Source organism: Planococcus citri, chromosome 3 (genome assembly GCF_950023065.1).
Source record: "Planococcus citri chromosome 3, ihPlaCitr1.1, whole genome shotgun sequence".
Classification (NCBI taxonomy): Eukaryota; Metazoa; Arthropoda; class Insecta; order Hemiptera; family Pseudococcidae; genus Planococcus; species Planococcus citri.
In genome coordinates this window covers 80,233,228-80,374,728 of record NC_088679.1, presented here as the reverse complement: position 1 = coordinate 80,374,728, position 141,501 = coordinate 80,233,228, and the positions used below count along the sequence as shown (strand labels likewise).

The following is a 141,501-nucleotide window of genomic DNA, read 5'->3' as shown; positions in this document are numbered from 1 at the left end:
GAAATCGCAGATTTCGCGTTTCAACATAGGACTTGCACGAAATTTTTCAAACTGTATAAAGGTTGATTGAAAGATCATGCAAAAACTCATCACCTGTCAAAATTTCAAGTGCTAAAGTGCGTTTTTCGATTTTTGGTGAATTTTTGAAAATCCATTTTAGGCCAAAAATGAGGGAAAAACAAAATTTTACCTAATTGACCAAGAAAGCTGAAATTTGGGATATACTCTATTTTCGACATGCCAAATCGATTGGAACCGGTTTCAACCCGTTTTGAGCAGTTCTGGAGCCTCCAGCAGAATTTTGAAACTCGAAATTCCCACAAAATTCCATCAAATTGGAGTTGTAAAGCTGAAATTCATTCTAAAAACTAATTTCAATACGCTACGAAGTACTGCAGGTGAATTTCAAGTCGTTTTGGAGCCTCCAGCAGATTCTTGAAACTTTAAATTTGTCCAAAATTTCGTCAAACTGAGATGGAGAGTCGAAATTCATTCTGCAAACTAATTTCAATACGCTACAAAGTTGACTGCTGGTGGATTTCAAGTCGTTTTGCAGCATCCAGCGACTTGTTGAAAGGTTACATGGCGTTTTTTTGGAAAATTGAAATTTCCTAAAAGTAGCTGGAAGCTTCAAAACCATTTGAAACCACCATGTAGTCTGCGAAGTAAATTTCAGCTTGCATAATTCCATTTTATAACTTGATGTTGGGGAAATTTCAAGTTTCGAAAATCTACTGGAGGTTCCAGTGATTTTCAAAAAAGTCGCTGGAGGCTGTAAAATGGCTTGAACCCACCTGAAGTCGTCTTCAGAGGGTATTAAAATTGGAGAGTAGAGTAAATTTCAGCTTTCCATCTCAGTTTTGATGAAATTTTGTGAAAATTTAAAATTTTAAAAACCGGCTGGAGGATCCAGTAATTTCCAAAAAAGTCGCTGGGGGCTCTAAAATGACTTGAACACACCTGAAGTCGTCTTCAGAGTGTGTTAATATTAGTTTGCAGAATAAATTTCGACTCTCTATCTTAGTTTGCTGAAATTTTGGGGAAATTTCTAGTTTCAAAAATCTACTGGAGGCTCCAGGAATTTTCAAAAAAGTCGCTGGAGGCTCCAAAACGACTTGAAATTTACCTGCAATACTTCGTAGCGCATTAAAATTAGTTTTCAGAATAAATTTCAGCTTTACAAGTCCAATTTGATGGAATTTTGTGGGAATTTCGAGTTTTAAAAATCTGCTGGAGGCTCCAGAACTGCTCAAAACGGGTTGAAACCGTTTCCAATCGATTTGGCATGTCGAAAATACGGTATATCTCAAATTTCAGCTCTCTTGGTCAATTTGGTAAAATTTTGAGAATTTTGGCCAAAAATGAGGGAAAAATCAAAATTTTACCAAATTGACCAAGAAAGCTGAAATTTGGGATATACCCTATTTTCGACATGCCGAATCGATTTAAAACGGTTTCAAACCGTTTTGAGCAGTTCTGGAGCCTCCAGCAGATTTTTGAAACTCGAAATTCCCACAAAATTCTATCAAATTGGAGTTGTAAAGCAGAAATTTACTCTACACTCCAATTTTAACACCCTTTGAAGACGACTTCAGACGGGTTCTAGTCATTTAAGAGCCTCCAGCGACTCTTTTGAAAATTACTGGAGCCTCCAATAGATTTTTGAAATTTGAAATTTCCCCAACATTAAATTATCAAATGGAGTTGGCAAGCTGAAATTTACTTCGCAGACTACATGGTGGTTTCAAAATATGGTTTTGAAGCTTCCAGCTACTTATAGGAAATTTCAATTTTCCAAAAAAAAACGCCACACAACCTTTCAAAAAGTCGCTGGAGGCTCCAAAATGACTTGAAATCCACCAGCAGTCCACTTTGTAGCGTATTGAAATTAGTTTGAAGAATGAATTTCGACTCTCCACCTCAGTTTGATGAAATTTTGAGGAAATTTCAAGTTTCAAAAATCTACTGGAGGCTCCAGTAATTTTCAAAAAAGTCGCTGGAGGATCTAAAATGACTTGAACCAACCTGAAGTCGTCTTCAGAGGGTGTTAAAATTGGAGTGTAGAGTAAATTTCAGCTTTCTATCCCCACTTGATGAAATTTTGTAAAAATTTAAAGTTTCAAAAATCTGCTGGAGGCTTCAGGAATTTTCAAAAAGTCGCTGGAAGCTCCAAAACGACTTGAAATTCATCTGCAGTACTTCGTGGCGTATTGAAATTAGTTTTTAGAGTAAATTTCAGCTTTACAACTCCATTTTGATGGAATTTCGAGTTTCAAAAATCTGCTGGAGGCTCCAGAACTGCTCAAAACGGTTTGAAACAGTTTTCAATCGATTCGGCATGTCGAAAATAGGGTATATCCCAAATTTGAGCTTTCTTGGTCAATTTGGTAAAATTCCCTCATTTTTGGCCCAAATTCGATTTTTAAAAATTCACCAAAAATCGAAAAGCGCACTTTAGCACTTGAAATTTTGACAGGTGATGAGTTTTTGCATGATCTTTCGATCTACCTTTGTAAAGTTAGAAAAATTTCGTGCAAGTCCTATGTTGAAACGCAAAATCTGCGATTTTGGCTGACCTGTCAATCAAAATGGCCGCCATTTTGTAAGTAAGGCCAACTTTTTTTAGGCAAGTTTGTTTTAAAATGTTCCTTAGGATGTCCCCTTTGAGAAAAAAGTTGTCCCAGAGGATCGGCGGGGGGGGGGGTGCAATTACTCCTATGCCGGACTATAACGTAGGTAATGGTAAAAGTATGCGATGCGAAGAGCATAGCGAAGAGGTTACTACTTACGTCGATTGAAGCTCGTTGGAATTCGCTTTCGAATAACGACCGAAAATATAATTCAAATCTGACACGACCACGTGTTTGGATAAATTTTTTACGTACAATCTACAGCAAGGTATTCCAGGTTGATAGTTTTTGAAAAACGGCAACATCTGCCAATCTGATACAACGAAAACAACATAATTATCAATCATTCATCATGGTCATGGAGTGTCGAAAAAACGTAATCGTATTTGTAAAAAGGAAACGTAGAATTTAAAAGTTCACCTCTTTCGGATATTTTGTTAGACGCTAATTCTTCGGCAGTGATGGTGCCTCCATCTTGGGCGGTAGCATCTGTCTCTCGAACAGATTGCTTTTCGGTATTCTGTTCGAGATTCGTAGCGCCGTTATCGCTATCTTTGGTTTCTTCGTCTTTTTCATCGACGACTGGATTTGTATCTTGGGCACGACAAATATCCGAGTTTTTGGTATTTATGTTTACCTGTAGAAGCCGAGAAGAAAACAGTAGCGTTAGGTTGGTTATAGCGGCGATATTCGTATCATTTATGTTACGTAGTAGGGCGAAAAAGCTAGTAAACTGTACTCGAATTTTTTTAACGCCCGTATCCCCTTCAAATTTCTCGAAAACTTGCTCAATCGGAACGTTTTTATTTTTCGAAGGGACCGTAATCGTCGACTTATGCAGTCTGGCTGTTTTCGCCGATTTGCTAATAAGCCGAAGCGAAGACGCTCTTTTACGAGGAAACGCTGTACTCGAATAACAGGCGGTATTTTCGTCGCCGTCGTCGTCGCTTTCTAATTCGCTTTCTTTTTCCGAATCTTCGTCCGCACTTAGTGGCGCTCTCGTTTCGTCTTTTTCTTCCTTTTCAACGTTTTCGAGAATGTAGCTTAAGAAAGAATTGAAAACGTCGTTCTCGTTCAATACGAACGTAGATTCGAACGGCGAAGGCAAGTTCATCTTATTCATCAAGTGTACCACCTGAAATTGCAAACGTACGAGTAAACGTATTAATTTTTGGCAGGATGCGGAAGAAGGTGGCGCGAAATAGAGTGACACTAACTTGCGTGTAAAATTTCACGTTATAAGACAACATATTAGCGATATTGAGAATAGTCGGTGCAGTCGGCGCCGGGTAGCGATACTTGAAGTGATACGGAGGTGGTAACGTTAGATTCAATCCCGCCGTCCAATTATTCAAATTACGTACAAAAGTGTCGCGCATTTTACTTTTCTCATTCTCTTCGTCAGTTTTTTTCTTTTTCCTGCAGGCAAGAAAAGAAAATGGTATCGTGTTAACCGTCAAATCGCTCGAAACTCTGCGCGTTTACTCGTAACTGTAATCGTACTCATTTTCACAGTGGTCGAGATGATCGTTTTCCGCGAATTCTACTATCAGTCTGCTATCGAGCACTTCTCGCTGATGTATCCGTAAAAGTACTTCTCGAGCCACTTGTTCATTTTTGAATCTGAAATAATGAAACGTAGCTGTTAGCCGAGTTGGCACACGTTCGTGTACAGTACATAAACGAATAATTATGACCGTATATGAATACGTTTAGGTACAGTAGACCTACACGATTGTATGTGTATTCGATTGATAATGAAATTAGTTCACAATTCACATACTTGGCGAAAGCGCATTTGTATTTACGGAGTTGCGATTCGCGAATTTGCACTCGAATAGCTCCGACATGCTTCAAAAATCCGTTCACTTCTTCCGACGTTAAAGATGCGGGTAAATGCCGAATTAGTAACGTATCTGAGACCATCGTAACTTGACCGAAAACAGGGTAGAAATCTAAACTATCAATCCAATACTATGATCCTAAAGTACGTATAACTTGAGTTAAGATATCCGCTTGGAAATATTTTGGTCGAATACTTGAATTTGCGTACCCATACCTATCTACAAAATAATATGAAAAATATTTGAAAAATATGCACGAAAATAGCGTTATCACACCGAGGACCATGTGATAAGCTTTTGTGTTTGTTTTTATTTACATAGTGAAGTTCGCATATCAATCGCTAGCAGCGCTAAGTTTCACCGTTTTTTTCAATTTTTTTGTTCGAAAATTATTTTTGATTTTGAACATTAATTTGAACAAAAAACAAAAAACAAAACAAAACAAAACTTATTATTATTATTATTTTTTTTTGCATTTTCTGAACATCTTTGAAGATTTTGTCCGAAGTATTATCACTGTTATCATCGAATAGCAAACAGTAATGAGTAATGACTAATGAATAATAGGAGATTTATCGAAGTCGATTTCATAATTATCAAATGAATTTTATTCAACTCAATCGATTGAAAATCAAATCTTCATCAAAAAGTTTGCGATCTTCCTTCATCTGCTATAAGTTATGCTATATCAAAAGCGAGCTTTCAAAAATATCGACGGAGAATCTGTGTCAAAAAACAACTCTATAAATTTAACATCATTCTTTCTCATGAAACTTCAAAATTCAAATTCCTTACCTATCCTTACAAATTACAAAATAACTCCTTGAATTACCATTTAATCAAAAAATTATCAAGGTTAGTAAGTTACAGGGATGGAAGAACCGGGAGCGAGTCGGAGCTAGAGTCTGAAAGAGCCGGATTTTTTGAGGAGCTAGAGCCAGAGCCAAGAGCCAAATAAATGAAAGTGCAGAAAAACATCAAGAGCTCTCTTGCAAAAGAGCTCCTTATTTTACTCAAGAGAGCCATCATCATAAGGAGTCTTCAACCTGGAGAGAGCCAGAGCCGAGTGGGAGCCCACAAAATTTTTCAGGCTCTTTGGCTCCCTAAAAGTAGAAAAAACAGTAAAAAAATGCGCACAATTTTATTTAAAAATTCAACTTTTAACTCACATTTGTGAAGAAACTGAAGAATTTCTACTTTTTTTTCTCATTGAGATATAAAATGAAAATAAATGCAGTATAATTATTTTCATTTTTTTCATCGTTTTTCACGAATTTTAAGTTCTAATTTAAAGAACTAAGAGCCAGAGCTGGAGCTGGAGTGGGAGCCAAGAAATTGGATTGGAAGAGAAAGCTGAGAGTCAAAGAGCGGAGTCGGAAAGAATTGAGGAGCGAGCAAGGAGCCAAAGAGCACATGTAAAGAAAAAGAGCCAAGAGCGAGCCAGAGCTAAAATTTGTGGGGAGCTGAGCCAGAGCCAAAACCCCCAAATCCAAATTTTCAGCTGCCCAAGTTCATTTATCGATTTTTGGCAAATTTTTGAAAATTCAAAATTGACTATTTTGGTGATTTATGCTTTTTAAAAAAAAAGTACGTACTTGATCAGTAAAAATGTTCAAAATAAGTCCTAAAACTGATATTAACCCCCCCCCCCCCAATTTCGCCATTTCCAGCTATTAGCTGGAGGCTCCACCGCGATTTTTCAATTTCTCCAGAATGTTGAATTTGCTCCAGAAGGCGTGAATACGAAGTTGGGCAGCTAAAAATCGAGTTGTGTGTTATACTCGACCAGTTTAACGAATTTATCCACATTTGAGCCGATTCTGGAGCGGACACCTTAAGAGTGGTTTTTTGACCAGCTTTTTTTCAAAATAAAAATATTCAAAAATCAAAAATTTCCCGTTTGCGAGAGAATTTTCGAAATTTGCGCGAATTGCAGTATTTTAAACACAACAAACCCCCTGAGGCCAAGTTCCGCCATTTCCAGCTATTCTGGAGCCTCCAGTGCGATTTTTCAATTTTTCCAGAATTTTCAATTTGCTCCAGAAGGCGTTAATATGAAGTTGGGCACCTAAAAATCGAGTTGTGTGTTATACTCGAACTGTTTAACGAATTTATTCACATTTGAGCCGATTCTGGAGCGGACACCTCAAGAGTGGGTTTTTGACCAGCTTTTTTTCAAAATAAAAATATTCAAAAATCAAAAATCTCCCGTTTGCGAAAGAATTTTCGAAATTTGCGCGAATTGCTGTATTTCGTCAAGAAGAAACCCCCTGAGGCCAAATTTCGCCATTTCCAGCCATTCTGGAGGCTCCAGCGCGATTTTTCAATTTCTCCAGAATCTTCAATTTGCTCCAGAAGGCGTAAATATAAAGTTGGGTAGCTAAAAATCGAGTTGTGTGCTATACTGGAACTGTTTAACGAATTTATCCACATTTGAGCCGATTCTGGAGCGGACACCTCAAGAGTGGGTTTTTGACCACCTTTTTTGCAAAATAAAAAAATCAAAAATTTCTCGTTTGTGAGAAAATTTTCGAAATTTGTGCGAATTGCTGTATTTTGCCATTAATTAACCACACGAGAACGAATTTTGCCATTTTCAGCCTTTCTTGGGCCTCCTTTTAATTTTTGGATATTTTTATTATGAAAGAAGCTGGTCAAAAACCCACTCTTGAGGTGTCCCCTTCAGAATCGGCTCAAATGTGAATAAATTCGTTAAACAGTTCGAGTATAACACACAACTCGATTTTTAGCTGCCCAACTTCATATTCACGCCTTCTGGAGCAAATTGAAAATTCTGGAGAAATTGAAAAATCGCGCTGGAGTCCCCAGAATAGCTGGAAATGGCGAAATTCGCCCTCGTGGGCTTAATTCATGACAAAATACTGCGATTCGCGGCGAGAAAATTTTTGATTTTTGAATATTTTTATTTTGAAAAAAAGCTGGTCAAAAAACCAATCTTGAGGAGTCCGCTCCAGAATCGGCTCAAATGTGAATAAATTCGTTAAACAGGTCGAGTATAACACACAACTCGATTTTTAGCTGCCCGACTTCATATTCACGCCTGCTGGAGCAAATTGAAAATTATGGAGAAATTGAAAAATCGCACTGGAGGCTCCAGAACGGCTGGAAATGGCGACATTTGGATTTGGGAGGTTAATATCAGTTTTAGGACTTATTTTGAACATTTTTACTGATCAAGTACGTACTTTTTAAAAAAAAGCATAAATCACCAAAATAGTCAATTTTGGATTTTCAAAAATTCGCCAAAAATCGAAAAATGAACTTGGGCAGCTGAAAATTTGGATTTGGGGGTTTTAGTTTTCGAACATGCTCTTTCCAAAAATCGCAGTCCCGTTCAAATCGGAGGCGGACACCTCAAGAGGTTCCCTTGTGAGTCCACAGAAACCCTCCTGGTCCTAGCCCAACTTTCGACTCGATTCACTCCAAAAATTCATAAGTTCATTTTCTAGGAAAAACATCGCTTCGTATTTACGGCAAACTCGTTAGGCAATTTTATTAACACCTACGTTGAACAACTTACGAGTGTTCATTCGTTGGTATGTACAAGTACTCATATGCTGCAAATTGGGTAGTATTCATAAGTAGCTATAGGTAATTTTTCCATGGGCGAATAAAATGCTGAGATATTGCGAGTCAAATTTGTAGTCTTGTACACTCCGTTTCGATCAGCGTATCGCATTCTACTCTCCACAGGTCGACTGTAGACAATGCGTTCGTCCTCGCGCCTTGATTTCTAAAAACATTCGACTTTGCTATGCTAGAAGTTTATGAAAACCTCTAGTTCACTTGTACATGTATAATAAAATTAAGTAACCCGTGATTTGTCTACTAATAGTATACCTGACAAGTCGATCAGTCCACCTTATTATTCTTTTTTCATCGCATTAGCCGTCACTTTTGAACAAAAATTTGGCCTTTAAAAAAATGCCAACGGTAATATTATTCATATATGTAAATCATCACAACAACAGCAACAACAAGAAAAAATGATATATTTGTGGTACATACATAGGTACATTACGTGTGCGAGTACTTACTTTACTTGGTTTGTTTTTAAAAAGTTGAAAATTCTTATAGGTATGCGAATAATTAATTAATTATACAAACTTGAGCACAGGTAGGTACTCGAGTAGTAGAAAAGGATGGTAGGCAGCAGATAGAAAATTAGGTAAAAAATTTTAATTTAAGAAAAAACAACTTAAATAAATGACTACGACTACGAGTAGGTACGTACGTACATAAGTATATAGCCTGTAAAAATACTTTTTAGCACAAAAATTAACAGCTCGCGCGCTGTATTTACCGAATATAAATAATGTCGAGCGTCGAATAGTGGATTGGTGGCGGCATTAATGATTCATTATCATTAATATGTTCTGACATTTGTAGATAACGGCTACAAAAATTACATTCAACGCAGACGCGGATGCTGATAGGTACTTATAAGGGTTTTGTAATAAGGACGGAGTAAAGAGTGAAATTAGCGGCAGGGGCGGATCGTTGGCAATGGCAAATCACAGTATGTGTAAATTTTCGCAATTTTTAAATTTGGAATCTTCCCGACCGAATATCCAAGTGAACATCTGGCGAGCTTTCATGCTAGCGCGAACAACGGCTCGATTCTTGTACCAACGATGATTGCTGGAGACGTTTTGCTGCTGCTCGCAGTGTTGTTTTTTCAAACGAATTTGATTCAGTATTCCGACGAGTAGCTCGTCAACGTTGTGATTGATGCCGACCGATATTTCCACGTACTTGACTCGGAATGTGCAAGCTAAACACTTTCCATCTGAAAAGGCAAATTGTGTCATCAACAATCGACTAACATTTCCGCAATTCGCAACGAAACAAAACTATCCTAACTAAAAAAGCGCGTATTCTTCAAGTATTTGCAAAAATTCAAGGTGCCTGTACTCAGAATTTAAGTTCCTGAGAATTAATTCTATTATGAATTTCTAATTTGATCTCTTTGATTTTGAGGAATAGTTCAATCGTAAACTTATTATAAAATTCATTTTGACTTTTTGAAATTCGTGTATTTTTGAATTACAACTTAGTTCTACGAAGTTGAGAAATATGATTTATGCGTAAAGTACATATAATCGTAACTCACCCTGAGAGGAGACTGTTCTGCTTCTGGCTAAATCAATTTTATTGCCGACCAGAATGGCTGGCTTGTTGAGCAAAACATTCAGATCGTGCAATTTGCTCAATTCACTCTCGGCATACTGAAACGTCGACTTATCCACAACCGAGTACAAAATCAGAAAAGCATCCGCCACCGCGTATTTTTTCTCAACAATCTGCAACAAATGCACACATAGTATTATATCGCAGGTAGGTAGGTCTAGGGTCATTCCATGTCAACTCAACCAACGTTTTTGAGTTATGTCTTTCGATTTCGCTCAATTTTTTTTTACAATATATACCCACCCAGTAAGTAAGAACCACGCAATTAGTTTAGTCCCAGCCCCCTCAGGGGGCTGGGACCAATCTAATTGCGTGGTTCTTACTTACTGGCTGGGTATATATTGTAAAAATAAATTTTGAGCGAAATCGAAAGACATGACTTTTTTGGTTGAGTTGACATGGAATGACCCTCTAGGTACATACAGGGTGCGCAAAAATATTGCGAACCATAAAGAAAGTTTTTTACCTAAAAATATAGGTTGGCAACATGAAATATATCCGTAGAATTCAAAGGGTCAAGTGCCAAAAAGTAGTTTTCGAGTTATTCGCATTTATAGTTTTGATAAGTGATTACTTGATTAGCTGAGAGTGAAATTACCAATGGGTGAAAAATTATGCTGAATATTAAATTCTTAAGTGTACCTACAACCTTCTTGTGCAAAAATTGGACTTTTTTTTATAGGAATTTTTACGCAATTTTGCGGAAGCTTGAAAATATTGTGTTTTGATGAAAATTTTGAACGCTCAATATTTGAAATGGCTGGGTATTTTACCTACCTTGGAATGTCTCCATTCGTGAAAACACAATTCCGATTCTTCTCCATTCAGCATGATAGAAATGGTTTGAAGAGATGGCTCGTCTGCAAAATGCAAAAAGAAAAAACTAAAAACGCGTCAAACAACCGACGACAGTTGTAATTACATAGGTCTGTCCAAATACCTATAGAATGTACGTTTACTCACCTCTATCTCGGTCGTACGGATTAATGCCCTCCGACGTCATGAATTGGCTAACGAGCGAAGTTTTTCCAACTCCTGCGGCGCCCATCACCGATACGTTGTAAGTAAGGACACTGCTGGAATCGGCGGCTACTGCTTCTGGGGACACTGACGATGGATCATTCGAGGTCTGCTGTTTGTGTTTGTGCTTAGCTGTCAAACTCGGCTCGTTGTTGGGAAAAATACTGTTACTACGGCCATGTCTTTTTCTGAAAGAGTCGCCACGATTGACTAGACCTGCAAATTTACATTTTACTCATATAGTTGTAAACGCATTGTCATCAGATCTACATGGTGCCGGTACAGAAGCGTAGGTACTAGGTAGCCCAACTAGGTTGTACAGGGTGCCCAGAAATATCGTGAACCCCTAAAAAAGTTTTCTGCCAAATGTTTCGGTTGATCACAGTGAATGGTGATAATAATGATAGCACATGATGATTGTTATACTGAGGTGATAACATTCCACCAATTATATGCGTCTGTTTCACGTTGCCAACCCATATTTTTAATTAAAAATCCTTTGAAGTTCACCATATATTTTTGCACACCCTGACATAGGGTAGTGTTATAGGTACTACACTACTACATGTTGCCTTGCCACTCAGGTGCTTACCTTTCGTAGTAAAGCTGAATGATCTGAGGCGATAAGAATTGTCATCAGCTATTTGACTGGCACTTGTGGATGACTGAGTTTTCGGTATATCCAAAAATGTGGCAGATTTGCGTTGTTTGTGAGAGTTTACTCGTCGAATGCAACTTTCACGCCATAAAGTACCTGGCGATGATGGCGAACATGTTTCTGAATCTGAAAATGAAAAATCACCCAAATTAGCATACTTAGTACAGTACTTACATAGGTACGTGGCCCGTTCAGATATGTAACTGAGAAAAGGAGAACTCAGCAGCAACTACACCTGGACCAGCAGGCCCCTGTGTAGGTAAGCAAAGTCCGGAGAGAGAAGGAATAAAGGCAACGCGCCTGTACAACTACACAGGTACCACTAGGCCTGCGAGTAGTTGAATGGGTGCGAGAGAGAAGAGAGAAAAGTGAGAGAGGGTGAGAGAACGCCAAGTTCACAAGAGAGATGTTAAGTTTCTAAACTGGATACAGCTTATATTTATACAAAAAGTTAAAAACCCTTATTTCTATTGACCAATAAAGAAGAAGCTAGCCTGAAACCCTTTTCGATAATGGTGTTTTGTAATGTAGATAGTTAAACCAATCACATTACAGAAAACTGTATAAGAAAAAAGGTTCAGTTTAAGTATACCAGCTAGGTTTCTTCACTAAGGTATTACATTGTGATACATATACAAAAAGAGTGACTTCATAATGTCCCACTTGACAATAATAGATTTGCCACTGAAAAAGCCGGTAAAAAAGCCAACTCAAAATTGATAGTGCCTGTAAAAAAAAAACGCCGACCAAAAGTGGCTGTTCAAGTATGTACTTACTTAAAATGCTGAAAATTCTACCAAACCACAAAAAATTTCTAACTTAAGCGGGGATCGAACCCACAGCTCCTGCATGTTAATCCATATCTCTCACCACTCAGCTATCACAGCAACCTAAAGAACACTGCTTTCAAGCGGTATACATGTAGGTACCACACTTCCTAGTATCAATTAATTTAAAAAACAAAGTTGTGAAGACACGTTGAGCATGTGCCCTATAACACTAGGCAACGGCATATTTGTGTTCGGGTTGAAAATGGGCTTAATCGATAGTTTAGACCCTAAAACAAAAAACAGAGTGGGGATTTTCAATTTGAGTTGTTTTTGTAGTCAGGAAAGATGATCAAAGTTGCAAAAATGACCGTTTTTGCCCTATTTCACGAGTTTGTGGAGACATCAGTATTATGTTTAAAAAAAAAACCAAGGTCATACTCGGATTCTACGCACTTTTTTAAGTAAACAATTTCTCCGGATTTTTGATTTTTGAAGTTTCAAGCGCATATGGAAGATTTTTGTTTGTAACGTATTTTAAAACTTGGAGCGAGAGCCTCACCCGCGCGAACACAGTTCTGAGCCACGATTACGTGGTGGAGTAATGCCAGCGTCGCGCGCTCCGAGTTTTAAAATATGTTACAAACAAAAATCTTCCGTATGCACTTGAAACTTCGAAAATCAAAAATCCGGTGAAATTGTTTACTTAAAAAAGTGCGTAGAATCCGAATATGACCTTGGTTTTTTTTGAAACATAAAACTGATGTCTCCACAAACTTGTGAAACAGGGCAAAAATGGCCATTTTTGCAACTTTGATCATCTCTCCTGACTACAAAAACAACTCAAATTGAAAAACCCCTCTCTGTTTTTTGTTTTAGGGTCTAAACTATCGATTAAGCCCATTTTCAACCCGAACACAAAAAAAAGGTCAAAAATTGTTGCCTAGTGTAATCAGTGAATCTGCATTTCAGCAAATAAAAAACTGCTGCTAGTGCTGCTTAAAACGCAGCTCAAAAGCGACATGTTTTTATAAAAGTAGCTGATTCTAGCTGGCAACTTTTAAATTGTTGCTATTTGCCAGTCAAGAGCGGCTGTTTAAATGTCATAAAAGTAGCCGCTTCTAGCTGGTGTTTTATCTGCAGCAAATTTACTGTCATTTTTGCGCTCCTTTTAAATGGCAAATTTACAAAAACCAGCTGGCGTTTTGGCTGAAAGTGGCAAATCTATTGTCAAGTGGGGTATATGTATCACTGTAGTATGTAGATGGTGGTTGTGAATGCGTCAGACTCGCAAGAACCGCTTTTAGATACCTCATACCTGCTTTTAGATACCTCATACCTGGAATACCATTAGGTCGAGTCAAATGTAACACAAAGGCATCTCGCGTTGTCAGATGCGATCAACACATACCCCTACAGATCTTTTTTTTTATATGTGACTGGGTCCGAAACTAGGAGCTTCAAATCGGATTTTTCATCTTTGATTTTTTGGGCATTTTGAAAAAGAGACATCATAAGGAGTACAATGAGATGAGTTGGAAATTTCAAGGCAAAAAATGTTACCGTTGGCATTTTTATGCCCCCCCCCCCAAGAACCACTTCGGTACAGCCCTGACAGCAGACGCAAATTTCAAATACGTTATTCACATTTCGCTATCAATGCTAGGGTACTACAAAACCAGGTATGCTAGACAGCAATTTTATTCCGGGTTTGACTAACTTAGCATTGCAGTATAATCAATAATGTGAAGTTCAAAAGCAAGTGCTCAAATTCAATCATTGCTTTCTTTCTATGCCAGAAATTATTAGGTCATAAAAACCTTAAATGGCAAAAAAAACAATTCTTCAAAATGTTGAGTTGTTGACTTATTTTATTTTCACATTTTTGCCTCTCCTGTAAAAAAAAGTTTTTTCAACTTGCATATTATGGTCCCTTTTGTCAGACCAGGTCACATGTGCAAATATTTTATTTGAGAGAAATTATTTCTTTTCTGTGGAAATGACCAAATTTCCAAATATTACTCAAGATTTTCTTTTTCGCAGAAGAAACTAAAATTCCAAATATTAGGTACTTACTCAAGAATTTTTTTCATTAAAGAAACAGTCCAAATCTACAACAATTTATCTAAAGGTAATTGTTCATTTATTTTCTCATATATTTTCATTTTATTTTCTGAAAATACTTATTTTTTAACGCTTTTTTGTGCTTTTTTTACATTTAAAAATAAGTATGTGTGCTTGCTTTTTTCTCAAATGATTGAATGAATGCCATTTGTGAATTTTTTCATTGAATTGAGGAGCTTGGTGACAAAGTTAGACAAACGCCACTGAGGGCGCATACGGAAAGGGACCTAACGACCAAAAAAAAAAAAAAAAAGTTCTCCGAAATTGTTGTAGGAACGGTTCCTACAACAATTTCGGAGAACTTTTTTTTTTTTTTTTTTTGGTCGTTAGGTCCCTTTCCGTATGCGCCCTCAGTGGCGTTTGTCTAACTTTGTCACCAGGCTCCTCAATTTTAAAATCAAAATAAAACAAAAATAAAACCCCTTTGGTAGGTATTTAAATTAAATAAGTACTATCTACGCTACAACTGCCAGTCCCTGCAGTAGAGAAGACAAACCTTAAGAGAGATTTGGAGCGTCCACGTGGCAGAGGCCAGTAACTCATCTTCAGCAGGCTGGAAGCTGAAGAAGAGGGTAAGAGTTAAGACCAAACCTAACAACTTGGTGCGATGGCGTGTGCCCAGTGTCAAAGCTGCAACCTGAATGGGCTACAACATCAAGCCATCTCAGGAAGTAGGGGAGAGGAGAAAACAACCAGAAAATATCCCTGAAGCAGCAACAGGAAGAGCAGCGAAGCTTGTGAACCCTGATACTCAAGAGTCATAAATAATACTGCAATGAATCCTGTACAAAAGCGAGAATTTGGCGCTATAACCGAACTTTGGGAAAGTCGGCTTGATGGCGCAGAGGGCAGCCCCCTCTACAAGCTATCATTCCTTGGGGCTAGAAACCCATAGAAGCGAAAAAAAAACAATTTCTCGAGAAAACAAAAATAAGAAGAAACCGGCTGAAAAATCAGGGAACCCTGTTGGGCAGGAGGCAAAAAAGCCCACACTATGGAAGAAACAAAACAGGCTGAAGATCTCTACCTGGAATGTGCGAGGCATACAGAAAGAAATGGCGAAAACACGTTGACAAAGAATACACTTCAACTGGCAGGAGGAGCAGAGGAAGACCGAAGAAAAGACTTGATGATACATCGGCGAGCAATTCTTCTACAGTTTCCCAGACAGGCTGAACAGCTCACCAGGTCAAAGTTCAATGATGATGATGATGATGATGATGAATGAAGATAAAATATAAGAAATTTGAAATCTCGAAACAGGAACGATTTTGTTTCAGTTCCGGAATGGTTTTGGGTACAAAACGAATAGGTACCTATAGGTTCTGGGATTTTTTTTTTCGGTTTTGGGATCAAGAAAAATAACGATTTCAGTTTTGGGATTGAATTTGAATCCGGATTCAATCGGTTCCGGTTTTGGGATCATTTCGGACCACAATCACCAATCGCCAATTCACGCTTAGAGATAAATCTGTATATAAACGGAGAGGGGGAGGGGGGAGATCTGCATTCAAAATTTCGGCAAATTTTCAAAAATTAATGGTAGGTGTTTTGTTAGAAATGGGCAAATTTTATGACTCGGGGGAAAGGTACAGTGTGCTGAAAAATATTTGCGGCATGGTACCCTTTGGCAAGTTTTTTAAAATTTTTGATGTACCTAGTGTAGTACCTGTATTCTCTACCCGCAATAACGAACAATTTTAACAATTACCCAACAATAATACCTATCAGATGAGCCCAAATTGAGGCCCCTTCGCTCATATGACGGTGACGGCGACGAAGGAGTTGATTTAATCGACCAACACTCGTGTAAATAGGCAATGGGCGATAGGCATGTGTAAATCTAATTCTAAATGTAAATCTGTTACGCTGCACTTTAATTAGGTGGTATTTGGAATACGGAGTCGCGGAGGCGATGACTCATTTGAAATGATTAAAATGCGAATCGTAGGATTACAAGTGTATAGTGTACGCGAGTATTTATGAAATGAATAGAAAAAAGGAATGCGAAATGCGGCATGCGGCTAGCAACTAATACACAGCACAGACACGCGAACAGATGCGCTACATTTCTTTCTATTTTTATTTTTATTCCTCATTCGAAGCGGCATCAGCATCAGCATCATATCGTACGCAGAATCGCAGACTGAATACACATGTAGTCGTACCCCTACTCGCCAATTCGTCCATCTATTTAGCGTGACCCATTCGTACGTTCACTGTTTATAATGTATGGTTTACGAATGCATATGTTATGTTCGCTATGTAAGTATAGACCATACATCATAAACTGGTAGTGTACAGTGTACAGTGTATATCTACGAGAAGAACTAGCCTACATATTCGGCTATGGATATACGTATAAAAGTACCTACACGCTGATGGTACCTATGCTAAGATGTCCCAGCACCAGCAACTGCTTGTCGGTTCACTCGTACGTGTAGGTACCTGTACTTGTATTTGTTTACTTGTATTTTTGTTGATAAATCCGTACCTATACTAGGTACCTATACATCATAATTACAGAAACATGGAGCACCCAGCACCCTCGAAGAAGTAAATGATTGGTTGACGAGGTGATACTGGTTGGTGATTGGACTGGGCATTGGGCATCGTGCCTGGGGCGATAACTATTATCTAGGTAAGTACTTGAACATATAGGTACCTATTTGAAGTAGCAAGACCTACCTGTATGACCGTATATTTTAGGATCGCTAACTCCTGCCCGCATATGCGTATGCGTGTGCGGGTGACGACGATGACCATCTTCGGCGGTGGCGGTCTGCGACTGAGGAGGACGTCTTCGAAGCGATTTGCTGCCTCCGGTGAGACGAGCACTCTGAGATCTGGAAGCTGGTCGACGAAAATACTTGACGCTGCTGCCACCGACGGCTGGCGGCGTTGGCGGTGGCGTGATACTGGTCGTCGGAAATGCACATTCGGCGATACGATCACTCCTTGCGCTGGAACTGAAGCAAACGGACGCGGATCGACCTTTAATTTTGGTAGCAATTATTAATTCGTCTTCGGTGACAACGACGGTGTCCGCGTCGGCGTCGAAGTTGACGTCGGTCATGCCGCAGCCGCAGTTGACCGCCGCACTACGCGATTCGCAATATTATCGCACACGATTTATACACGTAGATATAGGTATACGATACACACGATATACGTACTGCTAAGTGCCAATACGAGTAGTACACAGGTTACGATGCGTATTAACACGTGTAGTAGATATATGCGAAAATGAAAACGCTAAACGTCGTATCGTGTCGCCGCGCGTTTATTGGCGATCCGGCAAAGCCAAGCAGAGCCGAGCCAAGCGATGGCGAAGCGAAGCGAAAGCACTACTCGTACTCGGTCAAACTACAACTAATACCTACATAACGTTAACGTGCTAACGCACTACAGTCTACTACATAGTGCTCGTATACTGTCTGCTATATTGCTATTCGTATTCGTCCAACTTGCTTTGCTTCGTACATCGTACATCGTACATCGTATATCGTGCATCGCACCGTGTACGAGTAGGCTACTATACGTACATATAATATTCATTTGTTGTTTATTTTTGTCTAGTTTACTAACGTAAGCTGCGTGCGCACAATCAATATAATATACACCCGTGTATGTAACTCGAAGTTGAAATTCGAAGCAACAGGAGATTTTCGCGTCGACCGTCCCCTGGCCCTGGCCCTAGCATTAGCCCTACATACCTATTACTACCTACAGCCACTCATCAATGGCATTACTACCCTCGTACATAGTACGCACACGAACCATTACGTAGGTAGGTACTTACCCACTGCCCACCTACCTACCTATATGATGTAAATCTTTCCTTAGGATTGGTAGATGCAAGCTCAAAATGTATCCCAGCAAAATGAAATACCTATACGAGTAAGCATCCTGTTGCTGTACAGTGTACTACGTTAAGCAAACGCAACTAACCCTAGCTATAATATAGGTACCCGTACTCGAACTCGGTACTACTACTATGGTACTTGACCTACTTTCGATACATCAAAGTGTTGCTTATACGTTAGCTCTAGCCAGCCACTCGTATGCAGGGTGGCCCATTTGCAAGGTACCAGATTTGCACAACAGGGAAATTTTTTGAAAAATTGTAGTCTTTAAGTTTTCCGCATATGGCGGACGAATCGTACGTCCTAGCAAAAATCTGATGACAGTGATCTGAAGTGGAATTAAATTCTCTACAATTTCGTTGACATGAAATTTTCGAAGGACGCTTACTTGTCAGTTTCGAAATTTATACCTCTTTGAAGTTGGAATAACGAAAAGTTGCACCAACTTTTTAAATTTTTTAATCTACTACCTCGCCTGATTTAGTCTTTTAGTTTTCCGCATGTACCGGACGGTACGTCCTAGCAAAAATCTGATGACAATGATCTGAAAGAGAATTAAATTCTCTACAAGTTTGTACACGAGAAATTTTCGTAGAACGCTTAGTTTCAAAATTTTACGTCTTTGAAGTTGAGTAATAAAAAATTTAAAAAGTTGAAAAATGTTGCTGCAACTTTTTGTAACTCAAACTTCATACTCGTAGTGCAGTCATTTTAGCAAAATTTTTAGTCTCAACTCGAAAAAATTCGGGGAAAGCTGAATTTCCCCGTTATTTGTTCGGATTGGTCTCTAAAACACCCCATCAAAAGTTGCACCACGCAGCTTGCCAGCTACCCCCGCAAGAGGTCATTAATGTTTGCAGATACAGGTTTTTCAGCTATATTGCCAAAATGAAGGGTCCGAGAGAAAAAATGTTCAAACAAAAATTGTTTAAATTAGAACCAGCATGACCAATTCAGCTTTTCCCAAAATAGCGATTTCACCCTTAATAAAAAGGAGGTAAAGTTGTCAATTTTATGAAAATGTAAAAATTGTTTTAAAAAATGAAAATCGACAATTTAAAACGTGAACTCGATTCACAATAGACTCGAAACTACATATTTTGACCAAAGTTGTGTAAGAAGTCGTTTTTATTTATGAGTGTATTTCTTTTTTTCTCCCTCTTCTATTCTCACACCATGACCATGTGGTTGCTATATATTTTTATGATGCACAAATACGCATATGTGACCCCGCCTGACAAAATCGACCATTTTGACAAAAAAAAGTGTCCAAAATAATGATGTTTAAAATGAATCTTAAGGGTTGAAAGATCAGATTTGTGAAAAAAAAACATTTTTTGAAATTTTGTCGAAATGGTCGATTTTGTCAGGCAGGGTCACATATTTGCAACTGCATCAATAATTTGCGTAATTAGAGGGATAATCTTAGTGACCTAGGGTGACAGGTGGAAGTTTTCACGGAATAGTGAGTAAAATGTACCAGCAAAGAGTTTGGCTGAGCATGGAGATCTCAGTCATTGAAAGTTTGTGCTATGAGTAAAGTGCCTGTGCTCGTTGCTGTTTCTTTCCCTAGTCGCCTGAGATATACCTGCTCCATTGATGCTATATTGACAACTATGATACCAAATTATATGTATTATGTGAATACTTACGTTAAGTTATCTTACTGAGTACACTGATACATGAATACTTAATAGATTAGGCCTCGTATCTAATGTTTGCATGATAGCTTAGTGCAGTATGTACTAGTGGTCTGCAAGGGTCGGGCAAGCCCGCGGGCTTACCCAACCCGGCCTGAGTACTCGGGCAAAAAGCCAGACCCGACCCGAAAGCCCGAAACAAGCCCGACAATAATTTTTTCAACACTTCCGATAAATTTTGTTGCAATGTTGGCGTGATGCGACGAGATGGTTTTCCCAACAATAGGCATTGTTGTGACGTGAACATGGTGCTACACTTCTTTATTTACGAGTACTCACAGCGCATGCGTTGAGTACGAAACCCAAGCCCGAGAAAGCCCGATAAGCCCGGCTCGACCCGACGCAACCCGGCCCGACTTTTATCGGGCTTGGCCCACGGGCTTTCGGACAGGCCCGTGCAGACCACTAGTATGTACATATGTAAGGCACCAAGATATGTTTTTAATTAGGTCAGTAATTTATTTTATTACTTGCATATTTACGTCTTGCAGGCGAGTCGTGAGGATTAATCCGTCAAGCTGACACTGATGGACGAACCACGGGTCACTTGGGTCCAAAGTGTCCCCACAAATGGGTGAAACCACAGGTAGCCAGTGGTCCGAAGTGTCACTACAGTTGTCTATAAGTAGCTTATTTTGACACTGATGGGTTAACCATGGAACCACAGGTCAATTTTTGGCACTTGAGCCCGAAGCATTTCCACAGCTAGTCCATGGCTAAAACGCCATGGGCTGAGAGGCTGAGATGGAGATCTTTAGAAGATTATAGCGGCTAAATTACGTTACGATAATTTACAAGCCTTGCATGATTCATGAGTAATACATGTGTGAACTCGAAAGCGATTATTTTTGTAAAAGATCGCTTATCATCCATCCAAGTTCCAGCTAAGCCAGAACTCCGGACCTGACAACCTCCATGATTGATTGATTGATTGATTGATTGATTGATTGATTGATTGATTGCTTTGATCATATATGTAGATCGATAATTTGCCAACATAATCTTTTGATAAGGGTAAAACACCCCTATTCCACCCAGTGCCTAATCCCAACCACCATGTATATCCTGTCTGATATTAGCGCTACCTACTGAAAAGTAATATAAACGTGTTCCTCTATCACAGACAATTAATTTGAGACATTCCTGGCCACTGTAAAGCCAAAACTCGCAAAATAAATTGAATTTGAAGAAATTCCATAATCAAAAAATTGTTTTTCACAATTTTTTATTGGCAAAAATTTTCAACTTGTTATAACTAATTTTGTGGTGTTAAATGTGATTTGTGATCGCGATTAAAGTGAGATTTTGATGGTATTGCCGACTGCCATTTTTGTAATCAATCGCATCAGGTATGTAAAGAAAATGTTTACAAAAGTGTAAAACCATATGGGTCTCCTAATCCCGACTACCCATAAGATCATGTAAATTCAGGGTGGTCGGGATGAGGGTACCAAATTCAAATAGTCATTTTTGAAGTGTCTCCGAAGAAAATTCCAAAAAGCCACAAAGAATAATTATTCTATAACCCCAAAATTTTAATATGAGTTGGGGGAAGGTACAATCTATCTTTTAAGCCATTTACTGTATTTTCATGTGAAATAGTATGTATTTTATTGGTTGCTGCACTTTCAAATGTGGTCGGAATTAGGATACCTAACTTTTTGGAGGTGGTTGGGATTAGGATACCACATTTTGAAAAATTGTTTTTGAGTTGTTTTGGGAAAAAAATTCAAAAAACATATTTAGGATTATTCATTTACGCCAAAATTTTGATAAGAGTTAGGAGAAGGTTCAACCTACATTTTAAGCCATTTGCCACATTTTGAAGTGAAATAGTCTTCGATTGGTGGCGGTTTTACAAAAAGTGGTCAGTTTTGGGCGACTTCACCCTTAGCGTTTTATTTTACCTGACAATTGCTCATGTTTATTAATTAATAAATAGTCGTTCCTTTCCTACAATGGCGATTTCCTGACTTGGATTTCAATTGCCACTATTGGACGATTTTCGAAGTATTTTTTACAGTTGCACACCGCAACCGCAACTTGTCTGCTACCCCCCTCCCCGCTCGCAAGAGACATTTATCGGATATATCGCCAAAATGAAGGGTCAGACAGAAAAAAGTGATTGAACTAAAATTATTCTACGTCAAATTTCCTATAAGCATGACCAGTTCAGTTGAAAATAGGTATATTTTTCGATGAATTTTTGAAACAAATTTAAGCCAAAAATTAGGGGAAAATCAAAATTTTACCAAATTGAGCTATAAAGCTGAAATTTGAGACATAACTTGCCAAATCGATTGGAAACGATTTCAAACCGTTTTGAGCAGTTCTGGAGCCTCCAGCACATTTTTGAAACTCGAAATTTCCACAAAATTTCATCAAAATCAGTTAGAAAGCTAAAATTCATTCTGTAGACTAAAGTTCCAATACGCTAGGGAGTCGACTGCAAGTAGATTTCAAGTCGATTTGGAGCCTTCAGCGACTTTTTGAAAATTACTGGAGCCTCCAGTAAATTTTTAAAGCTTGCAATTCCTACAAAATTACACCAAATGGAGTTGGGAAGCCGAAAGTTGATTCGCATAGATTTTGTGGCATTTTTTGAAAAACAGAAGTTTCTAAAAATCTGCTGGAGACTCCATAACGGATTGAAACTTAGTGTCAAAAATGGAGTGTCTATGTTTAGTAAAATTTTATGGAATTTCGAGCATTGAAAAATCTGCTGGAGGCTCCCGTAATTTCCAAAAGGTCGCTGGAGGCTCCAAAACGACTTGAAATCTACTTGCAGTCGACTCCTTGGCATATAGAAATTAGTTTACAGAATGAATTTAATCTGCGTAATTTTGATAGTTCTCGTATGTACGAGTATGTGCGTTACGCACAGCATTACGACTTGCGAATACCTACGAGAATTACGTACACTATACACACGCAGGAAGTGTGTGTTTGTGAGCCATGCACTACCATGGGTAACACTAGGCATTGGCTATGGAGCTAGCTACAGACTGTAAGGCTAAGATAAGTATACCTACTCGGTCCAGGGCCCAGAGTGAGGCGAGACGAGAAAGATGCGAAGCTGATTTTAACGCAGGCGCCGCAACGGAATGAGTCATATACTCGTAGCAACAGCAAGGGATGAGCATATGTCGCCAGCTTTCGTACCCTGCAATCTGCATCACTATACTCTGCGTTACTCTGCTAACGTACCTCAACCTCAACCTCCTTTCTCTACACCTATATACCTATAGTTTTTGTACCGTACCGCACCCGCACCCGTATTCGTGCCCGTACCAAATACGAGTACCTACACTTTCGTCTTCGAGTTGGGATTTTTTCTGAAAAACACTGGGTATCTCAGTAACCGCGACTGATAGCGATGAAATAAGACGCGAGTTGCGAGTTGCGAGTTAGGCCACTGTGATAACGCACTGATAGTGATAACGTCGCGACGTCGTCGTCATCGCCATGTCTTGGCAATCAATTCAAAAATCCCAACAATATCTACGGTAAGATTATCCACCTACATAAATACAGCCTAGGAACAAAAAATATCACATCTAGGTATACTCGTAAAATCGCATTTTCGCCTAGCCTGCAGGGTAGATTAGCTAAATTACGAGTACATACGAGTATACCTACACGTGCTCGTATACGTAATATCTATACAGTATTTAGGCAGTACTACTCGTACTCGTACACGCCATGCCATAGTTTTCATTACACATATGTCTGCTTGAGTGGTTAACTGGTCAACTAATTCGCTAATCCGTTGATTCAGCGTGCTGACCAGCTCACCAGCTGCCCAAATACCCAAACGCTCGATCGCTTATCAATTTTTAAAACCATTCGCAACTTAAGTAGGTAAGTGCTCGCGAATCGTTGAGAACCGCCTTTTACACGAACTTTCCATTTATACAGCACAAATATTGCAGGTTGCAGGCTGCATCCATTTGCACGTACCTATTCGTATGTATATGTACTACATCACAGAGTCGACTGATTAGTGATTAATGATTACTGATTACGACATTCGGACTTTACGAATGGGGTAGGAAAAATCTAAAAATCTTGAGCTCCAAATACGAGCACGAGCACGACATAAAATGTGTACCAACGTAGAAAAAAAAAACAAAACACGACAGGTAAACAGTTGTCATTTCGATGTCGATAATTGCTACATTTTCAAAAAAAAATTTCGCCCGAGCAAACTAGCAGCAAGAAAATGCTATAGATAACGCCAACCGCCAAACTAGACATTATTACACAAGTTGAAAAATACATAATCGGTGAAATTTTTAATATTTTCAGAAATCTACAACAACAAAAAAATATAGGTACCCAAATTTATAAATTAAAGAATAGAACGAGTAATTTTTGCAAAAAAAAAAAAAAAAATAGAATATCATCTGGCCGCGTCATAGGTCATAGTTTTGTGGCAGACTTACGCAAATCGATATTATGACCCACTAACCGTAGAATAAACCGCAGCCACCCGAGATCTGTATACAATTTTTTTTTACTCCTCGTGCACGTTTATTATACTTCGGAACCGAGAGCGTAAGTATCTGTACTAATGCCCAGTTGCACAGTGCCCACCCATCTGTGCTGGAATATACTCGTAGTTACGCGTACGTATGTACCTATATTACGCATCATCTACGTACAGGGTGCCCAGAAATATCGAGTACCCCTAAGAAAGTTTTTCATTAAAAATATACGTTGGCAACGTGAAATAGACGCATATGATTGGTGGAATGTTATCTCTCCAGTCCAACAACCAATCATGTGCTATCATTATTATCATTCACTGTGACCAACCAAAGTATTTTAGTAGAAAACTTTTTTAGTGATACTCGATATTTCTGGGCACCCTGTACGTAGAGTCTGTTACCTGATTACTCAGCCTCTGTACCTTGTACCTACTCTACTCGCACAAGTACCTATGTACTTCTATGTACCTATATTCTACTCTATCAATCTGAAATATATTTGTAAAATGTTTCTCTTTTTTTTCTTTATTTTTTTCAGAGAAACTACCAACTCGCAACAGTTTTCATCCGTGGTGCTATTGTCATCGGCCGACGATACCAACTCGAATCACGATGAACTGGATTTGTGCATGTGCGGGCAAGATTCGAACGACGAAATGACGCAAATGCGACCGCGAGCACAACATAATCGAACAGCATCCGTGTGGCAATGTTTTATCGGATGTAGACATAAATTTGACCAGCAAATAGCAAGACGTCGGGTAAGATGATATTCGCGTACTCGCGTAGCTAGCATTCCCCCCCCCACCCCCTAAAATGGTGATATTTAATTAGGATTCGACCCTCATCGATGTGTAACATGCGGGCCCTTTTTTGTGTTTCTTTTCTGAGGGGGATGCTAAATTGAAGTTGCAAGCTCCTAATTTTCATACCCCCCCCCCCCGGCCACTGTACATAATTTGAATTTTTGAGAGAGAAAAATCGAAGTTTCAAACTTTAAATTTTTACAAAATTTCATCAAAAATGGAGATGGAAAGCTGGTTTACACCTTCTGAAGACGACTTCTCAGGTGGGTTCAAGTCATTTTGGAGGCTCCAGCGACTTTTTGAAAATTACTGGAGCCTCTAGGGTCATTCCACGACAATTAGACCAAGAAGTGGTAGGGGGTTCGGCGATTTTTTTGAAGTTTTTCCTGTGGAAAGACCTTCCGAAGGGATGACCAATGGCCCAAATCGCAGCCCTCTAGCCCATTTTTAAAGGCAGCCAGAGGGTGTCAAAGTTATCAGTGAACCTAAAATGTCATCCATTTCAGCAGCGGATTACTCGATAACCGCGATACCTACCAAAATGGAACTTTTTACCATAGTTAGGGGTTTTGTAAGGCTTTTTGGTGATATTATAAAAATCAGTGTTGCCACTTTTTTTCGTACAAAAAATTAGCTCAAAAAGTTTCGAAACGTAGTTTTTATATCGTTCTTACTCTCAAAAATTCTGAAAAAAATATATTATGGACCACTTTTCATGCTGAAAAACATATTAAAAAATTGGGATGGTAACATGTTGCAAAGTCGATTTTAAAAAAATCAAAGCTTGCGAAAAAATATGCGATTTTTTGATTTAAACATAAAAAAAAGTTTTGATTGGTGAAGTTGACCCATTTGACCCCTACTTTTACGAATCCGTTGAAAAAGTTGAAAAAAGCCTTTCACTCGATGAAATGAACTTCTCACAAAAAAATCAAAATTCGAAAAAAATCAATTTTCCATTTCAAACACCAAGAAAAGTTTAAATTTATTCAGTTGTCTTATTTTGACCTCTTTCTGACGTATTTCATGAAAAAGTTGATAAAAATTACACTCACAACCAAAAAATTAAAATTCTGTCATTTTTTGAATCGTTTCGAATTTTAATTTTTTTGTGAGGAGTTCATTTCATCGAGTGAAAGGCTTTTTTCAACTTTTTCAACAGATACGTAAAAATAGGAGTCAAATGGGTCAACTTCACCAATCAAAACTTTTTTTATGTTTTAAATCAAAAAATTGCATTTTTTGGCAAACTTTGATTTTTTTTAGATCGACTTTGCAACACGTTACCATCCCAATTTTTTAATATGTTGTTTAGCATGAAAAGTTGTCCATAATAAATATTTTTTTCAGAATTTTTGAGAGTCGAAACGATATGAAAACTACGTTTCGAAACTTTTTGAGCTAATTTTTTGTACAAAAAAAGTGGCAACACTGATTTTTATGATATCACCAAAAAGCCTTACAAAACCCCTAACTATGGGGAAAAGTTCCATTTCGGTAGGTATCGCGGTTATCGAGCAATCCACTGCTGAATTGGATGATATTTTAGGTGCACTGAAAACTTTGACACCCCCTGGCTGCCGTTAAAAATGGGCTAGAAGGCTGCGATTTGCGCCATTGACCAATCCCTTCGGAAGGTCTTTCGACAGGAAAAATTTCAAAAAAATCGCCGAACCCTCCTACCACTTCTTGGTCCAATTGGCGTGGAATGACCCTCTAGTAGAATTTTGGAACTCGAAATTTCCACAAAATTTCATCAAAATGGAGTTGGAAAGCTGAAAATTATTCTGCAAACTAATTTCAATACGCTACGAAGTCAACTGCAGGGGGATTTCAAGTCATTTCGGAGCCTCCGGCGATTTTTTGAAAATTACTGGAGCCACCAGCAAATTTTTGAAACTTGAAATTTCCCCAAAATTTCATCAAACGGAGATGGAAAGTCGAAATTCATTCTGCAAGCTACGAGTAATTTCAATACGGTACGAAGTCGACTGCTGGTGAATTTCAAGTCGTTTTGGAGCCTCCAGCGACTTTTTGAAAGGTCGAATGGCGTTTTTTGGAAAATTGAAATTTCCAAAAAGTAGCTGGAAGCTTTAATACCATTTGAAACCACCATGTAGTCGACTTCATATCGCATTGAAATTAGTCTACGAAATAAATTTCAGTTTTCCATCTCCATTGATGAAATTTTGTAAAAATTTAAAGTTTAAAAAATCTGCTGGAGCCTCCAGTAATTTTCAAAAAGTCGCTGGAGGCTCCACAATGACTTGAACCCACCTGAAGTTGTCTTCAGAGAGTGTAAAAATTGGAGTGTAGAGTAAATTTCAGCTTTCCATCTCCATTTGATGAAATTTTGTAAAAATTTGAAGTTGAAAAATTCTGCTGGAGGCTCCAAAACGTCTTGAAATTTACCTGTAATACATTGCAGCGCATTGAAATTAATTTGCAGAATAAATTTCAGCTTTCCAACTTCATTTTGTTGAAATTTTGTGGAAATTTCGAGTTTCAAAAATTTTCTGGAGGCTCCAAAACTGCTCAAAACGGTTTGAAACAGTTTCCAATCGATTTGGCATGTCGAAAATAGGGTATATCCCAAATTTCTGCTTTCTTGGTCAATTTGGTAAAATTTTGATTTTTTCCCTCATTTTTGGCTTGAATTTGATTTTAAGAAATTCACCAAAAATCGAAAAATGCACTTTAGCACTTGAAATTTTGACAGGTGAAAAATTTTTGCCTGATCTTTCGATCTACCTTTTTTTTAGTTTTTATGGAAATTTTTCGATACTCTCGATCTTTTTTGGGGGGACGGCGCCCCCTGCGTCCCCCCCCCACCCACAAAAAAGCCCTGAATGTCGATTGATATGTTTTTGAGGTCGTAGAATTCGAATCTGGAGTTATAGAGGTGAGGCGTGGAGAGGGGAAAATTTTCAAATTTTGCTTAATATTATTCTGTAATATGCGGATTGATATTTTTTCGAGGTCGTAGAGTTAGAATCTGGAATTGGTTTTTTGGTAGAGGTTCATTTTTCTATTAAAAATACATCGATTTTCTTCACAACTTCACAAGTGTGGAAATATCGCATTTTAAGATCGAACCCTGATACCCTATACAGTAGACTCCCGATTATCCGCCATTCGATTATCCGCCCTTCGGCTTATCCGACCCAATTTCATCCGCCCTTCCCTCCGGGTTATCCGACCTACTGAGGGCGGATGCACACATATTTGCATATTTTGGCTGTTTTTAGCGCATATTTCAGCGTATTTTGTTCTTTTTACTCGTTTCAATGCATATTTTTCTCATTTCTGCCCATTTTCTCAAATTTTTTCTAAAAAATCATGTTTTTTTCGTTTTTTAGCTTGAAAGTTTTTTAAAAAATTTTACCCAAACGAAACGAATTTCCCTGAAAACGTTATTTTGGATTATCCGCCATTTTCGTTATCCGCCAGACCTTCAGCCCCAATTAGGGCGGATAATCGGGAGTCTACTGTACCTACCTACCTACTCGATTCAATTTCCATTGATACTTACTTATAAATTATTTCAGATGCATGTAAAATGAATTGCTCAAATCAATTAAGGATAAGTATAAAACGTAAAAAGCAACACATTACACGATAATACGAGCAAAATTTGAAATTTTAACCCTCCCCACCAGGGTTGTTAAATTACCGTAATTTATTCGCTGGTAAAATACGGCGGTAAAATACGGTAAAATACGGTATTTTACCGTATTTTACCAATTTGAATATCATGAACTTATAGTGTTCAAACTTCAAACCTTCAAAAGTTCAAACATACAAAATGATTGTACATTATGTAATGGGTGGAAATTTCAATAATTTTCTGCTTGAAATTTGAAAACAATATGAAACTATAAAAGGGTTAAAATTAAAAATTACATTAACAACACTTGAAATTGAAAAACATTGAAGTTACTGAAAATTACTAAAAAGTAAAAACTAAAAAGTGATGAAAGATGGCCAATGCCAATGGGGGAAAAAAAATTAATTGTATAACCAATAACCATGCATGGATTAAAATTAAAATTTAAAATCATTCAACATTGTCAAAAAATAAAAAATTGACCAATTTGGTTATTTTAAATAAAATGATTGAAATAACCAAAATTTAATGATTTTGAAGTACATTTTAATGACATTTCAACATGTTTTCACGATTTGATGCAATTTTTTCTGATTTTTGACCAATTGTGAATAATTTTCTGGCAATTGTTTGGTAATTTTCAAGATATTTTCCTGTTTATATGTAGCATGTATCAATTATCATTAGCATTGATGCAAATTAATTGTGAATTTTGATGCCAATCATCTTCAGCTGTTGATTCATCCTTTCAACTTTCAAATAATGTGGCAAAAAAATGCTTTTTGGTAATTTACGGTAAAATACGGTAATAAACTTTTGGTAAAATACCGTAAAATACGGTAAAATACCACCGTAATTTACCGACATAAATTACCTTACAACCCTGCTCCCCACACCTCACCTCCCACCTTTACCAAAAAAATAACTCCAAATTCGAATTCTACGACTTCGAAAACCTATCAATCGACAAATCACTCAATAATATAAGCAGAATTTGGAACTTTTCACCTCCCACTTTTACCAAAAAAGTTACTCCAGATTCGAATTCTACAATATCGAAAACATATCAATCGACATGCATATTAATACACAATATATTGTATGTATAAGCAAAATCTGAAATCCCTCCCATCCCCTCCCCCTCACACAAAAAATTAATCCAGATTCGAATTCTACATCCTTGAAAACATAAGTACCTACGTAAGTATCAATCGACATAATTTATTACACACATCTTAATTATCACCATTTTAAGGGGGGGCTGTGGCCCACTTAGAGGTTCTATAGCTGAGTACTCGTATTTATCAATTACAGGTGGAACAAGGACTAAGATTGTACAATAAAAATAAACAGAAAGCAGCCATATTGAAATGGCATAGCGCTCTTAAACAAATGAGAAAAAGAAACGACAGATTTATATTGTTAGGCTACCTATATCACGCTTACATGGGATTTGGCAAGTACAGGTAGGCTTCAAATACCTATAGCGATAGCGCTCATCACTTCATCAGTTACCTATTTCAATTCAAAGATGGAACATTTTTTTGTACACATAGTTTGTATTGTATAGAATGGTTATCGTTATCAAGGTGTGAGTCATATGTCGAAGTATGCATTCGCACTTCTCGTTCGGCGTGCGTCACCTGTCAGTTTTGTACCTGTTGAAGCAAAAGCATTCGAATTGTATCTATCATTGCTGATAAGCGTTTGTGTAAATAATCAAGTTGGACCGTATCAAACGTTTATTATACAATACATAGCAAAGCTACATACAATTCGAATGCTTTTGCTTCAACAGGTACAAAATTGACAGATGACGCACGCCGAACGAGAAGTGCGAATACATACTCCGACATATGACTCACACTTTGATAACGATAACCATACAATACAAACTATGTGGTCGAAAAAAAGGCTCGTCTCTTAGCTTTTGTAGCTTTTAAAATAAAAATAATGTTAGTTGTTACTCTGAACAACATAATATGTACTACATAAGTAAGTATTAATGTAAAGTTGAATTTTTATCCGAATAAATACCTAGCTCGTAATTTCGTTTTCAGACAGTGTTTAGAATTCGCGCACGCTCAGCTGACAATCGCCGAAGAAATGGACAGTCCGAATTTCAGAGCCGAAGCGTACTTGAATTTGGCCAAAGTTGACGAAAGAATGGGCAATTTAGAAAGGGCGCTATCTTACGCTAAGCACTCGTTGTATAACGAATGCGATCATTGCCATACTGCCGCTCTCGTTCAAATAACTCTGGGCAGTTTACATTTGGAATTGGCTACGTTTTGCAAAGCCTTGAGAGCTTTCCAACAAGCGCACACCATCGCTCGCAGAATACAGGATCGTTCTTTGGAATTACAAGTGAGTAATTACACAGCCATCTGATTACTAATTCATCAGCAAGTGTTACCAAAAAATACAACTATTTACCTAATACATTATTGTAGACCAAAAATTCTGAACAGAACCATCAGAACTCTAACATTAATGATTAAATTCCGATCACTCTGAATTTTACTAAAACATGAAACATAATATTAGTCGGGGGGCCCGCATAAGGATCACTTGCACCCCCATGCCGATCCTTCGGGACAGCTTTTTTCTTAAAGGGGGAGTCCTAAGGAACATTTCTAGCCCTTGTCCTCAAAAACAAAAGTGGCCCTACTTACAAAATGGCGGCCATTTTGATTGACAGGTCAGCCGAAATCGCAGATTTTGCGTTCCAACATAGGACTAGCATAACATTTTTTAAACCGTACAAAGGTAGATCGAAAGAGTAGACAAAAATTCATCACCTGTCAAAATTTCAAGTACCAAAGTGCCTTTTTCGATTTTTGGTGAATTTTCAAAAATCAAATTTTGGCCAAAATGTGAGAAAAAATCAAAATTTTACCAAATTGACCTAGAAAGCTGATACCTATTTGGGATATACCCTACTTTCGACCTGCCAAATCGATTGGAAACTGTTTCAAACCATTTTGAGCAGTTCTGGAACCTCCAGCGGATTTTTGAAACTCAAAATTCCCACAAAATTTCAACATAAATGGAGTTGGAAAGCCGAAATTAATTCTACAAACTAATTTCAATACTCTGTGAAATCGACGACAGGTAAATTTCAAGTCATTTTGGAGCCTCCAGCGATTTTTTGAAAATTACTGGAACCTCCAGTAGATTTTTGAAACTCAAAATTCCCACAAAATTTCATCAAATGAAGTTAGAAAGCCGAAATTAATGCTGCAAACTAATTTCAATCAAATGGGATTAGAAAGCCGAAATTTACTCTGCAAACTAATTTCAGTACAATAATATGAAGTCGACTGCAAGGTGGTTTCAAGTGGTTTTGAAGGTTCCAGCTACTTTTTGAAAATTTCAATTCTGCTATAGATGCCATGAAACCTTTCAAAAAGTCACTGGAGGCTCCAAAATTACTTGAACCTACCTGAAGTCGTCTTCAGAGGGTGTTAAAATTGGAGTGCATAGGTAATTTCAGCTTTCCATCTCCATTTTGAGGAAATTTTGGGGAAATTTCAAGTTTAAAAAATTTACTGGAGGCTCCAGTAATTTTTAAAAATTGCTGGAGGCTCCACAACGACTTGAAATTCACCTACAGTCGACTTCATAATGTATTGAAATTAGTTTAGTTTGCACAATTAATTTCGGTATTCCAACTCCATTTGATGAAATTTCGTGGGAATTTCGAGTTTCAAAAATCCGCCGTGCTGGAGGCTCCAGAACTGCTAAAAGGGTCCTATTTATCAGTCCTGTGACTCTCAGGAACTTTGCAATCTTTCCACCAACATCTACTTCTCCCTGGTATGATATCGTGTTTCCCAGGTATTTGAAATTATTGACCTGTTCAATGATTTTTCCGTTTATTACAATCTTGCTTCTTACTGGTTCCTTTCCTTTGAAGGCCATTGTTTTTGTTTTCTCTGATGATATTCTCATATCATACTTTTCTGATGTCTTTGTTAGATTGTACATTGATCTCTGTAGGTCATCTTCTGTTTCGGCTAGTACTGCTTCATCATCTGCGAATAGCACCATTGATATTTCCTGCCTTCTGTCTGTTTTGATTCCTTTTGGTTTCATTTTCTGCCATTCTTTCACCATGTGATCCATGTACATGTTGAATAAAACACAAGACAGTGGGCATCCCTGGCGAACTCCCCTGTTTATTTCTGCTTGTTCTGAGAGTTTATTTCCAATTCGTACTCTTATTCTGGTGTTCTTATAAATGCTGTTTATTACCTTTCACATTTTATATGTTATCTCTTCATCTTTTAGCACTTCAAACAGTTTTTTTCTATTGACCCTATCATATGCTTTTTCCAGGTCTATAAAGCACATGTGTGTTTCTAGGTTGTATTCGATCCTTTTTTCCATCAGTAGTTTTACTGTAAAACTTACATCAGTGCATGATCTTCCTTTTCTGAATCCGTTTTGACTTTCTGACATCTTTTCTTCTGCATGGTCTGCCAGTCGTTTTGCCAGTATTTTTGCATATATCTTGTAGCAGGTATTGAGTAGACTTATTCCTCGGTAGTTTTTCAGGTTTGACATATCACCTTTCTTGAACAGTGGTATTACAATAAGGCTTTTGACGTATTGTGGGTTGCATATCGGTTTGCCTGAACTTTATCGGTTTGGTGGGCATTCTTATCAGTGAGTATCAAAATTTCATATTTTGAGCAATTTTCACAAGGTGTTTTTGAAATGTATAGCTTTTATTTAGTTTTTCCTTCAAGTTTAAACACTGTTGAATCCTGTGATGGAAAAAGATCCTCTCATTGTCGAGGTTCAAAGACGTTTTGTCAACTTCTTTAAAACTCGACGAAGAGAGTATCTTTTTCCATTACAGGGTTTAACAGTGTTTAAAATTGAAGAAAAAACTAAATAAAAGCTATACATTTCAAAAACACCTTGTGAAAATTGCTCAAAATATGAAATTTTGATACTCACTGATAAGAATGCCCACCAAACCGATAAAGTTCAGGCAAACCGATATGCAACCCGCAATACGTCAAAAGCCTTATTGCTGTTTTGAATTCTTCAGGTACCTTTTCTTCTTGGTACATCCTATTTAGGAATTCCAGCAGTATTCTTTTGAATTCACCACTTGCATATTTGTACAATTCTGTTGGTATGCCATCTTCTCCTGGAGCTTTTGCATTTTTTGCTGTTTTCAAAGCCTCTTGTAGCTCTCTAAATGAAATTCTGTCTTCTGGTTCTCCAATTTCTTCTTCTATCTTTATGTCTTGTGCGTTTTCATCACTCCAGAGTTCTTCAAAATATTCCTTTGCATCATTGATTTTTATTTTTGGCAAACCCACTCTTTCATTAAAATTTGTGTCAATTCTCCTTATAATCTTATACACCTTTGGCCGTAGCTTGTATGTGTCATGCTCCAGGAATGTGATGAAATTTTCCCAGCTCTCTCTCTGTAATTTCCTGGACTTTCTCTTGACTTTTGCCGACTGTTTTCGATATTCTTCACCATCAACCTCACTTTTTGAGCTCATGAATTTTCAAAATGCCTGTCTTTTCTTTTGAATGAGTTCTTGGATTTCGTTGTCCCAATTCTTTTTTCACTTTGCCTCGATTATGCAAGGAACCATTCTTAAGCTTTCTTTTGCCACTTTTGTCACAATGGATTTGATATTTTTCCATTCTTCTTCTATGTCCTGGCTTTTTGGTATTTCTTCACTTATGATGTTCATCCGTCTTTGGTACAGCCATTGGTTGGTTGGGTCATCCAGGGCTCTTGTGTTGATTTTCTTTTCATTTTTCCTGGCTGGTATTCTTGTTGTTTCAATTCTCATTACTCCTTGAACAAAATGATGGTCAGTGCCTATTTCTAGACCCCTGTATGTTCTTACATCCAAGAATTTCTTAGCGGCGTTTTTGTTGGCTATAAAATGGTCGATCATTGAGCTTTGTCCTCTTGTATTGCTCCATGTCATCTTGTGATCTTTTTTGTGTTGGTAGAATGTATTCATGATTCTCAGTCCGCTGAAAGTGCAAAAATCTATCAGTCTCTTCCCATTTGTATTCATTCCTTCTGTTCCATACATACCAGTTACTGTCTTTACACGCCTATCTCCTACCTGAGCATTCAAGTGGTCAATTTGGTAAAATTTTTATTATTTCTCACATTTTTGCCAAAATTTGATTTCTGAAATTTCACCAAAAATCGAAAAAGGCACTTAGGCACTTGAAATTTTGACAGGTGATAAATTTTTGTCTGCTCTTTCGATCTACCTTTGTACGGTTTAAAAAATGTTATGCTAGTCCTATGTTGGAACGCAAAATCTGCGATTTCGGCTGACCTGTCAATCAAAATGGCCGCCATTTTGTAAGTAGGGCCACTTTTGTTTTTGAGGACAAGGGCTAGAAATGTTCCTTAGGACTCACCCTTTAAGAAAAAAGTTGTCCCGGAGGATCGGCAGGGGGGTGCAAGTGATCCTTATACGGGCCCCCCCGACTATATGTACCTATAGAGGCAGTAAATTCCAAAATCAAAACTTTAACCATTCACATTCAGGCCCAAATTTCCAACTTATACTAGACAGTAATGCGTTTGAACTGATACTTCTAGTAGGTAGGCACCCAAAATCAGTCTGCAGGATTTAAAGACCCTTCAACGTAATACTAATTTTGGCTGGTTATCGGTTATTGGTTTTTGTATTGTTGCATTCTGTTCGTATAATGCAGATATACATGCGTTTGTCGGAATTGTTCGGTCGTCTACAAGATGCAGATAAAAGTGCTACGTACGCTTCCAAAGCGTACAACTTATGTAAAACATTGCACGTGAACGAATTGAATTCTCGTTACCACAGAGCCGCATTATTGCAGATGGCTTGTGCCTTACGAAAACAAGGAGAACTCGGCGATGCGCACGACTATTGCAGTGTGAGTTGCTAAACGCTAATTGCTACCTTCTTAATTTCTACATAGTTGGGTTGCGACTAAAATGCACGTTGACGTTTGTTTTATATATGTCATAGGAGGCGACCAGGCTTGCTCTTGTTTCAGGCGATCAACCGTGTTACGCGAAAAGTATTAGAATAATGGGTGACATATATAGGAAGAAAATGGAAATCGGAGTAAGTTGCATATAGCTATACTTACATAGAAAAAATAAGCTCGCATTCGTGGTCTGAAAATTTGGTTCGGGTATGTCGATGGCCTTCCGCTTCGAAAGTATCATTTCTAAATCAAACCATGATCGTCAAATTGAACATTTAGGGTCAAAATCAAAATTAGCTTACTCATCGAGATGCCAAAATATGTATCTAGTTTCGCCTTCAAATCTCCAAATCGAACACCGCAACCACGAGTGTTAATAGAATTGCGGAACCAGTTTGCCGTAAATACGCGTTATCGCAGAGGGTAGGGGATGAAGAGGGGGCGTTGAGCGTTCGTGTATCATTTGTCATGTTCATCGAACCTGTTTATACGAAGCTAGCGAAGGCGAATTTTCAATTTTTTAGGTTGAGGGCAATCGAGCCCAGGGCCTATTCTAAGGAAAATTTGGAGCTGCGCAAACATAGCTCACGATGTGACCGATCAAAATAATAATGAAGGATTGAAGGCCCACGCAAAGCGAGGGCAAAAGCTTTTGAAAATTAATGATTATTCAGAACTTTCAGAAGTAAAACAACATTAAGTACCTATTTTTAATGCGAGAAGTCAATTATTCTACTCTACACTAACTTAGGTTAGAGAAAAGAAAAGAAAAATGATCTAGCCCGAGCGAAGCGAGGGCGAAAGCTGGGAAAAATTGATAATTCAAAACGTAAAACAACATCAATTTTGATGCAGAAACTCAATTTTCATGGCTTCAAAATTTTTTGTTTTCTGGAAATTGAAACATTTTCAAAAGTAGGAATGCGAGTGCAAAAGCTCTCAAAAATTCACAATTCTTCATTTTTTCATGACAAAATTAAGTAGAAGTAGGTTACGTACCTAGTATGTTTTCAAATTGTTTACGAATTTTTGACGAAAAATTGGACTTTTTCTAGGTATTTTAGCAAAAAATTTGGACTTCCTGGTAGATAGTTATGACAGGAATGAAAAGACTATCTATTGGTGAATTTCAAGTGAAACAGCATTTATTTCTAATGTGAGAAGAAAATTTTTCCACTCTCTAACTTAAAATAAGAGAATATAAAGGGAAAATGATTTGGCCCGAGCGAAGCGAGGGCAAAAACTTCTCATATTCATTGTTTATCTTTATGACTTTTGTGTTTGTTCAAAATTTTTTTAAAATAAATAAGTGGAAAAATGTACGTAGCTGAATTTTTGGAACTGCGCAAACTAATTCGGAACTACACACATTTTTTTTGGAACTGCGCAAAATGTGCGGAGCTGCGCCTTAGAATAGGCCCTGATCGAGCCTTGTACACGTATACGCGGTTTCCTCTGGTAACCTTATTTTCAAAGTGTAGATAATTTTCGTCATTTACTCGATATTCGTTAGTCATTAGTCCCGAATCACATTACTCATTATGATACTCGTACCTACTGGGTATAGGTCACTACACGTATGTTTTTACAGAACGCGTATCGACAATACGAAAGCGCCATGAATTCGGCTTTCTCGATGGGTGATCGTTTATGCCAGATCGAGGCGATGGACGGAGCTGCCAAATGCTTAGAAGTATTGAGAGCTCAACGTAAAATATGCAACTGTCGGCCGCTGGAATTCAACAATAAATTATTGCAAACTGCCTCTAGAATAGGAGCCAAGGTAATACCATCGTCCTGATAATCCAGCTGCCTATCTGTATATATCTGTATTACATATTCACTCATACTTTATTAGTCGTATATGTACGCTCGCGCTATACCGAAAAAGTTTTGCGAATGTTGCAGCTTATGATGCGAGCTATACGCATACGTTTATGTAACATCTATGAAAGTTTGGGAGATAGCGAGCAACTAGACCAACACGAAAAAGAAATACAAAATTTGCAAGAGGAGTTGGAAATGATTTGCGGAGCATGCGACAATGCGTTCGGATTTGAAGCCGACTCGTTGGAAGCGTTACCTTGCGCTCACATACTTCACGCCAGGTAACATTATACTACGTCTTGTGGGTGGGGATAGTTCATTTTGATAATATGTTGAAGTATACCTAATAATGTTCCATAATTCAAACATTTCAATGTGGCAACCTTGATCAGAGTGTCCTACTAAATCCAAAAAACAAAATTTCGTACCTTTTTTGTACTTTTTTACCGCATTTTTTTCGTACGATATATTATTAATACCTAGTTATAATTTTGACCTAAAAAAATTCAAAATTTCTTTAAAAAATTACTAGATAAGATTTATACAAGTACTTACTAGGGTGGACCGTCTTTGACCTTTTTTTTTTGGAAATTTGGTAAGGAGGGGGGAGGGTGCTAAAAAGTTGTGGGGCGACCTCAAAAGACTGTAGGAAAAATTTGGGGCCCCAAACTTCACCCAGCACGTTGCAACTGGGGTTCGAAATTTTGAAATTTTCAAAAACATGAAATTTTTTTTTTTAATATTTTTGATTTTGTTGATGGTTATTGGTCGCATTACGCCTATTGAGTAGTAAAAAGCCATTTCCAATCGGTTTCTTCACTTTATTGGAGATTTTATCTCACTTTTAAAGTAGGCAGAAACAGCCATTTTCAAGATATTTTGCGATTCGTTTTGATTTTTACAAATTTGTTATTCATTTGAAGTCTGGGATGCCTTTTGTCACTATATGACTTGAAATGACCCCTCCCCTACCTCCCTCCACCTCCAGAGATTCTCAATTAGCGCATAATTTTGTTCCAACATAGAATTTGCCATCCTCCGAATTGACTTTGTGCGGTGATTTTGAGCCGTTTCAACTTCTGAAGCCTCCAGTGAATTTTTGAATTTTCTAATCCTCAAAAAAACACGATTAAAATCTGAATCTGAATTGGTAGAAATGATTTACGAAAATACATATCAACCTATAACCCGCGTAGCACAAGTGATGCCAAAGTCGATGGAAAAGACGAGATCTCCGTCACTTGTCGACACGACATTTGTTAACACCAATGTCAATAAATGACGAGTGAGAAGTTAATATCAAAATGAACTGCCGTCTCCCTTTATTTTTTGTGTCGACAAGGTCTGTACATTGGTGTCATTTTTTTGAGTCTAAAAGAAGCAAATTTTGATTGAAAAATGTGCGAAACGTGCCCTAAACTCTTTTTTTGATTCAAGTAAAATTATTCTCATAAGTATTTCACCCTAAAAAATGTTTTTGAAAGAAAAAAAGTTGCCCTGGATAGGGATTGAACCTAGGTTGCCATTCACTGCTGTCACTTTCTCTAACCACTGGACCATTGCCGCTGTTGAGTGGAGAGGTCTAAAAAGAATATTCAGTCCATCTTATTCTGGACTTGGGAAAATTTTTCTTATTGTATTGTCAACTCAGACATCTACAAATGAGTCGGCAACACTTTGAAATTTCTAAAAATATTTTATAGATCTTGTAATTATTGACATCAACTTCCTCATCAATATTAACCAGATGATTGATGTCAATTACAAGATCTACAGAATGTATCTACTCAATGACGACATTTTGTAGATACTTTTGTAGACCCTATCTATAATCGATATTGAAATTCAGGTTGTCTTGCCGATGCTAGGGTACTACAAACCAGATATGTCAGACGGCCATTTTGTTCCTGGTTTGACGAACTTAGCATTGCAGTAGGTATATGGGAATTCGGCAAACTTTAACCGAGTATATTTTCAAAACCGTGCACTTTTACAACTTTTTCATAATAACATCTTTGAAAGAGAATTGAACGAGCTTTCCAATGGTATACTACATGTATCAATTGAAGTACATTTAATTTTTTTGAATTTCAGTCATTTTTTAGCACTTCATTTTCGGGTTAAAAATAGTTTGAAATTGTGTAAAATTCACAGCATGTGCTCTAATTCAATGATTACTTTCATTCTATGCCAGAAATTCTGTCATAAAAACCTTGAATTGAAAAACAACAATTTTTGAAAGTGAGGAACAAAATGGGAGTCTGGCATACCCGGGTTATAGTACCTATGCCGATGCCAAAGTTGATGACAATTATTAGATCGACAAAAGTAATTGTACATGATCAAAATTTTGTAGATGCTTTTGTCGATCTTATAGTCGACATCAACTTCGGATCCACAAGATGACCTGAATTTCGATATCAATCGTGGGTCTACAATACATCTACAAAGGTATCTACAATGTATCAAAATCTTGCACATGACTGTAAGTAGATACAAATGTAGACAGCAATGACGACCATCAGCATTTTCATCATAGATTTTTGAAAAAAGTGTCAATTTTTCATCATAGTTTTTGAAAAAAGTGTCAATTTCTAATCAATCATTCTAAAACGTAGTTAGATTAACCCCTTTGTGGATAATGTTCCGACTTTTTTCAATCACTAATCATGTAAAATCATGTTGATACTGTTGTCGAGGCCACCGACAATCTCGTCAGTGCTACTCCATTTTCAAAGTGAAAAGTACTTTTTAATAATATACTCTGTTCATAACCCTAGTAATAATATAATTTCTAGAGATACCTATTTTAGTGTTTCTTTTCGATATCTCGTCAGTTTTATTGTGCTTTTTCAGGTACCATCAGAAATTCTATTTTATGTAGATTTGTTCCCATTAGCTTATTTGAATACCCCTGTAAACATCTTTTTTGACAGTATTCTGATTAAATTTTCGAATTTCTTCTCTCACTACGGTTTAGTAGATGTTTGAAAAAATTGAACTCAAAAGCAAAAAGAGAGAATCTAGACAATTTGATGGAAATGGCCGCACAAAGTATGGTAATCGGGGCATCAAGTGAGAGAATCACAGGTACCTATGTATTTTTTAAGATTACTAATACCAATAATAATTTTCTATCGAAATTGTGTGCTAATTGAGAATCTCTGGAGGTGGAGGGAGGTAGGGGAGGGGTCATTTCAAGTCATATAGTGACAAAAGGCATCCTTGACTTCAAATGAATCACAAATTTGTGAAAATCTAAACGAATCCAGAAATATCTTGAAAATGGCTGTTTTTGCCTACCTACTTTAAAAGAGAGATAAAATCTCCAATAAAGTGAAAAACCGATTGAAAATGGCTTTTTACTACTCAATAGGCATAATGCGACCAATAACCTTCAAAAAAATCAAAAATATATTTTTTTTAAAAATGGATTTTTTTTGAAAATTTCAATATTTTGAACCCCAGTCGCAAAGTGCTGGGTGAAGTTTGGGGCCCCAAATTTTTCCTAGTCTTTTGAGGTCGCCCCACAACTTTTTAGCACCCCCCCCCCCCTCCTCACCAAATTTCCAAAAAAAGTTACCTACTTAATGGGTACATATTTTATTTTTTTCAAATTCTTTCATTTTTTTAGTTTTTAAGGCAATTTTTTAATATTTTCGAAGTTAACTCGTACCATCGGATTCGGTACATATGCCATTTTATTAACATTTGCCCTACCTTATTCTCACCTAGGTTATTGTGTTTCGTTACCTTTCAGGTGTTTGTACGATATGTTGAACAGCAGAGACAGGAAGACAAATCGAACGTGTCCGGACTGCGATAAAATCGTATCGTCTACGTTATACCTGCAGGACTACGATAAGCCGTCAACTATATCGCTGGAAGCTTCGTTCTTTCGCTAGAACAGTAAAAACAGATTAAAACGCGCTACCTACCAACAACATGTACTGAGCGACGCAGCTGAATTTTCATATATTTTTTGCAATTGGCCATTACAAACCGCAGGCTCGGCGGCGCAGACAATTTACGCCTATAGCACCGATCACCATTAAGCTACTTACGTTCGCACACTTACACGATAGGCTATCTACGAATACCTATTGAATTTCGTTTGTTACGTTCATCCGCTTATCCAGACCTACCTACCTACCAATCTATCTATCTACCCACACTTCACTCCATCTCACACTTGTAGCCCACAACATGTACCTTGACCTACGTATGCAGTAAAAAATTGTTTTGTTTTTCTTTCATTGCATTTTTCAACTGAGCTAACTGGCTTACGTCTTGTCTCACAACACACGAAAGTTAGGTGGTGCTAATGGTGAAGCTGAAGCATCAAGTCGTGCTCCGGCATCAACTGCCTCGTTCCAACAGCAACAATGAATCTCATTACAATCGAATTCAATTCCAAGTATGTATAATTTTAATTGTACAGATCAAGTGATACATATTCGACAATTAAATCGTATCGCGTACCTTGTAGGCACTACTTACGATTAGTTATATAGTTACATAGTCTACGAATAATTTGGCTCGTTTTCTCGTTTCACTCGTTAGTCCATTCTCTGTAGTTCTCTCCTATTTTTCAATATACTAATCGTGTCGTACTAGCCCCATGTAAAAAACACTCAAACACGCGCGCGCACACTCAAAAAAAAACACAAAAAAAATTTAAAAATAAAACAAAACAAAAACGGAAAAAAGAAAGGAAAAAAACAAGATAGAGTCACTCTGGCGCGGGCTTACGACATATTGGTAGGTAGAGGAACATTTACAAATACACAAACAAACTCGACTCGTACATGAAGATGAAAAATACGGATGTGCAGTGCGGTGCGGCGCGGCGCCGGTATAAAACAGTCACGTTAAGTAGTATAAAACGTAAAACGTACGGCGGCGATATACACATATTATTGTAGCTACTTAGTACACTCGATATCATAATAATGTAGCTAGGTAGAGGTAGGTATATATATTTACAAAATTACACGAAATAAAAATACAGGCGACGAGCGCTGCGCCGCGCCGGTGACCACTGGCCGGACCGTACTACCAGCCAGCACCGGTTTGGTTCTGTTGTTGATACGACTGCATCAAAGGAGGCGGTTGAGATGCGAAACCGGCGCCTCCGTTTCTGGTGGAAACACCGCCGCCACCAGCGCCACCACCGCCGGACGTGCCTTCCCATCTAGAGCGATTGCCACCTGTTGGAGCGTTTCTACGGTCCGCTGTCCACGATGCACCGGCACCGCCACCAGCGCCGCCGCCATTTCCGCTACTCGGCCAATAATTATCGCCACCGCCGCCGCCGCTACCGCCACCCCTGGAACCTCTAACGGCTGTCGATGAGGGGGTGAACTGGCGATGATTAGGCGTATAGTTATTGGCAGCCGACGATGATTTATTATCAGACCGGCCAAAAGTGGATTCGCGGCCGCCGCTGTTGAAAAATCCTCCGCCGCCACCTCTTCGGTTACCGCCACCGTAAGAGTCGCGTGCTCCACCTCTACGGTCTCGTGTTTTGTCTCGATTGCCGAAACGTGTACGACCTGTAAAATATACACGTACCGTAATATTGTGTATTCATAATGTACACTAGGTGCTAATTTTAATGCTATTCTTCGACAGTACGCTAATGCTATCCTTTCGCTGTGTTATTCGTTTGGCAAACGATGGTACTCACTTTTTCCGAATACTCCGGCATTGACCATTTCAACGAGTTCGATCAATTTAGGATTGATGGCTTGATTGGCCTCTTCCAAGACGGACATTAGATCTTTGGCTTGTCTAGCGTTGGCTGGCGTGAAAAACGTATACGCCGTTCCGGTGCGACCGCAACGACCAGTTCGTCCGATACGGTGAACGTAATCTTCCGAATTGTTGGGATAGTCCAAATTTATAACGAATCTAACGTCGTCCACGTCTGAAATACATACAAAAACGTATAGCTACATGCAATTGTAAAGCGTCGTCGCATTCGCGTGTGATACGAGTATGCTCTTCTCAAAAATACTCGTACTTATACACCCCCCCCCCCCTCCACCATTTGTACTATACCATTTTTTATAGAATTGTTCTATTAGATCCCAAATCAAAAATCCGCTATTTTATCATGTTTTTTTTAGCCTTTTGGATTTTGAAAATGAAATTTCTTCGTCAAAGGGAAACGAGAACGCAACATTTTTGGAAAATTGTTGATTTCGCCCTGCAATTTGTGCATGAGGTAAAAAAAAGAATACAAAGATATTCAGAATTTTCAACTCCAAAATTGCGTGCTTTTCCAAAAAAATTCTCAATATTAGTCCTGTTCATGTAGAATAACGAATCAAAAAATTAGACTGGCATTTTTTTTCATTTTCGAGAAAAAAATTACTAGTTTTACACTTATTGCAAAAATACCATCAGAAATTTGAAAAATGAAAATTTCTGCACTTTCGAGGTATTTTACCAATATTGCGTAGACGAACATGTGAAAAAAAATTCCCCTCCCCCCCCCCACCATTTGTCAACAAATTGACGAGAAATGACATTTTTTGAACATATAATGTGTCATTCGGCAGGTAATGGGCCCATTTGGTCAATATTGCGTTATGGGTTGGGGGGGGGGGTGAAGTAGACCTCCGGAGCAATCATATGAGCTGGATAGAAGCCCAAAAAGTGCAAAACAAAACCTCCAAAAAATGTATAACTAAAAATTTGAAAAGCTCAATTTTTGAGAAAATCGCCTTCCAATTTTTTTTTTCTGAAAAAAGCTGAAATTTCATGTAATCCCAAAACCTTCATACCTAAAATAGAAGATTATTGTTTCTGATGTCAAATATAGCAATTTTTTTACTCAATCTTTTCATGTTTATGCGTCTACCATATACAGTATGCGCCGCTTAATGTGATCGGGTTGGGACAGAAGGGTTGCTATTCTATAAGGCTTTTGACGTATTGCGGGTTGCATATCGGTTTGCCTGAACTTTATCGGTTTGGTGGGCATTCTTATCAGTGAGTATCAAAATTTCATATTTTGAGCAATTTTCACAAGGTGTTTTTGAAATGTATAGCTTTTATTTAGTTTTTTCTTCAATTTTAAACACTGTTAAACCCTGTAATAGAAAAATATCCTCTCTTCGTCGAATTTTAAAGAAGTTGATAAAACGTCTTTGAACCTCGACAAAGAGGGGATCTTTTTCCATCACAGGATTAAACAGTGTTTAAAATTGAAGGGAAAACTAAATAAAAGCTATAAATTTCAAAAACATCTTGTAAAAATTGCTCAAAATATGAAATTTTGATACTCACTGATAAGAATGCCCACCAAACCGATAAAGTTCAGGCAAACCGATATGCAACCCGCAATACGTCAAAAGCCTTATTAACCGAATTATTCCAATAAGCAAAAAGTTTTGAAAAAGACGATTTATTGAAATTGTATACTGTACGTATAAAAAGGTGGAAAATTTTTGGCGAAAAGCAAGAACGGCAATTTTAGCAAGAAGCAGAACTTTTTTGGCAAAAAATGGCCCTCTTCGGCAATTTCTGGGAAATGAGCGAGGCTTAAGCAAAAAATGTGGCAATTTTGGAAATTATTGGCAAAAAAATTACACTTTTTAGTAATTTTTTTCGAAAAAGTGAGAATTTTTTTGCATTTTTTGGCGATTTTATGTTGAAAAAAAAGCTAAAAAGATAAACTTTTTTTCTGCAAAATCAAGACCTTTGAACAATTTTTGGAATAAAGTAGGTCTTGTTGGAACTTTTTGCAAAAAGTCGAGAACTTTGACTATTTTAACAAAAAAAAGACTTTTAAGGGAGATTTTTTTCAACTTTTTAGATAAAAAACGAGACTTTTTGTTTGATTTTTTGTTTTTTTTTTTTTGACAAAAAGTATTCCTATTTCATTGATTTTTGTTGCTTTTTGAAAACTTTTCCATTCCATTAACCGACTTCAATCACCTTCAATTACCACATTAAGCGAAATTCTTTCAATGTAAAAAGATACAGCCGTTCTGTCCCAAGGACTTTCCATTCTATTAAGCGAATTATTCTAATAAGCGCAATGATAATAAGCGGCGCTTACTGTATAATGGACAAATAATTCAACGTTGAAAATGAGGCATAATGTGACGGCTAGATTTTGGATGCAGAATCCAAGAAACGTTCTGCTCATACGCCAAACATGATTTTTATAGTGTCGTGATTGGTCAGGTGCTAGTGGAGAGAGATGGTTCAGCATTGCAGTTGATACACAGTCATTGATTTTTTTAGATATGGACTGCTAGTGGTACATAAGCCAATGGTCTTGAACATAGTTCATCAGTTAGTCGAGGTTTGGCTTCTGCGCATGCTGGAATCTGAAAAATGATGTAGAACCAGGTGACGACCTTATACCTCCCGCACCTCCCTGTAACTGTACCAGCGTGGTATAACGTCATAACAGAGCTGGCACATGCGCAGATTGCAACCCTTGACTTACTATGTTCAAGACAATAGCCATATGTTAAGCTTATGGGCCGCTAGTATAGACCATCGACTTTTATTAACCTAGACCGCTAATCATACGCGAAAAAAAACAATTAGTTATGTCGCCAACTCTGTGTAATAAACAAACGCAACTGCACATGCGTCAACAACTGATGAACTGATGATGTGAGTGTGTGTGTATATTGCTGTTAGTAGTTGAGTTGAGTTTACCATGGTTTACCCCTACCGTAAACTCAACTCAACTACTAACAGCAATATACACACATATACACACACACACTCACATCATCAGTTGTTGACGCATGTGCAGTTGCGATTGTTTATTACACAGAGTTGGCGACATAACCAATTGTTTTTTTTCGCGTATGATTAGCGGTCTAGGTTAATAAAAGTCGATGGTATAGACACTGTACCTGCGGGAAGACAACGAACTAGCGGCCATCTTGGCTGAATTACGTGTGTCATGCCAATTTATCCCGCTGGGTGCTTTTGGCTGCGCTGGTGTCGAATTCTTGAACGAAGTACCATGCGAAGTACAGCGCGCTGCGCGCGCAGCCAAGAGCATCCAACTACTATCACTACCATCCCTCTTCCCCGTTGCTTGCAAACTGACGTATAGTGCAGCCAAAAGCACCCAGCCGGAGAAATTGGCATGACACAAGATTTTTCTATCGTCCCTTTTCCCCGTTGCCTGCAGTTCGGTGTCTTACCCGGAGGGCACAGGTACAGTGTCCATAGCCGCTAGCAGTCCATATCTAAAAAGTCAATGTACACAGTCGACATCACTCGTAACTTACTTCTAACACAACCAACCAATTTACCAACACTAGTAAACTGACGCATGTGCAGAACGTTTCCTGGATTCTGCATCCAAAATGTGGCCGTCAGTCATATCTTCGATTTGAACTATTTGTCCAATATATAAGGTCGCCGTTTTACTGCGAAAAAACAAAATCAACCAAATGGACCCTTCTTAGAAAAACTTTGGTTCCATTCATGGCTTCATAACACCCAAACGTTTTTGGGTATGGGTATCGGGTACGGGTACAGATTTCTCAGAGAATTGGGTATGGGTATGGGTATGGGTATTGGGTACGGGTATTGAAATTTTTCGGGTTCGGGTATTTTACCAAAATACCTGAACTGTACCCGATCTATCGGGTATTTGGGATCAAAATAGTCTTTATCGGGTACAGGTACAGGTTTGGGTTTGGGTTTGGGTTTGGGTTTGGGCTTGGGTTCAGGTTCGGGTATTCCTCATTTCATTTTTTGGGTATGGGTATGGGTATGGGTATGGGTACGGGTTCAGGTACAGAAATTGTTGGATTTTCATTTGGGTATTCGGCAGGGTTGTACATGTTTAAAACAAAAATGTTTTAAACACGTTTAAAACACGTTTAAAACACGTTTAAAACAAGTGAAAAAAAACAGAACGATGTTTTAAACAAAAAAGCCGTTTAAAGCCGTTTAAAACTGTGTTTTTTTTGTTTTAAACGTGTTTTTTTTCAACTCCAATTTCCTTTAAAAAAAACACGTTTTTTTTTAGTTTTTTATTGAAAAAAAGTGAAATTGAACAAACTGTATTTTTAGAGGCAAATTTTGTGTTTTGATTCCAATTTTTCAATATTTCTTGAGCTTTATAGCGTTTTTATGACGTCACATCTCAAAAATTCATGTTTGGTGAACCCGAAACAAATGAATTTGTGTTTAAAACACATTTTAAACGTGTTTAAACATAGTTTTAAACATGAGAAAAAAACTGTTTTAAAACAAAAAAAACGTTTTAAACAAAAAAAAAACGTTTTTTTTTGTTTTTTTAAAAAAACGTTTTTTTTTGTTTTTTTAAAAAAAACACGTTTTTGTACAACCCTGGTATTCGGGTATTTGAGTAGGGGCAGGGGTAGGGGTACGGGTTTGAAGCCCTGGTTCCATTTTTCTCCGCTTGAGGCGCACCTGCAGCCTTGATACTTTAACACGCGATAGTCGGATATGTTCTGCATCGAAATCCATCAAAACCTCAATTATCGATTCTCTCATCTTTTTCACTAAAAACACAATTATCTGGATAAATAGAAGCAACCAAATGGGCCCATTACCTACGGCATGACACATATTGAAAAAATGTCGCCGTGGTCTTAAACAAAAGCTGGAACCTAAAAAAAATGAATATTTTTGCATTTTAGAAATATTTCATTGTCAAAATAGGCTTTCTCGTCAATTCATTGGCAAATTTGGGGGGGGGGGATTTCTTCACATGTTTGTCCACACATTGGTAAAATCTCTCAAAAGTGCAAAAATTTTCATTTCTCAGGTTTCTGATGATATGAGGTCTGGCAACTAAGTTCCGTTAAGCCATTCTGAGAGGTAGAAGATGCAACACTGGTGTGCTCGATACTGTTATAAGTTATAAGTTTCAAGTCAATCCAGTGAATTTTGCGGGATTTATAGCTGTTTAAAGTGAACAACTTTTAAGGTCGTGTCGTAAAACTTTGGGGAGTGACTTAAGGAGAGGAGGATGCTTGAGTCAGGGAGATCAGACTTTCAGCAGGGAGAGAGGTAAATGTCTCGAAAGGTCAAACGCGATGTTAAAAAAAATTAAGGAAATGTTTGAGGAAGATCAGGTGATCAAAACCTCACAAAAAGTAGGCCATGAGATTCTTGTTGCAAAGTGGCTGTGAGGAAATGTCCTCTGAGGTGAGTAAAAAATATTTTTTAAAGGAGATTGACCTCATAAGTCGTTATTGTAGTCTTCCTTCAACTCAAAGCATCATATTTTAACTCAATTCTCACATTTAGAAAACTGTTTTGTGTCCCTCAGAGGTGAATTTTTCAAAATTTGAGTGGAGGTTTTTGAGTACTCCTCAAAACTGCAATGGGTGTTGATTCTCAGGTAAAAACCAACTGAGAATGAAGTAGAGCCAGTAGAGGTCCCTAGGAATCAAATCTGGGGTGTGGAAATAGTGAGGAGACACTAAGATGTCTTGAGGAGGTGACCATTCCTCCAAGAAGTAATTTTCAATCCTCCTTTTCACGATGTGGTACCAAAAGTTACATTCGAAAAATATACACACAAAAAAAACGGAACAACCTACGGCATTGAAACTTCGAACATTACTAAAGGAAGGTCCAATCTACTAGACAACGTGTTCGCGAACACTCCAGTGTTGCATCTTCTACCTCTCAGAATGGCTTCCCGGAACTTAGTTTCCAGACCTCGTATTTTCGCAATAAGAGTAAAACTTGTAATTTTTTTTCCTCGAAAATGAAAAAAAAATGCCAGTCCAATTTTTTGATAATATGTTATTCTACATAAACAGGACTATAATTGAGAATTTTATTCAGAATTTTTACTCGCCAAGAGCATGGTTATATTCAAATTATATAAGTTTTTAAATATATTTTTTTAGGTTTTTGAAAGTGGCAACACTGATTTTGACATCATTCGTCGATTACCCTCTCAAAGTACTACAATTTGAAAAAAATTCCAAATTCTGTACTACGTACAACCGAAGCAATTTGCAACTGAAATTTTCCGTTTTCGGCCATTTTGGAGAACTTTGAAGCCCCTCAGCTCCGCCAAAAAAAAATCGAAAAAATGTCCGGTTTACGTCATTCTTTATCGTTTGATGACCTACATCCTACATGGTCTGATTTTGAAAAAAATCGAAGACTCCTCGGTCCTCGTGCAAAAATGGAAAGAGTTTTGCGTTAAATATTTCATCAAGTACACTACAATTTGCCGATGGTCACCGTAAACAATGCGTGATTAATTGGTAATTGCTGCATTTTAACTCGGCGTGATGCGCGATCAGTATAATCACATTTTCATCAATCACACCCACACGTATCTATTTTACGTTAGCACGTTGCCAACCAATAGGCAAGGGTACTTACACTTACGTGTTAATGCTGTATTTGATATTTTTAGCAAATTCTATAGGTAGAGAAAAGTACTCGTAGAAATACGGTGCCTACTGCGAAACAACCTATCGGTCGATACTCTGCTCGGTGTACCTCTAGACATCGGGTATTTTTTTCCTACTCGTACTCGTACTCGTACTCGGATTAAAACGCGAACACAAGAGACCGAACAATATTTTCTAAATGAGATGAGATTTAGCTAAATATCTTACTCGACAACGAGCACCGTGCGCATCAATTTGCATGCAGATATGTATAGATATATGTAGGTATATCGGTAAGGTAAGGTTAAGGTTAAGGTACATACGAGTATGTAAAACATATTGCCTACGTACGATAGGTATTTTAAAACAAATTCAATAATTTACCTCGATGCGAACAGCACACACCGGTTGCGGTTGCGGTTACGGTAGCCAACGAACGCCCACAATGCTCCATACGTACACGTACACGTAGACGTAGACGTACATCATCCTCGTTATTGCCGGTGCGTTACGTAATTGAAAATTCTCAATTCGAAACACAATGTATACGTCCACGTACGTATTTACAAAGGAAACACAGCAGAGGCACTTTTAGTCCTTGTGCCTCTGAAAACAAATCAAAAAAAAATGAATACACCAGACTGATTTTAAATAAAATGGACACACTCGATGCCTTGTTTGTTATTTTGTTTCGCTTTGCTTTGCTTTTCTACAGGGTATCGTAGATTCGATATGGCTGGGCTAATTTCGTCATTACATTACGAACGTGGGTGTACTTGGGTGAGTATTCGAAAGTTGCGCCAACAAACGTCTACGATTATTCCATACGTAATGAATATTTTCGCAGACTCGACGGGCATTGGTAATTACCTATTATTATCAATATCATCGCGATGAACGGATTGGTCAGGTTAGGGGCTAAATACCGATCGGATCGATTTACACTTCGCAGCGTGCACCTGGTGGTACTTGCCAGTTCTTACACCCACAAACATCATCGCGATGTGATTTTCAATTTGGAGAAAGGGCGCAACATCGAAGATGATAAAAGTAGCAGCCAAATTAAACGAGTGTTCGTCAACGCAAACATAAGCAATGGGGAGATGGCGTGTGGTGCGGTCGAACCTAATTACTCGTAATGTTTCAATCGTAACGTAGTAAATAAGGCATCGTTGAGTCTGAGTCCACTCGATTTATCAACGCAATCAGTCTGGAACTGTGGAAAACTATTTCAGCGTAGTCGAAACATGAAAATATGGAGAGGGGCGTTCTTCGCTAATTTTTCTGATTTTCGGTTCGTTTGATTTTACTTTTACTCGCGAGCCACCCAACAACACAACACAACACACCTGTAACCTTATCGCTTATTCGCAGTACTAGAGCCGTTTCTAAATTGGGTACATAATCGCTAACAAGCTTTAGCCCACAATACCATTAGGCGCTTGCAGTACATACAATTTTACGAGCAAATCACTCGAGGAGATGGGGGATGACGCGCGCGTATGTTCGCTGTTTCGTGGTAGGTAAGTATGGTACCGCGTTTGCGTTACTTTATCCAACATCGTTGGGTATTATCGTGTCTCTTGTGTTGCCTTACATGTTTTCACTTTATATTAAGTAAAAAATGAAACGGAAAAATCACCAATTACCTGTACCTACTTAGGTAACCTACATGTTTGTATAAAAACTAGTATACTGCGAACAAGAACAACATTCGCGAGAACAGGTATACGTAGATACGCGATGAAAAACTCACCTAAGCCTCTGGCGGCAACGTCCGTAGCGACCAAAATGTCGGTGTTATTACTTCGAAATTGATTCAAAACGTAATCGCGATCCACTTGCGATTTATCTCCGTGTATACCCATCGCTCTCCATCTAAATAAAATTTACCTTTAGATATCGCATCGCTCGGGTCTCATTCCATGTCAATTCGACCAACATATTTGAGTCATGTCTTTCGATTTTGCTCAATTTTTTTTTACAACATCTACCCACCCAGTAAGTAAGAAACCCGCAATCAGTTTGGTCCCAGCCCCCTCTGGGGGGGCCATTGGGGATGGGCTGGGGGCCGTGGATGGATCCAATAAAAAATCTGACGTCATATTCGTATTCAGCGTTACCAAAAACATACTATTTAATGTGTCGCACGAAAAAAACACTATTTTGAACTTTTACCCCATTTGGGGAGGTACTGGGGGCCGTGGATAGGGTCCAATCAAAAATCTAACGTCATATTCGTGTTCAGCGTTACCAAAAACATACAATTCGATATATCACATGCCCCAGAATTTTTTTCGAAAGTTTGACGCCGAATTGTGGGTGGGGATGCTCCCCCTCCATCAAGAGATCCCATCTCGAAACTTGAATATTTCGAAAAAACATCAAAAGGTACATCTTTGGAAATTTTTTCAGAATTTTAAATGGTAGCTCCCACTTACAGCGCCATTTTGAAATTTGAACTTCCAATCTGAAAGTTCAACTTTCAAATTTTGAAAATTTCAAAATGGGGTCATTCCACGTCAATTGGACCAAAAAGTGGTAGGTGGGTTCGGCGATATTTTTGGAATTTTTCCTGTGGAAAGACCTTCCGAAGGGATGACCAATGGCGCAAATCGCAGCCCTCTAGCCCATTTTTAACGGCAGCCAGGGGGTGTCAAAGTTTTCAGTGCACCTAAAATATCATCCATTTCAGCAGTGGATTGCTCGATAACCGCGATACCTACCGGAATGGAACTTTTCCCAATAGCTAGGGGTTTTGAAAGGCTTTTTGGTGATATCATAAAAATCAGTGTTGCCACTTTTTTTCGTACAAAAAATTAGCTCAAAAAGTTTCGAAACGTAGTTTTCATATCGTTCCGACTCTCAAAAATTCTAAAAAAAATATATTATGGACAGCTGTTCATGCTGAACAACATATTAAAAAATTGGGATGGTAACTTGAAACAAAGTCGATTTAAAAAAATTTAAACTTTGCGAAAAAATGCGATTTTTTGATTTAAAACATGAAAAAAATTTTTGATAGGTAAAGTTGACCCATTTCACGCCTATTTTTACGTATCTGTTGAAAAAGTTGAAAAAACCCCTTCACTCGGTGAAATTAACTCATCACAAAAAAATCAAAATTCAAAAAAATTCAAAAAAAAGCAAATTTTATTTTTTTGCTGTGAGTGAGATTTTTATCAACTTTTTCGTGAAATATGTCAGAAAGTGGTCAAAATAAGACAACTGAATAAATTTAAACTTTTTTTGATGCTTGAAATTGAAAATTGAATTTTTTCGAATTTTGATTTTTTTGTGATGAGTTCATTTTATTGAGTGAAAGGAGTTTTTTCAACTTTTTCAACAGATATGTAAAAATAGGGATCAAATGGGCCAACTTTACCAATCAAAACTTTTTTTCATGTTTTAAATAAAAAAATCGCATTTTTTCGCAATGTTTAAATTTTTTTAAATCGACTTTGTTACAAGTTACCATCCCAATTTTTTAATATGTTGTTCAGCATGAACAGTTGTGCATAATATATTTTTCTCAGAATTTTTTAGAGTCGGAACGATATGAAAACTACGTTTTAAAACTTTTTGAGCTAATTTTTTGTACAAAAAAAAGTGGCAACACTGATTTTTATGATATCACCAAAAAGCCTTTCACATCCCCTAACTATTGGGAAAAGTTCCATTTCGGTAGGTATCGCGGTTATCGAGCAATCAACTGCTGAAATGGATGATATTTTAGGTGCACTGAAAACTTTGACACCCCCTGGCTGCCGTTAAAAATGGGCTAGAGGGCTGCGATTTGCGCCATTGGTCATCCCTTCGGAAGGTCTTTCCACAGGAAAAATTTCAAAAAAATCGCCGAACCCACCTACCACTTCTTGGTCCAATTGACGTGGAATGACCCATTGCTTAAATAGTTTGAAATTCAATACCCTTCGAACTGTGAAATCAGTTTTGATTAAAGTATCATAGTTATGGAGGAATGCGCTGCTGAAATTTAGTACCTCATCCAGACAATGTAAAAATAATGGAAGCCCCCCCACCCACCCCCTGAGGGGGTTGGAGCCTCCAGCGACTTTTTAGAAATTACCGGAGCCTCCAAGAGATTTTTCAATGCTCGAAATTTCCATAAAATTTTACCAAACAGAGACACCCCATCTTTGACATTATTCTGAGGTGGATCGCAGCCAGTTTCAATCCGTTTTGGAGTCTCCAGCAGATTTTTAGAAACTTGTGTTTTTCAAAATATGCCACAAAATCTATCCGGATCAACTTTCGGCTTTCCAACTCCATTTGATGAATTTTTGTAGAAATTGCAACATTCAAAAATTTACTGGAGGCTCCAGTAATTTTCAAACAACTCGCTGAAGGCTCCAAAACGACTTGAAATCTACATACTTGCAGTCGACTGCCTATATCGTATTGAAATTATTAGTTTACAGAATGAATTCTAGCTTTTCAACTGCTCTTGATGAAATTTTGTGGAAATTTTCAAGTTTCAAAAATGCGCTGGAGGCTCCAGAACTGCTCAATACGGGTTGAAATCGTTTCCAATTTAATTTGGCAGGTCGAAAATAGGCTATGTACCAAATTTCAGCTTTATAGCTCAATTTGGTAAAATTTTGATTTTTTCTCTTTTTTTGTAAATAATGGAAGCCCCCCCACCCTCAGAGGGTGCTGGGACCAAACTGATTGCGGGTTTCTTATTTGCTGGGTGGGTAGATAATGTAAAAAAAAAATGAGCAAAATCGAAAGATATGACTTTCAAAATCGCCTTTTTTTGGTCGAATTGACATGGAATAACCCTAGATTAGAATCAACTACATATACCTAACGGCTAATTCAAATTAAAAGCCAGTTGTATCGTCGTCGTCTACGAGCAATACCTATACGAAATACATACGTTACGAAATACAAGTGAAACGTACCCGGCCCTTCTAACCAGATTAGTGACATCGTCGACACCGCGTTTCGTTTCCACAAATATAATGGTTTTGTTATCGGGTTCTGAGAATATTTCGCTCAACAGCTGCAGTAACCTGGCGCGACGAACAAAAATTAATTATTAATATTATATAGGTACTTATTTTTGAGCGTTTTTTTTTTTTAAGAAACGAGCAAAACAGTCAAATTTGTATACTTTTCTTCTTTCTCGAAATCTTCGCAAACATCGACGATCTGAACGATATTATGATTGGCTGCCAGAGATAACGATCCTATATTGATTTGAATGTAATCGTTGAGGTAGTCTTCGGCCAACGTTTGAACCTCTTTGGGCCAAGTCGCAGACCACATTAGAACTTGTCGATCGGGCTACACGAACAAAAATACAAACACGAATACACATTAGACACCGACCAAGCGCCGACAGTTACGTATAGAAAACAGCTAACTCGAATTTGCTCGAAAATTTTACGCAGCTGAGGTTCGAAGCCCATGTCTAACATTCGATCCGCTTCGTCTACGACCAGATACGTGCATCGTTTCAAATTCGTAGTGTTTCTTTCCAAAAAGTCTATCAATCGACCGGGCGTTGCGATAACGATTTCGACGCCACGTTCCAAATCACCAGCCTAAAAAAGTGAATCGCGAATCAGTTTTACGAGAAACACACCACAACAACAATAATACAACATAAATGGTTGATATTAATCGTCATCGTCTGTATCTTACCTGTTGATTTTTTGGCGCACCGCCAAAGATGCAAGTGTTTCTAGTGGCCGTGCAATTACCGAACTCGTTGGCAACTTGCTGAATTTGTTGAGCTAATTCTCTGGTAGGCGCGAGAACGAGAACGATAGGTCCATCACGTCGCATCAATCTCGGTTGATAACTGATATGCAACAATGCCGGAAGTATATACTATTCGGTAACGAAACAAACCAATACAAAATTAGCACGATTAATTGTCGTCGTCGTAGTCAGCATGGATGGTAGCGGATACGACTACCGAAAACTTACGGCTAATGTTTTTCCAGAGCCTGTTTGAGCAATTCCCACCATATCTCTGCCGCTTAAAGCGATAGGCCAACCTTGCGCTTGAATCGGCGTCGGCTCCGAAAATCCCTGCTTCCTGCACAATTTCAAAATTCGATATGAAACGAGTTCCACCAGCACCAACGAGAAGAAGCAGTCTCCACTTACCTAATTTCGTGTATGATGAAGTCTGGGAAATTTATTTCATCGAAATGTACGATCGGATTCGGTACGCCACTTCCGCTAACGGTGATTTCCTTCTCACTTCGATACCGTTCGATTTCTTGCGCAGGTCTACGAGCAATAAACAGGTAAAAATAACGGATGTAGTCGCGCAAATACAACTCTGTACAGAGTAGTTGTGAGATATGTACACCAAGCATACCTGTTCTGTACTTTCGGATGCGGCTTGTAAAAGTCCTTGTCAAAAGGCTGCAACGTTGACATATCCCAAGTAGGTTTTCGCAACGCACCTCCCGGCTGTTTGCCTTTCAAACTGCTTCCACCGCGATAACTACCACCGCCGCCGCCACCGAAGCCACCTCTAGACATACTATTGAACGCCGCAGGACGGTCTCGTCCACCTCCTGGTCCTCCACCACCACGAAAGCTGGCACCTCTTCCTCTAGGTCGTCCGGCACCACCGCCATCGCCGCCATAGTATCCACGACCACTTCCTCTCATCCTGCAACATTCAATCGATCTCAATTCTCAAATTATACGAATCGACGCCATCCACATGGCAGAAACGTTCACGTATATTATCTATTCCAAAGTACGCGAATTAAAACATAAACACCACTCACATTTTGATTCTTACTGACAATGTAGGTTCGTAGGTAGGTACTCGATGTATCTGCGCGGCCGGTAACAATTTACGTCCAACGTATCGCCGCGCCGGCAAACTACCAACACCTAGGCAAAAGGAATAGATTACAAGTCAGTTTGATACAGTAAACCAGACAGCCAAAGCCAATAGGCGTCGGTGCAAAACTTATCGTAAATTTGCCAATAGCCTCCACTTACCAGGGTAGTAAGTATTGTTTGTTTACAATGCGTGTAATGAAAATTGGAACGCTTCAACAACACTTGTAAACGCAATTCTTAGGCAATACAAGCGAAGTATTCCAAATGATTCATTTCAATTGTAATAATCGTACCGACGCATACACCGTCGCGTTTGTCCTGCAAACAAACAAACATAACATCAAGGTACATCCTAAATGCTAAATGGACGACATTCGAAGCAGCAACAATACATATATTAATAGACCCACAGAAAACCGTACACACAAGCGCAAGTACAAGTATCTACAACCATTAATTCAATACTAAAGAGTAGAGCCGTAGATGAATTCAAAGTTTGGGTTGAAAATTTGTTTTGGCATAAGATACCATTACAAAATTGAACGCGATTGAACGCAATTTTAATTAGAATAGAGCGATTTTTGTTCGCTAACGAAACGTTACCTTTTGGATGATTTCTTGAAATTTCAATGCATTTACAATACATTTACAACAACATCAACACAACACCATTTTCGTTGTCTAGTCTTCCCAAATAAATAGCAAAATTGAAAATTTCGGACAGTGAACCAATAACCGAAGCGGTGAACCACTGTGAACGGTAGGCGGTAGGGTGAGGTGATCGAACGCCGGACATTCCCCACTCCCTGCTAAGTTACGTCGCAGGTCAGGTCACGACTCACGGTCACACAAAACCCGGAACGTATCCGGAACAAAAGCGGAATTCGTTTTGGAAAATAAAGAGTTTCGATTTCGGTGCTTGGCAGCAGTGATGTCATAACCATAACGACAACGAATTTTTTTTCGTTACGTTTCCCATATCGTTTCGTTTTAGATTTGTGAAATTTCTCGTTACGTTATTTTATTTTTATTTTTTAATTCCCCGTTATGTTTTCCGTTTCCGTTTACCGTTATGTTTTCATTTCAGTTTTCCGCTATTTCGTTATTTCGTTTCGTTTTTCGTTAAAGTACAAAAACAAAAATGCCCAAATTTTGGGGGTTACTCTCATACTCTGAAAAAAAAACAAAAAACTGAAAAAAAGTACAAAATGGTTTTGAATTTTGAAAGAGGCTCTCCTTTCTCCTTAATTTGGGATTTGGGAGAAGTTGCAAAATTGTGGGCAAGTTTTTTACAAATTAAATTTCATTTCAATAATTTTTATTTTTAAATTAAATTAAAAGTCATTTTTCCAGGGATGAGGCCCCAAACATTTTTTTCGGGTTCTGGGTTCCAGGGCTTGGGCTTTCAATCAAAAATTTATTAGGTCTTGGGCTTGGATTGGGGCCCAGGAAACTTTGGGTTTGGGTTTCAGATTCAGGGCTTAGTGTTCAGGGCTTTCCGGGGCTTTTTGTTTTTGGTCATTTTGGGGCTTGAAATTGCAGTTTTAATAAAGAATAGAGTAAATTGATTTTCTGTTGAAAAAAAAAAACATTTCAAGGGCAGATTCCTATTGTTGTATTGTTTTTCTTTTTTTCAAAATTATTTGTTTTGAATGTAACTTTTTTAAATAAAAAATCAGAATTAAATTTTTTTGGAATTTCTAAATAGTGTCCAAAATCCAAATTTTTTATATTTTCAAGTGAGTAATCATTTTTCAAAGAACAATGAACTACTTAAGTACAGAATATAAATACTGTACCAAAAAAAAACCTTGAAATAAACTTTTTGCTTTGCTGGAGTTTCGAATTTTTTTCTTGAAATTGAAAATCATCTTTTTTGACTATTGAGATTTGAGATGCACTGAACAATAATTCACACAAGCCCCGAAAAGCCCTGATCACAGTTTGGGTTTTGGGGCTCACGTTCTGGGCTTGGGAATATAATATAAATATGTAATAATGTACCAAAAACCCCTTAGGTAAAACTTAAAAGTTGAAATAAATTAAACTTTTTGCTGAAGTTGTAAATTTAATCTTTTTTTGAAAATCATCTTTTATGACTTTTGAGTTTTGAGATGCACAGAACAGTAATTACCTTACAATGAAAATTTAAAAAATTTCCAAGCTCCAAAAAGCCCCGAAAAGCCCTGATCATAGTTTGGGTTCTGGGGCTCACGTTCTGGGCTTGGTTTTCAGAGGAAAAGGTTTCGGGCTTTGTAGGTTACAGTTTTTAAGGTTTTGGGGCTTGGACATTCCGGCTTCAAGGAAATAATCAGGCCAATCAGGGCTTTTTTGGGTTTCGGGTCCTGGTCCTGGGCTGGGCCTCATCCCTGCAATTTTCTGGTAATTTCTAATTTGAGAAATTTCGGTGACACCATTTTTTTAATTTTGAGAAATTTAATTAGTACAACTACAATGTACATAGGTATATTTTCATTTTTTTTTTAAATGTATATTTTGTACAGATTTTGATTTTCAGTTATTAAAATTTGAAACTTGAAAGCAGCAATTTTGTTAATCAAGTTGATTTTGATTGATGCATTGATGTCAATTGACTATATGTATATTGAGCCATTTTGATTATTTTAAATTTTTTATGAAATTTTTCCGCGATTGTCAGTACTTCTATTTTTCAATAGGTACATAATTTAGGTATGTATTTTTCTGCTCAGGGGTGCTAACCGTAACCGCAAAAAACCGAAAACCCAAACCCAAACCCAAACCCAAACAAGATCCATAATTTTAGCCATTTTCAAACCCAAACTGAAAACAAAAACCGAAATTTCATAGGTTTTTTAAAAACCGTAAAAAACCAGAACAAAAATAATGAAGCAGCGTGAGTGAAACCGAAACCTAAACCGATATAATTTATTTCGGTTTTTTTCGGTTTTTTAAGGTTTTCTGTTGGGTTTTTTTCGGTTTTTAAATTTTTTTGGGGAGATTTTTTCTAATTTTTGACTTTTGAGACTCGAAAGTTGAAATCCAGGGAAATTGATAAATATAATGAACTGAACCTAACAAATTGGGTCCTTGGTTGTTGCTGTTTGGGTTGCGAAGAAATTTTTTTAAAAAATATGTGAAACCCAAAAAAACCGAAAACCGAAACCAAAACCGGGATTTTTGTGAGTAAAACCGAAACCCAAACTGAAACCGAAATTTTGAATTTCAAAACCGAAACTGAAATCAAAACCGAAAAATGTCAACAAAAAAATTGGAGTGAAACCGTAACCTTAATTAAAATAATTAAGGTTAGCACCCCTGTTTCTGCTATGTGTTTCATTAATTTAAAAAAAATATATATATTTTCATTTTTCAAACTAACTTTTTCAAATTGATTGATAATTTTTTAATCATTTTGCACTACATTTTAATAATTATTTTGTACATTTTTTCATCAATAGTAGGTAAAAAAACGAAAAAAATAACGTAATTTTTTCGTTTTTCGTGTCGTTATGGCATAAAGATTTTTCATAACGTTATAATTTCGTTATCGTTTGTTCCTTAAAAAATTTTGTTTTTGTTTATGGTTTCGTTATTATAACGGAAAAAATTCCGGTTTTTTCGTTTTTCGTTACGTTAAGAATAACGTTATGACATCACTGCTTAGCAGGGCTGTTAGTTTTCAAATTTTAGGTTTTTTATTTTCAGTGGTATCAACATCTGAAAAATTAAAAATAAGCCTACCGGCTACCCCTACCCAAAATTTTGAAAAACTGGACCTTGATGTTGAGCGAGCCTAGTGAGCCCACAGTTTGCCACTTTGCCAGTTGCCTCCGAACATATTTGAAATTATGAATGTGGATGCAGACTAATAATAATTATTGAAAGACCGTTTTTAAACAAAAACACTAAAAATAGTCAATTACAAATAAAAAGCACTGAAGAGTAAATTTAATTTCAAAACTGATATTGGACATTGGTCGTTCTCGTTTTACTTGTGAAATTGAAAACACAAAATATTGGACCATAGAGATAGAGATGGTTGTTTTTTCAACGCCCCCCCCCCCCCCCATTGCCACAAAGCTAATCTAATATTTTTGATTCTGAGCCTCAGGCACAGCAATGCAGTACAGAGGGAACTTTTGCGTTGGGAACATGCGAACAAAAAAAAAAGCCCGCTGAAATGAGAGGGAAACTGACACCTATTTGAATGACAACGCCTAGAAATTATTATTATTGTGGTAAACGAAGTATTTTCCAGAGGGTTTCACTCTTCAGTTCATACAATATTCTATTCCAGTAAGCCTATAATACATGTAATTAAAAAAAGAGAGACTCGTTCGTTTATTCAATTTTGAAAACTTTCCTGGCTTATGCCGAAGATGCGACAATCATAGTGAAACCGGTCCGAGACAAACATCGTCATCATATCAAAATGAAAATGAAAATACAAATACATTTATGTATTATGAAATGAAATCAATGCGTAAAAAATACGTTGTTGCACACAGTACAGAAACATCATCAACACTGCTCGGAATAACGACGTTTTGATTATACAAAACACACCATATAATAAAGTTAAAAATTCGAAAATTGCACCGCCGATCGACGTGAAACAAACACGCGGAATCGGTTTTGCAAAAACGACAGAATTATAATAATACATATACATACGTCGTACGATGTAACGCACCTAATCATGTTCATTTCACATTTCTGATCATTCTCGAAAATAAAAGTAATGGTCGAAATAAAACTGAGGGGAAAAAAATAGGCGTAAAGAAAAAACAAAGAAAAAAATGGGGGAAAAGCTATCAAATTGGAAGCAATGTACAAGTATAGATCGTAAACATAAACGCAAATAATTTATAAAAATTAGAGTACTAATTAATAAGTAATGATAATTATCGTAATAAAAATTAAAATAATCTTGAAAAGAAAAAAATTACACACGAGAACACGTTTTTTGCTTCAATATTACCATAAACTTCCTTCTTTTTCTTTAGTTGGTACTTCGATTACTCTGGGCTTATCTATAATTCTAGCGGTTCTATTTCCTTTTTCCACGATACCAATAATCCACGCTTGATAGCCTTCTTGTTTCTCAATATCTTTACAATAAGCTGCCGCTTGCTCTCGTGGCAGGCAGATAAGCAATCCTCCTACGAAAAAAGAGAGAAAAAATTACATCCGGGACGTAGGTCGGTACCTAGACCTACTACACTATATTCGATCATTTCAAGTGCGATGAAGGCGAATTCGCAACCGTCTCGAGTTCTAGAACGATGTTGCCAACAGACAAAAAACTCGGAAGAGATACGAATCAATCTATCGAATCCGTCGCTTCATATTCTCCCACAGAATATCGATATTCGACGAGTAATGAAATTGAAAAGCACTCACCTGAAGTTTCGGGCGAGCTTCCTTGTAATAACTGGAACATGTTTCCGCAAGCTTTAGCCACGGATGCCATTTTGGCAATGATAGGCAAGTTGTGAATCACAAACGACACTTCTTTTTTCTGGTTTTTCGCCAACGCTTGCGCGTGACCCAGTAGCCCAAAACCGGTAACATCTGTCGCGCCGTGAGCGTTGTATTTGTGCATCAATCTTGCCGCTGCAAATTTCCAACAAATGCGGCATTATATCACCCGCAGGTACAATCAAATCAAACGTATCGTAAAAGATCTACTCGGTCCTTCCGAATAGGGCCATCAACATACCGATTCGATTTAAACGCGCCATCGAATCCATTGCTCTGTGATAAGCTTTATTAACGTCATCTTCCGAAACGATCAATTTGATGCGATTCCACCTTTCAGGCTGTTCTAACCACTGATGTGCGTTGACAGCGACTTGCGTGCCCAAAGGTTTGGTTAATACGATAACGTCGCCAACGACAGCGTTATTACATCTGCGCAATGAAACATAATTATACGACCAATTCGAGACTCATCATCTTGCAAAACGTGAACAGGTGGCGATTCAACTTACTCTATGTATTCGTTTATTTGACAAATGCTCGTAGCGACGCCTCCCAATGTACACCATGGATTTACTACGGTGTGGCCACCAGTTACAAAAGTTCCGGCTTCAGCGGCGCAGTCCTGAAAATCGTAAAAAAACACGAAAGCACAGGCCAAATTAGCGTCTACCGAAAAGTGGTTCCGCATACTGCGAGTAGTAGGCACGTGTACGTGAACAGTGATCTTACTCTGAATCCTTTCATGATGAGAGGTACGACAGCGTCGCGTTCTTTTTCGGTCATTTTGATGGAAACTCCGAGAATCATCAACATATTATCACAATCGGTAACGCCCAGTGCATACAAGTCGCTCAAGACATTCGAACAAGCGATTTTTCCTGAAAATTCATTTCGGGTCTCGTATTAGAAATATTCCACCTATCGAACGCTATAATGACGAAAATGCACGTTACGGTCATACCCATCATATACGGTTCGTCCACAATCGGGTATATACAGTCTGTGGTTTGTACTAAGGATAAGCCATTGTGACGAAGCGGTGTAACTGAAGAGTCCATGCCGATCCCTGCAAAGCAAAAATGACAACTTTAGCCAACATTACGTCTAAATCGAAGGACGTCGAACGAAGAGTCCCAACTCGCCAACCCAAACAAATACTGCCGGCGAGCGGCAAACGATAAGTTTAGCTAATCGCGAACACACGTAATTACTATCGTATACTAACCCAATCGAGGCTGCGGAAGCAGCTGCATGAAATTAGAATGCTCTTCTTCTTGTTGACCATTTTCCTCCGATTGTTGCAGAGTCAACAGCAATTTTGATAATACTTCTTGCGGTACTTTACATCCGCGGCCTTTCAAGTCGGCGAACTTGGTTAAACGAAACGTAGAATCCAACTCGTACGCCACCGGATCGAAAGGCTTCCGAAAGTACAGTTCATTTTGATTGTTACCTATTTCAAGCTGTACAGCGTTCATGGTATCTTGGGCAACTGTCGTATATTCCGCCATCATATGACTTCGCACAACCAAACAATAAAATTGCGATAATAATAACGTTTGCCAGGTGGAAAAAAACCTTACAGAATCATTAATTCGATAAAATATAATAAATTACTATAGATAATTAAACGAAACTAAACAAAACTAACAAAATAATCGCCGGTTGACTCTCCGCATCAAAGTGTTGATTTCTCGTAAAACGCCAAAACGGATCAAAAAACAAAAACACCAAACTAAAAATTTTTCTTCGTTTACAACATGGCGTGTGATTCCTGAATTCAATCGCCATCACGTGATTGTGTATATTATCATTGTCGACAGTAGATGGCGCTTTAGACAAACGACGAGTCGACGACCGGGCCGGCCAATCCGTGAGCTTGAAGGGTTTCGTTCCGGTTCCAGGGTCTAGTTCGTAACGTCAGCCATTCGTTCTTCGTTTCCACGTTCTAGTCTTCGTTTCGGTTTCGGTTACGGGCGGTCGACGGTTACGGGCGTATCCACGGCTAACTTGCACATAAATCGCTGCAGGCGCTAGTGTCGTGTTTTAATGATAACTGTGTGATAAGAAAGAAGGATTCGAATTTTGAAATTGAAATTTTGAATTTTTTGTCGCCTCTCTTTTTTGGAGGATTTTGCGATTAATTAATTTTTTATATACGTACCGATTCTTATTTTTACCAACGCAAACAGCTATGCCCATCATTTATGCGCTAACAATAACCCAAATGGAACGTATTTGATCGCTGACAGATGATCGTTATTTCGAAATTAGTCGGAGGAAAGATCCGTACTACTTTAATTTTCATTCGAGTCAGGTTGAAGCTTTGAAACAATATTTTCAACGACTGTTTTCAGCAACATGTCATCGGACGATGATGATTTCGTGAGCTACGGCAATGCTTTGGATCCGATTGACGAAGGTGAAATATTTGATAAATTATCTGTCAATTCTTATACTCGATGTTGATGATGGTTTACGACGATATACCCTTTATTTTTACAGACTCGATACCGAGAAAGAAACCTATTACGGCGGAAGATCAGTACGCGAAAGATGAACGCGGTCGTAGAAGATTTCACGGTGCATTCACCGGTGGCTTCAGCGCTGGATTCTTTAATTCGGTCGGATCTATGGAAGGTTGGAAGCCCACTGGCTTCATTTCGTCGAGGACGAATCGTACTCGTTCCAAAGATCAAACGATTTTCGATTATATGGACGACGAAGTATGATCATAGTATAAAAATGTTTAGGGATGGTAATGTTTGACTGTGTACTCGGGTGTTTAGTAATTTCTCAACGAATGTTTAAATCGATAGGATACCGGAGAGTATGGCATATGTCCGATGTCTTTACAAGTGAAACCAACCTTCGATGTGAAGTCATCATCTGCCGCGGCAGGCCAGTCTAATTCCGATAAACGTCGGAGAGTTGCTGCGTCAGATCTGCATCATGTACTCGATGCTTCATTCGTACAAGAAATGCTTGCTCCTTCTCGGTACGTACATACGCGTGTATGTAGTCGCAGTTCGTTGGCGATTAGTTGACGAATTGAGCACATTTTGTTGGTACTTACATAATACGAATGTACATAATATGTGCTGTACGCATCTTGTCGTGTTATTCTCTTATAACCGATTGTGTGTTGTATTTACAGCGATACGGTCGGCGTCAAACTACTCGTGAAAATGGGCTGGCGACCGGGTCAAGGAGTAGGTCCTAGACTTAGTAAACGCGAAAAAACGCAGCGAAAACGAAAACTACGACAACGACAACCCAAAACCGTTAAAAAAGTGTACGGCTGTCGCTTACCTGCAGACATCAGCTCTTCGAGTACGGCTGCTGCGACAACTGACGACGACTTGCACGAATCCAGCAAGGGTGGCGGCGAATCGGAATCTGGATCGGAAACGGAATTGGATTGCGATTTGGATAACATCACGTTCGCGCCGAGCGATTATCAAGCTTACGTGGTTAATCCGAAACAAAATGCTTTCGGACTCGGCTACCAGGGTATCGATCGTAAGCCGGTCCTTTCGTCTAAGCGAGCCGAATTTTCGGTTCTAACGGTGGCTGGAAAATCAATTAAAGGCCAGGCGAGTATATCTTTTTCTTCATTTTTTACCCCTGGTAACATATAAATAATTACGTAAATTGCCATGTACGAACGTGTAGGCTTTCGGAGTAAGCGTGTTCGAAGACGACGACGACGATATCTACGGTACGGAAGACTTGTCGAATTATGATTTCTCATTGCCTTACGTCGGTGAACCGAAAAACGTGTCGAAAAAAGCCGCCGTCTCGAAGAATACGAACTGCATCGAAGGATTCCACTTGAGCGCGACGAACGCCACTATTACTAGAAAACCGTTCGTTTTACCCGTCATCCCGGCAAGTATGTGTCGTAGTCGTGAACCCATTAGTCCGGCATATGACAATAGGAGTAATTGCACCCCCCCCTCCGCCGATCCTCCGTGACAACTTTTTTCTTAAAGGGGACATCTTGAAGAACATTTAAAAAAAACTTGCCCAAAAAAATGTTGGCCTTACTTACAAAATGGTGACCATTTTGATTGACAGGTCAGCCGAAATTGCAGATTTTGCGTTCCAACATAGGACTTGCACGAAATTTTTCAAACTGTTCAAAGATAGATCGAAAGATCAAGCAAAAATTTATCACCTGTCAAAATTTCAAGTGCTAAATTGCGTTTTTCGATTTTTGGTGAATTTTTGAAAATCAAATTTAGGCCAAAAATGAGGGAAAAAATTAAAATTTTACCAAATTGACCAAGAAAGCTGAAATTTAGGATACACCCTATTTTCGACGATTGGAAACTGTTTCAACTCGTTTTGAGCAGTTCTGGAGCCTCCAGCAGAGTTTTGAAACTCGAAATTCCCACAAAATTCCATAAAAACTAAATTCAATACGCTAAGAAGTACTGCAGGTAAATTTTGGGTAGTTTTGGAGCCTCCAGCGACTTTTTGAAAATTTCTGAAGCCTCCAGCAGATTTTTGAAACATTAAATTTTCACAAAATTTCGTCAAATGGAGATGTAAAGCTGAAATATGCTCCACACACCAATTTAGGCCAAAAATGAGGGGAATTATCAAAATTGATCAAGAAAGCTGAAATTTGGGATATACCCTATTTTCGACATGCCAAATCTATTGGAAACGGTTTCAACACGTTTTGAACTGTTCTGGAGCCTCCAGAAGATTTTTGAAACTCGAAATTCTCACAAAATTTCATCAGTAATGGAGTTGTAAAGCTGAAATTTATTATAAAAACTAATTCCAATACGCTAAAAAGTACTGTTGGTGAATTTCAAGTCGTTTTGGAGCCTCCAGCGACTGTTTGAAAATTCCTGAAGCATCCAGCAGATTTTGAAACTTTGAATGTTCACAAAATTTCATTGAATTGGAGATGGAAAGCTGAAATTTACTCTACACTCCAATTTTAACACCCTCTGAAGACGACTTCAAATGGGTTCCAGTCATTTTAGAGCCTCCAGTGACTTTTTTGAAAATTACTGGAGCCTCCAGTAGATTTTTGAAACTTGAAATTTCCCCAAAATTTCATAAAACTGAGATGGAGAGTCGAAATTCATTCTGCAAACTAATTTCAATACGCTACGAAGTGGACTGCTGGTGGATTTCAAGTCGTTTTGGAGCCTCCAGCGACTTTTTGAAAACTACTGGAGCCTCCATCAGATTTTTGAATCTCGAAATTCCCACAAAATTCCATGAAATTGGAGTTGTAAAGCTGAAATTTATTCCAAAAACTAAATTCAATACGCTAAGAAGTACTGCAGGTGAATTTCAAGTCGTTTTGGAGCCTCCAGCGACTTTTTGAAAATTTCTGAAGCCTCCAGCAGATTTTTGAAACTTTAAATTTTCACAAAATTTCATCTAAAGCAGTTGGAAAGCTAAAATTCATTCTGCAAACTAATTTCAATACACTACGAAGTGAACTGCTGGTGGATTTCAACTCGTTTTGGAGCCTCCAGCGATTATTTGAAAATTACTGGAGCCTCCAGTAGATTTTTGAAATTTGAAATTTCCCCTAAATTTCATCAAACTGTGATGGAGAGTCGAAATTCATTTTGCAAACTAATTTCAATACGCTACGAAGTTGACATGCTGGTGGATTTCAAGTCGTTTTGGAGCCTCCAGTGACTTTTTGAAAGGTTGTATGGCGTTTTTTTGGAAAATTGAAATTTCCTAAAAGTAGCTGGAAGCTTCATAACAATTTGAAACCACCATGTAGTCTGCGAAGTAAATTTCAGCTTGCCAACTCCATTTGATAAATTAATGCTGCGGGAATTTCAAGTTTCAGAAATCTACTGGAGGCTCCAGTAATTTTTAAAAAACCCGCTGGAGGCTCTAAAATGACTTGAACCCACCTGAAGTCGTCTTTAGAGGGTGTTAAAATTGGAGTGTAGAGTATATTTCAGCTTTACATCTCCATTTGACGAAATTTTGTGAGAATTTAATGTTTCAAAAATTTGCTGGAGGCTTCAGGAATTTTCAAAAAGTCGCTGGAGGCTCCAAAACGACTTGAAATTTACTTGCAGTACTTCGTAGCGAATTGAATTTAGTTTTTAGAATAAATTTCAGCTTTACAACTCCAATTTGATGGAATTTTGTGAGAATTTCGAGTTTCAAAAATCTGCTGGAGGCTCCAGAACAGCTCAAAACGGGTTGAAACTGTTTCCAATCGATTTGGCATGTCGAAAATAGGGTATATCCTAAATTTCAGCTTTCTTGGTCAATTTGGTGAAATTTTGATTTTTTCATTCATTTTTGGCCTAAATTTGATTTTCAAAAATTCATCAAAAATCGAAAAACGCATATTTGCATTTGAAATTTTGACAGGTGATAAATTTTTGCTTGATCTTTCGATCTACCTTTGTACAATTTGAAAAATTTCGTGCAAGTCCTATGATGGAACGCAAAATCTGCGATTTCGGCTGACCTGTCAATCAAAATGGCCGCCATTTTGTAAGTAAGGCCAACTTTGTTTTGGGCAAGTTTATTTTAAAATGTTCCTTAGGATGTTCTCTTTAAGAAAAAAGTTGTCCCGGAGGATCGGCGGGGGGGGGGTGCAATTACTCCTATTGTCATATGCCGGACTATATATTACGCAGATAATACATATAATTATAGTACTGTATAACTTAGTATTACCTATTCGTGTTTTAAATTTGTTAGATTTTCAACCGGTGCGGGTGAAAAAAAACAGATGGGATTGCGCGACCACTACGAGTAATATTGTCAAAACCAAAATATCGTGCGCTCCGGAACGCTCGAAAGTGTTACAACTGCAGGATGACGACGAGAAAGTGTGTCAAAATACGCGTATCGAAATCAGCGACATTCCACTTCCCGACCAGGAGAGGCCTGCACCGAATAAAAGCGATAAAATCACGTCTACTACAGCTACCGTGGCTCCTGCTCCTGCTTCTGCTTCTGGGTTCATGAAACCGTTTTCATACGATGCTGAAAAACAGAATCGATACGAAAAATTTTTAGCTCTGAAAAATGTCGCGCATTCTTCAGCTAAACAGGAACGTAAGTGTCGCTCTTACAAGTAACGTTGCGTAAATACTCGTACGTATACTCCCGTGTATCTATCTACTTTGATATTTTCATGTTTCTGCGTAGTTTGGGAAGAAATGTCTGGCATGTATCCCGCTACCATGACCGAATGGGAAAAAGAAAGAGAGAAAAGCGAATTCGAACAAGCGGCTCGACTGTTTCGACCTTTAGCGGAAGATCTCGACTGTAGGTTTACTCGCGGATCGCAAAAAGAAAACGTCCACGATATTTCGGCACCGGTAGAGAAAAGTTACGATGCCGAATCGCAAGCATTGCGAAACGCCGCTAAAAACAGAATGTTCGGCTCCTTGACTAGAAATAAGCTTTTGTGGAAACCGGATAAAGTTGTTTGTAAACGATTTAATATTCCAGAACCTTTCGTCGAGTAAGCGTTTGTTTCACTACGTATTTTCATTCGTTCGTTCGTTCGTTGGTAGTTTTTGTATTGTTTTCTTTATTTCTGTTTGTCTCGAGCAGCGCCTCGTGTAGCGAATCTTCATCCTCTTTGATACCGCAAAATCGAAAAGGAGGTTCGCTGTTCGAATTTTTGAAAATGTCTACAAACAGACCATGCGTCGGTGACATTGAGACGCCATCTTTACCGAAGCCCACCTCATCATCGACCTCGCAACCGGTGACTGTTGAACCCGAACCCGAAAACCACGTTATCGCGGAGCAGTCATTACCGCAAGTACGTTACGTTCCTTAGTATATAACGTACCTACTACCTACGGCTATCATCCGCTGGTTATAATTTATCGCGTTTGTTTCTGTCTTAATTTCTCAGGTAAAGGAGGAAGCTAATATAGCCGTGATTGATGAAGATCCAGAAAACCAAACTCTAATCGATAATACGAGTATTACCGATAAAATAGATTTGTTCAAGGCGATATTTCTAAGTTCTAGCGATGATGATGACGATGACGACGACGACGACGACGGCAGCGATAATGGCGATGACGCTAGTGATCGATTAAATAAACGCGACAGCCAAACGACGTCCAATTCTAAATCAACGCCCGAAAAAAAAATTCACACCGAAACGTCAGAAATTAGTTCACCTATACCTCGATACGCCGATAAGAAAGAAATTAGATATTCGCCGGCTCGCGGTATATTCGCCAATTTAGATTTAGAATCGCTGAAATGTAGACCATCTTTTCGAAAAAACGAACGAACCGAATCGACGAATGATTCACGCTCTTCGGAAAGGACCATCAAATCCGACGCCGATACAGCCGCATTATACGGCCCTAAAATACCGAGCTCGCTTCTTACCGGCGCTGTTGCGAGTAGTAGTGTCAGCCTGGCTGGGAAAATTCAATCGCCAAAGTCGCAACATTCTAGCTCTTCGTCGATGTGGGTTGAAAAGTCCAACAAGCATAGTCGTAAAGATAAGAAACATAAAAAGCATCACAAGAAACCTAAGAAACATAAACATCGAAAAGAAAAGTGACAGCATCGTACGAACTTGTAGAAATCAGAATCAGCGAAACCGGTCGATGGCGTCGAGTTCGCAGTGTCTAGTCATTTCATAAACGGTCGCTCATCCGAATGCGAACGAAAAAGTCTCATTTATCTTTCGATGATGCTCGAAGAGGGAAAACACGCCTCTCTTTTCGAAGATGATGCGACTAACTTATTAAAGTACGATATAAAAGTGTAATAATTTATTCTATGTGTAACATTCGTTAGATTACAAGCGAGATTGAAATTAGGAATGCGAAGCGTATTTGTTCAGAGTAACATTATTTTTATTTTAAAAGTTAGAAAACGAGCCTTTTTTTCATTTTTTGTACTCATAGTTTGTATTGTATTGTATTGTATGGTTATCGTTATCAAGATGTGAGTCATATGTCGGAGTATGTATTCGCACTTCTCGTTCGGCGCGCTTCACCTGTCAATTTTGTACCTTATGTTGCATGATTCGAATTGTAGCTTTGCTAATAAACGTTTGATACCATCCAACTTGATTATTTACATGATGCAACAGGTTCACAATTGAAACGTGCGCCGAAAGAGAAGTACGAATACATTTACATACTCCGACATATGACTCACACCTTGATAACGATAACCATACAATACAAACTATCTCTCTAAATTTGAAGCAGTCAATTTCATTACTGTTTTATTCGGTAAATTTGAAATTTTGTAAAACTACTGTTAAACAGTTAATCTGACTGCCTCCAACAGTCAAACTCAATCATGTAACTGTTGCAATCAGTATTAAATTCTACTGATGAATCCAGTAAAATTCGAATGACTGTTTCAAGCAGTAAACTGTTTTATTTACTGTTTAAAGCAGTAGAAATTCACTGTTTCAAGCAGTAAACTGATTGATTTATTGTTTTGAAGCAGTGAAAATTACTGCTTCAAACAGTAATCCTGATCAATTCACTGTTTAAAGCAGTAGAAAGTTACTGTTTCAAGCAGTAATACTGATTTATTGACTGTTTATAGCAGTAGATTAGGTTTTGTATCATTGTTTAAGGTGGTAATTTGCAAAAGTGTGTTCAGTTATGATTTTACACTTGTGCAACACACTTGTGTGTTTTCAAAACTTATTATACCTATTAATATAATAAATAGAAAATGAATAATTTTTTAGAAGTGAAACAGACCAACTTTCAACAATCTTTTACTTGCAAAAACTAAAAACACGAATCAACGACAGTGAAACCAATATTCTAACTGGTGAGTTATTGATGAATATTCCAATTGATACTGTGTATATATAAGTAAGTAGGTACATTCGTACTCGTAGAACATATCAGTTGGGAATATTTGTGAATAACTTCGAAGTTCGAATATTGATTACACTCGTATCGTATTCAATGCAAATTTCGAGCGAATATCGTTGAAAGAATTATCTGTTGAATTGTGAAAGAATTAGCTGTAGAAAACTTCAATATAAGTACATAGAATAACCTTAGAATAATACGTTCGCCATTTTACAAATTACTACCATCAAATGCATTCAAATTTCACTGTTTCAAGAAGGTAAAAAATCGCCACTGGAACTACTGGAAGAAGCAGTAAAACGTACTGCCAAAATCAGTACCAATTAAATTACGGAAATGATCAGTGAAAAACTACTGTTTTTAAGAATACCTAGTTTTAGATTACTGATTTTAGCAGCACTGTTTTACTGCTTTTTTGCAGTCACGATATTTTGCCTTCTTGAAGCAGTGAAATTTGGCTGTAAAGCATTAAAGTTTCACTGTTTCAATTTCAAATAAACTGAATACACTTTTGCAAATTACCACCTTAAACAATGATACGAAATCTAATCTACCGCGGCTATGAACAGTCAATAAATCAGTATTACTGCTTGAAACAGTAAATTTTTACTGCTCTGCTTTATACAAGGAATTGATCAGGATTACTGTTTGAAGCAAGTCATTTTCACTGTTTCAAAACAGTAAATCAATCAGTTTACTGCTTGAAACAATGAATTTCTATTGCTTTAAACAGTAAGAACAGTTTACTGCTTGAAACAGTCATTCGAATTTTACTGGATTTATCACTAGAATTTAATACTGATTGCAACAGTAAATGATTGAGCTTGACTACAAAAAAAGGGTTAGTTTTCTAGCTCGCGCCATTCGCCATTGGCCCTTGAATGTTGAAAGTTTGTTGTTTACACTATTTTGTTGTACTTGTATGCTCGCTCGAAGAAATAAAATTACATCTCACAGCGAATAAAAATTGTATGCAATTTATTTGGTAAAAACATAAGTATTTGTACGGGTATAACAATTAACAACATTACATTATTACTCACTATCAACGAAAAATCACAAAACACATACTCACGAGTATAAAAAGAATGCGATGATTTCAACGAATCGCTTTGAATTATCGCACACGTTACACTTATTATTCGGATCGACTTAATTTCTAAACAACAGGTACTCTTTAAGATGCGTTGGTAAAGGTAAAGCCATTACTTTGGCGTGGAAGTTACGTAGATTATCGTTTAGAGTGTCGCCTCGAAGCTGAAACCGTACAACGTTTCGACAAAGCTGTTGCAAATTAGATCGAGTGAATTCTTCGTCTCTCGAAAGCAACGAATCGATAAGCGACAACGAAGAATATCTATGATAATTGTAATACGAAGGTTTCAGATCGACTAGGTAGTAATACGTGGAGCGAAATTTTTCAAATTCTTGCTCTTGTGACGAAGACTGCAGTACGGTGGTAACCAAGTATTGGCATAACTGATCCGGTTCCAATATGTGCGAACGCGATAGCAACGAAGCTACGATTTCGACTCGAGCATCGCGAACAGCGTCCAATATCGGTTTGTAAAACGTTTCGTAACCGGTCACAAGAGTAAAATCTTCAAAGTTTGACGAGTTATCGTTATTATAGAGCTGTAAGCAGTAGTCGAAAGTCACGTCGTATTCGTCTAGAACGGCCGAGTACGTGGATTTATCGCGATCGGACCACTGCGAGTTGAAAACGACGGCCAAAGGATTGGTAAAATTGACCGGAGACTGTGGCGGCCATTCGATGTTTAGTCGGTCGACCAACGACTCATTGTTACTGTAGACGATGCGGCTGCGTCTTAGTAACAGGAGGCGTAAGAACTGGTCAAACGTTTGGTCGGCCAAATCGTCACGAACGCTGAGTAGATACGCCAGAGGGCAAAATACGTCGATACAATGGTCGCTGTTTTCGACATAAGGCGCTTCTAAAATCATCGCGCTCGCCTTCTCCAGTAAAACGCTCAGACACTCCACAGAGCCTGAATTGAGCGCGCAACAAACTACCGGATAGAATATACCGTGATTTTTCAAAACGTACTCGATTCTTCGGACGTAGATTTCGCGCAGGTCGATATCTCTGACACGATCTAGAAGCGTACGCAAATTAGTGACATTTCCGCCGGCTGCGGCGTACTCTAACGCCGTGAATCCGTCTTTACTTTGCATCGTAGCGCTATCGCCGGCGTCGCGTTCCAGAAGATAATACACGCATTCCTCGTTACCGCCATTTCGTACAGCTAGCATGAGCGGCGTGATTCCATCGTGGTTTTGTCGATTAACGTCGTGGCCGTTCTTTTGCAGCAGTAATCGTACGATAGCCGAATGACCGCGTTGGCAGGCCAAATGCAAGGTTAAATTACCTTCCGAATCAGAGAGGCGACTCGAAGCGCCACTTTCCAACAATACCTCGAATACGAGCGGCCGATCGTACAGCGCTGCCAAATGCAAACCGGTGTAGCCTTGCCAATCTTGATGATCGACCGAAGCTGCGTATCGCAGTAAATGGCGTACTATGCTGGTGAAACCGTGGGCTGCGGCTACATGCAAAGGCGAAGTGCCATCCAATGTTGTTGCGTTCGCGTCGCTGCCTGCTCTCAGCATTAACTCGACGTTCTGTTGGCAGCCCTCTTCGCAGGCCACAAATAGCGCCGTTTTGCCATCGTACGATTTGCTGTTCAAGTCGAGGTCTGCGTACGAGTACTTGCTGTAACGCAGCAATAATTTCAAGCATTCGAGACGATCGGTCCGCGATGCGGCTATGTGCAGCGCTGTCCAACCGCGATTGTCTACCGATAAACGTACGCTTTTTTTCTTTCTCTTTTTAGCGAGTAATATATTACGCAGTTTCACTTTATCGTTGTCACGAACCGATCGCGAAATACTGCCCAATGATTTGTCGTCTGCGTAATCGAAAAATTCTACTTTTTCAGCGTTCATTTTTAGATTATCGCCAGTACATCGTACACTGCACAGTTACCTGCAGGACAAGTTATCAGCCTTACGAGCTCGATATTTTTTGACGAGAAATCTTCGTAGTAGGAGTAGGTAATTGTTTTCGATTTGATGCTAATGCTAGTGGAATTCGGACAACTTAAGGAATTTCCGATTTCAAAGCTCGAAAGTCGAAGAGATGAACACTAACTAAGCTGTAATTCTGTAACCTAAACTACCATATGAAACACTGCAGTGATAACACTGATAACAGAAGAGGCTGGAAGGTGGGGTGCGGTGGAATAATCGCGTTTTGTGATAACGAATCGGCCAATCAGGCAGCAGGCTGATTGAAAACAAAACCGATCACGAGTATCGCGAGTTGAATGAACTCAAAACGAATTATTAACGATGAATGAAGATCACAAGATTGTCTAATTGTCCACAAAAATTGCCTGATTTGATTCTGATTCTATTAAACGAAAACGACGAATTCAATGCAAGTGACCTCGAATCGTGTCTTGAAAAATTTGAAGAAAGATTGTCTACCTACTCTTCAAAAACAAATCGATTCCATTTCAAAATTTGAACTAATTTTGCGACAAAATTCTGAATCTGAATCATCATCTTCTATGTACTTCTGGATCATTCATAATCGCACTATAAAAGAAATTTCGAATTTTTGGTCAACTTTCAATCATGAATCATGATAAGTTAGATAAGTAGGTATATGTACAGGGTGCCCAGAAATATTGAGTACCCCTAAAAAAGTTGTTCATTAAAAATATAGGTTGGCAACGTGAAATAGATGCATACGATTGGTGGAATGTTATCTCTCCAGTCCAACAACCAATCATGTGCTATCATTATTATCATTCACTGTGACCAACCAAAGTATTCAGTAGAAAACTTTTTTAGGGGTACTCGATATTTCTGGGTACCCTGTACCTACAGTATGACACAAAAGTAGTGCTCGGTGGCTTTTATTTCCAAGTGGAAAGAGCTAGCGAGATGAATGAAGCAGCATTGAGTAGAGAAAAATTAGGGCTTTCAAAAGACGACCTTGAAAATTTCCGACCCATGCACAGGGTGTCCACAAGTTGAAAAACTGGTTTGGTCAATAAATTCAAATTGGTTTTTATTGGCGCAATGTACTCGTATTCTACACTCCAAGACGACAAAAATGTGATATGAATTTTTTGAAACCAGTTCATTAATTTGCAACCAGTTAACAAAAAATACCCAAACATCGTAGATATAGAAAAAAGCTTGAAACATGATTGTGAAGTGTGAAAAATTGAACTATTTTCACTAATCAGATTTTGAAACCAGTTCATTAATTCGCAGCAAGCCATCGAAAGTTAGGTACCTGGTTGCAAATTAATTAGGTAGTCATTTTCAAAATCTGATAAACGAAAATGGTTCAATTTTTTCACGCTCTTCAACTTTTGTTTCAAGTTTTTTTCAATTTTTCTCTATCTTTGATTTTTAGGTGATTGTCGAAAACTGGTTGCTAAATACAAACCAATGACCTGGTTTCAAAATGTGATTGAACAGAATTGTGTAATTTTTTCCGCCCCACAACTTTTGTTCCAAGCTCTCAATCTCCAATTTTTAGGTAATTTTTGATAACTGGTTGCAAATTAATGAACCAGTTTCAAAATTCGATCCGCGAAAATGGTTCAATTTTTTACACTCTACAACTTTGTCTTTTGTTTCAGATTTTTTCCATATATTCAATTTTATACCTACCTAGTTGATTATCAAAAACTGGTTGCTGAATGCGAACCAATCAACCAAATTCAAAATGTATTAAACAAAATTGTATTATTTTTCACGCCCTACAACTTTTGTTTCTAGCTTTTTTCTCTATCTTCAATTTTTAGGTAATTTTTGGAAACTGGTTGCAAATTAATGAACCGGTTTCAAAATATGATGAGCGAAAACGGTTCAATTTTTCACGCTCAACAACATTTGTTCCAAGTTTTTTTCTCTATCTCTAATTTTTAGGTGAATGTCAAACTGGTTGCTAAATACGAACCAATGAACCGGTTTCAAAATGTGATTGAACAAAATTGTGTAATTTTTCACGCCCTACAACTTTTGTTTCAAGCTTTTTTCTCTATCTACAAGAAATTGGAGATAGAGAAAGAAGCTTGAAACAAAAATTGCAGGGCGTGAAAAATTGAACCATTTAATTTCGCTATGATCAGATTTTGAAACCGGTTCATTGGTTCGTATTTAGCAACCAGTTTGACAATCACCTAAAAATTAGAGATAGAGAAAAAAACTTGGAAGTTGGAATACAAAAGTTGTGGGGCATGAAAAATTGCACCATTCTGTTCAATCACATTTTGAAACCGGTTCATTGGTTGACATTTAGCAACCAGTTTAAAAATTGAAGATGGCCGATACCTAGGTAAAGAACAAAGTTTGATACAAAAGTTGTAGAGTGTGAAAAATTGAACCATATTTGTTTTTGCTGGTCAGAATTTGAAACCCTCGGTTCATTAATTTGCAACCAGTTAACAAAAAATACTCAAAAATTGGTGATTGTCAAAAAATGGTTGCTAAATGCCGACCAATGAACCATTTTCAAAATGTGATTGAACAAAATTGTGTAATTTTTCACGCCCTACAATTTTTGTTTCAAGCTTCTTTCTCTATCTCGAATTTTTAGGTGATTGTCAAAAACTGGTTGCTAAATGCGAACCAATGAACCGGTTTCAAAATGTGATTAGGCAGAATTGTGTAATTTTTCACGCTCTACAACTTTTGTTTCAGGCTTTTTTCTCTACCTACAATTTTTGAGTATTTTTTGTCAACTGGTTGCAAATTAATGAACCGGTTTCAAAATCTGATCTGCGAAAATGGTTCAATTTTTCACGCCCTACAATTTTTGTTTCAAGCTTCTTTCTCTATCTCCAATTTTTAGGTGATTGTCAAAAACTGGTTGCTAAATGCGAACCAATGAACCGGTTTCAAAATGTGATTAGACAGAATTGTGTAATTTTTTACGCTCTACAACTTTTGTTTCAAGCTTTTTTCTCTATCTACAATTTTTGAGTATTTTTTGTCAACTGGTTGCAAATTATTGAACCGGTTTCAAAATCTGATCTGTTAAAATGGTTCAAGTTTTCACGCCCTACAATTTTTGTTTCAAGCTTCTTTCATCTCCAAAGTTTATATAGGTGATTTTCAAAAACTGGTTGCTAAATACGAACCAATGAACCGGTTTAAAAATGTGATTCGACTGAATTGTGTAATTTTTCACGCTCTACAACTGTAGTTTCATGCTTTTTTCTCTATCTACAATTTTTGAGTATTTTTTGTCAACTGGTTGCAAATTAATGAACCGGTTTCAAAAAATCCACATCACATTTTTGTCGCCTTAGAGTGTAGAATACAAATTGCGCCAATAAAAACCAATTTGTATTTTTTTGACCAAACCGATTTATAAATTTGTGAACACCCTGTGCATGGGCCAGAAATTTTCAAGGTCGTTTTTGAAAGCCCTTATTTTTCCCTACTCAACGCCTCTTCATTTATTCATTTCACTAGCTCTTTCCATTTAGAAATGAAAGCCACTGAGCACTACTTTTGTGTCATACTGTAGATACAATATCCATCAATCCGATCTCGAACCACAATAAAATCTTAATCAGCTAAAAATTATCCGATACTCGTAGCTTACAGCCTTGTTGACAAAAAATTTGGTGATAAAAATATTCGACTTTTTCATGATGAAATTACCTGAATGACGAAATCGAAGGGAAATTGAGAGCTCTTGAAGGTTTCAATTAGCAAAATTAACATGTAATTACCTACTCAACTCGAATTGGGCGAAGAAGATTCACTGTCTGAATTAATAAATTCATTAAAAAACGAGAAAAATTTAGTAATAATTCTAATCAATCTTTTCACGAAGTTAGAAAGAAGAACCATTCTTCGAAAAGCTCGACCAAAGCTTCACGTATTATCAAATGAACAGTCGAAAAAATGCGTGTACTGCCAAGAAAGTCATTGGTCCGACCAATGCACAAACCTACCACGATAGCTGATAGAAAAGAAAACATCAAAAGCTAACTTATTTCAGACATTTTTGAATGGTAACAGAATTGCTTGTTGCAAAATATGAAAATGATATGATGATAGGTATATCGTTGATTGCCATGATGGCTTGGCTGGACGCTACAACAGAACAGAAACGAATCGCACCTACTTATGTATTTCATTTTTCAATTTCACATCACTCATCACACCGTCACTACCGTCATCGTCAGCCATCTGCAGCCATCAGTAAAATGAATGAAAATTATCTGTACAAGATGCAGATGGTGAAATATTGGCGTTAGCGTTACAATGAAAGTAGGACGGTAACGCAGGAGTATCGAGACAGCACTGAAACGTGTAATTATGGCCGTAGTTGTTATCCCAATGTTCGGAATCGCGGCAAAGGTACCTGATGGCGAATTCGACTTTTTGGCCAACAGCGACAACGTTGTAAATGTAAATGACGAAAGTGAATTCGTCCAACAGCAGTTGATGAAGGCCTAGATGGACGTTGTTATCGTTGTCGTTGGACTCGGACGGCGGTAAATAAGAGGCTTGCACTTCGTCGTACGTTTTCCATCCATCCAACGTGTAACGTACGTAAACGTTTTTGCGATAATCCAAGTTTTGTACTTTTATTCGACCTTTTAAATGGCACACGGGCGTATCGTGGACCGAAACCGACTGCAGACAAATGCGATTGTCGCGAATCCGATTGACCAAATCGTGCCACTCGATCGGCGATTTGAACAGAGGTAAGAGTGATTTGGTTTCGCAAACGTACGACTCGGATGGTAATGGTAATGGCAACGGCAGCGACGACTCAGAGTCGCTTTTTCGCAGCAGTGATGCTGGTGGCCTCGACGGACTCTTGTCCGCGTCTTCTTCGTGGTAACCGTACGCGGAATTTGGCACATTCGGCAATTCATCCAGAAACGTGCGAACGCTCGCCAAATCTAAACCTAGAACATCGGCGAATCTGACAATCTTTTTTTGCGCCGGTGTCGTCGACGTGCATTCTTTGTGCACTCTCAAAGAAGACGACCTGCGAATTACTTTTTCGCCTTCGTCATCTTTGCCTGCTGCGCTGCTAAAAAACACGGTCGTCGACTTCGTATCGGGCACTGGCGACGATACGTGTAAAGCGGGCGAAGACGAAGGCGAATCTCCGCTCATTTCTGGCTGCTTCATCGTGAATTCACGATGATAGCGATACATATGATCGCCACCGTTGGTCGCTTCTTCGTCCACGTTGTGATCCATTTGCGTCCACCAGGCTTGTACGGAGGTGTAAGAGCTTATTTGAACGCTCAAATCGAAAACGCTGACCGAATGCGTCCAATTATCGGGCATCGTTGTCTCGCCTTTCGCCTCCTTGTGCCGAATCAAAAGTATCGCCGTTGCGAGTGTCACACGTCATAATTTGACGAATAAGCGGCGCAAACTGCGAACTCTTCTTTCTTCTCCGTAGTCTATTCCGAAATCCAAACAGCGAATCGACTCAAATGCGAAAATTGGTCCCTGATTCTATAATATTCGTAGTAAACGGTAATCGGTAAAATCATTGAAAAATTGCAAAATTGATGCCAGTGCTTCCTCCGGCGCCGCGCTCATTGTCTGCTTTCTGTCTTAATTTGCTAATTTTTCACCCATCATTTTTCTGTAACAAAAATAAATCAAAACAATAGAAAACGTTAGACGTTTAACGCTTTTAGTCCGGCAAATGACAATAGGAGTAATTGCACCCCCCTCCCCGCCGATCCTCCAGGACAACTTTTTTCTTAAAGGGGACATCCTAAGAAACGTTTAAAGCAAACTTGCCCAAAAAAAAGTTGGCTTTAGTTACAAAATGGCGGCCATTTTGATTGACAGGTCAGCCGAAATAGCAGATTTTGCGTTTCAACATAGGACTTGCACGGAATTTTTCAAACTTTGCAAAGGTAGATCGAAAGATCATGCAAAAATTCATCACCTGTCAAAATTTCAAGTTAGAGCAGGCAAATAGCCCAAATTTCAGCTTTCTTGGTCACTTTGGTAAAATCTTGATTTTTTCCCTCATTTTTGGCATAACTTGGATTTTTAAAAATTCACCAAAAATCGAAAGACGCACTTTAGCACTTAGAGCGGGAAAATAACGTAAAAAAGCAGGAAAAAATTGGCACATAAATTTTTTTTTCGGGAATGTGTTCGGATGGACCCTCTGAACCACCAAAAAAAAGCCGACTCTCCGAAAGCTGTTTTGGTATGTATTCCATTTTCGATTCCCTAAATCGACTGAAAACACTTTCAAGCCGTTTCGAGTCGTTCTGGAGCCTCCAGCTGATTTTTGTAAATTTTTGGAAGCATTTTGTGGAAATTTTCACTTCTAGAAATCTGCAAGAGACTCCAGAAGTGCTCAAATAACTCTAAAACGTCTGCTTGGTTACGAGAAATTTTAAATTTTTTAAACAATTGTTTTGCAACAATTTAAAAAGTTTACCAAAAATCAAAAAATGGACTTGAAATGCCTAGAATTGAAATTTTTGCTGTTGGGTATTTTTGCATGTTCTTTAGTTTTGGTTTATGTACTTAGTTTTGTACAAAAATTTTCCTGCTGGTTGGAATCTCTCTCTCCTTCTCAGTTCTCTCCACATCAAAGTTTCAATGAATGATTATTACCATCTTCAGACGCTCATTTTGGAGAACAGAGGGGCTTTGAGGGGTTGTAGGCAAAAAATAAGTTCATATTCGTACTCAGCGATTTCGAAAACATACCATTCAATATGTCACTCGACTTTTTACATTTTTTCAAAATTTTGGCCTTTTTTGGGGTAGTTGGGAGCTGTGAGGGGTTGATCCCAAAAAATATGGCCATATTCGTGCTCAGTGACTTCGAAAACATTCAAGTTCATATATCACTCGACTTTTCACGATTTTTCAAAATGTTCACCCTCATTTTGGGGCACAGAGAGACATTGGGGGGTGGGACCCAAAAAATAAGTTCATATTCTCACTCGGCGACCTCGAAAACGTACCATTCGATAATTATATCACTCGACTTTTCACAATTTTTCAAAATTTTGACCCCCATTTTGGGGCACAGAGGGGCTTTCAGGGGTTGTATTCAAAACATAAGTTCATATTCGTATTCAGCGACCTCGAAAACATACTATTCGATATATATCGCACGTCCAGATTTGTTTTTCAAATATATGATTCAGTATATGTGTTACTTGAAAAATCAAGCAACCCTCACGAACCCCCGAGGAGGGTTGAAGACAAACCAATGGTAGTTTGATTAGTAGTTGGGTGAGTAGACTTTGTAAAAAAAATTTGAGCGAAAACGAATGATTTTAAGTGGTAATTTTGATCAATTTATTGGACTGACCTTTTTTGAAACACCTACTCTTTCCACCCCTTTTTTTGGACACCCCCCTTGAGGAATAGGTATCGAGCGTAGTATCAAATTGTCGAGAATTTGAAGGGGAACATTTTTTGTCATGGTAGTTTCTCTCAAAAACCTAATATTTACGGAGTAAAACGCAAAAAACGTGAATCAGAACCGGTTTCAGCCCCCTAAAAAAATTTCCTCCGGGGGTAGGAGAGTCAGCTTTTTTTTTGGTGGTTCAGAGGGTCCATCCGAACACATTCCCGAAAAAAAAATTTATGTGCCAATTTTTTCCTGCTTTTTTACGTTGTTTTCCCGCTCTAAGTGCTAAAGTGCGTCTTTCGATTTTTGGTGAATTTTTAAAAATCCAAGTTAAGTATGCCAAAAATGAGGGAAAAAATCAAGATTTTACCAAAGTGACCAAGAAAGCTGAAATTTGGGATATACCCTATTTTCGACATGCCAAATCGATTGGAAACGGTTTCAACCCGTTTTGAGCAGTACTGGAACCTCCAGAACATTTTTAAACTCGAAATTCCCACTAAATTCAATACGCTACGAAGTACTGAAGGTAAATTTTAATTTTCAAGTCGTTTTGGAGCCTCCAGCGACTTTTTAAAAATTCCTGAAGCCTGCAGCTGATTTTTGAAACTTTAAATTTTCACAAAATTTCATCAATAATGGAGATGGAAAGCTGAAATTTACTCTACACTCCAATTTTAACACCCTCTAAAGACGACTTCAGGTGAGTTCAAGTCATTTTAGAGCCTCCAGCGACTTTTTTGAAAATTACTGGAGCCTCCAGTACATTTCTGAAACTTGAAATTCCCGCAAAATTAATTTATCAAATGGAGTTGGCAAGCTGAAATTTACTTCGCAGACTACACGGTGGTTTCAAATGGTTTTGAAGCTTCCAGCTACTTTTAGGAAATTTCAATTTTCCAAAAAAACGCAATACAACCTTTCAAAAAGTCGCTGAAGGCTCCAAAACGACTTGAAATTCACCTGCAGTACTTCTTAGCGTATTGAATTTAGTTTTTAGAATAAATTTCAGCTTTACAACTCCAATTTCATGGAATTTTGTGGGAATTTCGAGTTTCAAAAATCTGCTGGAGGCTCGATCCAAAACGACTTGATATCCACCAGCAGTCCACTTCGTAGCGTAGTGAAATTAGTTTGCAGAACGAATTTCGACTCTCCATCTCAGTTTTATTAAATTTTGGGGAAATTTAAAGTTTCAAAAATCTACTGGAGGCTCCAGTAATTTTCAAAAAAGTCGCTGGAGGCTCTAAAATGACTTGAACCCATTTGAAGTCGTCTTCAGAGGGTGTTAAAATTGGAGTGTGGGGTAAATTTCAGCTTTCCATCTCCATTTTGATGAAATTTTGTGAAAATTTAAAATTTCAAAAATCAGCTGGAGGCTTCAGGAATTTTCCAAAAGTCGCTGGAGGCTCCCAATCGACTTGAAATCCACCAGCAGTCCACTTCGTAGCGTATTGAAATTAGTTTGCAGAATGAATTTCAGCTTTACAACCCCAATTTGATGGAATTTTGAGTTTCAAAAATCTGCTGGAGGCTCCAGAACAGCTCAAAACGGGTTGAAACCATTTCCAATCGATTTGGCATGTCGAAAATAGGGTAAATCCCAAATTTCAGCTTTCTTGGTCAATTTGGTAAAATTTTGATTTTTCCCCTCATTTTTGGCCTAAATTGGATTTTCAAAAATTCACAAAAAATCGAAAGACGCACTTTAGCATTTGAAATTTTGACAAGTAATAAATTTTTGCATGATTTTTCGATCTATCTTTGTAAGGTTCGAAAAATTTCGTGCAAGTCCTATGTTGCAACGCAAAATCTGCAATTTCGGCTGACCTGTCAATCAAAATAGCCGCCATTTTGTAAGTAAGGCCAACTTTTTTTTGGTCAAGTTTGCTTTAAAATGTTCCTTAAGATGTCCCCTTTAAGAAAAAAGTTGTCCCGGTGGATCAGCGGGGAAGGGGGGTCCAATTACTCCTATTGTCATATGCCGGACTATTTAGCAAGCTCCAAGCCTCATTTAGGTAGGTACACAGCGGACTGGCACAAGTTGGAAATTAAATTCAATTTAATCCACTAATTCAAAACTAGTCCAGTGATTTTAGCAAAATTTCTAGTGGGTCATTCCCCATGTCAATTCGACTAAAAAAATGCGATTTTGAAAGGCATGTCTTTCAATTTCGCTCAATTTTTTTTTACAATATCTACCCACCCAGTAAGTAAGAAACCACCAGCAATCAGTTTGGTCCCAGTCCCCTTAGGAGGTGGTTGAGGGGGGCCGGGGATTCCATTATTTTCACATTGTTTCGATGAGGTACCGAAATTCAGCAGCGCATTCCTCTAAAACTATGATAATTTGATCATAGCTGATTTCACAGTTCGAAAGGGTATTGAATTTCAAACTTTTTAAGCATTTTGAAATTTTCAAACAAATTTCAAAATGGCGCTGTAAGTGGGAGCTATCATTTAAAATTTTGAAAAAATTCCATAGATGTACCTTTTGATGCTTTTTTGAAATATTCAAGTTTCGAGATGGGATTTCTCAATGGAAGGGGAGCACCTCCACCCCCAATTTTGGGCGAAACTTTCGAAAGAAAATCTGGGGCATGTGACATATCGAATTCTATGTTTTCGGTGACGCTGAACACGAATATGACGTCAGATTTTTGATAGGACCTCATCCATGGCCCCCAGCGCCTCCCCAAAAGAGGTAAACCCCAAAAAACATGGTTACATTCGTGTGACACATGAAATGATATGTTTTCGATATCGCTGAACACGAATATTGCCATAGTTTTTTAAATCGATCTCACCCATGGCCCCCAGAACCTCCCCCAATAGGTAAAAGTCCAAAAAAATTGTTGGGGCCGTGGACGGAGTCAAATCAAAAATCTGACGTCAAATTCGTGTTCAGCGTCACCAAAAACATACTATTCCATGTGTCGCACGAACAAAAACACTTTTTTGAACTTTTACTCCCTTTGGGGAGGTGCTGGGGCCATGAATGGGGTCCTATCAAAAATCTGACGTCATATTCGTGTTCAGCGTCACCAAAAACATAGAATTCGATATGTCACATGCCCCAGATTCTCTTTAGAAAGCTTCGCCCAAAATGGGGGGTGGGGGTGCTCCCCCTCCATTCAGAGATCCCATCTCGAAACTTGAATATTTCGAAAAAATATCAAAAGGTACATCTATGGCAGTTTTTTCAGAATTTTGAATGGTAGATCCCACTTACAGGGCCATTTTGAAATTTGAACTTCCAATCTGAAAGTTCAACTTTCAAATTTTGAAAATTTCAAAATGCTTAAAAAGTTTGAAATTCAATACACTTTCGAACTGTAAAATCAGCTTTGATCAAAGTATCATAGTTTTGGAGGAATGCGCTGCTGAAGTTGAGTACCTTATCGAGACAATGTGAAAATAATGGAAGCCCCCCCCCACCCGCCCACTGAGGTGGTTGGAGCCTCCAGCGACTTTTTGGAAATTACCGGAGCCTCCGAGAGATTTTTCAATGGTCGAAATTTCCATAAAATTTTACCAAACAGCCCATTTTGGACTTTATTCTGAGGTGGATCGCAGCCAGTTTCAATCCGTTTTGGAGTCTCCAGCAGATTTTTAGAAACTTGTGTTTTTCAAAATATTCCACAAAATCTATCCGGATCAACTTTCGGCTTTCCAACTCCATTTGATGAAATTTTGTAGAAATTGCAAGATTCAAAAATTTACTGGAGGCTCCAGTAATTTTCAAAAACTCGCTGAAGGCTCCAAAACGACTTGAAATCTACTTGCAGTCGACTGTCTATATCTTATTGAAATTATTAGTTTACAGAATAAATTTTAGCTTTCCAAAACCATGCTTTTGATGAAATTTTGTGGAAATTTTCAAATTTCAAAAATGCGTTGGAGGCTCCAGAACTGCTCAATACGGGTTGAAGTCGTTTCCAATAAATTTGGCAGGTCGAAAATAGGGTGTGTATCAAATTTCAGCTTTATAGCTCAATTTGGTAAAATTTTGATTTTTTTTCTCATTTTTGGCCAAAATTTGATTTTTAAAAATTCACCAATAAAAATCGAAAAATATATTTCAACTGAACTGGTCCCGCTTATAGGAAATTAGACGTAGAATAATTTTAGTTGAATCACTTTTTTTCCCTGTGACCCTTCATTTCGGCGAAAAATGTAGATTGACGAAGGTTAATGACCTCTTGCGGGGGTAGCGAACAAGTTACGGTGTGCAAATTTGGTTTGAATATTTTTCTAGTCTACCGTGAATCGAGTTCACGTTCCAAATTGTCGATTATTTTCATGTTTTTAAACAATTTTCATAAAATTGACAACTCTACCCCTCCTCAGTAAGGGTGAAATCGCCATTTTGGGATAAGCTGAACTAGTCATGCTGATAGGAAATTTAGCGCAGAACAATTTTTGTTCGAACATTTTTCCTCTCGGACCCTTCATTTCAACGATACAGCCGAAAAACTACAAATAATGTGAAATTCAGCTTTCCGCCAATTTTTTCGAGGTTCGACTAAAATTTTTGCTAAAATGACTGGATTAAACCGCCATGCCACATGTTTCTGATTATCAAAAAACAGAAACAGAACGGCTTTTTTGGTTCGTCGAAAGCAGGTAGCTAGATAGGTAGTGATATTTTTCATTTTAAACGTATCTAGGTAGCAAATATAATCGCATTTCTTGATTTAAAAAAACAAAAAAAAAATTGAAATACAGCTAGTTTTCAGATTATTGCTACCTGAGAGAAAAAAAAACGAAGAATATTGCAAGTTTAGACAGGTAGTAAGCTCATAGGTACTTACTCGTGAGCGAACAAAACGAAATAAACGAGCAGCGAGTGATTGAATTGGCCGTTGGAGATTGAGAAAGGGGCACGTCTGATTTGCGTCGGAGAAGCGATTACAGAAAGCGATGCGACAATAAATAACATGAACGGTGAACCTGAACCTGCGATACGAACTAAACGCGAATAGCGAACAATATCGCACTAGATATGTACGAGTAGAAATCAGAAATCGTCGCTTCTCTCGATTTTGGCATCTCGTCGAATCAAACGAAACAAAACAATAAGACGTGTAACCGAAAATAAAACTTTTCAAGGTCGTTTTGAACGTCGTTATTTTTAGTTTTTACTCGCAACAATGATGATTGCATACGAAAAAGAGAGTTGACTTGATTTTACTTTTCGACGATTTATAACGTCTATTATTTCATAGTAAAAAGGCCTTAATGGTAGCGCAAAATGCAACGTGACACTGTAGGTAGAGGTACTACAATACAGTGCAATTCGCTAATGTAGGTCTAGTGTTAGTCTAGTAGGCATACTGGTCAACGGACGAATTCTACTCGTAGCTTCTGCGAAAAGAATATGTGCTTACGATTTTCGTTCTCTCGATGATCCGCAATTCCGCCGATACGAGCACCTATCAACCTTTACGAAAATGCCAACGTCTAATCAAATCTTGATCGAGTGGTACAATAATTTCTTCGGTCCATTTTTAGTACTCAATCAATTTCTGGCCTCAGTTCATTTGCTTTTTAAACCTAAACTAAGCAGTACGCACTTTCATAATACATATAATAATATCTACCCTACCACCTACAGGATGCGCAGAAATATCCAATCCTACAAAGAATGTTTTTTCTTCCTTAATGATGGGTAGAATGTCATCTCCTCAGTCCGACAACCAAGAATCTTTAATTATTAATGATTTACGATCAAGTTCCCAAAACAGCACAGCACAGCAATAAGATGCGAATTAATTTACATTTATTTAAAACTGCTTCAATCGTATCGCACAATAAAAATAAGTAAAGGCGTATGTAAAATATTTTTTTTTTTGTTTTTAAATAATAATAATAAAATCTCCGATTTATTTTTACGAACATTTAGATTTTTTTCGCGCAATTGCATCTTCCACAGCCTTCAATTGTTTCAATAATTCTTCTCTTCTCGACGGCGCTCCTTTTTTTTGGTTAGGTTTGCTACTCTGTAAAGACAAATAATAAAAAATTCAGTAATTCCGTGATCGAATCAAAGTGATAGTTCGGCATATGACAATAGGAGTAGTTGCACCCCCCCCCATCCTCCGGGACAACTTTTTTCTTAAAGGGGACGTCCTAAGAAGGAACATTTTAAAGCAAACTTGCCAAAAAAAAGTTGGCCTTACTTACAAAATGGCGGCTATTTTGATTGACAGGTCTTTTCAAACCCTACAAAGGTAGATCGAAAGATGATGCAAAAATTTATGACCTGTCAAAATTTCAAGAGCAAAAGTGCGTTTTTCGATTTTTGATGAATTTTTGAAAATCCAATTTAGGCCAAAAATGAGGGAAAAAATCAAAATTTTACCAAATTGACCAAGAAAGCTGAAATTTGGGATATATCCTATTTTCGACATGCCAAATCGATTGGAAACGGTTTCAATCCGTTTTGAGCAGTTCTGGAGCCTCCAGCAGATTTTTGAAACTCGAAATTCCCACAAAATTACATCAAATTGGAGTTGTAAAGCTGAAATTTATTCTGAAAACTAATCAGGGGGATTTCAAATCATTTTGGAGCCTCCAGTGAATTTTTGAAATTTCCTGAAGCCTCCAGCAGATTTTTGAAACTTTAAATTTTCACAAAATTTCATCAAATGGAGATGGAAAGCTGAAATTTACTCCACACTCCAATTTTAACACCCTCTGAAGACGACTTCGAGTGGGTTCAAGTCATTTTAGGGCCTCCAGCAATTTTTTTGAAAATTACTGGAGCCTCAAGTTGATTTTTTGAAACTTGAAATTCCCGCAACATTAATTCATCAAATAGAGTTGGCAAGCTGAAATTTACTTTGCAGACTGCCTGGAGGTTTCAAGTGTTTTTGAAGCTTCCATCTACTTTTATTTAATTTCAATTTTCCAAAAAAACGCCATACAACCTTTCAAAAAGTCACTGGAGGCTCCAAAACGACTTGAAATCCACCAGCAGTCAACTTCGTAGCGTATTGAAGTTAGTTTGCAGAATGAATTTCGACTCTCCATCTCAGTTTGATGAAATTTTTAGGGAAATTTAAAGTTTCAAAAATCTACTGGAGGCTCTAGTAATTTTCAAAAAAGTCGCTGGAGGGTCTAAAATGACTTGAACCCACCCGAAGTCGTCTTCAGAGGGTGTTAAAATTGGAGTGTGGAGTAAATTTCAGCTTTCCATCTCCATTTGATGAAATTTTGTGAAAATTTAAAGTTTCAAAAATCTGCTGGAGGCTTCAGGAAATTTCAAAAATTTGCTGGAGGCTCCAAAACGACTTGAAATTTACCTGCAGTACTTCGTAACGCATTGAATTTAGTTTTTAGAATAAAGGAGGAGTATCGATAAGGCCATTTTTTGGGCCCGGGCAGTTATCGACTCAACCACTCTTAAAATGTTGTAATAAATGTCCCAAATACGAATCCGTGGTTAATTGACCCAAAATGACAATTTTTTGGGCTCCAGGGGTTCCCAAAGTTGTGATTAAAAAAAGAATTTTAGAAACCACTGAGTATTATTTTCAAAAACTTTTTCAGCGTAATATATCTGTTTGAACCTAATAAACGTTATGCGAGGTGATTTTTTTTTTATTTTCGACCGTCGGGGGCAAAAATTGGGGGGGTTTTGATTTTTGGAAAATTTTGGAACCACCATTTTGAACCTACCCCTTTGAGCCTCGCTGAAAAGCTTTTCACAGTTTATTAGTATTCGAAAGACCTCCATCCTACCAAATTTTGAGCTCAATAAAATTTTGCGCTGGTACTCAAAAATCCAATTTTCCAATTTTTTGTAATTTCGATATTTTGGGAACCCCTGGAAAACTAGAAACCTGCGATTTGCGCTAAACGTAACGTTTTGAGGCATATATTCAACTATCTTGATTAAAAAGTTTAATTGAGCTTTCTCTATATTCGTAATTTTGAACCCTTTTTTAGAGCCCCCCACTTTAGGCACCCCTAAAAAAGGTGTTTATGCATATTTTTTCAAATAATTTGAAGAATTTACATTTGAAACACACTAGCAAGTACTTGATAATTTTTCATTTGATTTTTCCTGTAACTTCCAAAATTGAGCTATTTGGGGTCAAATTCTGAAATTTTTACTTCGTTGAAATCGTGAAAACGTTATTTTCACGTCTTTTCGAAGAGTTAAATCTAAGAATTTGGCCAAAAAAAGCTCAATTTTGAGAGTTACAAGAAAAATCAAATGAAAATTATCGAGCACTTGCTAGAGTGTTTCAAATGTAAATTTTTCGATTTGTTTGAAAAAATATGCAAAAATGCCTTTTTTTAGGGGTGCCTAAAGTGGGGGCTCCAAAAATAGGGTTCAAAATTACGAATAAACAGGGAGCTTAAATAAACGTTTTCATCTGGCTAATTGAATATATACCTCAAAACGTTACGTTTGGCGCAAATCACAGGTTTTTATTTTTCCAGGGGTTCCCAAAATATCGGAATCACGAAAAATTGGAAAATTGAATTTTTGAGTACCAGCGCAAAATTTTATTGAGTTAAAAATTTGTTATGATGAAGGTCTTTTTTTTTTAGCGAGGTTCAAAGGGGTAGGTTCAAAATGGTGGTTCCAAAATTTTCAAAAAATCAAAACCCCCCAATTTCTGCCCCCGAGGGTCGAAAATAAAAAAAAATCACCTCGCATAACGTTTATTAGGTTCAAACAGATATATTACGTCGAAAAAGTTTTTAAAAATAATACTCAGTGGTTTCAAAAATCATTTTTTTATTCGCAACTTTGAGAACCCCTGGAGCTCAAAAAATTTGTCATTTTGAGTTAACTAACTACGGATTCGTATTTGGGATATTTATTACAACATTTTAACAGTGGTCGAATCGATAATTGTCCGGGCCCAAAACATGGCCTTATCGATTCTCCTCCTTTCAGCTTTACAACTCCAATTTGATGGAATTTTGTGGGAATTTTGAGTTTCAAAAATCTACTGGAGGCTCTAGTAATTTTCAAAAAAGTCGCTGGAGGCTCTAAAATGACCTGAACCCACCCGAAGTCGTCTTCAGAGGGTGTCAAAATTGGAGTGTAGAGTAAATTTCAGCTTTCCATCTCCATTTGATGAAATTTTGTGAAAATTTAAAGTTTCAAAAATCTGCTGGAGGCTTCAGGAAATTTCAAAAATTTGCTGGAGGCTCCAAAACGACTTGAAATTTACCTGTAGTACTTCGTAGCGTATTGAAGTATTAGTTCTTAGAATAAATTTTAGCTTTACAACTCCAATTTGATGGAATTTTGTAGGAATTTCGAGTTTCAAAAATCTGCTGGAGGCTCCAGCACTACTCAAAACGGGTTGAAACCGTTTCCAATCGATTTGGCATGTCGAAAATAGGGTATATCCCAAATTTCAGCTTTCTTGGTCAATTTGGTAAAATTTTGATTTTTTCCCTCATTTTTAGCCTAAATTCGATTTTCAAAAATTCATCAAAAATCGAAAAACGCACTTTAGCACTTGAAATTTTGACAGATCATAAATTTTTGCATGATCTTTCGATCTACCTTTGTAAGGTTTGAAAAATTTCGTGCAAGTCCTTGAAGCGCAAAATCTGCGATTTTGGCTGACCTGTCAATCAAAATGGCTGCCATTTTGTAAGTAAAGCCAACTTTTTTTTGGCATGTTTGCTTTAAAATGTACCTTAGGATGTCCCCTTTAAGAAAAAAGTTGTCCCGGAGGATCGGTGGGGGAGGGGGGAGGGTGCAATTACTCCTATTTGCATATGCCAGACTATGACACCCCCGGACCCCGGGTCGTTTCGATTTCCTAACGTGACGAATACTAACTTTCTTCGCGGACGAGGCTCTATCCGAATCTGAATCCGAATCCGAGGAATGCGCTAAGCGTTTTTTACCAGCCGATGGTGGCTTTTCTGTAAAACAGTCGAACGAATTAAAAAATGTTTACCAAAAAAAAAAAACAACAATAAACAAACAAAATAGCCAGCTTCAGCGCACACAGCCCATTTCCAAAGAGCTGAAAAAGGCTAACACTTTGCACGTCACAATAGGGTACGGTGCCAAGCTTCGAATGAAAGCGTAAAGTGCAAAAGAGACGAACCTTTTCTCGTATCAGCATTATCGCCGGTAACGATCCGTTTCGATTGAGTCGAATTCCCAGAGCCTTTCAACGTCAGTTTGATTTGCTGTTTCTGACCGGAAAGCTACAACAATACAACGCAATCGGATAACCACGTAGCGTGAACAGTTTATAACGCTAAAAATAACGCTTTCGCTAATCGGTACTCAGATTAACGCACTTTGAGAGCGTCCATCGCTTTATTTTTGACTGTTTGCGATGCACCAGAATGGTCATTAGCGGGAACACTCCTTTTTGGAGGACGAACTGAAAATTAAAGCAGAAAAAAAATACGTAAAATCATTTATCGATACAGTTTGTATGCTTGTTTTTCCGAGACATATTTCAATGTAAAGACTCGGAATTCCGCTGCTGCGGACGATCCGAGGATACCAATAGCCAACAACGAGAATGTACACGAATACGTTGTACTGATAATCGAATCGGTAATGACTAATTAGGTATAGCGTACCAGGAGGCGTTTTACCGCTTTTACTCGTCGACGACGAAGATGCGCTCGAGTCGGAAGAATCGCTCGAAGAATCGCTAGAACTGGAGCCGGACGAAGATTTTGAAGATCTGGATTCGGACGATCTAGTCGAACGTATAGCCGCTGCGACCGCCGCTTTAGAGTGCGCCAATAGTTTCTCGGGTAAGCCACTTTTCGGTCTGTCAAACGTGGCAACAAAACAAAATACATACGTAGGTATAGAGTACATAATAACTCACAGGACGTAAAGCCTGGAATAGTCGAGTTACCTAGGAGACGGCGCGGATGACGGTACAGATGAGCTGGCGACAACGCTGCTGCTGCCGCCGCTAGCGCCGCCGGTGCCACCGACTGAATTAGCCGCAGGAGGCGAATGTGGTCTGATTTTAATCTTTGGACTAGGCGGAGGCGGATTCATATGCATGGCTCTTTCGGTAGCCGCTCGCCGTTCCGATAACAACGTCGGAGAAATCGACTTGATAGCTGCGAAAATTAAAACAGAAAAAAACGATAAAACCGCGTTCCTCGCCCAATTGGCCATTTGCGCCACTTTGTAGTTTGTACTTACTTTTTTTCGTCGGTGGTTGCTGCGTTCTCGAAGACGGCGACAATTTAAACTGCATCGGAGCTTTTTTACGCGCTTGCGTTTGCGATTCGGAGGCGGATCTCGACGAAGAATGAGATTGCGAGTGCGAGCCGGACGAACGAGCTTTGGAGCGAGATCTCGAGTTACGCGACTTGGAACTGAAACTACTTCGACTCGAGCTACGGCTGCTTTCGCTGCAAACAAATACATACGAGCGCGCAAGTTAGTATCGACACAGTCTTCCTCGTTCGATTAATAATGACAATGATAGATAGAGAAAGAAGAAAAGTTTTTCAAAAAAAATTGCGGAGGAAATTATTTTTGAAGAGTAGGGGATTTAGCTCGACAATTCGTCGTTACTTGCCTGCTAGACGAATAAGACGACGCCGAAGAATAAGTATCCTTTCTACGTCTGGGGCGACCGGAAGCCGGCGATTTGGTTCGCATCCACGGATCAGCCCATTCATCGTCGCGAGCTCGTTCCATTCTGGGAGAATCTTCTCGTCGATTGCGGTATCTACTCGGACTGAAATCGAAGCCACGGATCAAATTAAGAAATAAGAGCGCCCGTCCCATCGTAGCTATTTAGTATGTACGAGTATTTACCTGTCGTCTTTGTAGGCTTTGTCGTTCTTCTGTACGATAACTTCGCGACTGGAGCTCGGATACGGTTTGTGTTTTTGTTTTCTGTCGTAGAATTCGGAATGATGCGATTGAGGTGCGGACACATTGCCAGGTCTCGGAGCGTAATACGAATTCGGATGCATGTAACGACGACCGGCGGCCGCAGCTGCAGCCGCAGCAGCCGCTGCCGCAGAATAGTAGTCCGCTCCGTAAGGCATAGGCGCAGCGCGTAAACCATACTCGTCATAAGGCAGGCCGCCCATCCTGTGAGCGCTCCAGTAGTCGGCGGCAGCGGCCGGCCTCGATAATCCGTGATGAAGCTGAGGGTAGTAGCCGAGAGGCGGAACATCGGCACCAGCGTGCGGTACCGCAGTCGCTACATCGCCGCTGCCGCCACCGGGCCCCATGCGATGTGATTTTACGTCGCCATCCAGTTTCCTAACAAAACGAAAACGATAGTATGATTATACATATAATCTAGGCGAATTAGGTGAAAAATCACATTAACAATTAACAATCAAGATTGAGAGGTACAATTTTGTAAACATCTTCTTTTGGATATATTTGGGGTACCTGTATAATGCAGTACATGGCGCATTCATTTCATATTATTCAATCTTATTATTCGTTTCTTTATATCTTAATCATTTCCTACACTGTTAGTACATAAGTCGACTTTGTAAATGCAGCAATGCTGCCTATTGCAAAAAATAAAGTTGATTTGATTTGATTTGAACATCATATACTATATTGGAAATTTTTGCTTGGGTGCGCCGTGGTGAAAACTTGGAATAGTGTATCTCAGGGTGGTCGGGTAGGGGGGGGGGTGAAATGGGAATTTTGAAAAAAATCACTACTAATAAGTAGGGTATCGTTTTGATATGATTCGATAGCGCTGAGCACGAATATGACCTCAGATTCTCTGCTACACTCACCTAGCTCTCTCCAGAACCCCTCAATTTTCACTACTATTTTGATGATGTTGTATGAGAAACAGGTATGTACAGAGAGTGAGCTAGTTGGATGAGTCAGAGTTCGAGGAATAGGTTGAGGAGTGAGTGAATAAAAGTAAGGACCAGGTTTTCAATCGTTCAGATAAGGTTTTAACCACCCGGTTAAGCGCTACCTGCCAATCGGAATCGTCGGTTAGTCGCTAACCGAGAGTTAAATTCCCTATCTGAGCGTTGAAAAACCGGCCCTTAGACACTTAAACATGACGTTTTTATACTGTTCATTAATTTAGTTGGTATCAAGCTAGAGAGTAAGTTTGTAGTGAGACAGTTCAACAGTTGAATATTGTACATATTGGAGAATAGATCGTTTTAACAGAACCAGCCTATTATTTCATACAACAGAATTGGCGCCCAACATGGGGCCAAAACTGTTAAACTGTCTCAGTACAAACTTACTCTCTTGCTTGATACCAACTAAATTAATAAACAGTATAAAAATGTCACGTTTAAGTGCCCTACTTTTATTTATTCACTCACTCCTCAACCTATTCCTCAAACTCTGACTCATTCAACTAGCTCACTCTCTGTACATACCAGAGTACTGCACGGTGTAGTTAAAATAGCCGGATAACCCCCCCCCCCCCCCCGAAATATTGGCTAATCTAACTACAGGTTACTAACTGCAGTTACTTTTGTCAGTGTGCGCAACCAGCGGTAAGTTAGGTTAATAACCATACATTAACCACATTTGGTTCTCTGGTGTCTCATCATCAATACATTTTGGTGACTCATCAAACAGATAAGACAGAATCAATGAATCAAACATTACATTTCCGATAAGAACGTGGTATAATCACAGGTAGTTCAGTTATTTCAACTACAAAATTAACCACATTGGCTAATGCGTATGTAACCGCTTTTGGATGAGTTATATTTGGTAGCTTACCGCACTCAACATGCGACTAACTCAGATAACTTTTAACTACACTGTGCAGGACTCTGGGTAGCTATTCCTCAAATTTTGGTAATTGTTATAAGCGAGTTATGAGAGTTTCAAATCCGTTAACTAACGCAGTTACCTCAGTTACTGATTGGTACCTTACTTATGTTAACTCCAAAGTTAAGCTAAAAAACTAATGGTTGCGGTCTTGTAGATGTAGGTAAATGAAGTTTCTTTATTGCTTCATTTTGTTTTAATTGCGATTTTTCAACTATTTTGATTAAAATTTTTAATTTTGCTATGGTGCCCAAAGTATTAGCAAATGTGATCTGTCACGAGAAAACCAGGTTAGTGTCCAAAATGTAAATTTTACAGGACAAGCATTTGAAGTTTTGAATTTATGTGTTCGGGGATCTATGATTCGTAGGTCCGTGAAACTTGGACCATTTTTGACCACCAGGGGTGCCAACATAACCTGACATTTTTTTTTCAAAATCAGGGTTGCCAAAGGCCGATAATCGAAATTTCCCTAAATCAATTTTTTTGTTTTTTTAAAATTTCGCACCAAAAATTTTGCGAAAACTACCAAGAATGAATTATTAACATAAAATAAAGTTATTTATCGAGTTTTTCAATTTTTTCAAGAAACTTGTTCAAGGTGAAAAGAGTTGATTTTTCCAGCTTAAGCCTCATTCAAATTTTAAAAAAATGGTCTAAATCCTACAAATGTGAGCGGATATCCACAAAAATTTGCATGTTGACTCCCCCGGGCATACATTTTAAGAAAATGAAAAAAAAAAAAAAATTTCCCCATTTTTTTTGTAGTTGCTCTATTTTTTTAACCTTAAATTTAGGGTCAAAAGAATCGTTCGCGAACGTTTTTACCACCGCAGGCAGATTCTGCACCCTGAGTACTACCAATATCCATCAAAAAAAATATATCGATTTTTTGGACACTAACCTGGTTTTCTCGTGACAGATCACAAATGATGAAAATACAAAATATGGATTAAAAATGTTCGTTCAATTTAAAAATATGAAAATAGTTTATGATGGTACGAGTAGTGCCCATTCCATTATTCTGAAAACTTGTGGCTACTCATCAGTTAACGTCTACTGATAAGTGTGATAGTAAATGAAAATGCTAACCGGCTTATCACGCTTACCGAAATTTCAGGAATAGCTACCCTGGTACATACCTATTTCTCATACAACATCATCAAAATAATAGAGCAGCTGACCCCACCAGAATAGCTGAAATTTGTATTTTAGCTTTTCTGGTGGGGTCAGCTTGGTTTTCATGGGTGGGGGCTAAAATCATCATGAGAGTCTATTTTACTCAAAAGGGACCTTTTAGAGACGATGGAACTCAAAATTTTGAAATTTTAAAAATTTTTCTTTGAATTGTTTTTTTTTCATTTTTTTTGAAAATTATTGAGTGGCCCACCAGTCCACCACTACTGGAATTTTTTGAAAATGGAAAAAATAAAAAATAGGGAATTATTTTCTCACCAAAGGACACCACTTTGTGGGGTTGGAAGGAGGAAAGACCAAAAACAACCAATTTTAGGACATCTCACTGCATAATATACAAATTTCAGCTATTCTGGGGGGTCAGCTTGGTTTTCATGGGAGGGGGCTAAAATCGTCATGAGAGTCTATTTTACTCAAAAGGGACCTTTTAGAGACGATGGAACTCGAAATTTTGAAATTTCAAAAAATTTTCTTTGAATTAGGTTTTTTTCAAATTTTTGAAAATTGAGGGGCCCACCGCAGCCCGAATTTTTCGAAAATGGAAAAAATAAAAAATAGGGAATTATTTTCTCACCCGAGGTCACCACTTTAGGGGGTGGGAGCGGAAAAATCCCAACTTCAAAAATAAGGACCACCCTAGGCCCCATCCTCCTTGGGGGTAGAAGGACAGTTGATATATCACTAGATCGGGAATTTGACGTAGAACAAAAAAGTACTGAGCTGTTTTCGACGTAAAATCAACCCCTGAGGAGAAAACTGAAAAAACTCATTGCCCCCCCCCCAATAAAACCGATACAGGTTTTGCGGTTGTATCGCCGAAATGAAGGACCAGAGAGGAAAAATATTCAATCAAAAATTGTTCTACGCTAGATTTCCTATCAGCGTGACCAGTTCAGCTTTTCCCAAAATGACGATATCACCCTTCCTAAGGAGGGGGTAAAGTTGTCAATTTTATGAAAATTGTTTTAAAAAATGAAAATCTACTATTTTTAAAACGTGAATTCGAAATATTTTGACCAAAAAGTTGCACACTGCAACTTGTATTTCACCCACGCATTGTCAATCTACATTTTTTGGCTATATCGCCGAAATGAAAGGTTGGAAGGAAAAAAGTGATTGAACTAAAATTATTCTACGTTCCTATAAGTATGACCAGTTCAGTTGAAATGTATTTTTCGATTTTTGGTGAATTTTTAAAAATCAAATTTAGGCCAAAAATGAGGGAGAAAAATCAAAATTTCACCAAATTGAGATATTAAGCTGAAATTTTAATATACGCTATTTTAGACCTGTCAAACCGATTTCAAACCGTTTTGAGCAGTTCTGGAGCCTCCAGCACATTTTTGAAACTTGAAAATCCCACGAATATTTCATCAAACGAAGTTGGGTAGCAGAAATTTACTCTGCAATAGAATTTATAAACGCTGTTGAGTCGACTGCTTGTGAGTTTGAGTTATTTTGAGGCCACCGGTGACTTTTTGAAAATTCTTAGAGCCTCCAGTAGATTTTTGAAACGTGAAATTTCTACAAGAATTCATCAAAAGCTGTTGGAAAGCTAAAATTCATTCTGTAAACTAATAATTTCAATACGATATAGGCAGTCGACTGCAAGTAGATTTCAAGTCGTTTTGGAGCCTTCAGCGAGTTTTTGAAAATTACTGGAGCCTCCAGTAAATTTTTGAATCTTGCAATTTCTACAAAATTTCATCAAATGGAGTTGGAAAGCCGAAAGTTAATCCGGACAGGTTTTGTGGCATATTTTGAAAAACACATTGTTTCTAAAAATCTGCTGGAGACTCCAAAACGGATTGAAACTGCCTGCGATCCACCTCAGAATAATGTCGAAAATGGAGTGTCTCTGTTTGGTAAAATTTTATGGAAATTTTGAGCATTGAAAAATCTGCCGAAGGCTCCGGTAATTTCCACAAAATCGCTGGAGGCTCCAAAACGACTTGAAATCTACCGCTAGTCGACTTCATAGGGTATTAAAATTAGTTTACTGAGTAAATTTTTGCTTTCGAACTGCATTTGATGAAATTCCAAGTTCCTAAAATCTGTTGGAGGTTCTAGGAATTTTTGAAAAGCGCTGGAGGTTCCAAAATGACTTGAACCAACCTGAAGTCGACTTGGAGTAAATTTTGGATTTCCAGCTCTGTTTGGTAAATTTTTACGAAAATTTCGAGCATTGAAATATCTACCGGAGGCTCCGGTAATTTCCAAAAAGTCGCTAGAGGCTCCAAAACGATTTGAAATTGAAACCTACTTGCAGTCGACTCCTTAGCATATTGAAATTAGTTTACAGAATGAATTTTAGCTTTCCAACAGCTTTTGATGAAATATTGTGGACATTGCACGTTTCAAAAATCTGCTGGAGGCTCCAGAACTACTGAAAATGGTTTGAAACAATTTCTAATCGATTTGGCAGGTCGAAAATAGGATACATCCCAAATCTCATCTTTCTAGGTCAATTTGGTAAAATTTCATTTTTTTTTCTCATTTTGGGCCTAAATTTGATTTTCAGAAATGTACCAAGAATAGAAAAATACACTTTCGAACTTGAAATTTCGGCTCCCGACGAATTTTTGCATGCTCTTTCGATCTAGCTTTGTCTTTTTTTTTTAAATTTCTTTTCGAGTTTTACGTTGGAAAGCAAAATCTGCGATTTCGGCGCACTACCAATCAAAATAGCCGCCGTTTTGTTAGTAAAGCCACATCAAGTTTCTGAAATTAATTCTGAGAGCGAGAGTGAGGATGACGGAGGTGATACAGATAACATGGTGTCCGTCGCTTAAGCGCTTGAGGTAACTTTTCCCTTCGACGTTTCATTTCGGCGATATAGCCGAAAAACGTGGATTGACAAAGGTTAATGACCTCTTGTGGGGGTAACCAGCAAGTTGCGGGGTGCTACTATTGATGGGTTATTTTAGAGACCAATCTGAACAAATAATGTGAAATTCAGCTTTCCTCCAATTTTTCCTTGGTTCGACTAAAAATTTTTCTAAAATGACTGTACTAATAGTAACGCGTGAAATACGAGTACATGTACATCTATTCGTATAGAATAGCCAATACGACTCGTTACGTACCATTTATCACCGACATCCGGACTTTTACCCGGGCTAGCCGAGTTTCTCGAGTAATAATCGTTTTCTTTGTCGATTTCGTCTTGACTCAAGGTTAAATTCATCTTCTTATCCTCGAAATCGACCTCGGTTTCTTTACGTTTCGACGACTTTCGAATCATCTGTCGGCAAAGTGATCAACAATCGATTAGTAAGTACTTGGGTAGCAGGTACAAGCACAGGTACACAATACAAAATACATAATACACAGTGGACGCGCCTGAAAACCAGTAAATAATTCATCGTACCTCTTTGGCTTGTCGCAGACCTCTTTCCCACGATGACTCCATGGCAGGTTCGTCTTTACGCGCGATGGCTGCGTTACCAGCACCGCCACTTCCCGGTACCATCTGTTCGTGACACATCAAATTGTTATCATTACGAGAACACCTACGAGTTAAAGTCAGCAGAAAATTCGATGGGCGAAAAAAAGAGATCCTTCGCACTTACCCCGCCAGATCGTTCTGCTGGTAGATGCGAGTGCGCAAGATGCGGCGGAAAAACTGGATACATCATTGACGGGTTCGAATTGGGAGGAGGTGGTCCGCCAGGAGTAATTATCGGTCGCACAGTTTCAAACATGGAATAGTTTCCTTTGTCCATGACGCCCGGATGTATGAATCTGCATCAAACGTCACAAATAATCAGCCAACACTCGAGCAAAGCAAATTGTTTTTCGTACGCTCGTAATACCAACCTGCAGTTAGAACCCCACGTACAGTGACCGCGCGAAAAAAACCGGCAAACGGGTCTTTCGGTTTCTTCGGGTTTCGTGTCGTTATCGTCGGTTAATTCGCCCTCTTCCAAATCGGAATGCTCTTTTTCTTTCTCTTCCTCTTTTTTAGTTTCGTCTTCGATTTCTTTCATTTTATCCAACTTCGGCGAACATTCGCCTTCTTCCGCTTCAAAGTCGAGCTGTTCTTCGCCCTCAACGTGCAACGATACAGCCACGTCATCAGCAAGTTTGTCGTCATTCGCGTCATTATTCATTTGCTCGTGTCGTTGGTGGTGGTGATGATGATAACGTTGTTGCGGCTGATGTGGTAGCGACGTCGCAGGCGATTTCGGATGGTCCAGTTCTTCCGACTTGTCAACTTCCTAAACAAAACGAAACAAAAACACTCGTATTACTCGATCAGGGAATGAAAACAGAATTTCGACGAGCCGGAGGCAACAAATTGTCTACGTACCGTATGATCGAGTCGCCGACTGGCGTCGTTTTCTTCGTGTTCGGCGTAACTGTCGTTACTTTCGATATCGGATACATCGGAAAGGTCGTCGGCGAAATCTATTATGGTTTTTTTACTTTCCACGATTTTCTCCTCTTTCGGATCGACGGAGAAATTTTCGCGTTCTGCGAGAGCGAATTTCGACGGAGATTGCTGCCGCTCGAACTGACTCGGGCTGACGCTGTCCAACGAGGACGCTATATCACTCTTACTATCCCAACCAACGCTGTTGGAACGTTTGGGCGATTTCGGCGACAGATCGCCGTTGACGCTCTCGTACGGAGTGTTTACGTCTTCGGCGTCGTTTCTGCTATTACGACGACTGCGTTCGTCGCCACTGCTGCTCCGGCTGCTGCTGCCGCCAGCGCTGCTGTTGTCATCGTCTTCGCCGTCGTTTTCATCATCGTCGTCGTCGTCGTGATTCTCGTTTTCGTCGCCGCGTTCCTGTATTCGCGGGCTAGCGGGTACCGAAGGAGTTTTCGGAGAAGACTGCTTTTCACAACCGCCGTCTGTCCACGAATCGTTTTCTAAAGCTAACGGCTGCTGCTGTTGCTGCTGCGGCGGCGGAGGCGAGGGCGGCGAATCGTCCATATTTTCAACGCGATCGCAATCGGACGCGGAGTTGTCTCGGTGCTCGCGCTCGTAGTCGTCGTCACATTCGTCACGTGGTTCGTGCGGCGATAATTTGCCTTGATCGGTGTCCGAAAGACGATCATCACGAGTCGGTACGTCCGCGCCATTTTCTTCGACTTCGTCGCCACCTTTTCCCTCCTCTTCTTCGTCTTCATCGTCATCTTCCTCTTGCTGTTCCGTTTCCGCCTCGTCGTCGTTCTCTTCTCTATCCGAAGTATCCGAATCTTTTTCATCGGACGACGATTCGTGATCCGAATTACTAGACAGTTTTGCATTCGACGAACGCTCCACATCCGGCGAAACACTCGCTCGATCGCTATTCTTAGTCGGTGACTCGTGATCGGATGAAGAATGATGGCCGTCCGAGTTACCGCTCATCCAGGCTCTATTTCTGGGAGATTCGCCATCGAAATCACCTTCGGCCGAAACATCCGAATCCATGTTCTCTCCACGTACCGTTTTCTGCAAAATCACCGCAAAAAATGCTCAATTAGACACGTGTATATACTTGGTAACAAAATCCTCAAACTCACAAACGCCACGGAGTAAACGATAACGCGGCGTCGCGTCGGTCCTGCTAAAGTAAGTAATAGGGCAGTGTAATGTGATCGAATTCTTTCAAGACTGCGTTACCAATCGATCAATAAAGGTAATCAAATATGAAAGTAACACAGTAGTCTGTGTTATTGTTAAATATTATGTAGATAGAAGCGACCGTTGGAATAATGGTAGATGGTAGGTACAACAGGACTCGACAACCAGCCAGCCTGTACCAGTGGCGATTTGGAAAAAAAAAGAAATGAAACAAAACAACAACAAACAAACAAACGGTCGACGTCAATAGAAGAAATTTTTCTCGTAAAACGATTACAATTGAAAAATGAATATGCAACGAATAGAAAGAATGTTTGAATATTTTAGATCGGATGCGAGCGGCGAAATGAAAAATCTAATCGGTTTGAAATTTCGTACTCGATGTCGACGAAATGGCAAAATCAAACACCCTCCGAATGCTTCGACTTCGCACCATATTTTCGTATTCTCTCGCTCAGCCGCGCAGCACAGCAACACCAATGATCAGACATATACTCGTTTCGAGATGGATTTGCAAATCAAAGCATTTCAACGTAGATAGTATGATGGGTACCGTTTACCGTCTCGCAATCGCAACCAGAAAAAACTACATAGAAAATGGAATTTCGATTCGCGTTCGTTCTACTTATTTAATCAATTACTAGACAATTGCCTATGAATAAGCAAAGTAAAGCGTTTCGGCAGATACCTAGTTAATATCTGCAAAGTACAAAAGGGATTTGAAACTTTTCATGTTTCTTACCTTATCGACGCAGACATTTGTTTATAAAGCGTAAATTAATACCGAAAAATAACGAAATCGCACTTTAAAATTATACTATCACTCGAATTAACCTTAAAATTTTTCAACTTTAAACGTGAAAACGTGACATTTTATTACTGAACTAATTAAAACACGACTTTGATAACGGAACAAACGAAGAAAAAAAAAATGTACATGAAAAAGCAAACTTTTACACAACGCGTGTTATGATGAATTTACGCCTGAAAAATAAAATAAAAACTTGACATGATTAAGAATGTTACACTATAGTTACACAGTATAAACTTTAAATAATACGGTTTCTTCAGAATAGAGGTAATCTAAAGTTTCGATGAATCAACAACAAACTATGAAAATGTAAACGCCGTGTACGAAAATTATCATCTAATACTTATGTACTTATCCGAGTCGAATACTCACCGGCAAAGTTTGTCAATCGGTGCTCGTCAATGTATAAAAGCCGATCGCTGACTGAATAGCTAGTAGCAACAGGGCTTCTTCGACTTGTGTGGCAAATTGCTAGTGGCATTCGTCCATTTCCAACTTCAACTTCCAAGGCACAAACAACGCTCATTCATGCTGCTATACGATATGGGCGTACATTATCAACATATCAAAATAGTAAATTAGTGCTCAATATTCGACACCGACATTGTCACAATCGAAATCGTATATGAGTTCGTGTAAAGCTAACAATCAGTATAGTTACGCCGTCGTTGTTGATGTGATATTACCACGAAGTACTGTACACCATCTAATACAGCGTGATACAACACGCTACAAATTGAATAATTAGTCAAAATTACAACGATAAAGTTTAAAATAAAAACAATACTATACAAAATAAATGAAAATTATTAATAAAAATGTTGAAAATATTCGATTATCTCGAAGCGACGAACGAAGCGACATGGACTGCGCACCTTTCCTCCCCCAAGCACCTGACCACAAACACAAAATCACAGATTAATTATCGAAGAATCGAAACTCGAACCGTCCTTCCTCGTGTTTTGTTGTTTCCGTTTCCGTTTCCAATGGCTTCCAACGTCCGCCAGCGTCACAACGCACGTTCACACGGTTACGATCCGGATCAACCGGATCGAGTTCGGAACGAAATTCGAAATCGAAGTTTGGCCAATTTTTTTTGTTTCCGAATTTGTTGGTAGCCTTGTGATAATTGTTTTTTTTTCATCCATCATCTTTTTTCTTTCATAAATTTGTTCGCACATCGCAGTGATTAGTGAAGGTGTTTTTGCATAGTTAGTCGAATTTTAACGCAAATCTCTTTAAAATGGCATCCAAGAGGATTGGAAAATACTCCGTCGATTGGATGGATTTAGCCAGCAGAATCCCTTCAGCGCAGAAAGCAAATTACCAAGCGTTCAAAGTCAAATCTGATGGATTTCTAAGGAAGTAAGCGTTATCGGGTCATAGGAAGGTTATTAGCTTAAATGCTACGTTAACGTTAGCGATGTACCGATATTACATTCGAATCGTAAAATGTTTGAAGCAATCAATCCCTTCGGACGCGTTAATATGTTCGATTCTCAATTTACAGGGTGGCAGCTAATCCGGAAGATCCGCCCAAAATTGATTGGTCGTACTACAAGAGTAACGCCGTCAATAAAGCGGTTATCGAACAGTTTGAGAAATTGTACGCTTCCACTAAAATACCGTATCCCGATGATAAAGGAACCCTCGCATCGGTAGCTGCCGAAGAGAAAAACGAAGTACGCTATTTAGTATTTATACGATAATTATTATCACCTAGTAAATATGACTCGAAAGTGGAATCCGAACCCTGAGTGTAGGTTAATAGGTAATTAGGTATTTATGTAGTGTCGCCGCTCGTCTTTCGTTGTGATTAATGTATCTAATGAATGTGTAACTGCAACGGGAGTTGAAAAGTCGAAAAGCTGACTAGAAAGTCTTATACCTAGTAGCACCGTCTGTAGTATTTTGAGCTTTTGAGACTCCGGTGATGATGTAATTTTTCACTCGGCCGTAAAGAGATTTTCGCTTTACTGTGTATTACGTTACAACTGGCTTCAAAACATTTCGATCCTTACGAAGCAATCGCCTGCTAGGCTACTACTGCTACAAATGCGAGTAAGGGTAAATGTTGGCAATTCGAAGTTGCACCGTTCACTGTTCAATTACTTTCGGGTAACATCGGAAAGAAGGAGGCTAGAGGGGAGCAGCGGTGCATGCTCTATTATAATATATAATCGATAGAAAATAAGTGTAGAAATGTACAGACGAGACGACGAACGAATGAAAATAATTTACCTTTAATTCGTTTCAGCTGGAAAAGGTGAACAGATTTATAAAAGCATCCAACGATCGTATCAAAAGATTCGAAAAAGATATCGAAGCGATACGCGCGGTGCCACCTTACGAAGACATGACGCTGGAAGAATTCGCTTATCACCATCCGAATTTAGCTTTGAATCCTCTCGAAAAACCAACGTTCTATCCTCACGACGAACTCAGCGAACTTACTCCCGAACTATTGGCTTACCATCGAAAAATGGGACAAATGCACGGACCCGACAAGTACCATCCGTAAATATTCTGCGCATTATTCGCTCGTCGTCGTCGAAAAAATTAGCTCGCGGCGATTACTGTTTTCATTTGTTTTGTTTTTTTTTCCTCTCTCCAATCGTACGAACGTGTTAGGTGAGTATTACGAAGCTTAGGGCTGGATTTTGAATTACTAGTAAATGCCGAATTATTTAGCTTCACGTTAATGTAAATGTAAAAATGAATAAAATCTTACTTCTAAAATCGCCGTGTTAATGATTTTTCGAAGGTGTAGTCGATGATGACATACGCGATCGTCGTTTTCAAAACTTTTTACAAGAACCTTTTGACTTGACTTGTTATTATACCGCGTTCGAGTTTGAGTTATTATTTTGAAAACATGAATTAATAAAACAAAATTATCCATTAATGATATTACAAATTCAAAATTTGAGTTTTGACCTGACTGTCTGAGTGTCTTCTGCTGTTTCGGTATCTTATTACGTGTATTTACCTACGTACATTTATTTGTATATTTGTCTACGAGTTGTGATAGTCATTTCCTACATTTAATTTAATTTCGTTATTTTACCATTTGAATAAGAAATGAATAAGTGCCTACGTAGTACCTACCAATTCCAATTTTTGTAATTTTTGTTCATAATCATAAATACTGTTTCTTCAACGTACACATATTTATGCATCGATGACAATCAGGTTCAATTTTCTATTTCAATACTACGTACATTATGTAGATCAAGAGAAACTACTTCTCAATATGTTTCCAATTGAAACTTCTAGACTTGAAAAACCGAAAGATCTTTCAACAAGAATCTACTGATGTATTGCCGATTTAAATATCATCGGTAGTATTTGTATTTTAATGCTCAACAACTAGAATCCTTATGCTGTCGTGAAGATGAAACATCATAAAACGCAAAACTACATCTCCCAATTCTTTTTACAAGATATTCTAATAATTTCAATTGTTTGCGATAAATACGTTGGTCGTTGATCGTTGATCGTTGATTGATTCATTCATTCATGATTTGAGTCGCATACGTAGATAGATCGTTGAATTATATTGAAAAACTAACAGCTTTTATACCTACTGATAATGATAAGCTATTTTATTTAATTATTAATTCATTCGTCATTGTTAAATTTCTAATTTTCTAGCAAAAAACCGGAAAAGTTTGTTTTGAATGTTTGTTTACGTGCTTTGAGCTTTACGAACCCCTCCCTCGTCGCGCGCACCTTCATCACGCCGCTGCAACTAAACCGTTGGCGTATGTGCGAGTTCGTACTAGTCAGCTCATTTCGGTAACGTACGTCGAAGCTTTTACGTTCGTCATTCAAGTTGCGGTTTCATTCTATTCGTTAATGGGGTATTTTTACTTACTTTTAATTAAAATGTTTCGAATAAGTGTATCCTCATCGTACAATCGTGTTTTATTTACTCGATGACCGTGCGATTGTATTTTATTCGAGAGAATTATAGAGATCGAATGATCGATCGCCTGTAGCTCTGTAGCGAGATCGCGACTTTTGTGTCGGAGTGTAGTTAATGGTTTATTTGCTATTTTGGAAATATCTACTTTGATTTCGTGTTTCGTTATATAAGCTATTTTGTAACTGTATTTATTTATGTATTATTTTCGCGTTTGTTGGTTTCCATTTTAATTTCGATTAATTGATTGTTCATTTGGATCAAGTGCGGTGTTCTACGTCAACGATCAACGTTCGTTTTGCGTACGTGTTGCCTGGCGTCCAGTTGTTTTACGATCATTTCTTCATTTTGCTTCGGTTAATCGGTGAGTAGGTACTTTATATTAATTACTTATTACGTGAATGTGTTTTCAATATTTTGTTTATGATAGGTACCTATTTCGATGCGATTGAATGTCATTCGCGTGATTCGTGTTTTATTCTAAATTTCCGGCGTGTTTCAACGACAAAATCGCACGTTCCTACTCGAGTGAATTTCCTTCGCGTTTTCTCTCGTTTGAAGTTTCAATCTTGGCTTAATTAATTCTAACGGTTGTTTTTTCTAATATCAAATAATCAATGTGTTTTAAATATCCGTTTATGATACCACGATTTCGATGCTTAAATATCCTTCGTGTGGTTCTTGGTTTATTCTAAATTTCCGGTGTGTTTCAACGACAAAATCGCACGTTCCTACTCGAGTGAATTTTCTTCGCGTTTTCTCTCGTTTGTAGTTCCAATCTTGGCTTAATTAATTCTAACGGTCGTTTTTTCTAATACCATACGATTCAAAATTTACCTAATAATGATCAATATTCGCGTTCCTGTATCTATCTGTGTGCATAATTTTCTTCTTCGTTAACGTAATTTCCTTGCGAGTCGTTTGGAGTACCTAGCGATATGATCGACAACGAAATGATTCTTTTCTCATTTTTTCAAAAATCTCGAGTCGTTTCCTAATTTAAAATTATTGATTTAAATACGAGTATAACCATTTCTCTATTTATCTACGTACGTAATTTTTTATTTCGTTGATGTGATTCTGATTACCTACCTCTCGAATCGTTTGACGTCCGGTGACTCGACGAGTAATGTACCATCGAGTGTATTTTTAACCCTGCTCACCGCACTCCAACTCTAGTCGACGTATTTACGGCAAACTAGATATGCAATTTATGGTGTAAATATGGCGAACCGGAGAAGCAATTCTTATCCAAGAGGTTTGAGAATCGAGTACGTGGTAGTTTTTACTTTGTAGAAAACGAGTTTGGTAGGGAAAAAAACGTTAAATAGAAAGTAAATCGAATTAAAAAATTGATCGAAATAAACAATTTGAGTAATGATACCTAATTTGGAAGCGTCGGTTGCTCATGCTATTTTTCCTATCGGTGTTATTTTAATTTTGGTCCAAAATACGAGTAAAAACGTAATAATGAATTCAGATTTAAATTTGGGAATCGCTCTAATGAAATTGAAAATTCTAGCGTTCGTATAAATGTGGAATTGGAATTGTGGAACAATTCTAGCGTTGATGAAAGATGAATGTTTTCGAACAATTATGTTCATTGTTCTAAATTTTTGATAGAAAATAATTTTTCCACCAAAATTTTATCAGTCAGAGATAGGTTTTGTATTCTGAAAACAGAAATTAATACAAAATGTTTTATCAATGTTGAATATTCGTTTTGTTAAACGCTTTGGTTTTTCTTTTGGTGATTCTTCCTTCAATATGGGTTTTCACGATTGGTTGGTACCTACGTAGTTCTAAAATTGGTGAATCTAAAACTTGGTAGGTAATCGGATTATAAATGATCGTAATAGTGATGCGAGTGAAGTTGAAAGCGCCATCGATGTGGGGGTATGTTTTTATTCGTATGTCGATGTCGCTTTTGTAATTGGAAAAGTGAAATTTAATAATGTATTAAATGTTTCGAGTGACGATGTTGTTTTCCTTGGAAATTTGATGGATGATAAATTGAGGAGGTTGGTTACAAAGTTAGACAAACGCCACTTCAACAAAAATCGAGTTAGATTGATTCTTATAGGATTTTTAACGCTCTTTTCATTGCCGAAGTCTGTTATTTTCAATATAGTACGTAAAAGGGTAAAAAACGCGCTCAAAGTTTTGCCTTAGTTAGTTTCAAACACAGACATGTGCAAATTGTCTTAGTTTCAAAAACAGACATATCCAGGATATGTCTGTTTTTGAAACTAAGATGATAGGATATGTCTCATTTTGAAACTAAGATAATGTTCACATGTCTGTGTTTGAAACTAAGGCGCAACTTTGATCGAGTTTTTTGCCCTTTTATGTACTATTTCGAAACTAAGGGACCTCAGAAATGGAAAGAGGGTTAAAAATCCTATACGTATCAAAACCTAACTGATCTAGACAGCTTCAATTTCAAATTATCTACATCTTGGTTTCAAAATCAGACAAGTGCATTTTCAGGTTCTTTTTATTAGTGGTGGGGGGTGATGGTGGAAGGATATTTTTTGTATTTTTGTTACTCAGTATCATCACTACAATTTATCAAATATCCCCCGCCTTTACAATGCTGTATATTTTTGTAACAAAAAACATAGATTTTCTCAAAATCAACCCTGTGGCGTTTGTCTAACTTTGTAACCAAGCTCCTCAATTGAAAACTACGATCTTGAACTTTTCAAGTAAACAGGGATTGTAGTAAAGTTACTAATAGTAACTTTTGGTTACTTTTAAAAAATGTTGGTTACTAAAAGTTACTTTTTCCGAGTTTTTTCACAAGTTTCCTTTGTTTTCTTCAAAATTTTTTCCAAAATTCTTTGAAAAAAACATTGCTTTTTATTTGAATGGCATCACTGCTTTTTCAGCGTTATGGATTAGTGCCCTATTATGGATTTAATTGTTTCAGTGTTGTTGATTTTTCTTTTGAAATGTACTAAGAGGTTTTCCAATTTCGATAGGTATTATTATTTTTGAATTCCTCGATGGTTTTTAGTGGTTTTTCTCCTGTTTTGATTGATTTTTATTTATGTTGAATTTTGGTAGTGATTTTTTTCCAAAATAATTTTGATGATTTTTTTCGCCTGAATTTTTAGCGAATTTTATCACCTTGAATTCGCGTGATTTTTTCATAAAAATTTTCATTCTAGCTTGTGTGATTTTATCGCTCAAATAGTTGGGATTTCTCCCTATTTCAGTTCGATGGTCTTTTTTGAATTTTGTGAATTTTTTTTTTCGCCGATTTGGTTAGTTTTGTTTTGAATTTTTGTAGATTTTCCCCTAATTCTGACGGGTATGATTTTTTTGAATTTTCACGAGTTCTCTTTTTTGAAGTTTTTCGATAATTTCTTGGAATTTACATTTTTTTCCTCGTTTCAAATTTTGGCGAAGTTTCTCCAGTTTTGACAGACTTTTTTAACTTTGAATTTTCACGATTCTGTACTTTTGTTCTAAATTGTGATCATTTTTTTTGGCTAAATTTTGACTGCATTTTTTTTTTATTTCAACAGTTTTTTATTTGAGTTTTATGCTGTAAAAAACAAGTAGTGATTTTTTTTGCTCTCATTTTTGTGGAATTGTGACTTTTCTTATTCCAAAAATCATAATTTCCTTTAAATTTTGATCTTTTGAGAGTGGAAATTAAGTTGACTCCTACTGATGAATAATTTTAGTAAACGACATCGATATAAGTCCAAATAGGTCCCTAATTAGACACTTAGCTCGCGAATGGTTTCTCTGAGACCTATTCACTTGTTATCCTATCTCAGAACGCGATGTAACGGAAATAAAGCAAACACATTACAGATAAACTGTGTATTGTTGACTATATTTACACAAAATACAATGCACAACTTATTAACACAACTAATTAACGCGAATTCGCACAGAAAGGTATCGTTAATACAATTCCTACCTATTAACATAAGCTATAAACTTAGACACCTATTTACGTTCCCAATCCGCCTATACCCTACCTCACTGTCTAGGCTGATTGTAGGTTGGACTGGTCCACAGATAGAAACATTACGTTAACCAGAGATCCCCTCCTAGTGGTAATTTCCCTTCCTCCTACCTCGGAATATGGGCCACATTTACTATTACACTTTTTTGTCTCGAGAAGGGAGGGGAGCTTCTTCAGGATTTGATGACTTTGTTTTTTTTATTTTCACCTTTTGTGGTGGATTTTTCTGCATCTTGAAATCTTCCCTCTCTTTTTTTGAACAATTTCTTTTTCAAGTTCGAATTTTATTTTTTTCTGTTGAATCGTCTTCAGTTTTACTAGAAATTTTTCGATGATTTTCCTCAAAAAAATTTCCAAATTTTATTTCCGAATGTATACATAATTTTAATTCTCACAAGTTCTCTGTTCTGAATTCTTAATGATTTTTGCAGAACTGAATTTTCGAAAGTTTTCCATTTTCTTCATTTGAGAGGGGGTTTTGCGATAAGGGCCCTTGTGGTGATATTTCGATTTTTTCAGGAGAGAAAAAACATCGAATTGCTTCGATTTTTTCGATTTTTTTTTTTTTTGATTTTCGGGTGCAGTGTTGTCTTGCGTATAGGTTGGATGGGAAATTTTGACGAAATTCGTTCATCATCACCTGATATCCGTGATTTAGAAAAGGGACCTTGTGGTGAAAAGGCGAATTTACACAACGTTACAGACTACCCCGCAAAAAAATACCGAGAAATTCGGATTCGCCATGAAATTTTACGTAGGTAACAACAATAAAATAATTTTTCCATCCACCTTTTTTTTCTTTTTTTTTAAATCAAAAACAAACGAAAAACTTTGTTTTTCGATTTCCCAAAAATGTGAGTTTTTGAGTATTCATGTTCAAGTAATTTTTAAAACGAGAAGTTGATGAGATAGGCGAAATCTGATTGCACCATTCTATTTCTCATGAAAAAGTAAGTCGGAATCGCCAATAAAAAAAAAAACATCGAATCACCACAAGGACCCATATCGCGAAACGCCTCTCATTTCCATAATTTTGTTTTGAATTTTATCGATTCGTTTTTCTGGTTAAATTTTTGTTCTTAATTTCAGCGAAACCTTTATTCTAGAATTTTCGAGATTTTTAATAAAATGTTCTCCTAATTTAGCCCCAAATCTTAAAAAAAAAATATTCTGCCTAAATTTTTGCAGAATTCCCCTGTTTAAAGATTTTTTTTGGACTTTGAGACTCGATGCTTTTATTTGGAATTTTTTTTGAGGATTTCTTGATATCGTCGAATTTCGTGAGTTTTTTTTTCAATAATTCTTGCAATGTTTTTTCTTAAATTTTAGCGCTTTTTACCTTAATTTTTTCGGTGGAGTTTTTCTACTTCTAATCGAATTTTTATTCTGGTATCCTCGTGATTTTTTTCAACCTTTTTAAATTTTGACAGAACTCTGTTTTCTAGTTCATTTTGAATTTCGCGATTTTGATTTATTATAATAAGATCACAAAGAGGTTTTTCAGCATTATTTTTTGACTATTTTTTCTTCTCCAGATCTTGATCTTCGCTCTGCTTCCTCTTTTGGTTATTTTCTCTCAATTTCAATAATTTTGTCGCCTTTTTTCCATGTTTTTTTTTTTGAATCGTGTCAATTTTTGACAGTTTTGATGGAGGTTTTTTTCTCTTTTTGTAGCAACGTACATTTTTTTGTATTCGAATTTTCAAAATGATTTTTTCACAATTCACTTTTTTTCCAAATTTGGATTGCAATCTTTCCCCCCCCCTCCTCCCCTCGTCATCTTTTCCTGTTAATTTTATAATAAGTTTCCAGTTCTAAAATGAATCTTCTTATTTATGCAAATTTTTTTTTTTTACAAATTATGGCATGTTATTATTTCTTAACACTTGAATATTTGTTTTTTTATCGTCAAATCCTCGCTCATGTCAATATTTCTGCTATTTTACAATTGGTGTTTATGTGTTTTATTTTTTGAAATGATTTCGAATGACAGATTAAATTTCGTTCCTCCCTGTTTCGGTAGACTTCCCCCTCTTCTTTTAATTTTGCAATTTTTTTCAGTAGTTTAACAAATTTTTCGATTATGTTTCCGGAATCTAATATTTTTTTCATGCGTTCTTTTTGTATTTTAATCTACTAGTAGTTTAGTTTTGAAAATGTTAATAATTATCTGTTTTGGGCTTGTGCTAGTTTTTTTTTTCAAAAATGGTTGGTATTGAAAAAAAATTCTATCGAAATTTTCATTACGTTTTTTTTTTTTTTTAAATCTAAAATTAAATGTAATGTTTTGTATGCATTTGACAGAGGGCAGATTGGCCCCACTGCCGAAGGTAGTGCTGACGTAACATATCCCTTATAGTGAAATGTAGGTAATGTGTATAAATATCTTAAAAGAAGTAGGCTAAGTACAGTACGTACTCGCGCATACAAGGCGGCACCCTTCTCGAAGAGAAAGGGCTTGCGAGCCATTGACAGTTATAGCTCGACATAGGGATTCTTGGTGACATTTATAGTCCGAGATAGGATTTTTGGGCATATTGGTACCCCACTAATAGGGGAGGAGACTTGACCATCTCAAGTCTCTTTATAATACTGATCTTCTCGCGGAATCGCATGAGTCTTCAGAGTATCGTTTTCGAGTAATGTAGTCGAATTGCAGTTAAGCAGGACTTTGCGGTTCTTACTCTACACTCTGAAAAATGTCTTGTTTCTTATTTTGATGATTCGCGGTTGTCGGTTCGTATTCGAGACGTTGATAAAAATTATTCCATGGGATCTCCTTATTTGAGGAAACCATGGTAAAGTCCTTTTGTTTTCTCCATCTCGTTAGATGGTAAATTTAATAGCCTGCGTAAATTGGTGAGATTAATTGTGCCTATTGTACGATTAATGACAAGTGTACCTTTTTGATATCTTGGGCTGCACCCGGGCACCACCAAGATAGGCAAAGAATTAAAATGCACCTCGTTTAGTTAAGTTCCATCGAACGCCTTAGTTATTGGTTAGGCACCCGAAAGAGATGGAAAACAAGTACAGTTGGTAGTAAGTGGTGAAATACACTTATTCATTTATTTTAAGTTTAATAATGTACTTTTCGCATGGATTTCGAGCAAGGTGTCGTAATCCATGAAGATTAATTTTATGTTGTTTTCTCATGTAAATACTAGCAAAACTACTTATTTTCGCATATCCTATTCTTCACAGGTGTTTAGGGTAAAATCTCAAGACAGATTATTGTTTCGATTTTTATGATCTACGCCAACACACGCATGGCGAGATCATCTCAAATTAAATTCATTCGTTTCATACTTTCTACTAGGATTAGAGAAAATTATGTATGTGGAGGAATTTGTGTGTAAAATGTAAATATACCTTGTAAATAGAGCAGAGACTTATTTATTAGGTATTCTTTTAAATGATGTATAGGACAGAATAGTCATTCTACGCCCTTCTGAGCTATCTAGGTATTGGCAAGGCAAATATTCCCCGCCTAAGGAATATTTCTAATCTTCTCCCAACGGGAGGAATTCCCCTCTTTATCACCTTTAGTAGGGAGGCTTATCTGAACTATATCACATTGAAGTTTTTTGGTTGTCCCTTTTTTTTTACATTAACATTTTTTTGGTTACTTTTTGGTTACTAAAGTTACTTTTTTTGAGAAAAATTTGAGTAATCCTTGGGTAAACTTTTTTTGCCCGGCAATACGTTTTCTAGTTGACAATTTTTTTGCGGTTTCGATGTCATTTTTTTTTCAAGTGAGGTTAAAGTTGTGATTTATTTTGTTGAGAAAATATAAAATAGGAGCGATAATGGTGTCGAATGTACAATCGATCTGCCTGCAATTTTGCACAGTGATAGTGAATATGCTGTAGATGGCCTTTTCCTACAGTACAATGAAAAATTTTCATTGAAGGGTAGGGGGGGGAATTCGTTGGACGGATAAAAATTTTCAAATTGTGAAAAAGGGAGTCAAAATTTTTTTCTCAAACTGTCGTTATATTTTGAAATAATACGTTAATTTATACCTACCACTGTACAAAATTGAACTCATTTTGGTTAATTAATGTTCTTCTAGTAAGAAACTTTGTGATTTCAAAAATTACTCTAAAATTTTATTCAAAATAAATCATTTTGGAAGGGGGGGGGGTAGCTCATCGAAATCGAAATTTTTACTTCCTTAATTCTTAAAACCTGTAAAATTTTTGATTAATTACTGTTAATAATTCAATTTTTCATTTGTTTCAATTTTTTTTATATTCCAAGTCTTACTCTTATTTATGTTGTGGGTGATTCTTAAGCCTTAAATGTCAAGAAATAGGCAACTGAAAAAATTTCCAAGATGTTTTGAATATAAGAAATCAAATTTTGTTTTGAGGGGGGGGGGAGGAGAAATCAAATTTTGTTTTGATGGGGGGGGGGGAATCAAAATTTTTCAGTATTTGTCGTGCTATAAAAATCTGAAATGAACAATAACCAAAAATAATGCGAATGCATTTAAAAGTCGATCATCAAGTCATAAATGCATTTTCATTAACCTCACATGTTTTCATTCCCGTAAATGTGTGAATACAGTGTAATATACCTATTGTAAATAAAATGTTACTTCTTATAGGTTTGATCATACCAAGATTCAGCTTCAGGGAAAATGACTTCGAATTGAATAGGTATGTGAATGTACAGATTTCTATTCTACGAGTATGCAGCTGGAAGCATGAGTATAATTGAAAAGCAGTAAAGTATCGTTACTTGGCAAGTACGTGTTTATTATTGGTAAAATTTCCAAGAATCATTTAAAGAAAAATTCAACGCATTCTTTGGTAAGTGATTTTTTTTCCAAATTTCTTCATCTGATTTAGGAAGGTCATGACTCATATTTGGTACTTCGTTGACGTAAATAGCACATTGGCACTGACCAAAAATGTTTATAATACGAGTAAGTAGGTACTTATTCGATTTTAATGTCCCCTCTCTGCCATATTTTCCAAGTTGCTGGTCATGAGGCAACACCTTCAAGAAATTTTAGCACCTTGACCTTGACAGTGATGAGAAGTGTTTGATATTTTTTAGTATTATTAATAATGTAGCTATGTGTACCAATACGATTCAATTTTTGAACCTATAGAGAAAACCTTATTGTTGATGAGCTATACTTACCTACTGCAATCAGGTCAGAATAACTGAAAGCTGGGACTGGTTTCAAAAGTTAGTTCAGACTATTAGTTTCCTACTTGAAATTTGTAGAAGTTTAAAGTTTTTCGATCAAGTGAGTCTGCTAAAAATTGGTGACATTTTTGGTAGGTGGCTCGAATTTCCTCTTCACTGGATTCGGCACGGCTTGCGATGTGTCAGACGGGCTCTCGGCTGCTTCCATACAAAGGTGTCTAGGTCTTTTCATTCGCTGTCTTCTGAAAAATTCTCCAATTTTGAAACAGGCTCACGAAATTGATGAACTGATGAACTTGTGGGGAAAAAAAGGGGAATGATCTCTGGGAAAGTATGGAGTTGAGAATTGACTTGCACTAGCAATGCATTTTTTATGATTTCTGAATTTTTGGCTGAAAAAATCTGACCCTGTCCCTGAGTTAATTGTATGAGTCATTTTTATTGTTAATATTACTATTATTATTATTATTTTGATAGCATTATCATGTCAAAAAGTTGACTGGTTCTTTGCCAAGTTTTCAAAAGTCAGCCTCGTCACACTGTTTTTGATTGATCTTCTTTCCAAGCTGTTTTAGAATCTTACATTATGTCAGGAAGTAGAGAAAATTTTTTTCTGTTTTCAAAAGTCAGTATCTCTCGATAGATTTTCTTTCAAGTTTAACAAAATCTGGCATACGTAATGTCAAAAAGACAACCTGTCCGTCTGTCTGAGTCTGCCCGGGTCTATAAGCTTTCCTAGGGCGTTCTCTGGACTCTCTGCATTCGGGGCTGCAGTGTTGAGGATTTTCTGGTCGGATCTGCTGCACGGACATGTCTTTGCAGCGGAGGGTCTGTCGTCCTTGTCTCGCTGCACCAGAGATGAAGAGATACTTTAAAATTGAGTCCGAGTCTCACGAGTTCGAGTTGCGCAATGACGAGCTCATCCTTCATGAGTCTCCAAAGCTCCAGAGTGTTGAATTTGGAGAAAACGGCGTTTTACGCGAGTCCGAGTCTCACGAGTCCGAGTCTCACAAGTCCAAAGTTTCTGGTGTTAGTCAGTCCGGTTGCTCAGTCTCACCGACTGGTGATTCTCTGTATATACGCTCAGTTGCCGACTTACTTGTCCACCCACCCGTAAGGTCAGCCCAGTCTCGGTCTGCTCAGTCAAGTCAATACAGGTCAGTGTGATAAAAATGGAAATTAAGTCTGTGGTGCCGGTTACACGCTTCCTGGTGGTGATTTCAGCCAAGATTACGTGGAGGGAGATGTGCCATTGTTGGTGGGCGTGGTGGAAATTTGTGGTGGCGAGGGTCTTTCGGGTCTCCAGGCTCCCTGTCGCAGTTGGGAAAAGATTTTCCTGAGGGTTAAAATTTTCCTGTGATGGGTTAAAATTTTCCCGATGATGGTTAAAATTTTCCTGATGGTTGGACGGCAGAGTGGGCTCTCGTTGCTGCAATGCTTCGTTGCGTTTGCTTGCGGTGACATGTTGAACTCTGGGTATGATTTGTTGTCATTGCTGCTCGGGGGGGGGGGGGGGTTGTGTTCCTGTGCACCGCAGCCTCGATGGCTCGTTTGACTAATACATATAATTAAGTAGATTAATTACATCAAATTAGTATCTGAAAGACCTCCATCCTACCAAATTTTGGGCTCGATAAAATTTTGCGCTGCTCAAAAATCCAATTCTACAAGTTTTTGTACGAGTAATTTCAATCTATTTTGGGAACGAACCTGCGATTTGCCCCAAACGTAACGTTTTGAGGTATATATTCAATTATCGATATGAAAAAGTTTAGTTGAGCTTCCGGTTCCTATATTATATTCGTTCTAAATAGCAGATCGGTTTTATGAGGCAATACTTTTCAAGCATTTTAAAATTCCACAAGGGGAATTGAAATCGATCAACTGATGAACTTGGGGGAAAAAAGAGAATGGGAAAGTATGGAGTAGAGAATTGGTTTCCATTTGTAGTGTTTTATCTTTTAGTATGAAAAATTTCCTCAGTTAATTTATAAAAAAGTTTTGCTCTTTTCAATAGAGTATTATTATTTAGAATAAAATGGGAAGTTCATAATTAAAATGAAAAATATTTTAATACCTTTTGATAATGTGTCATTTTTTAAGGGCTAGCTGTTTTCCACCCACTGACGACTGACATCCTCAAACTAAATTACTGATTCGGACTTCCCATATCATGCTATTGAAAATCTCAAGACACCAATCAAGGTAACCTTAAGTAAACCATACTCTCATTCTTGTAAATACTCGTACGAATGTATGAAAATATAATGCATTTTCAATATTTAGCACAGTAAAGATATTTAAAAGTATGATTACTTTAGAAAGCTGCAAAATGTAATAGTTTGGCAAGTTCCTGCTCATTTGATAGAATTACGACTTACACGAGATGAATTTGAAGACAAATTCAACAAACTACGATCGTTGGTGAGTGTTTTTTGTTTTTTTAAAAATATTTTATAGAAATTGCTTCGTACACGTCTGATGAGGTCAGCTTCATATGTCAGAGATCGTAAACAGATGAGATGAATTTTAAAATGATTTAAAGTACCGGAGAGTTTTCACTTTTGAGAGCAATGGGTAGATTTTTGAAGGCAACATCAAATAGTCATCGGTTTATTTACATTAAGATTGGATTTATGCTATCGACAAATGTCGGAATTTTTCAAACAATGCACACACGTACCGTAGTTTAAGTTGAATATGATTTGATTTTGATGAACCCTCCTCCCCTTGCCAGTTTATTTTATGTGGAAATACTTTTCACGAAATTTTGGCACATTTACACTGATGAAAAGTGCTTGGTACCTACCTGTCTAATACGTACATTACATACGTATTTGAACCTCCCTCTTTTTTTTCTTTTTTTTTTTAAATATTTTAGTGGTAGGTAAGTTCCGGAAACTGAGATACAAATGATACAATAAATTTTTTAAGGCGTGAATTTATGAGATTTGTTTATCATAGTTCATGGTTCATGGTAACTTTTATGGGTTTGTAACTTTGTTTTTATTGTTTTTTCTATTTAGGTACCTATGGAAACAGTTGGCGGGGTCAATTTTTTGGGAAAGAATATTTTAAAAGCGTGAATGTTCGGTACATGTTGCGTATTCAAAATGCCACAAATATTCGCTAGCTATATTACTCATCATGTCATTGGAATGGAAAATGGACATCATAGATTTTTACCATAAAGTACCATCATACTCTAAAATTGGACGATGTAATCATATTTCATTTTGTAAAAATGTTAATATTGTTATAAGTAGGTACTTCACCTAATTTGAAAATGTATTTTGTAATTTATTTTGACAAATAATTGTGTGTAGCATTATGTACCTAAATCTATGTAAGTACCTATGAAATGCATTTCAACTGTAAGAGTATCCGGATACTTAAGGTTAGGTTGGTAATTATCGTACCTATTTATATCTATCACTGATGTATTCCTAATTGCATTCATTATTTTTCATGTCATGTTCAATTGTAATTGTATAATGTTTGTACTAATATTTTTTTGACAGCAGAATAATTATGAAGATTCATAGATCATGTAGATCAATTGATGGCGGAAAGGTAGGTAAGTGAATATTGAGTTACATTGAATACGCGTTTTTTCGAGATTGAAAAATTCTAACATTAAGAAGATGATCAAAATTTTCTCTTTTCATATTTTTTTCCTTTGAAAAGCCAAGTATACAAGCCAAGTATATACTATACTTTGTACATACATTCGGTGACACAAAATTTGAAAAACCAAACCACGCTGAAAAACTTATTTTACATAGATGTTTTGAATTTTGTTTTTCAATTTTTTGAACGTTTTGGGTTTGGATTTGTTAAAATTTAGATATTATGATTATGAACCCCTTTTTATTTGGTAATGATGTATTATACGAATCAACAATGAATTCGAATGTCATACCTACTAATATTTTTTGACAGCAGATTATGAAGATTCTTACTTCATGGATCAATGTAGATCTATATTGATGGTGGAAAGGTAAGTGAATATTGAGTTACTTTGAATACGCGTTTTCTTTTTTCGAAATTTGATTGAAAAATTTTAGCATTAAGATTAAGAAGGTGATCAAAATTTTCCATTTTCATATTTTAATAAAATAAAAAATAATAAAAAAAGTCTCTTTTGTGAAAAATGTTTCAACTTTTAAGTCATGGCTCATGGATATGCTTTTTGTTATAAACTTACAACTGAAATCTTATTGATAGGGATTTCTAAATGATTTTTTCCAAGTTCTTCAAAGTCAAACAAAATAATTGTAAAATTGTAAAAATATTTCTTATTGATGAATTTTTTCCAAGTTATATTAAACAATAACTGATACAATATCAGGTAGATACTCGCAGTAATTAAGTATGGGTAATTTTTTATGCAAAATAAAAATTTAATGATTCCAAATTCACCAACTTGAAAAAAATAAAAAAAGATAGTGGCCCCAATTGAAGAATTTTGATCAGGCATTGAAAGATTTCTAAAAGGATCTTGAAAAGATTAGTTTTATCGAATAAATTGAAAGAAAATCATAAAACATATCTACATTCGACGAACCCGTCAAGTTTTGACATTTAAGCTACAACCAACCTAAATTTTTAGTGGCGACGCCAGACGATTTGAACAGGTGTGCCAATTTTCAAAATTATAAAACCAAGTTGTAAAATCCCCCCCCTTCCTTCCAAAATTCTCATTCTGGCCCAATAATGTTTTAAAAATTGAAGTAAGAAAAATGATTTTGATGCATCAAGAAATGAACTTAAAATTATTCAAAAATAACTTTTGGTTTAACAAAAATGAGTTTTTGGTAAAGAATTTATAAATAATTAGTAAAAGTAATTTTTGTTTATTTTTGGAAAATGAACAGGTGTGCCCGTGCGCACTGGGCAGTGGGCACACAGGCTGGCGTCGCCAGTGAATTTCTTCATTCAACGAACTCGCCCAATTTTCGCATTCACATTCAAGTAAATACATGTATCTTGTCACCATGGTAACGTAAAACGTTTTCAATATTATTCTTCGAGTGCGAGTAGGTGATTTTCGAATTTTTGTTCTTCGAGATATGTGATGAATTGGAATAGATTTACGATTTCATTCAGCTTCTTCTGGAACGTAAATTTCAATCGAATGACATAAGTGGTTGGTACCTACTTGTTTATCGTTTGTGAAACAGCGTGCATGTACTTACCTAATATAGGTACCTATAGTAAGTAGTTATAAAGTACTTACAGTAATACTTCTGTAGGTGCAATAGGTAGGATATCCTAAGTTGGGCTTTCCTTTAATGTTAGGTTCAGCAGCCATCATTCGAGAAGCAGGATAAATGGGCAAGTGGGCACCTAGTAGCCTACAAACGTATTTTCTTACTTTGCAGGTTCTGCGTGAATTTTGTAAACGCATTCTGAAAATATGGCTTTGAAATTGGACGATTTTCTAACCAAAAAAAAGGAGCCCGTGCAAATATTGGATTTGTCGAGAAGCTCTGCAAACAGTCACGAAGAGCTGAAAAAAGTGGTGGAAAAGGTTCCAGAATACAAAATAAAAATGGATAAGGTATGCGAATTAAGCGACAAAATAAAATACGTACTTACGAGTAGAAATAGATATACTCGGCGAGTACTGCGTTCAAGTGGAATGAATAGAGATATACCTACCGAGTACCGAACTAAAAATCTTCATTTCACTGCGAAAATTCTCGCTATAGCTATGCTGGGTATTATTGGACACCCTGTAGGTACCTAAGTACAAGTATAGTTGCCCTGCATCCATCTACTCGCATCACTTTTTCGTATTCTTAGGCGTAGTTTTGTTTGATTGCTTTTTATTTCTTTCATTTTTGTTTTCGTTTTGATTTTGAATGGTTTTAAGATTCGGCCCGAAGAAGTTAAAGTATTTGAAAAAAAATCAGACGATGAAAAAGTCAAAGCCAGTACAACGTTTGCTTATGCAAATCCTATTCCTTCGGATATGAGATCGTTACGTCTAGAAGATTTGTGCGCAGTTAACATTCAATGGAAAATGCTGACGTCTCTTCGGCCAAAACTCAAGTCAGACGAAGACTATTTTTCAAAGTAAGTACCTATACGTACCTACGTTGGTAATAGGTATATACTCATACTCGCAAGTAAAAGTACGTAGGTACGATGAAATGTGCGATACTCGTATCTCGTATTACAGGTTAGTAGAGTTGGGAAAGCTACAATTGCACGCTCGCCTCAAAGAACGAAATAAAACCGTAACGTGGTACGTGAGAAAATCTAAGAATAAGGCCGGAATCACAGAAATGAAAATCATTTCGTGTCGCGAATGCGGCGAAGAATTTTGTTTAAATGAGATTTGTCGAGTCTTTGCGTACGACTCGTACGAACGATGTGTAACGCTAAATGAGAAACAGCTGATGCAGCGACAGGACAATACGACCAGCAGCACCAAGAAAGCCAAGCGTACGAAGAAAGCTAAATCCAAAGCCAAAGCTAAATCGCAACGTACAGCGACCAAAAAATCGTACAAAACAAAGAAGCCCAAGCCCAAACCCAAACCCAAACCTAAGCCCAAATTGAAGCCTAGCAGACCAAAATCAGACCAACAAGCAGTAAAGACGGCGGCGGCTGCTGTGAAACCGGCGATTCGTGACAAAAATTCGAAAGTCAAATAATTAATAACAATCATTCAGCAACCTTTATACAAAACCGAACGAAGAGCAATACAGGGTGTCTATCAATATTTCAAAATGAAAAAGTAGGAATTTTTGTAAAAAATGTTGAAAATTCATCGCCAATAACTTCAAGTTTTGTTTTCTCCCTCGATGAAACTGAAAAATAATGTACGAGTATGTAGCTCGTCGTACTAGCTAATGTAGACCTATTTGCAATCGAGTCGAATTACGCGACGAATAAAATCGAATACACGGTCTACAACAAAATAGCTTTAATTAATACGGGTTTGTTTGGTAGAATATCATCATAATTAATTATGTATTTACACGAACTACATCGTACGAACAAAAACAAAATATTTGCTATTGCACTCGGCATAAGCTACATATTTAAAATGAAGTACCCTAGGAAACGTAGTACGCAGTACGTACTAGTCATAAGGTAGCTGTCTGTATTATTAGGTAATACCGTACATAAATAGTACATAGTAGTACACGATACACACATAATACATAATACAAAATATAATAGGTAATATATACGCACATTTTACACACATTTTTACAAGATACATACCTTACCTACCTACAATCACAGAAATCGTAACGACTGTACGCACGCACACTCACACACTCAAACACATATACACGTAAACTTGGTCGAAAACGTATCACGTACTATATTGTGATAACTCGTAGTAGGTATCAGGTACGTTGTACGTTACCTGCAATTGTACAACTTAAAAGTAAAAGAACCAAAACAACGACGAGCTTCTTCGCCGCACACAACGTAAAATTCCACCCCAAGAACAGCGATGATGATTAAAGTAACAACAGGCTCGCACGTAAGTCCAAGTATACATAAAATCGGCATCAGCGTCAGCATTAGCATCGCCGAGGCAGTCGTACATTGGTCTTCGTAATAATGCGACTGCCAACGCCATCGGTATTTGTTGTACTCGCGTGTCGAGCTCGTCTCTGCGACCGCTAGCAAAAACGAATGTCACGCTTCTTTTTGGACTTTTCTTCGTTTTTTACCCGTTTTCGCTTCTTGCCACGCACCTGCGAACATCGAGAAAACCGTTGAAAAAAAAACTGAACTTGAAATTAAAATGCGGTAACGGTTTTGTTTTATATTAGCCGAATGAAAAGGAAGTAGGTGTAAAACTATTTTTGTTTTTTTTTCTCAGTCGAGTACCTGATAAATAACTAAGAAGTAAGAACTACTACCTAAGTTATCCACCTCATAAATGTATATTATGTACATGTAGAGCAAAAAGTATACGAACCCAAATCATCGCCATCGTTGTTTTTCTGTTTTTTTTCTTTTTGAGCCGTCTTGGTCTTCATATTCTCACTATAGAATAAACAAATACTCGTTAATACAGTGGGCACTTGGCAAATTAACCCTTAAAAGCCTAGACCAAACTGAAAGTGATTCAAAAAAATGCTTTCACTGTTTTGAATAGGACTTACATAAATATCACTTTAATGTGTTGTAAGCCCCCCTGCCCCTCAAAACTATTTCGTAAATGAGGGGTCAACTTTTTCATTTTTTTTGTAAATTATGAAAATGCAAAATACTCAATTTGGCCCAAATTTGAGGCAATCTTATATCGCATCTCGGGAGTACTTAAGGTTACATATAAAAAAAAAATCGATTTTGACATTTTTGCATTTTTGGGGTTAGTATGATCCCTCTCTAACAAAAATAACACTTTGAGTTGGGTACATTATCTAGATCTTGTAAAAAACGCAAATGGCCTAACTCAAAATCCCAACAACATTGCAAGTTATTTGGAGTTTTATAAGGGCACATCTAAAAAAACTCCGCCTTTTTTGAGTAAATTTCGTACATACAAAGTGTTAAAAAACAGTTTTGATTGTTTTGAATGTTTGTCAGATAGAAATAGTCACAAGAAGTGTATTTTTCATTGGTTTGTACCAAATAGAAAAAAACTTAAATTGATCACTTTTCATAAAAATGAATTTGCATATAGTATAATGAAAAGTTTTTTGAGAAAAACTCAAAAACTAAGCACTCTAGAAAAAAACTAACGACATTGTGTCGATTGGAAATTTAATTCTCTACAACTTTGTTCACTTGAAATTTTTATTTGATGCTTCCTTTCGCCTCCAGATCAATTTTAATGAAAGGTTATAACTCAAAATGTTTTCCAAACATTGTAACATTTCCTCTTTAAGATCTTTTTTTCAAATTGTTCTCATGCTAAATGAAGATACGATACCGGATCTTTAAAATGAGGTGCTACTGCTATTCATTCCTCACAATTGATTATAAGTTGATGAAAATAATGAATCAAGTTTTAAAAAAAAAAGAAAATCACTCTCCTGTAAAATTTTACATTTTTGAGATGTAACCTTATTACTCCCGAGGTGCGATATGCCGTACTTGATGTACTCGTGTCTCATGTCTTGACCACTTTTACGAAATCAGTTAATCAAAATATGACAAAATTGCTCTGTACCTCCCTGCATATAACCTTTTCCATTATATTTTATGAAAGCATAAAATTAAAAATGGAGCATATTGGAGCGTATTTTACCTCAACTTTTTCCTATTTACGCCCCACTAAAAATGGGAACAGGACTCATCAAGGATTTGCTTTCAATAATCATAGTCCGGCATATGACAATAGGAGTAACTGCACCCCCCCCCCGCCAATCCTCCGGGACAACTTTTTTCTTAAAGGGGACATCCTAAGGAACATTTTAAAGCAAACTTCCAAAAAAAAAATTGGCCTTACTTACAAAATGGCGGCCATTTTGATTGACAGGTCAGCCGAAATCGCAGATTTTGCGTTTCAACATAGGACTTGCACGACATTTTTCAAACTTTACAAAGGTACATCGAAAGATCATGCAAAAATTCATCACCTGTCAAAATTTCAAGTGCTAAAGTGCGTTTTTCGATTTGTGGTGAATTTTGAAATTCCAATTTAGGCCAAAAATGAGGGAAAAAATCAAAATTTTACCAAATTGACCAAAGAAAGCTGAAATTTGGGATATACCCTATTTTCGACATGCCAAATCAATTGGAAATGGTTTCAACCCGTTTCGAGCAGTTCTGGAGCCTCCAGCAGATTTTTGAAAATCGAAATTCTTACAAAATTCCATCAAATTGGAGTTGTAAAGCTAAAATTTATTCTAAAAACTAATTTCAATACGCTACGAAGTACTGCAGGTGAATTTCAAGTCGTTTTGGATCCTCCAGCGACTTTTTGAAAATTCCTGCTTCCTCCAGCAGATTTTTGAAACTTTGAATTTTCACAAAATTTCATCAAAATGGAGATGGAAAGCTGAAATTTACTCTACACTCCAATTTTAACACCTTTTGAAGACGACTTCTGGCGGATTTCAAGTCATTTTAGAGCCTCCGACGACTTTTTTGAAAATTACTGGAGCCTCCAGTAGATTTTTGAAACTTGAAATTTCCCCAAAATTTCATCAAACTAAGATGGAGAGTCGACATTCATTCTGCAAACTAATTTCAATACGCTACGAAGTTGACTGCTGGTGAATTTCAAGTCGTTTTGGAGCCTCCAGCAACTTTTTAAAAGGTTGTATGACGTTTTTTTGGAAAATTGAAATTTCCTAAAAGTAGCTGGAAGCTTCAAAACCATTTGAAACCACCATGTAGTCTGCGAAGTAAATTTCAGCTTGCTAACTCCATTTGATAAATTAATGTTGGGGAAATTTCAAGTTTCAAAAATCTACTGGAGGCTCCAGTAATTTTCAAAAAGGTCGTTGGAGGTCCTACAATGACTTGAACCCGCCTGAAGTCGTCTTCTGAGGGTGTTAAAATTGGAGTGTAGAGTAAATTTCAGCTTTCCATCTCCATTTGATGAAATTTTGTGAAAATTTAAAGTTTCAAAAATCTGCTGGAGGTTTTAGGAATTTTCAAAAAGTCGCTGGAGGCTCCAAAACGACTTGAAATCCTCCTGCAGTTGACTTCGTAGCGTATTGAAATTAGTTTTTAGAATAGATTTTAGCTTTACAACTCCAATTTGATGGAATTTTGTGGGAATTTCGATTTTCAAAAATCTGCTGGAGGGTCTAGAACTGCTCAAAACGGGTTGAAACCGTTTCCAATCGATTTGGCATGTCGAAAATAGGGTATATCCCAAATTTCAGCTTTCTTGGTCAATTTGGTAAAATTTTGATTTTTTCCCTCATTTTTAGCCTAAATTTGATTTTCAAAAATTCACCAAAAATCGAAAAACCCACTTTAGCACTTGAAATTTTGACAGATGATGAATTTTTGCATGATCTTTCGATCTACCATGGTAAAATTTGAAAAGGTTCGTGAAAATCCTATGTGAAAACGCAAAATCTGCGATTTCGGCTGACCCGTCAATCAAAATGGCCGCCATTTTGTAAGTAAGGCCAACTTTTTTTTTGGCAAGTTTGCTTTAAAATGTTCCTTAGGATGTCACCTTTAAGAAAAAAGTTGTCCAGAAGGATCGGCGGGGAGGGGGGTGCAATTACTCCTATTGGCATATGCCGGACTAAAAATCAGGTAATCAAAAAATGACAAAATTGCTCTGTACCCCCTGCGTATAACCTTTGTGATTATATTTTATGAAAGCATATTAACAAGTTCATAAAATTAAAAATGGAGCATATTGGGGCATATTTTACCTCATTTACGCTCCACTAAAAATGGGACAGGACTCATCAAGGATTTGCTTTCAATAATCAGGTGTGTGGAATGAGATTACATAAGATTACCTCAAATTTGGGCCAAATTGAGTATTTTGCATTTTCATAATTTACAAAAAAAATGAAAAAGTTGACCCCCTCATTTACGAAATAGTTTTGAGGGGCAGGGGGGCTTACAACACATTAAAGTGATATTCATGTAAGTCCTATTCAAAACAGTGAAAGCATTTTTTTGAATCACTTCCAGTTTGGTCTAGGCCTCTAAGGATTAAAGTGATAGGTTCTCAAACTTTAGGTACAAGATACTAAGTAGCCGTACTAATATAGTAATTTTTTATGTACTTCGTACACATTGGAGTATGTACTCGATACCGCTGGCTTCGTACATATTTCATTCGAGTGGAGCGGTAGTCGAATGTGTACTTACGCGTATTCTACCGTACTGTAAAATTGAACCCTACTCGTATTTTTGTAGATACTTACTGTTCTTTCTTGGAGTCTTTTGGATTACGCTTCGACACTGAAAAATTAAAATTAACCACGAACAATTAGGTAAATGATACCGAAGAGGAAGTACCCGACTACCAACTACATACATATGTACTCGTACGTATGTACTTACCCTCGTTGAACTCTGGCGATTTTTTATTTTTTCTATCTTTACGCGATAACGCTCGTTCCCATCCAGCTGTTTCAATCAAAAATAAAAATAATGCGAATAAGACAATCGAAAATAGGTAAGTACTCGCAAACAAAAATATGACAATTCGCCAACACTCTAAACAGCAACGATGATACGTAGCTGATGTACCTATGTAAATTTGTACGATTACTCGAGTAATCTCGCTAAAATTTACCTTCTTCGTCGTTCGAGTCGACTTTAACGTCGACGTTTTCTTTGCCTTTCTTCTTCCTTTCCTTGGTGGCGAATGATTGGTCGTTGACTTGTCTGGAGTCGATGTTGACATTTTTGGAATCTTTCAAAGCTCCGCTTTTTCTCGCTTTATCGTCGCTTTTCGTGGTTTTCGCTTTAACGACGACGTTCGCTTTGGGCGAACCCGAACTGGAAGCGCTTTTCTAAAAAAACAAACAACGCGAAATAAAAGATTAAAACATATTGCACTTTACAAGGGTGGATGCGGCAGCTGCCTAGGGTGCCAACGTGATTACACGTACGTGTAGTGTACGTGTACGTACGTAATACGTAGGTATACACCTAGGTACATCTACACATACGGTAAGACGAGGTTAATCATTGGTACTCGCCTTGTCTTTTCCTTTCTTCTTTTTCGCGTTCAACTTCGAATCGGCCTTAATTTTGTTGAACGACGGTTCTTCGGCAGATCTGAATCCGAATACGAACAACAATATAGCTCCCAGAAGAACGCCACTTACCGTCAAACAATGAAACATATACGGAACACCGATTATAGAATTTAACAACTCCATGACTCGATCACGATGTGTATAAAGTCTTTCACACTTGACACTTGTACGACAATGCTATGCTATGGGAACGATACAGTAAGGAGAACGTTCGACGTCAACTTTTCAGCAGTGTTTTTCGTACATTTTCGTACGAGAAAACGCGACAAAAATTGAAACTCGATACTAACCAACGGCGGATGAATCGACGAGATCGAGACGTATCATCGGTTTTAATTTCATTCGCAATATTTCACAAAATTATCACAAACGTATGTAGTATATAATCACACCGACGATAATGATTCCGAAATAGGTACTTTTTTATACCGAAGGTATTTGGCTCAAATTCTGCACACGCTATTCAGTGTTCTGCATCCATCTACGTAAAGGTATCTACGTACCTACTGCATGTCAATTTCAACTTGCCAGCGAAGCGAAGCCAGGTAATCGCGCTAATCACTTTTAATCAGTAGAAAAGTAGAAAAATTGACGAAAAAAAAACAACAATCGACAACGCACTGAGCCACAGAAATAAAATGTAGCAGACAGTTCACTGTGCGGAAGTACCGCATTGGTACCGCACCGCACGTAGCACGTAACGGACGTAACGTAATTTTTAACTGATTTTCAGGGATTTCCAGCCAATCATCGATTAGCTTTTGGCTATCAGCAGGGATGTCTAGCCAATGGGATTGGCTAAAGCTAACGGCTAAAGCTAGAAAAATTTAGGGCTTTGGCTAAGCCAGGGCTGTTAATACGAAACGAAACGAAACGAAAGACACGAAACGAAACGGAAAATTTTCCCTCTGGACACGAAACTAGGGAACTGTAACAGGGGGTATGCTGGACCGCCATTTTCTTTCTTCCCAGAACGTAAACAAACGAAACGCCGTAAGTACGCATACAATTTTTCCTGTAATAAACGCAAATTTTTCCGAATGTTCGCGAGTTCGGGTGAACTTCTATGTGGTCTCAAATTAAAGACAATGAAATTCCCTATCGATTGATGTTAAATTTTTTTCATTTCGAGTAAAAATAACGATTTTATGAATACTTCTATTCTACGGATTTTTGCATACTACGTACGTCATCTTTAAACTAAAAATTCTCAAAATTTTCAGTGGACACATGCATGTTTCAAAGTACCAAAATGTTCGGAAATTCATCCTCTTTAAAATGAGCTATTAGCGAAAGCTCTAGATGCAGCCGATCAAAACTTCTGGACGTTTAAAGTTGCGAAAACAAGCTGCGCGCGGTAAGTATTGAACTTTGAACTAATATTACTCAAAACTTTCATCGAATACATAGGTATTTTAATACATCAAAATGTTCGTGATTTTATCCTCTTTAAAATGGTCGTTTACCGAAAGCTCTACCTCCAACCGTTCAAAAGTTTTAGAAGATTGAAGATGCGAAAAGTGGTTACTGATCAGAAATAACTGACTGATAACAGTGATAACACGACTTGAACACTTTCCGCAACTTTGATCTTCAAAAACTTTTGAACGGTTGAAGGTAGAGCTTTCGGTAAACAACCATTTTAAAGAGGATAAGATTACGAACATTTTGATGTATTAAAATACCTATGTGTCCACTCTAAATTTTGAGTAATTTTAGTTCAAAGTTCAATACTTACCGCGCGCAGCGTGTTTTCGCAACTTTAAACGTCCAGAAGTTTTGATCGGCTGCATCTAGAGCTTTCGCTAATAGCTCATTTTAAAGAGGATGAATTTCCGAACATTTTGGTACTTTGAAACATGCATGTGTCCACTGAAAATTTTGAGAATTTTTAGTTTAAAGATGACGTACGTAGTATGCAAAAATCCGTAGAATAGAAGTATTCATAAAATCGTTATTTTTACTCGAAATGAAAAAAATTTAACATCAATCGATAGGGAATTTCATTGTCTTTAATTTGAGACCACATAGAAGTTCACCCGAACTCGCGAACATTCGGAAAAATTTGCGTTTATTACAGGAAAAATTGTATGCGTACTTACGGCGTTTCGTTTGTTTACGTTCTGGGAAGAAAGAAAATGGCGGTCCAGCATACCCCCTGTTACAGTTCCCTAACGAAACGAGACACGAAACGAAACGAATCAAAAAAATTACACGAAACGAAACGTTATAACGAAACGAATCATTTCTGTTTCTTCAATTTTCGGCTTTTCATTGCAAGTTTTTTTGTAAATTTCGACCAAATTTCGTCAAATTCACTCAAATTTCATCCATTTAGAGCCTTTAGAGGGGTTCTCTTCTTCATTTATTGATAAAAATGTCCGCTTTTCTCACTTTTTTGGCGGAAACGAAACGAAACGAAACGACACGAAACGAAATGATACCATTTTTATGGAACGAAACGAAACGGTATAACGAAACAGTTTGGTTTAAAGAGCTCAACCGAAACGAAACGACACGTTTACGTTTCGGGACCAGGACATTTGACCCATGCGACATATGACCCATGCGACATTTCACCCATGTTTTTATCAATTTTGGATATTCACAAAACGACATTTGACCCATGCGACATTTAACCCATGTTCTGATAGATGTTTGCATCAGACCAATATGCGATATTTGACCCATGCGACATTACACCCACATGAATATCCGATGTGAAATAGACATTTCGCCCATGCGACAATTGACCCAGGGTAATTCAAAATAGCGACATTTGACCCAGGCAACAATTTAATTACAAATTGGTACAATTGACCCATGCGACATTTGACCCATGATGTTATTAATGCTGCCATTTCTCCTTTGCGACATTTGACCCATGCGACATTACACCCATCTCGGAACGTTGTGCGTAAGGCAAGATCCAGGTAACGCAGCGCCGCTGCCAACCTATAGATTTTTGAAACGTTGAATTTACCAAGGATGGGAGTTGTCAGTGTATGCAACTAACACGACTGTCTCCCTTTTAAAATATGTACTTGATTTGATTTTAGATGGTAGCGGGTGGGTCAATCCTGATATTTTTTTTCAAACTGGTTTATTTAGAAATGCGACGGACAGAAATGCTTACTGTAGCTACAGTATAGCTACTTCCCTCTGTACACCCTCTACCTGCTCTATACTAACTATGTAACACCTACTAATGTAACAGTAAACTGCTAAAGACCCTTCCGACTTCACCCTCCCCCCCCCATCGCCATCCCATGAATGAATGAAATAGGAAGACGTGAAGTCACCAATGGTTGAATGGCGGAATCGTTATTTCAAGCATATTGTACCTATGTATGTAGATGTACATAAGTACGTAGTTAATTTTAATTTTTATAAATTAACGTAAGTTGGATAGATTAGAGGATTAGACAGAGACGAGACCATGTGTTGATGTTTTCCCCCGGCGTTATACATATTTATACGAATGTGATACATAATACCCCTAATTTTAAGTAGCCTACTTACAAGAAAGAACCTCTTGAAGTATGTCCGCCACCGATTTGAACGGGGCCGCGATTTTCGGAAAGAGCCATGGTCTAACACCCCCTAAACCAAATTTTCAGCTGCCCAACTTCATATCTCGATATTTGGCGAACGTTTGAAAATTCAAAATTTGACTGTTTTTGGTGATTTATGCTTTCTTCAAAAACGTACGTATTTGATGAGTAAAAATGATCAAAATAAGTCCTAAAACTGATATCAATCCCCCAAATCCAAATTTCACCATTTCCAACCATTCTGGAGCCTCCATCGCGATTTTTCAATTTCCCCAGAATTTTAAATTTGCTCCTGATGATGTGAATATGAAGTTGGGCAGCTGAAAATCGAGTTGTGTGTTATGCTCGACCTGTTTAACGAATTTATTCACATTTGAGCCGAATCTGGAAGGGACACCTCAAGAGTGATTTTTTAAGCAGCTTTTTCTTCAAAATAAAAATATCCAAAAATCAAAAATTTCCAGTTTGCGAGAAAATTTTGGAAATTTGCGCGAATCGCAGTGTTTCGTCATGAATCAAACCCACGAGGGGCAAATTTCGCCATTTCCAACCATTCTGGAGCCTCCAGAGCTATTTTTCAATTTCTCCAGGGGCTCCAGAAAGGCTGAAAATGGGGAAATTTACCCTCGTGGGCTTGATTAATGACGAAATACAGCGATTCGCGCATATTTCGATAACTTTCTTGCAAACGCGAAATTTTTGATTTTTGGATGCCTATTTTTATTATGAAAAAAGCTGGCCAAAAAACCACTGTTGAGGTGTCCCTTCCAGAATCGGCTCAAATGTGAACACAATCGTAAACAGGTCGAGTATAACACACGACTCGATTTTTAGCTGCCCAACATCGTATTCACATCTTCTGCAGCAAATGAAAAATTCTGGAGAAATTGAAAAATAGTTCTGGAGGCTCCAGAATGGTTGGAAATGGTGAAATTCGCCCTCGTGGGAACTCGAAATTTTTGATTTTTGGATATTTTTATTTTGAAAAAAAGCTGGTTAAAAAACTACTCTTGAGGTGTCCCTTCCAGAATCCGCTCAAATGTGAATAAATTCGGGAAACAGGTCGAGTATAACACACAACTCGATTTTTAGCATGTCCAACATCGTATTTACGTCTTCTGGAGAAATTGAAAAATCGCGCCGAAGGCTCCAGAATGCCTGGAAATGGTTAAATTTGGATTTGGGGAATTAATATCAGTTTTAGGACTTATTTTGATCATTTTTACTCATCAAATACGTGCGTTTTTGAAGAAAGCATAAATCACCAAAAACAGTCAATTTTGAATATTCAAACGTTCGTCAAATATCGAGATATGAAGTTGGGCAGCTGAAAATTTGGTATTGGGGGTTTTAGACCATGCTCTTTCCGAAAATCGCGGTCCCGTTCAAATCATTCTTCAAAACATCCATTTTGGGAGTAAATTTATCAAAATTCATCAACTTTGAACAGAATAACGAGGTAATAATAATAACTGCACGATATAGGTAACTATACCTACCCAAGTAAAAATTTATTTCCCTCCTAATTCGTGGTCACTGAATTCGAATTTGAAGTCAATTTAAACCTCAATTCTGCAATACGAACAAGCCCTTATATTGTCAAATTTCACCCCAAAAATTTTTTTTTAAACAGTATAGGTATAGGTACCAACATATCGCTAATGTAGGTATATTGCTATATTTCAAATTTTTGATCTAATAGTTACAACGCGAAAAAATGATTTTTTCACAGTTTATATTTTATTATTCACATCCATACGTTGAAGAAGTTTAGTTCTGATCACTTTTTCTACTATACGAATCGCTAACTTACAAAAGGACAAAAAAAAATTGAAAAAAAATCAAAATTCGTCCATTTTGAACTAAATATAACCAGAAAATAAATGCGAAACAGGTCTACCCACTAATTCGAGGTCGCTAAACTCGAATTTTGATTCCATTTTTATGCAATTGTAAACCCTGCCCCCTCAAGCGCATTTTACTACAAAATTCACCCCCACTCTTGACAATTTTATTTTTGTTGAAAAAATAATCTACAGGCCTATCAATGGTGTTTTGATTCGGCCATATACAAAAATTCAGCTCATTCGGTTAGTTTGTGACCAAAATAACCCCAAAAACGCATTTTTGGTACATTTCTCGCCTAAGCGAGAAATATCCATGTGCTGTATATGAGCTGTAGTCCACTTTGCATCGTGATCTTAAAAACGAGTAGAAATAGTGAAAAAATTCATTTTCTGAAGTTGTAATCGTCGGAAGAGCCTGAAATCTGGTACATGACTGTTCCAGTACCTCATTGATGCGTGTGTACAAAAATTTTTCCAAAAAATAAATTTCAATAGGAGGGGGGCGAATCTTGAGATAAACTTTGTGGTGAGAGTTCTGGGTTGAAAGTTGGGCTGAAATGGAATCATAATTCGAGTTCAGCGACCTCGAATTAGTGGGGGACCTGTATGGTGTTAATTTTCTGCTCATATTTAGCTCAAAATGGACAAATTTTAATTTTTTCAAAATTATTTTTTGATCAATTTATAAGTGAAAGAATTGTTTAATCAAAAAAATGATGATAACAAAAGTTGTTTAGCATCTCGTGTACTAATGAAATACATGGATTTCAAATGATTATTACCAACTTTCGTCTACCTACTTCCCACCAAGTTGGGTAGGTAAATGAAATTAGGAAATTAACACTCGAAACTCTCATATTCCACTAGTACTTGGCATGCTAAACAAGTTTTGTTATTGCATTTTTTTCGATTAAGACAGCCATTTTCTTATAATTGAGCAAAACAGAATTTTAAAAAAATTAAAATTTGTCAAATTTTGGGCCAAATATGGCCAAAAAATTATCGCGAAACACGTTTCCTCACTAATTCAAGGTCGCTAAACTCGAATTTTGATTCTATTTTACCCCAACTTTAAATAAGAAACCCTCACCATCAAGTTCGTTCCAAAATCCACCCCTCCCCTCCCAAAATTTATTTTTTTGTAAAATTTGTGTACAGACACATCAATGTTCTACTGAAACAGTCATATACTAAATTTCAGCTTGTTCGTTTAATTACAACCCCAGAAAATTATTTTTTTCACTATTTCTGCTGGATTTTTTAGATTGCGATGTATAGTGGAGTACAGCTTATACTCTTAAAGTGGATATTTCCTGCTCAGGCGAAAAACAGTATAAAAATGTGTTTTTTGGGGTTATTTTGGCCGAAAACCATCCGAACAAGCTGAAAATTGGTATATGGCTCAATCAGAACACCATTAATTAGCCCGCAGATTACTTTTTCAAAAAAAAAATTTCTTATGGGCGGGGGGGGTGGAATTTGTGGTGAAACACAATTGGCGGGATTGGGAAGTGCAGGGTGAATAGTCGTGTTGAAATTGAATCAAAATTCATGTTTAGTGACCTCAGATTAGTGGGAACGCATGTTTCGCGATAATTTTCTGGCCATGTTTCGCTCAAAATTGATGAATTTTGATTTTTTTCAAAAAATTTTTTTGATCTATTTCAAGTGAAAGGACCATTTAATCAAAAAAATAATGATAACAAAAGTTTTTCAGCATGTCAATTACTAGTGGAATATGTGAGTTTCGAGTGCTTATTTACCACTTTCATTTTCCTACCCAACTTGGTTGGAAGATAAGTAGACAAGAGTAGGCAGGCCTTTTTTTGTATTTCTTTTCTGACGGGGACGCTGAATTGAAGTTGCAAGCCCCTAATTTTCATCCCCCCCACTCGGTCTCTGTACATAATTTGAATTTTTGAGAGAAAAAAAATCGAAGTTTCAAACTTTAAATTTTTACAAAATTTCATCAAATGGAGATGGAAAGCTGAAATTTACTTATCTACACACTCCAATTTTAACACCTTCTGAAGACGACTTCAGGTTGGTTCAAGTCATTTTGGAGCTTCCAGCGACTTTTTGAAAATTACTGAATCTAGTAGATTTTTTTGAAACTCGAAAACGGAGATGGAAAGTAGAAATTCATTCTACAAACTAATTTCAATACGCTACGAAGTACGAAGTGGACTGCTGGGTGATTTCAAGTTGTTTTAGAGCCTCCAGCGACTTTTTGAAAGGTCGTACGGCGTTTTTTGGAAAATTGAAATTTCCAAAAAGTAGCTGGAAGCTTCAAAACCATTTGAAACCACCATGTATGCGACTTTATATCGCATTGAAATTACTCTACGAAATAAATTTCACTTTCAATCTCCAATGATGAAATTTTGTAAAAGTTTAAAGTTTAAAAATTCTGCTGGAGCCTCCAGTAATTTTCAAAAAGTCGCTGGAGGCTCCAAAATGACTTGAACCCACCTGAAGTCGTCTTCAGAGAGTGTAAAATTGGAGTGTAGAGTAAATTTCAGCTTTCCATCGCCATTTGATGAAATTTTGTAAAAGTTTAAAGTTTAAAAAATCTGCTGGAGCCTCCAGTAATTTTCAAAAAGTCGCTGGAGGCTCCAAAATGACTTGAACCCACCTGAAGTCGTCTTCAGAGAGTGTAAAATTGGAGTGTAGAGTAAATTTCAGCTTTCCATCGCCATTTGATGAAATTTTGTAAAAATTTAAAATTTAAAAAATCTGCTGGAGGCTTCAGAATTTTCAAAAACTTGCTGGAGGCTCCAAAACGACTTGAAATTTACCGGCAGTACTTCGTAGCGCATTGAAATTAGTTTGCAAAATAAATTTCTGCTTTCCAACTCCATTTTGATAAAATTTTGTGGAAATTTCGAGTTTCAAAAATGTTCTGGAGGCTCCAAAACTGCTCAAAACGGTTTGAAACAGTTTTCAATCGATTTGGCATGTCAAAAATATGGTATATCCCAAATTTCAGCTTTCTTGGTCAATTGGGTAAAATTTTGATTTTTCCCTTCATTTTTGGCCTGAATTTGATTTTCAAAAATTCACCAAAAATCTAAAAATGCACTTAAGCACTTGAAATTTTGACAGATGAAAAATTTTTGCCTGATCTTTCGATCTACCTTGTAAGGTTTAAAAAATTTCGTGCAAGGCCTATGTTGGAACCCAAAATCTGTGATTTCGGCTGATCTGTCAATCAAAATGTCCGCCATTTTGTAAGTAGGGCCACTTTTTTTTTTAGTACAAGGGCTAGAAATGTTCCTCAGGACTCCCCCTTTAAGAAAAAAGTTCTCCCAGAGGATCGACGGGGGGGGGGTGCAATTATTCTTGAGCGGTCTCCCCGACGTGCAAAATAAGTACTGAGGTACAAACTTGAATGCTAAATTTTAGATTTACGAATTTTCATCGTAATTCTGATCTCGTTTTCGCACTTTACTATTCCGATAATTCAACATTTGTTTAAAAAGTTACCAAAATTTATTCATTTTTTCATTTTTTTCAAATTCGTTCAATTTTTAGTTTTTATGGAATTTTTTTGATAATTTCGATTTTTTCTTGGGGGGGACGACGTCCCCCCGAGTCCCCACCACAAAAAAAAACCCTGAGAGTAGGTTTTCCACTAGTGCTCGACACTCTGAACAAGTACTTGTGCCTTTATCATTTTTTCCATAGGAAACTTTTATAGAGCAAAAAAGAGAATTTTGAAAGAGGGGATGGGCGGATTTTTGATAAACTTGGTGGTGGGGGTTCTAGGTTCAAAATTGAGCTAAAATAGAATCAAAATTCATCAATTTTGCTAAAAATACTCTAAGCTAGAATTTGAGGGTATTCATCTTTTTCACTTTTCCAATGTCTTCAAACATCCCAAGACGTTTTTTAAGCAGGCGGATGTCGAAAATATAATTTTTAGAGCTAGCGAAGCAAGAGCAAAAAGCTCTCGAGAATCAGTATTTCAAGAGGTTTAAAAAACGATGTTTTTTTTGTGTGACGAGTATCTAGGCAACTTTAAGCAGTTTTAAATTCAAATAGGTAATGATTTTTTTTAAATTCAAAATTGAAAATAAAATTAAAAATCAAACGAGCCCGAGCGAAGCGAGAGGAAATGCTCTGAAAAATTAGTACATATTTTGAGAAATATGAAAAATGATGTTTCTTTGTGAGACGAGTCACTTATAACTTATAAGAAGTTTATTATTGTGCTTCAAAATATTAATTGTATTCGAATTAGGTATGATTTTTTTTGAATCGCTCGGGCAAAAACTCTCGATAAAGGGAGGCCCCAGAAAGGCTGAAAATGGCCAAATTCGCTCTCTTGGGATTAATTAATGACAAAATACAGCGATTCGCGCAAATTTCAAAAATTTTTTCGTAAAAGGGAAATTTTTGATTTTTGGATATTTTTATTTTGAAAAAAAGCTGGTCAAAAAACCACTCTTGAGGTGTCCCCTCCAGAATCGGCTCACATATGGATAAATTCGTTAAGCAGATCGAGTTTAACACACATCTCGATTTTTAGCCGCCCAACTTCATATTCACGCCTTCTGGAGCAAATTCAAAATTCTGGAGAAATTTAAAAGTAGCGCTGGAGGCTCCAGATCGGTGGGAAATGGCGGAATTTGGTCTCGGAAGGTTAGTTGTTGACAAAATACTGCGATTCGCGCAAATTTCAAAAAATTTCTCGAGAACGGTAAATTAAAAAATTTTTGATTTTTGAATATTTTTACTTTGAAAAAAAGCTGATCATGCAAAAAACCGCTCTTGAGGTGTCCCCTCCAGAATCGGCTCAAATCTCGGTAAATTCGTTTAACAGGTCGAGTATAACACACAACTCGGATTTTCAGCTGCCCAACTGCATATTCACGCCTTCTGCAGCACCTTCAAAATTCTGGAGAAATTAAAAAATCGCGCTGGAGGCTCCAGAATGACTGGAAATGGCGAAATTTGGATTTGGGGAAGTAATATCAGTCTTAGGAATTATTTTGATTATTTTTACTGATTAGGTATGCACGTAGGTACTTTTTTGAAAAAAGTATAAATCACCAAAAACAGTCAATTTTGAATTTTCAAACGTTCGCCAAATATTGAGATATGAAGTTGGGCAGCTGAAAATTTGGTTTCGGGGGTGTTAAACTATGCTCTTTCAAAAAATCGCGGTCCCATTCAAATCGGAGGCGGACACCTCAAGAGGTTCCCTTGTTAGGTACGTATAATTTTCGGTAGGTAAGTGAAGAATATGTTTAAATCATGTTACATCAATTACATGAATTTCTTAACATTCGAAAACTTGACTTTGTAAGTGGTTTTTACTCGTACAGTGAAACAGATCAAATGCAGAATGCAGCATAGGAAATAAAAAAAAAGATCGTCCTCTTTTATACTATACTGTAGCCGAAGGGTATTTTTGTTGGAAAAAAAGAAGAAAAAAAAACAGGTATATCCCAACATTCCTAGTATTTATTTACGACCCTGCAATAAACGAAAGCATTGAAATGCGGAACCATACTGTGACGAGAGTACTGCTTTCCCATATAAAACAGAGAATGAAAATTGAAAAGGTATATTTTGTATTTCACCGCACGCACTGATTTTTAAATACAGGGAAAGATCTAAAAGAAGTTTTATGTAGATGGTTGGCTGCCTTTGATTTCCTCCACTGCGTAGTGCTACTTTCACAATATCTAATGGGTGTAATGTCGCATGGGTCAAATGTCGCAAAGGAGACATTTCAGCATTAATAACATCATGGGTCAAATGTCGCATGGGTCAAATGTGCCAATTTGTAATTAAACCGTTGCCTGGGTCAAATGTCGCTATTTTGAATTACCCTGGGTCAATTGTCGCATGGGCGAAATGTCTATTTCACATCGGATATTCATGTGGGTGTAATGTCGCATGGGTCAAATGTCGCATATTGGTGTGATGCAAACATTTATCAGAACATGGGTTAAATGTCGCATGGGTCAAATGTCGTTTTGTGAAAATCCAAAATTGATAAAAACATGGGTGAAATGTCGCATGGGTCATATGTCGCATGGGTCAAATGTCTCACTGCCCATGTCTAACAGCCCTGGGCTAAGCTAACGGCTATTGGCTAATGTCTCTTCATTGGCTGGCTATTAGCTGGCTAATTTTATAATTTTTCAAAAATCTAGTGACCCCTCTAAATACTCCTCTAAATGAGCACATTCCCATTATAGATATTGTTTCTAGTTTTAGGAAATAATTATCATTTCTGATTTCACAAACGTGAATCACAATTATTCGCATTAACCCATTATTTGATTATATCCATAAACACTGATTTCTCATTCATTTTCTAGAAAAACAAGTAAAACAACGATTATTGAAAAAAATTAGAAAAAAAAACCGGAACCGCCAATGTCAAACTACTTTTTTGGTCTTTTGCTTTCAATTTTATTACAAATTTTAAAATTTTTATTTTTCATATCATTTTTACCCACAGGAAACCCATTTACTCACCTATTTATTTTCAATTTTAGCCAATCATTTT

At 37.5% G+C, this 141,501-nt stretch overlaps 12 protein-coding genes across 21 annotated transcripts in view; 4 read left to right on the top strand and 8 right to left on the bottom strand.

Annotated features, from left to right (window-relative positions):
* The window catches only part of LOC135839677 (RNA-binding region-containing protein 3-like), a 5,739-nt gene extending 983 nt beyond the window's left edge, over nucleotides 1-4,756 (bottom strand). For both annotated transcript variants that reach the window (XM_065355810.1, XM_065355811.1), the window contains exons 1-6: nucleotides 4,414-4,756; nucleotides 4,134-4,253; nucleotides 3,848-4,049; nucleotides 3,370-3,765; nucleotides 3,051-3,267; nucleotides 2,790-2,943 (exon numbers count right to left, since the gene is read on the bottom strand). In XM_065355810.1, coding sequence (XP_065211882.1) covers nucleotides 2,790-2,943; nucleotides 3,051-3,267; nucleotides 3,370-3,765; nucleotides 3,848-4,049; nucleotides 4,134-4,253; nucleotides 4,414-4,556 — 1,232 coding nt within the window. In that variant the 5' untranslated portion in view covers nucleotides 4,557-4,756. The remainder of the gene's footprint in view (nucleotides 1-2,789; nucleotides 2,944-3,050; nucleotides 3,268-3,369; nucleotides 3,766-3,847; nucleotides 4,050-4,133; nucleotides 4,254-4,413) is intronic.
* Nucleotides 4,757-8,470: 3,714 nt separating this feature from the next.
* On the bottom strand, nucleotides 8,471-18,182 carry LOC135839670 (GTP-binding protein GEM). Its single transcript, XM_065355802.1, has 6 exons — nucleotides 16,943-18,182; nucleotides 11,298-11,489; nucleotides 10,649-10,921; nucleotides 10,463-10,545; nucleotides 9,609-9,798; nucleotides 8,471-9,284 (listed from the first exon to the last, which is right to left on the bottom strand). Exons 1-6 carry the CDS (start codon nucleotides 17,328-17,330, stop codon nucleotides 9,010-9,012), a joined length of 1,401 nt encoding a protein of 466 aa, XP_065211874.1. The 5' UTR covers nucleotides 17,331-18,182; the 3' UTR covers nucleotides 8,471-9,009.
* A 4,979-nt stretch (nucleotides 18,183-23,161) lies between these two features.
* LOC135839667 (43 kDa receptor-associated protein of the synapse homolog) lies at nucleotides 23,162-41,782 on the top strand. 5 transcript variants are annotated; one of them, XM_065355794.1, is made up of 9 exons: nucleotides 23,162-23,326; nucleotides 24,849-25,071; nucleotides 30,038-30,189; nucleotides 30,784-31,090; nucleotides 35,444-35,644; nucleotides 35,740-35,838; nucleotides 37,293-37,484; nucleotides 37,610-37,809; nucleotides 41,289-41,782. In XM_065355794.1, exons 1-9 carry the CDS (start codon nucleotides 23,286-23,288, stop codon nucleotides 41,431-41,433), a joined length of 1,560 nt encoding a protein of 519 aa, XP_065211866.1. In that variant the 5' UTR covers nucleotides 23,162-23,285; the 3' UTR covers nucleotides 41,434-41,782. The 5 variants fall into 5 exon arrangements, with proteins under 5 accessions (XP_065211866.1, XP_065211868.1, XP_065211869.1 ...); XM_065355796.1 differs by lacking the exon at nucleotides 23,162-23,326 and adding an exon at nucleotides 23,771-23,962; XM_065355797.1 differs by lacking the exon at nucleotides 23,162-23,326 and adding an exon at nucleotides 24,359-24,377.
* A 152-nt stretch (nucleotides 41,783-41,934) lies between these two features.
* LOC135839665 (uncharacterized) lies at nucleotides 41,935-57,511 on the bottom strand. Its single transcript, XM_065355792.1, has 13 exons — nucleotides 57,352-57,511; nucleotides 56,908-57,066; nucleotides 56,688-56,796; nucleotides 56,267-56,566; nucleotides 56,050-56,175; nucleotides 55,867-55,978; nucleotides 55,579-55,767; nucleotides 55,299-55,478; nucleotides 55,046-55,218; nucleotides 54,834-54,944; nucleotides 51,665-51,786; nucleotides 43,218-43,457; nucleotides 41,935-43,083 (listed from the first exon to the last, which is right to left on the bottom strand). Coding segments are annotated over exons 3-13 (2,055 nt in total). The 5' UTR covers nucleotides 56,690-56,796; nucleotides 56,908-57,066; nucleotides 57,352-57,511; the 3' UTR covers nucleotides 41,935-42,583.
* A 3,664-nt stretch (nucleotides 57,512-61,175) lies between these two features.
* Nucleotides 61,176-64,151, bottom strand: Sps1 (inactive selenide, water dikinase). Of its 2 annotated transcripts, none has more exons than XM_065355799.1 (8): nucleotides 63,866-64,151; nucleotides 63,440-63,792; nucleotides 63,176-63,280; nucleotides 62,944-63,092; nucleotides 62,724-62,836; nucleotides 62,453-62,643; nucleotides 62,134-62,346; nucleotides 61,176-61,892 (listed from the first exon to the last, which is right to left on the bottom strand). In XM_065355799.1, exons 1-8 carry the CDS (start codon nucleotides 64,003-64,005, stop codon nucleotides 61,708-61,710), a joined length of 1,449 nt encoding a protein of 482 aa, XP_065211871.1. In that variant the 5' UTR covers nucleotides 64,006-64,151; the 3' UTR covers nucleotides 61,176-61,707. The 2 variants fall into 2 exon arrangements, with proteins under 2 accessions (XP_065211871.1, XP_065211872.1); XM_065355800.1 differs by having other exon boundaries at nucleotides 63,440-63,732.
* A 132-nt stretch (nucleotides 64,152-64,283) lies between these two features.
* LOC135839664 (G patch domain-containing protein 1 homolog) lies at nucleotides 64,284-74,987 on the top strand. Its single transcript, XM_065355790.1, has 9 exons — nucleotides 64,284-64,636; nucleotides 64,720-64,940; nucleotides 65,034-65,212; nucleotides 65,372-65,810; nucleotides 65,890-66,109; nucleotides 68,926-69,285; nucleotides 69,379-69,697; nucleotides 69,790-70,003; nucleotides 70,100-74,987. Exons 1-9 carry the CDS (start codon nucleotides 64,576-64,578, stop codon nucleotides 70,766-70,768), a joined length of 2,682 nt encoding a protein of 893 aa, XP_065211862.1. The 5' UTR covers nucleotides 64,284-64,575; the 3' UTR covers nucleotides 70,769-74,987.
* On the bottom strand, nucleotides 73,018-75,023 carry LOC135839666 (poly [ADP-ribose] polymerase tankyrase-1-like). The gene has a single exon (XM_065355793.1). It carries the CDS (start codon nucleotides 75,021-75,023, stop codon nucleotides 73,209-73,211), a length of 1,815 nt encoding a protein of 604 aa, XP_065211865.1. The 3' UTR covers nucleotides 73,018-73,208.
* Nucleotides 75,024-79,229: 4,206 nt separating this feature from the next.
* Nucleotides 79,230-80,596, bottom strand: Gbs-76A (Glycogen binding subunit 76A). Its single transcript, XM_065355803.1, has one exon. The coding sequence runs from the start codon at nucleotides 80,421-80,423 to the stop codon at nucleotides 79,314-79,316; it is 1,110 nt and encodes a 369-aa protein (XP_065211875.1). The 5' UTR covers nucleotides 80,424-80,596; the 3' UTR covers nucleotides 79,230-79,313.
* Nucleotides 80,597-87,293: 6,697 nt separating this feature from the next.
* On the bottom strand, nucleotides 87,294-104,710 carry LOC135839663 (zinc finger CCCH domain-containing protein 18). 2 transcript variants are annotated; one of them, XM_065355789.1, is made up of 16 exons: nucleotides 104,200-104,710; nucleotides 103,759-104,000; nucleotides 101,751-102,884; nucleotides 101,258-101,658; nucleotides 101,011-101,182; nucleotides 100,809-100,910; nucleotides 100,525-100,682; nucleotides 94,274-94,729; nucleotides 94,032-94,193; nucleotides 93,650-93,861; nucleotides 93,351-93,564; nucleotides 93,064-93,260; nucleotides 92,773-92,858; nucleotides 92,574-92,676; nucleotides 92,300-92,385; nucleotides 87,294-88,481 (listed from the first exon to the last, which is right to left on the bottom strand). In XM_065355789.1, the coding sequence occupies exons 3-16, from the start codon at nucleotides 102,861-102,863 to the stop codon at nucleotides 88,371-88,373; spliced, it is 3,573 nt and encodes a 1,190-aa protein (XP_065211861.1). In that variant the 5' UTR covers nucleotides 102,864-102,884; nucleotides 103,759-104,000; nucleotides 104,200-104,710; the 3' UTR covers nucleotides 87,294-88,370. The 2 variants fall into 2 exon arrangements, with proteins under 2 accessions (XP_065211861.1, XP_065211860.1); XM_065355788.1 differs by lacking the exon at nucleotides 103,759-104,000.
* A 265-nt stretch (nucleotides 104,711-104,975) lies between these two features.
* Nucleotides 104,976-106,566, top strand: LOC135839674 (ATP synthase subunit d, mitochondrial-like). The gene is made up of 3 exons (XM_065355808.1): nucleotides 104,976-105,192; nucleotides 105,338-105,509; nucleotides 106,085-106,566. The coding sequence occupies exons 1-3, from the start codon at nucleotides 105,071-105,073 to the stop codon at nucleotides 106,346-106,348; spliced, it is 558 nt and encodes a 185-aa protein (XP_065211880.1). The 5' UTR covers nucleotides 104,976-105,070; the 3' UTR covers nucleotides 106,349-106,566.
* A 132-nt stretch (nucleotides 106,567-106,698) lies between these two features.
* Nucleotides 106,699-124,546, top strand: LOC135839672 (uncharacterized). 3 transcript variants are annotated; one of them, XM_065355806.1, is made up of 8 exons: nucleotides 106,699-108,116; nucleotides 116,350-116,401; nucleotides 119,004-119,105; nucleotides 119,222-119,324; nucleotides 119,927-120,900; nucleotides 122,285-122,463; nucleotides 122,779-122,981; nucleotides 123,088-124,546. In XM_065355806.1, the coding sequence occupies exons 6-8, from the start codon at nucleotides 122,320-122,322 to the stop codon at nucleotides 123,563-123,565; spliced, it is 825 nt and encodes a 274-aa protein (XP_065211878.1). In that variant the 5' UTR covers nucleotides 106,699-108,116; nucleotides 116,350-116,401; nucleotides 119,004-119,105; nucleotides 119,222-119,324; nucleotides 119,927-120,900; nucleotides 122,285-122,319; the 3' UTR covers nucleotides 123,566-124,546. The 3 variants fall into 3 exon arrangements, with proteins under 3 accessions (XP_065211878.1, XP_065211876.1, XP_065211877.1); XM_065355804.1 differs by having other exon boundaries at nucleotides 119,927-122,463; XM_065355805.1 differs by having other exon boundaries at nucleotides 119,187-119,324; nucleotides 119,927-122,463.
* On the bottom strand, nucleotides 123,823-130,180 carry LOC135839673 (uncharacterized). Its single transcript, XM_065355807.1, has 6 exons — nucleotides 129,515-130,180; nucleotides 129,106-129,325; nucleotides 128,871-128,936; nucleotides 128,732-128,768; nucleotides 124,855-124,922; nucleotides 123,823-124,627 (listed from the first exon to the last, which is right to left on the bottom strand). Exons 1-6 carry the CDS (start codon nucleotides 129,695-129,697, stop codon nucleotides 124,569-124,571), a joined length of 633 nt encoding a protein of 210 aa, XP_065211879.1. The 5' UTR covers nucleotides 129,698-130,180; the 3' UTR covers nucleotides 123,823-124,568.
* Nucleotides 130,181-141,501: the final 11,321 nt, after the last annotated feature.

Bases quoted from the DNA above. Each gene is read 5' to 3' on its own strand.
- LOC135839670 (XM_065355802.1), bottom strand. From the start codon at position 17,330: ATGACCGACGTCAACTTCGACGCCGACGCGGACACCGTCGTTGTCACC. The intron at 10,546-10,648 runs GTGAGTAAACGT...TGCATTTTGCAG, and splicing joins TCCGTACGACCGAGATAGAG to ACGAGCCATCTCTTCAAACC. The intron at 9,285-9,608 runs GTGAGTTACGAT...TTGCCTTTTCAG, and splicing joins CAGAACAGTCTCCTCTCAGG to ATGGAAAGTGTTTAGCTTGC.
- LOC135839674 (XM_065355808.1), top strand. From the start codon at position 105,071: ATGGCATCCAAGAGGATTGGAAAATACTCCGTCGATTGGATGGATTTA. The intron at 105,193-105,337 runs GTAAGCGTTATC...CTCAATTTACAG, and splicing joins TCTGATGGATTTCTAAGGAA to GGTGGCAGCTAATCCGGAAG. The intron at 105,510-106,084 runs GTACGCTATTTA...AATTCGTTTCAG, and splicing joins CTGCCGAAGAGAAAAACGAA to CTGGAAAAGGTGAACAGATT.
- LOC135839666 (XM_065355793.1), bottom strand. From the start codon at position 75,023: ATGAACGCTGAAAAAGTAGAATTTTTCGATTACGCAGACGACAAATCA.
- Sps1 (XM_065355799.1), bottom strand. From the start codon at position 64,005: ATGGCGATTGAATTCAGGAATCACACGCCATGTTGTAAACGAAGAAAA. The intron at 62,644-62,723 runs GTAAGTTGAATC...TTCATTGCGCAG, and splicing joins CAAATAAACGAATACATAGA to ATGTAATAACGCTGTCGTTG. The intron at 62,347-62,452 runs GTATGTTGATGG...GGAAATTTGCAG, and splicing joins GGCGCGTTTAAATCGAATCG to CGGCAAGATTGATGCACAAA.
- LOC135839673 (XM_065355807.1), bottom strand. From the start codon at position 129,697: ATGGAGTTGTTAAATTCTATAATCGGTGTTCCGTATATGTTTCATTGT. The intron at 128,937-129,105 runs GTAAATTTTAGC...TGATTGAAACAG, and splicing joins CGACTCGAACGACGAAGAAG to CTGGATGGGAACGAGCGTTA. The intron at 124,923-128,731 runs GTAAGTATCTAC...TTTATTCTATAG, and splicing joins AAAGACTCCAAGAAAGAACA to TGAGAATATGAAGACCAAGA.
- LOC135839663 (XM_065355789.1), bottom strand. From the start codon at position 102,863: ATGGATTCGGATGTTTCGGCCGAAGGTGATTTCGATGGCGAATCTCCC. The intron at 93,862-94,031 runs GCAAGTAACGAC...ATTTGTTTGCAG, and splicing joins TCGTCTTATTCGTCTAGCAG to CGAAAGCAGCCGTAGCTCGA. The intron at 88,482-92,299 runs GTTAGTATTCGT...TTGTCTTTACAG, and splicing joins GAGCCTCGTCCGCGAAGAAA to AGTAGCAAACCTAACCAAAA.
- LOC135839665 (XM_065355792.1), bottom strand. The intron at 55,768-55,866 runs GTAAGTTTTCGG...GTTACCGAATAG, and splicing joins GCTCTGGAAAAACATTAGCC to TATATACTTCCGGCATTGTT. The intron at 55,479-55,578 runs GTAAGATACAGA...TCACTTTTTTAG, and splicing joins GTGCGCCAAAAAATCAACAG to GCTGGTGATTTGGAACGTGG.
- LOC135839664 (XM_065355790.1), top strand. From the start codon at position 64,576: ATGTCATCGGACGATGATGATTTCGTGAGCTACGGCAATGCTTTGGAT. The intron at 64,637-64,719 runs GTGAAATATTTG...TTATTTTTACAG, and splicing joins TTTGGATCCGATTGACGAAG to ACTCGATACCGAGAAAGAAA. The intron at 65,213-65,371 runs GTACGTACATAC...TTGTATTTACAG, and splicing joins GAAATGCTTGCTCCTTCTCG to CGATACGGTCGGCGTCAAAC.
- LOC135839672 (XM_065355806.1), top strand. From the start codon at position 122,320: ATGGCTTTGAAATTGGACGATTTTCTAACCAAAAAAAAGGAGCCCGTG. The intron at 122,464-122,778 runs GTATGCGAATTA...AATGGTTTTAAG, and splicing joins ACAAAATAAAAATGGATAAG to ATTCGGCCCGAAGAAGTTAA. The intron at 122,982-123,087 runs GTAAGTACCTAT...CTCGTATTACAG, and splicing joins GACGAAGACTATTTTTCAAA to GTTAGTAGAGTTGGGAAAGC.
- LOC135839667 (XM_065355794.1), top strand. From the start codon at position 23,286: ATGTCTTGGCAATCAATTCAAAAATCCCAACAATATCTACG. The intron at 30,190-30,783 runs GTAGGCTTCAAA...TTTCGTTTTCAG, and splicing joins ATGGGATTTGGCAAGTACAG to ACAGTGTTTAGAATTCGCGC. The intron at 37,810-41,288 runs GTAACATTATAC...GTTACCTTTCAG, and splicing joins GCTCACATACTTCACGCCAG to GTGTTTGTACGATATGTTGA.
- Gbs-76A (XM_065355803.1), bottom strand. From the start codon at position 80,423: ATGCCCGATAATTGGACGCATTCGGTCAGCGTTTTCGATTTGAGCGTT.